This window comes from Rhipicephalus microplus, chromosome 3 (genome assembly GCF_043290135.1).
Source record: "Rhipicephalus microplus isolate Deutch F79 chromosome 3, USDA_Rmic, whole genome shotgun sequence".
Taxonomy (NCBI): Eukaryota; Metazoa; Arthropoda; class Arachnida; order Ixodida; family Ixodidae; genus Rhipicephalus; species Rhipicephalus microplus.
Window position 1 is genome coordinate 96,465,284 of NC_134702.1, and position 144,179 is coordinate 96,609,462.

At 45.6% G+C, this 144,179-nt stretch overlaps 2 protein-coding genes across 3 annotated transcripts in view; both read left to right on the plus strand.

The window, feature by feature from the left end:
• Positions 1-12,167: 12,167 nt before the first annotated feature.
• Positions 12,168-63,074, plus strand: LOC119172217 (translocation protein 1). Its single transcript, XM_037423251.2, has 8 exons — positions 12,168-12,285; positions 17,830-17,950; positions 19,380-19,485; positions 23,688-23,853; positions 28,153-28,224; positions 41,877-41,937; positions 48,923-49,042; positions 62,466-63,074. Exons 1-8 carry the CDS (start codon positions 12,238-12,240, stop codon positions 62,822-62,824), a joined length of 1,053 nt encoding a protein of 350 aa, XP_037279148.2. The 5' UTR covers positions 12,168-12,237; the 3' UTR covers positions 62,825-63,074.
• Positions 63,075-98,851: 35,777 nt separating this feature from the next.
• Positions 98,852-144,179, plus strand: part of LOC119172225 (uncharacterized) — a 374,740-nt gene continuing 329,412 nt past the window's right edge. The window contains exons 1-2 of one of the 2 annotated variants that reach the window (XM_075890026.1): positions 98,852-99,205; positions 109,504-109,601. In XM_075890026.1, the coding sequence (XP_075746141.1) occupies positions 99,128-99,205; positions 109,504-109,601 (176 nt within the window). In that variant the 5' untranslated portion in view covers positions 98,852-99,127. The remainder of the gene's footprint in view (positions 99,206-109,503; positions 109,602-144,179) is intronic. The other variant, XM_037423263.2, reaches the window with a different exon arrangement.

The following is a 144,179-nucleotide window of genomic DNA, read 5'->3' on the forward strand; positions in this document are numbered from 1 at the left end:
AGAAGTAATGACAGAAAATGATACGCAAGAAGCCAATAAATGAGTTAGCACCGAGAGGGAAAGTACAGGAACTCTGAGTCTCGCTTCAGAACAGCTATAGGTACTCGGCTCTTATCGAGGAAACCAGCCTTAGCGTTGACGAAATGAATGATAATCTGACGAGTATCATTACGGAGTGTGCAGTGAAACTTGGAGGTACGCTATTTAGACAGGACACTGGCAAGCTGTCCCAGGAGACGAAGAACCTCATTAAAAAGCTTCAAAACATGGAAGCCGCAAATACAACAAACAAAATCGACAGAGCTTTCGAAGTTGATTAATAAGTGTAAGGTATCCGATGTAGGAAGGTATAACATGGAGAAAATTGATGACGCTCTGAAGAACGGAGGAAGCGTCAAAGCAGTGAAAAGGAAACTTGGCATCGGCAAAAATTTGATGTATGCACTTAGGGACAAGGAAGGGGAAATAACTACCAATATGAATGAATAGGATAGTTAAAAAGCGGAGAGGTTTTACTGAGATTCGTACAGTAGCCAGGATAACCACGGCCTTCAAGGGACCCGGCACCACTTTTTGAGCATGGTCAGAAAACGCTGCCGATCGGTAGTAGAAGCTCCCGACAACACGCGAGCCAAATATTATAGCGCAGCACGTGGCCTGGAATTCACAATAAATTATCAAAGTCAGATAAAATAGCTGTCTTTTCTCTTGACAAATCACGGAAAATAAGCCCAGTAAGCTCATCTATCAGCCATTGGCTGATTTGAACATGGCACGCTCGGTTGTTACAGAGGTAACCACGAGAGGCCGTCACTTGTCCACGCGTGCGCGCGCGATCGCGCTGAAAAGGCCACGTATTGGAAGAAAAAAAGAAAGCGCTCAAGGTGACAAGGCGCGCGTGAGGTTTCTTGTTTTGCCCCTCCCACCACTCCCTGCTTAGCTTCCAATGCTTTCGTCGCGGCGAGAGAAGAGAGTATGCGATTGCAGCGTATGACAAATCTTTGTAACTCCGCTCGTACTGGACGGATTCCTAAAAACTTTTGCGAAGTTCAGTTTGCGAGGTATAATACGCTTTTCCAGTGAATTATTTCCATGGTTACTCAAAAATGTGTTTCAGGGCCCCTTTAATATAGGAACTAGCAGTGACCCAGTTAACACTCCACCAGTAATGATAGAAGAAGTCAGAAAAGCCTTGGAGAGCATGCAGAGAGGAAAAGCTGCTGGTGAAGATCAGGTGGCATCCCATCTGCTGAAAGATGGAGGACAGATTGTGTTATAAAAACTAGCCACACTGTTTGCGAGCTGTCTCCTGAAGGGATGAGTACCAGAATCATGGAAGAATGCTAACATCATCTTAATACATAAGAAAGAATATGACAACGACTCGAAGAATTACAGGCCCATCAGCTGGCTCTAGGTCGTCATACTAGGTATTTGCTAAGTTAATTGCTAACACAATTAAGACACCATTAGAATTCAGTCAACCAAAGAAACAAGCCAGTTTTCGGCCAGGCTATACTCAACAATCGACCACATCAATACAATCCATCACGTAATAGAGAAATGCTCAGGATACAGCCAACCACTATATATCGCTTTCATAGATTACGGGAAGGCGTTTGATTAAATAGAAATATCAACAGTCATGTGGACACTGCGGAATCAGGGCGTCGATGAAGTATATATAAATATCCTGGAAGAAATCTACAGGGGATCAACTGCCACCATAGTGCTCCATAGAGAAAGCGACGAAATACCAATCAAGAAGGGTGTAAGGCAGGGAGATACCATCTCCCTCCTCCTATTTACCGCGTCGTTGCAGGAGGTTCTCAAGGCCTAGAATGGGAAGAGTTAGATATAACAGTTAATGAAGAGTACCTTGGTAACCTACGCTTCGCCGATGACATCGCATTGCTGCGTAACTCAGGGGACGAATCGCAACTCATGATCATGGAGTTAGACAAGGAGTGCAGAAAAATGCGTCTTAAAATTAATCTGCAGAAAACGAAAGTAATGTACAACAACCTCGGAAGAGAACAGGGCTTCGAGATAGGTAATAGTGCACTTGAAGTTGTAAAAAACTACGTCTACTTAGGAGAGGTAATAAACACGAGGCCAAACCGCGGCATTGAAGTAACTGGAAGAATAAGAATGGAGAGGAGCACATTTGGCGTGCATTCTCAGATCATGAGTGGTAGATTGCCACTATCTTTCAAGAGAAAGGTATGTAACAGCTGCATCTTGCCGGTACTTAGCTACGGAACAGAAACCTGGAGACTTAAAAAGAGGGTTCAGCTTAAATTGAGGCCGTCGTAGCAAGCAATGGAAAAGAAAATGATAGGTGTAACCCTAAGAGACAAGACAAGAGCAGAGTGGATCAGGAAACAAATCGGGGTTATGGATATCATAGTTGAAATCGAAAAGAGAAAATGTACATGGGCCGGGCATGTAGTACGTTAGTAGGATAACCGCTGATCATTAAATGTGACCGACTCGATATCCAGAGAAGGCAAGCGGGTAAGGGGAACACACAATGTTAGGTTGGCAGATGAGACCAACACGTTTGCCAGTTTAAAGTGGCAGCAGCTAGCACAGGACCGAGCTGACTGGCGGAACATGGGAGAGGCCTTTGTCTTTCAGTGTATGTAGTCAGGCTGATGATGGTGACGCTGTTGATGATGATGATCATCCAAAAACCACGATATGACTACGAGAGACGCCGTAGCGGGGTGCTCCGGAAATTTTACCACTTTGCTTCTTGAACATGCGCCTAAATTAAAGTGCACGGGCCTCAAGCACTTTCGCCTACATTGAAAATGCGACAAGGATTCGATCCCGCTACCTGCGGGGTCAGCAATGGAGCACCATAACCACTGGACCACCCTGGCGGGTAGTAATAAAACCTGTTTTGGTAAATTCAGTATGCGGTATTTTTCATCCAGCTGTAAGAAAGTAAGTTCAAGTGTAGGAGACACATTGCCGAAAATCACTTTGACAGTATGGCAGAATGATTCGGTTCTCTCCCGTTGTCTACTTCTTGCTTTTCAGTGCCACTTTTCACTTGCAGACGTGGTTAGGAGACACAAAAGGTGTGAACGACAATGCAACAACCCAAACTTGTATGTGGAAATTCTAGCAAATTTTGGGTAACATATGGGGCATATAATATGACATGCAATTGCTGAGGATAATATTTGTGTCAATTGAAAAAAAGATAATCAACTGTATACCGCTATGTAACGGGCCTGTTTGCAGCGTGAGATAGTGCTTGCACAATTTACTTTCATTTCTTGTTGAAAAGTATAAAGTATAGCTTACTATGTATATTGCTCGTTATTTTACGTTATAACACGCCCAACCATGTTTCTCCATTCTGTGGATTTTTTATCGTGCGTCATGTTGCTAGTTGCAGAAATTGCTCGGTGTGCCTCAATGTTTATTTAGTTTATTCAGAATTGAAATACAAGTGATGCAAGTGCATGTGTTATGTACAAATACAGAAGGAGATCTCAAAGTCGCGAGACTGTGAGTGAGACCTCCTATAAAATCATACATATGAGAGATACAACGCAATAGTAAAGAGTGGTAAGGAAAGAAAATTTAAGGTATACAAAATGTACAGATAAGACGAAATAGTGAACGTAGGTTATAAAAAATCTACAGCTAAGCATGCAAAAACTAACACGAAAATGCAATAACACGAAAGAGTGAATGTTATTGTTATTGCAATGTAAAGAAATGAACGAATGAAGCGATTGTATATATATATATATATATATATATATATATATATATATATATATATATATATATATATATATATATATATATATATATATATATATATATATATATATATATATATATATATATATATATATATATTACAGTTTTATGTTCCTGATTCTCGCGCTGTTTGCCACAGTGATAAACATTAAAGCTTGTGCTCACAACATCTGCCCACACTGCATTTCTCATTACGCTGCTTTAGGCTTGCGACCACCATTTCTTTATTTATGAGCCTAAGTTACATGGGGAGTATTTTAGTAGGCCTTTCTAAGGCTGTGATTAGCCTGCACGTTTGCTTGTGTTGCACCTTCGTCACTACACAACACTTCGCAGCGCCCTAGACGTTAGGGCGTAATAAATATATGTGTAAATATATTGTACACTCGCATACAAGCCGAGTTAGGTGTATAAACCAAATATTCTGTGGCGTGCGTGCGTGTGTGTGTGTGTGTTTAAATGTTAGCAGAACGTGCGAAGGTTAAATAGAAGTGTTATTCTTTGGCTTGAGTATATCTTAGCACACGTACAAAGAGTCGCACTGTAATATGCTTGAAGGTGGCCAATCAGACCTTAGAAATTGGTCCGACTATTCATTAATCAGGTTTATAGAGGTCATTAAAAAGAACCTGTCCCTATAATATTATCGCAGTAATCGACTCTGGTGAGATCTGTTCCGGTGTGTATATGTATGACCACCGCTTGAGCATTAATCCCGTCGCCGAGACAACTTAAAACACTCGCGGTTCGGATTCCTGCCCAAAGTCTAACAGAATACTAAGCCTTGAAAAACACCGCGACACGTTTTCTCGTATGCAGGCATTATTCATTCTAAAAGCACCCAGCAATGATATTGTAATAATAGCAGCGCTTTCTTTCTAAATCATGTCAGCGTGAAGCGACGAAAAAAATAAGTTGAGTAAGTGATAGGGGGAGGGGGTGCTGGACGAAACATTTCTGGGGGGGGGGGGGAGGTTTGAGCCCCCCCCTTCGGCTACGCCACTATCAGGCATTAACCTTGGGGTGAATGTTTCTCGTGATAGGGGCGACGTATATGTGTCCCCTGTCTTCTCTGGGTATTTGATGCATCTCCTCACCCCGAAATTGTAGCGACAAGTGGTATAGTGAAGCCTCTTTAGCAGTAGTCTGCCTTGCATCGTGGAGTTGAGTCTCTTTCTCTGCGCGATCAATACGGCTGTGGCGTGTTCGTCATATGTATTATATACACCCGAGCGTACCAAACGCTCTGTGTCAGTGCAGTCTGGGAGGCCCAATGCAGCTTTGTTGGCAATGCGTATGAGTGTGTTGGCCTGCTCTGCTTCCCATCTGCGTGCGAATAGGGGAAAACATATGTAATGCGGCTAATGATAAAGGCATGTACCAACCTCCTGCTGCCTTCTCCCGTCATGCTCTCATTATAGCAAGTGACTCGCTTTATGAGTCTCGCTACGCTCCTCGTTGTGCGTTTCAGTGTTTTTAGCGTAAACGATGCGCTGCCTGTCTCCTCTATCAGCATTCCCAACACCTGAGCTCCGATACTTGTGAAAAAGGGTTTCTTCTTCACACTTGCTTTATCTGGTTCCCATTTAGCTCCAGATTCTAGGTTGGGGAGCATGTCCAGCTGGTGTTCTTAGGCCGTATTTGCATTTTAAATGAAAAGAAGAGAAAAGTGAGCTCCGTAACCGTCTCTCAGGGGGAGGACACCTCAACAGTAGCTCACGAGGGGTGGGGATAAAGGAGGGATTAAAAGGATAGGATTAAAAGGTAAAGAGGTAGAGAGAGCGGAAGGAGAAAGCGAAGCACAGGGAAAGGGAACAACGGAAGTCAGGAGAAGGTAGGAAAAATGGAGAGGGTCGCAGGAGTCCGAGGACGAGGCACCACGGGCGAGAGCTCTTGTCGGCGTCAGGAGATGGCGTAGGGCGAGCCCAGTCGGCCAGAGCTACGCTGTCGTCGGTGACGATCGTCAGGAGTTGGCGTAGGGCCAGCCCAGTCGGCCAGAGCTGCGCAGTCGTCGGAGATCGCGAGGGTACAACCGGTCGGCACGAAATCCAGCGAGCGAAATGTCTCTGAATGAAGCCAAACATGCAAAAGGTGGGAGATTGCTGTCCTCCAAGTACCTCCCAAGTCGTGTATGGATGACCTTCGCGAAAAGTTTACTCAAGGAAGAGGTTAATGATATTGATCGAAGGTTTTGGAGCGATTTTGGTTTTCCGGGCTTCGGTATCAAAATTTTTTCTTCCTCCCTTCATTCAGGTGGTATGGATCCTCTTGTCTTCCAAATAGTGTCATTGAAGGAATTTGTCAGGGGCTCTAGTGTTACGTTAGCCAAGTTTCTAATCATGGCATTCGTGATGCGATCCGGTCCAGGCGCGGTGTTCTTCTTGAAAGATTGCGCTGCAGTGCACACGTCTGCAAGTGATATTGGTTCATCAAAACGGGGTTTGGCCGACCCATATAGGGTGTTGTAGTTGTCCGTGTTGTCCTTTCGCCAATGTACGTGTCTTGGAGTTCGCGAAGAAGGCCCATGTCTGAGCCTGCGTAGTCATTGAGTATACGGCTCAAAGCTAACGCGCTTTCTCTTCGTGTGGTACCAGGAGTAAGCCTATTATGAAGGATTGCCCAAGTTCTTTTCGTGCTTAGATTTCCCTTAAAAGAGTCACACAAGCTCCTCCAACTTGAAGGACACAACTCTTGTGAGTACGCATTGGCTGCCTCCGTGATTTGTGCTATGCGCTCTCGAAGTTTTCGGTTGTGCCGCGGCCTCATCTTTCTATGGGAGGCTGCGTCTTACCTCTCATAGGGGGAGGAGAAGGCTGTCGATGGCTGGGTTTTGCGGTGTTGTTTTGAATCATTTAATTGATTGATCTGCTGATCCCCATATATAAGTCATCCAGTCTTTTATCGTGTTGAGATCCTGAGTATCCGTCTGGCACTCCCTAAATTTTCTCCTATCTGTGAGACATGCAGTACCTGTCGGTTGTTTTATTTTTGCCGTTTGTATAGAGATGCTGAGGATGTAATGGTCGCTTCCCAGTGTTTCGTCTAGGTTCGTCCAGGTTACTCCTTGTCCATCACTTACAAAACTTAAGTCAGAAGCGGTGTCTCTAGCTAAGATGTTTCCAGTCTTGTGGGAGAGTCTGTTTGCGTGACGACGACTAGATCCTGAGCCTGCGTAGCCTTCAGCAAGTTTATTCCTTTGCCGTATCCCTTTTGTAGCCCCACCACAGAACACCTACCAGGCCCCACTCTGTATGCCAAGCAGTATGACTCTGTCACCTCGTTTCGCGCTGTTTATAGCATGACAGATAATTGGTGTGAAGTCCGCCATCCGATCTCGAGGCGAGCTGTAGACATTTGCGACAATGTTTTCTTCGGGCGTCACATAAACCCCAATGCATATGTAAACCGATGTCTGCGGTGCGAGTTACGACCGACGTTGCAACACGTCACATGGGACTGCCGGATCAAGCCTATGGAGGTTCAGTCGCCTCTGATACTCACACTACTGGGGGAGCCTTGGGAAGCCGTCGTCACCCGACCTGACCTGAAGACCCAAAGGGGTCTCCTACATCAATTCTGGCGAACTGCAGTGGCCACTGGTGTCCTAGAATGGGGACACCACCCTTGACATTCTCCCCTCCTTTTCCCCCTTTTTTTATAAATAAAAAATGTTGTATCATCATCGTCTTCTTCTTCGGGCGACCTCTCTTAACGACTGTACTGTTGCTTTTGGTGGGGTATGTCGGCCCCTGGTACAGTTTATACGCTAACGACGAGATCCTGAACAAAATAGCCATCCCCGTGTTGTTTGTGTGGAGTGTGTATCCAAATATTGAGCGCTTTGGTGTTCCTGCTTCTTGCAAACATGTGAAATCAGGTGCGATTGTGGTGGCTTGCACAAACTGTGTTAGCGCAGATTCTGTGTTGCGCAGGGGGTGGCAGTTCCACTGCCATAGCTCGAGATTCTCTTGGTGGCGTGTGATGGGTCTAGCCATCACAGGGGCTCTCAAATGTATCCGTGTCAGTCGTTGCGGACACCTTAGAACAGCGGCCTCCAGAACAGGAGCTTCCCCGTTTCCTTGGTTTTTTTACTCCTTTGATGGAGTCGTCGACGCATTTCTTAAGATTGCCCAGCTCTGCAAACAGAAATTTGAGTTGGGTTCCTATGTCTTGCAGCTGTCCCTCTACATTTTGTGGCTGGGAAGTAGCTGGTTGTGTTGCGCTGGCGTCCATTTGTGTCTGTTGGTTTTGTGTGCTCTGGTTGATTGTTCTATTAACCAAAAGTTGTTTGAGTGCTGCTACCTCTGTCTGTAGTGCCGCAAGGCTAGATTTAAGTTGCTTATTTTCTGTGATTATTATTTTATATTCCTCGTGTTGTGTGATTGGTGCGATCGTGTGAGATGCGACATCATCCCAGCTTACCGGCATAGTGGTAGGCGGAGCTTACTGCTGCTGCTGCACCAGAGGTTCAGTGCTGGCTCGAACGGGAGTCTGTGATTCCGCTGCTTTTAGCCTCGATCAGCTGGTTTGTTGCTCGTTTCTGGGACCTTGACCTCGATCTTGGTTTGCGTGGAGGTGGAGACTTGGGGGTGGTGCACGCTACGTTTTCCTCGTAGCGTGTCGGGGTGCTGTGTTGGCTCGTCGACCACGGCTTCCCGTCATCGCGAAGCTCCGATTCCTCTTCTTCTGATGAAAACCAGTGAAACCCCATACGCTTAGCACAGGGCACACGCTTTGGTTTTCTGAGGGTCGCCCCCGTCTGCTTGATTCTCTGAGTACAGCTGCGGTCACCTGTGACGTGTTCCCCTCCGCACGAGGCACACTTTGGCACGCACACATGTCTGTCAGGTGGGTATCTCGTTCCGCATATGCGGCTGACGTGAGAGTCTGGTTGGGGGCACACATCCGTATGATGACCCTTGCAGCAGCAGGTCTTGCACACTTGCACCGTGGCTCAATATGGGGGCACGCCAATTCTCCTCCGCAGTAATACACGAAACGCGGAAGAGTCGGGCCACAGAAGGTGATCGTCGCGCTCTTCGTTTCTCCCATTATACGGGCTCGTATGATTTCCACTCCTTGCATTCGCACTCGCAAGTTTGCCACCAGCTTTTCAGAAGGGGTGCGGGATGGTATGCCGTGTATCACTCCCCTGAGGGCTTCTTCACCAGTCGCCGCGTACACGTTTACGGCATGTGCGCGACCATTTATTGTGAGTGTGGTTATGCGACGAAGCCGCTCCGCAACTTCTTGCTCCGATGTTGAAATAATGACTATGTTTGATCCCGGTTTTATCCGCAAGAGAAAGTGCTCACCTGTTACGGCGTGTTGGCAAGCTGCGGTGACTGCCGCTGCCATCTCCGGTGTAGTGATTGAGCGTTGTGGTAAGCCCTGGTGAGGCCTAATTACAATCCTAAAATCATCCTTTGGAAGGGGCGGGAGCTTGACCCCCCTTCCTCGTCAGATTTTTGGTCGAGTTTCCTTCGTCTGTTTTTCGGGTCTCTTCTGTCACTGTTTCCTTTATCTCACTTGCTGTTTTTTCTGCCTTAAGGTGAGAACGATGTGCCAGTCGTCCTTTGTCGTCGTTCTCTCAAAGGTCCTGGGGTACCTTGTCGTTAGGCTGTGGCAATGGCTTTGGCTTGTCGAAGCTGTGGCGAGGTCCATGTCCTCAACCGTCGTGATACTTAAAGTACTTGCTGCTGTTGGTGGTGTCGAAGAAATGGCCTGCTGCTCTATTTTTCGTGCAGGAAGCTGCGTAGTTGTTGATGTGGCCACCTAGACGCCGGCGGCGTTGGAGCTGCCACGCCGAGAGGACGTTTGGCGCAGCTCGCCCACCACTTGAGCTCACTCCTTTCGGAAGTCTGCGGTCCGTGCGTTCGTCGGAGGTCCACATGTTTGGTGTCCAAATGTTCCCCTGAACTTCACGAATCGTTTGGTGTCACTTGTTCGATGATGAGGCTCACTTTTCCAGTGGAAACACATGAATAATATGGAGCCGCGACGTGAGCCACGTAATAGCGCTCGTTAGACGATCGACGCGTTCCGCCGCAAACCAAGTGCAAACGGAGACTGCAATAATTGCAGTGACCTTTGGGGTGCCGCGAGAAATAGGGAACGTACTTCCACATCATAATGAAGAGGAAATGGTCGCACAAGCAGCGCTGTGGGTAACGAGAAAAACTGGGTAAAGATTCAGAGTACTTGGTACTCTACTATGGGAGCGCTTAAAGCCGTCCCGTGGGCCTCAATGCCACACTTGCAACCACCACGAGGCGTGTGTTTAGAAAAAAATGTTTAACGATTTCGAGTACTTCGTACTCAACTATGGGAGAGCACTGAGCCGTCCCACAATGAAACTGTTGCAGGGAGTTTCAGTTACATGTATTTAGGAAAGCGGGTTAACGATTTAGAGTACTTTGTACTCTACTTTGGGAGAGCATAGAGCCATCCCGGGGGCCTTACACTCAGCCGTTAAGAGGCCGAGAAGCGATCTCTTAAACGAAGGAGGTAACGCCCAGCGAGTATTACTGTGGTATTACTTTGAAACCTATTTTGCTCAGATATATAGTGCCCAAAGTGCGCCCTTCTGACACCAGTTTTTTTTTTAGTAAGCGTCAAATTCAGGGCGTATTTAGAGATTAATTAGAGATCAAGTCACCAATACTCCACTTTGTAAGTTATTTCATCAGAAACAACTATCTTTTTATTTATCATTAACGTGCATGGCTTTCCTCCACAATTGAAAGGGGTGCGTGCGTGCCGCTTCTCTAGCCCGGCTGTAGTGATGGCTACCTACTACTACTACTACTACTACTACGACTAATACTACTGCTACTACTACTACTTTGCCACAATCAATCAGCAAAGTGCCAATAATTGACACTTTGCTGCCATACGCACCAGATGTATCTGAGTGCACGACCGTGTCTGAAGCCGCCCGTCACGCCGAAGAATGCCGCCAACTAGCGAAGCAGTTTACTACGGCTGACCAGCCACGCCATAAAAAGGCCCGCGATGACGACCACCCTACTGCCGCAAAGTTCGCCCCTGGAACCCTTGTATGGCTGTATGTACCACCCTGTGCACCTGGTTTGTCTACCAAGCTACTTTCAAATTACCATGGTTCATACCGCGTGGTAGAGCGCACATCGCCCGTCAATTACGCCATTGAACCGCTTACGCCACCCGGTGACCATCGTCGGCGTGGACACGATATTGTTCACGTGGACCGCTTGACGCCGTACTTCGACCCGCTCGTTCCCACCTGTTAGATCGCCAGGATGGCTCGATCTTTCTGAACGGGGGTAATTATAATGAAGGAATGATGACAACAAAAGGGAACAGCAAGCATCATCGCAGAGTAAGGCATCACGAGATCGGCGCTCGAGCTCCTCCATCTTCCTCGTCCTGTCGCTATCTTGAATCTCCCACCTGCCCGTTTGGTTCGCCCAATAAACCTCTTTACACTACTATTACATACATCGCGGACGCGCGACCCATGACTTAGAGAGCTTCGCCTCCAAAATGAATCAAGCACTGCGTTTGCGATTTGAATAGCAGGTGTATTTTAGAGCGCAGCAAGTGCCCGTTCCTGCCTTCGCCGTATATGCCCCGTCTCGCGCTTCTCGCCACCACGTGCAGCTTATTGTGAGCGAGTGAAATAACTTTACTGAAGGCTCGGCAAGGGCGCAAACTGGTCATTCGTGGAGCTGGACGAGTTTCCTATGGGTTATGAGCAGGCTAGTTTTCTTGGGCGACAATAACCGCAACAACATTACCATGGAGGTACGATGAAAGCTTTCTTTGAATCCCTATGTGCTACTACGAGAGGGTGCCTAACCGATGCGCGTGCTTTTTTCCGCTTTCGAGGCACAAATTTAATACGATTATAGGCCCTCCATCTCACACACAATTAAATGGGGAGGGGTTTTTACAGAACTTCCAAAGATTAAACAAAATTTTTCCAGCACTGTATGGGCCGGTGCAAACGCGAATGCCTGTCCGTACGTGGTGTGCCCTCGGGTCACCATCGCTCTATCACATTTCGTGGGTATGCTTAAACCCAAGGCCAGGAGCTGCTAAAACAGACCACCAAACATATATCAGTCGCTCAGTTCGCTGGTTCTTACCCAGCCGTATTTTTTCGAGAAACTTTATGCCCGTCGGTACAGCTGGCGCCTCTGTGATATGCCTGGAAGCCAGATAGTGTTCTTTGGTACCCACCGAGCTCATGATCAAAGCTCTGCGTCATGAGTCCTTACCCCAAAACCAAATAATCATATTCTTCGACGAGTTAGGGCAATCCAGCAAGATTTTTCGGTTTAGATTACGCATGCGCTCGCTGCGCCCACTCGTGGATGCATTATATGCACTTTTTGACCATTGCCAGGATTTTGACGATAAGATCGTACAACTTTACGCCACAAGGGGGATGGCGTTGTCCACGTCAAAATGGCGCAGGTAGAACGTAGGAAGAACCGCAAGAAGCGAGAAAAAGATGTAAGTAATGCTTATTTTCTGGTGGATGACGCCGAAAACAACACAGCTGTACGACAACCTCACTGCGTTCTTGTTTGGGGTACCAAGTTTCTGCATCCACAGCGGCTGCGTCATTCTTACAATTCGTGGCAATGTGTCAACTCTCTGCGTGACAGCTTGACTGCCGAATATCAGACACAGCTCTACAAAAAAAAAAAAAAAAAAAAAAAAAACAGTCACGGTACTGTGATTTCGAATGGTGACAAACGGTCACATCGCTCTGACATGTTCTCTTCAAAACACAGCCTGTGTTGTTACTTTTTGTCGCTGAGGCTTGCGCCGGTTTCAAGCGCCCACGTCGTCAGACTGGTAGAGTCAGCTCTTACGCTTTGTTTTGTTTTCGCCGGTAAACACGTCTCTTCGTATTTCCTTTAACAATTCTATCTTTGTAGCTTTTTTTTCTTTAGACTTCCAGGTCATTCAGACCGCGGTTGTGAAGGTTGTGAACTGTACCGTCCGCCCGACTTCTCCGTGCCTTGAAAACACTGGCATTTCTTTATTTTTATTCGTGAAACGTAAACGTGGAACACTCGTACAAGCACCGCATATTGTAATAAAACGTATGCTGATTACTGCTGCATATGTCTGGAGCTTCCAGCTTAGCGCAAGTTACGAAATGCGCTCATGAGTTCTCAAGTCGGCGACATGGCATGTTACACGTCAGCTGTAGGCGTTTGATGGACATGTCGTCCGTGAATTAGCATTAGCTGTGGGCTCTTGCCGGTCACGCTTGTTTTGAATGATAAATGATCCCGTTTGCACCGCATCAAATAGCAGATGTTTCCGACAATGTTATATGCTGCCTGATAATTTCACAAAAACTCAGAACGTGCCACACAGGCCGCACATTTTGTGCCCGTCGAAATAACTTTTTCGTAACTGCAGTTTTGGATCTGCGCAGTGTAGTGACAAACGGTTGGAGGGAAAGAGGCTTGCATGAGGTCACTGAAGAAACTGCATAATCACCTCAGTTGCTCACAATAATAAAGAAATTACATTATAACGCGGGGCAGGGAAGACAATTTGCAAGCGGAGCCTTGTGTCAGCTTTTCTTGTGCTGTGCAATATGTTACGCACTCACTTCACAATTTCACTTAAATGTAAAACACAAGATTTTTTATTTGAAAGATATCTTGCGCAGTACACTTGCTTGTGGCAAACTTCTGGCCCTCAACAAACTTGTGAACCCAGATAAAGAAACAAACAAAAAACATAGAGGACGCTTGAGCTTTGCCTTCAAGAGTACAACGTAACATTGTAATTGGTACCCGTGTGCATTGCCTTTTTAATTGCTAGCCTTGCTTCGGTTCTCAGTGCATGCCCTAACTATGCTGGAAGGAAACAAGTGACCGTAGTGTAACATTTGGCCATTTCAAACTGTGCTTGCATGCCTACTGCAAGGGCAGTTATGTGCCCACAACGCCACAATTCTTCCTTTTGCGAATCAGCACTACGTATCCGTGAGGCAATGAGCGAACCTATGCAGCTGTTCACTTTGTTGATGCTTTTGCGGCTCATGATGAATATGTCTGAGCACGTTGCAATAGGTGGGCCTTTAAAGCACCCACTTGTGCGATTTGCATGTTTTGATGCCTGGATCAATTCTATGCTTCTACCGTGCAATGTTAGATGCATTAAGGAAGCCTTTTTCACTACATGACATTCGTATAGATTTTGTTCAAAGCAGTTGGGAGCTATAAGGAGTCGCTCTTTGGTAGAACACCTGCTTGCCACACAGGCTGCCTGGGTTCGATTCCGGCGGGGACCAAGGTCTTTATTATTTAGGTATTTGCATGTTTCTTGATTTCTCGACCATGGACAAGATGATATTCTGCTCACAAACGATCATGGTGGCACCAGAATTTCTACAAAACAAGCACCTGAACGCTATCTCCCTTAAATTAAGGCAGCTTCATTCTAGTACAAAGCCTGAAGGAAGTGCAAAACTGGGCAGCCTTCTCTGTTGTTCTTCGTTTTTTGCTTTTTCTTTTGTGTGATTTTGTGGTTTTTCTCTTCATTTAAAGGGGCCCTGTGACACTTTTTGAGCATAGTCAGAAAATGCTGCCAATCGGTTAGTAGAGGCGCTCGACAACACACGAGCCAACTATTATAGCACAGCAGGTGGCCTGGAATTCACAATTAATTATCAGTCAGGTAAAAGTTGCTTTCTCTTCTCTCCACAAATCGCACAATAAGCCCCAAAATCACTCGTAGTAAGCCCATCTATCAACCATTAGCTGATTTGAACATGGCACGCTCGGTCGTTACAGAGATCACCGCAAAAAACCATCACTTGTCCACGCGTGCGCATGAGATCGCATTGAAAAAGCCACGTATTAAAAGAAAAAAAAGAAAAAAGTGCTCAAGGTCACAAGGCGCGCGTTACATTCTTTGTTTGTTCCTTCCATACATCTCTTCTTGGCTTCCAGCGCTTTCGTCGGGGTGAGAGAAGAGAGAAGGGAATCGCACCGTGTGAAAAATCTTTGCAACTCTGCTCGTACTTGACGGATACTTAAAATTTTTGTGGCGTTGAATTTGTGGGGCAATACGCTTTTCCAGTGAAATAATTTTATGGGTACTCAAATAAGTGTTTAATAGCCCCTTTAAATTTTTGGTCGTATTCTTTTATTTTCACTCTCCTAGTTTTCGCTTGCTTCCTATTTTTATACATGCGCACTGTTGTCATGTTTTCCTAGCCTTGGTAGTAGTAATGTCTCTAATTAGTATTATCATCAAGGCGCTCGAAGAACAAGAGGACGAAGACTTCTGTTTTGCTGAATATGCTACAGTGGGCTATGCTGTATTTAGTTTTGCCTGTGCGTATACAGCATCATGAAGGCGCTTGAAAAGTAAGATGAACAAGACTTGCATTAAAATCCTCATCAAGCCCCGCCGCGGTGGTCTAGTGGCTAAGGTACTCGACTGTTGACCCACAGGTCTCGGGATCAAGTCCCGGTTGCGGCAGCTGCATTTCCGATGGAGGCGGAAATGTTGTAGGCCCATGTACTCAGATTTGGGTGCCCGTTAAAGAACCCCCGGTACTCGAAATTTCCAGAGCCCTCCACTACGGCGTCTCCCATAATCATATGGTGGTTTTGGGACGTTAAACCCGACATAATAATTAATCAAAATAAAAATCCTCATCAATGTGGTCGAAAAACAAAAGGAAGAATTGTCTGTGGCGCAAGCACGCGCACAGTGTGCTACAGCTGGTTATGCGGTGTGTGGTGCTGCCTGCGTCGCGTCAAGCGACAACAGCATACAATCACTGCATGCAATAGCCCAGCCCCTTTATGGGCTTCGCATGTAATACCGCTGGAGCGTCAGCTATGACACCACGTTGCATGACTTCATGTCTAGACAAAGTTCATAGAGCTTTCTCGTTTGCTTGGCCTTTTATTGCACGTCCAGTGTAGAAAATAGTTTGCTAGGAGCGTATGGAGTGTATATAAACAAATTTATTTCCACCGATACTATTGGCTGTTGAATGGCACTTCCCAAATGCATCTACTATGCCTTAAAAAAGGTTGGTACCTGTTACTTGAATAGCTATATTGTGTCTGTCGGAGAACAATACCCATTTTAGTTGAAATGCCGAGTCACATTTCAGTATTTTGTATAGCTGTTAGAGACATTATGAATATATCTAGCCTGCTTCTAAATGTAGTAGATTACTTCATTTTAGCCTCAATAATGCATAATCATTAGTTCTAACAATGACTTGTTGAGAGATCTTGAGGCACTATCTCGCATCATAAGGCTTACTTCTTTTTTCGGTGATTTTAAATGCAAGTACACTTCAGATTTTTATGTCTTCGTGCATGCGCTGACCACGTGGCAAACCAGCGGCCTGTAACTGCAAAAAGTGGCCCTGTTATGCCTGGGTGCAAGGCACAGTCTATTTCAAGCATCATTATCTGCACAGTGGTGTTACAAAGTATAAAACTGTGCCAAGCACTACAGTGTGCTTCCTAGAATGAACCATCTGCAATGCATTCATAATATTCCTTTCACTTTACTAGACCCACATATGTTCTATAATATCAGCGTGACAAAAAACAATAATAAACCTAATATATCGGCATGTATGACACCTCATTGTCTATGAACAATGAGGCGTCGTAGATAACAATGGCCAGCTGTCTGTGCTCATGAAGCTAGCAGCGTTGCAGACAGCGATTGCACTGGAAAGCACTTTGGGCACATTAGCACTTCAGCAAGTCTCTGCACTTTACACTTTTGGAATGATGATATTTGTGCGATATTAAAAATTGGCAGGCTGTACACACCTGGAAAACTTTTGGTCGACATTAGAAAATGCCGTGTCATAGAGCTTGTTCATGATTCTCTGGGGGCATCAACAATTTCTCGGTCTTCTATATAAATTTCGATGCACCTTAGGTAATGCCTGATCTTGCTATACCAAAACAGCTGCCAAACTGTCTTCAAAAGCCTGACTCTTTTTTAAAGCCATTACAATATTGAGACTTTGCCCACAACCTACTCTGTAATATCAACTTCTGAAATATGTCACGGGCACAATTTTAACTTCTGAATGTTTGATGAAATCACCTGGCTTGTACTTTTCTTTGTCCATCGTGCATATAATTCTAGCTGCAACCGTAGCATTGTGTTGGGTAGCAACTGATGTATTAACAAAAAAGTAAATGCCTGCTCACTGTATCCCCACATAATAAAATTGGCAAAATACTTGATTGTATGATGAACATTGAGTATTGAAACAGTTCTTTGTACTTTGGTAAATTCAAAGTTCAGCAATCCTTGGCTCCAGTTGTTGTGCTTTTCAAACCTTTAGTTAATTTAGCAGGCCTGTAATTGTGTGAGTTAAATATTAGAATTACACTGTGCTAGGGGGAGGGGGGCGAGTTAAAGATCAACAAGAAAGGTGTAAAGCCTCAGGTTCAGAGCAGTTATACCGTAGGGTAAGCCTGAATTTTTATAGTCATAAAAACTCACTTTGGGTTTACTAAAAACACACATACTTCCTTTTGTTTCGTGTGGTGAAATGGAAACCTTATTGTGCAAAAGAATTTCTTAGCTCACACTTGCTGATTTGGGAGTATATGAGCTCTTACTTTTGACAAAATGCTGTGGTCCCCAACAATGAGGTATTATAAATAGCATTCCTAAAGTAACGCCTCCTAAATAAAGTTACAGAGCCAGCTTCATAATGTAAGACGCGAAGAAGCGTTACTGTCTCGCTGTAGTTATTTTTAAGGGTATCACATTGTGCTCTTGCTTAAGCAAATTGTAGCGTGCAGTAGTGGGAAATAAATACTTCGCTTGAGCATGCAACAATATACGAGGCTCTCTGATGCAAGCTTGTACCAAGGCACAGTAATGTCCGCTTTCATTTTCCCCCCTTTTATTTTATGCAAGAAAATCTAGTGTGCTGAATGCTAAGGTCGCAGGTTTGTTTGCACAAGTATCGGTTAAGTCTGCCTTTCTGCAAACAAAGACGCTGTTGTGGACCATTGTTTACAGGCTGAGCTGGCAGTGGGCGAGAAGCCGACCAAGTTGGAGTACGATGTGGCTCGCTACCTGAGAGACAAACTGCCCATCAAGAAGACCACCCTGCTGAGCCACAAAGTCGAGTACTTCAATGGTGAGCTTTTGAATGTCCTCTGCACCACTTTAGTAGTTACGGCAGCACAATGCAGATTACAGTGCGGTAGCACGTGGTATATTATGGCCGGACATGTCAGCCATCATCATCACCTTGGCTGCACTGCAAAGGCCTGTCTCATCCCGTGTCAGCGGCCATTCACGTGTCATAGAAATTGACAATTTTTTATGTGACAACGTCCACCATTATAGTGTGTCTCTGCTCGCCATGCCCGTGCCGTGCCGCTGACGAGGAGGAGGTCAGGGAATTGATTCCCAGCCACACTTTGCCATAGGTTAAATGCAAGAACACGCTCACAAACTTAGATCGTATATGCTAAATGATCTAAATAAAAAACGGCTGGTAGTATAAATTGAAGCGAGTTCCTCTCGCTGATGCCTCCCATTAACTAATGTGTCGAGTTCGTGTCGCAGATATTCCGGCATCGACACCATTAGTTGTGAGCGAAAAATCCAAAAAGAAGCACATAAAATACAGAATAAAATTTTCGGTCACATTGATGATCGAACCCAGGCCGTTCCCGTGGCAAGCAGGTGGCCCACCACAAAGCCATGATGTTACTTGCATCTGCTTCGGAAAAAAACACTACACAAATGCCATGTAGTAGAAGGATTCTCCTTAACGCATTTTGTTCGACAGGTGTCACGATGAAAACGAGTCCATTCGGCGATTTGTAGGCGCATTTGGAAGGTCATCAAACTATGACGAAAAAAGCCGGAATAGTGCAGCCGTCACCACTAAAAACACAGGAACTTTCGAACAGCTCTAAAAATAGACAACTATGTCCATCTAGCGGAAAACATGTCATGCTTTTCCAAAGGCGTTGATCAAGCAAACGCTAAATAATGTGCTGCCATCTGTGAGGCATTGTGAGACTCTTTATGGCCTCCGAAATGGTGAGCGTGTGGTCTGTATCTGGGAGGCCATGCGACTCTTGCTTTAGATCAAGAACCTGTATATACCATTTGCGCGCGCGTGCTGGTACAATCTACTGTGTGCGTGCATATGTGTGTGTGTGTGTGTGTGCGCGTGTGTGTGTGTGTGTGTGCGCGTGCATGCGTGCGTGCGTGTGTGTGTATGTGTGCGCGCGCGCACACGTGTAACAAAACATATTAATAAGTATGCACTTAGCGGTTGAAGGGCGCACTAGGGGCTGGATTTCACTGCTGCGTTCAGCTCTTAAAAGCAAAGCTTAAGGGTCCCCCAATTTTTAAGTTCATTATCATTACACTGCGACTTAGTTTTATACTGCTACCGTGATTCAAATCGGGGCTCACTATGTCACTTTTTGTGTGGTCAACAAGTGTGTGTCACATTAGAAGGCGCGTCAGATATCAAATCATAAGAATGTTGCGAGTATTACTAGAAGCTGTGTGTGATCCATGTTATCTTGACATTCTCGATGCAGCTGCCAAAGCAGTGGACTGCCTCCTCGAGTCTCCCTGGGCCACAGGGAAGGCCAAGTATGAACAGCTGTTCACAACGAGGGAGTCCGTGGTGGAGTTCATGAACACGTGAGCCATTGCTTCCATGTTCTTGAAGCAACCAGTTTCTTTTGCCTTTATCGAAGATATGACTGACTAACTTCTACCAGATCTGTACCGCAGATGCTGCTTCTGCTGACGATGCCTGGCTGCATTTCTCCCCATCAGTTATACAGAAAAAAATAAGTGCAGAAAAAACCTCCAGAAAGCAAAAATGAAAAGTTGCTAAGCAACCCAAAAGAGCTTATTTACTATGGTATATTGGGTCTTGCTTACATCTGCCAAAGAAATCGTGTTCATTTATTACTCAGCCTAAAGACAAAAAGAAGACATAGAACAGGTGGTAAAATCATTAAACTGTTTCTTGGATCGAACGCATCTGTGCAAGAAGTACCGCTAGGCTCCAGAAAACACCTTATGTGTATGACACTGAGTATAAGCGTGGGTGCACATCGTTTCAGTAAAACTGGTCCTAAAGAAAGTTCAGTAAAGAGATGCATTTGTCATATTTCTTGGCATTCAACCTGCTCTTGCATGCAGCCTGCACCTCCCATCAACGAAACACAGAAAAGCAAAAAGTGTAACAAATATCCCCATGTGTGGCCTTGAAGCCTCCTACCTTGCTTTACCCCCTTTCTAGCGTTGTGATGCCTACTTGTGCAACGAAATTGGCCTCACATTGAAACTAACAGTGCCGAAATCGGCTTGAGAGCTGAAAAGTTTTGCTGTCGTAACAATTTCTGTATCATGAAATAACACAGTAGAAATAGAAAAAAATGCCAGAAAATTAAAAATAAATGAAAAAATTCGGTTAGCTTGCCTCGTCAACTATTTTTATGTTTTCACACACCAATCTTCCTTCTCAGTGCGACGTATTTTGTGCATCGTCATGTGCATACAGAGGTATGGCCACATTGTTTCAAAAGCATCCAATTCACAGACAGCGATGAAACCGTGGCAATCGCGCCTCCTTCACTCATTGTCCACATCGCTTTGCAGCTGTCTCAGAACACTGCTAAAATGGGTCACGCACCCATTCTTCAAACAAAAAGCTTTGCATGCACAAGCAAGACCTCTCAGGCATAGAGCAGCAAACCGCGAACTTTCGTGTCTCAAGCATCAGCTATGATTTGAGTATGCTCTCGCGGCTTTTCACTAAAAAAAAATCAGTCTCTGCAAGCGACATGTTAGAAATGACGTCTGGTGCATTCAACTGCTCTGAGCGCTGTGCCAGCTTTATAAACAAAGATGGTGGCACCCACGCAAGTACAAGAGGGCGGGGCGGCGATTTAACACATTAAAGCTGGAAGGAGAGACATGTGAGCACCTTTCGGAATATGCTGACCATGTGTGAGCAGAAAAATCTGAGAAAATTTCCCGCTCTTATGGATTGTTGTGATATTGTAGTTAAGCAACATTTCATTGTCAAGAAATACGAAATGCATTGAAATATAGGGGTTCGCCGAGTAGAGGAATTTATTTTGTGGTTACAGGGTTTTGTTACTGCAAGTTTCAGCTGTATGGCTCGTAGCTCAAGTTTAGCTCTGAATTTTCTGTGTGTTTTGTGCGGGTTATACCTGAGAAAATATGGTATATGATATATTTATTGTTTTGTGGTGACAGTTGTCTGCGCTTGCAGTTGTCCACCTTTTAGAAGTGGGATAGGTGTGGCGTAAGAACCAGGTGTCACGGCAAGCTGATGTATGAATGCTCTGCACGTTTCTTAGCAACTGCAGAATATCGCTTTGTTACTGCCATTTCGTAGATGACGTGTCTTTTCGGATAGTCAGTAGCAAGAGTTTTAAAAGGCTGTTTAACATCTAACTATCATTACCGAGATGACAAAAAAATAGTCTTCATCCATAACATAGCGGGATCGTAGTCAGTCCTATTGGCAGAATCTGGGTACAGGCGTGAACAGCGTAACGTGTGTTTTTGCCTGCTTGTTTGGAGCATTATCAGGTGACTATGAGCTCATGGTAGTTTCTGGCTGCATGTTTAAACAGTCTCAAAGTAGCATTTCATTCTCTTTCCTAATTGGTGCAAAATTAATGCTAAAGCTTCACTGCTAAACAAAAAACCATGTTAGTACAAAGGAGACTTTGGTTTGCTTAAAATTTAGGGGCTTTTATAAGAATCCTGAATGAAATTGATTGTTTTGTGTATTCACTAGTTTATTTGAACTATTACGATGACTTGTGAGTTGTGACCTTAGACAGATTTAGAGATTCATCATGAATTCTTTCTTCCCCCTCCCTTCCCTATAACATTCTGGTGCATGGGATCCAGGGGGATGACCAAGGGCGCAGAATACAAGAACAGTGCCAATCTTGTTGGAAGCACTTGTTCATTTCGAGCAGCAGTTTCGTTTAATATATTCCTGTTAACTGAGACATACCTGCCAAGTCTCCCGGATTGGCCGGGAGACTCCCGGATTTGGTCTGTTTTTTTCCGGTTGTACGGTTGTTATAAAAAACTCCCAGAAATCGAAATTTCTGTGCGTGATCTGGCCGCATTGACAAAAAAACAGCTCAATCCGCTCCAGTCTTTTCGAACCTACCCCATTTTATTATAAGTGAGTATAAGAGGCATTCTTGTAAACGTACAGTATAAGCTCAGTGATGGGAAAACATGGCAGATACGAATTCTTGAAATTCGCCAGCCAAATTTTACTTCATTGGGCTTCAATTCGAATGTTCCGAACACATTTCCTAATCGCGGCAGGTGATACAAAATTTAGTACGGAAACTGTCGAACGAAGGCAGAAGCCGCGTACTCTGAGCTTCGTGCAAAGCTCAGAGTACTTGTGCGACCGGCGCCCGCACTCTCTCCTACAGTGCGTGTGATTATCGTTGCCACAACCGCTGTGGACGAAACCGCGGTCGCTCTTGACACGATCATGTATGGCGACGATGTAACTGACGAAACCCCCAAAGTGTGCGCCCAGCCAGTCAAAGCAATGCTGCTTTCCGCAAACTCTGCGGACAAAACTGCGGCAGATGCTATCGTAGGTGGCATAAAATGACTTAGTTTTGAAGGCGCGTGCGCAGCCAAGCGCATGGGGATTTTAAAATGAACTACGGTTTGCCGCAACCCCCGCGCACAAAACCGCGGTCGTGGCGACGCGGTAGCGATCTACGAGCTCCGAGGGCACGCAGCGGTATGTTAAAGGCAGTAAATACGTAAAAAATAAAAAAAGGTAGTTTGGCCGCAAAGTTGAAGCAATAAATGCGACAGCAACAACTTGGAATGTATCGCTGAGAACGGCAAGCAGATCAAAACGTGCAGCGCGCTGCTCACACAAAAATGACGCACAAAAGCAATACTCACAGAACGAGAGCAAACTAAGAACGTTTACGGCTCGACACGTAACGCGCTGTTTAAACAAAAACGATGCACGGTACGTAATCACAGGTACAGATAAGTACAATTTAACAAGATGTTATACCTCGCTGTGTATGAAAAGCGCGCTGCTTTCGCAAAAGGGGCCTGTGCAGGGACCAAATTGACCTTTGTGGGGCCGGCAACTAACGCTTTCGTTTCAATGAAAGCCAAAGGCACACGATTTCCCCACCGAAGGATAAGCACGCGCGCACAGGCCTTCATCCATCCATGGGCGGCAAAGTACATGTGAGAGATAAGCACGCGTTGGCGCATCGCGACGAGCTCAACGCCGAGCGCGGGCGGCTTTTTTTTTTTTGAGTGCTCAATATATAGATACGTATACATATACTGTGAAGGACGGTGGTGGTGGCGACGGCAAAAAAACAGCCTGGACTGTCCATATAACTGCTATTGCGATAAAAAGGGGCCAGACGCGTTTCGGCGTTCCTGTCAAAAGAATCTAGCTTTGACCCCTACTTTTGCCGCAGCCAGCTGCGCCGTCCAGTCCGTTCACGTGTATCCCAGGAAGACGCAAGCGAGTTGTTTGGACTGATATATATTCTGCTAGTTGTGTTGATCCTTTGAGACTCTCACCTTAGTGAAAACTCTACCCTCGTGTGTTCGGCCCTTTCTAGCCACTATAAGACCGCAACGCTGATGTTGATGCTTGCGATTGAGACCCCCCTTCCACCGCCTTTTGTTTTTCGCGATGTTTTTTGTTTGTTTGTATGTCCTTGTGTTTTTGTGCCCCCCCCTCGTTGCGGAAATCTCCCTGATTGAGAATCTTTGAACTTGGCAGGTATGCTGAGAGGTCACGTTACATTGATGCACCCTTCTTCACCGCGCAGGCTGCTACAGCACAAGTTCTTCCACCGGGCCAAGAAGATCATCGTGACAAAACCCAAGAGGAAAAAGGACGACGACGAGACGGGAGGGAGCACACCCAAGCCCACCAAGGAGAAGAAGAAGAAAGACGAAGTGGACGGCTCCAAGGAAGGCACCGAGGAGAAAAAGGTACTTAGCCGAAAAGAGAAAAGCATAGGCATTCTTCAGATCCACTATACTTAACCAGATTCTAATGTGCTTTAGGGCCTTCACTTGCAACTTGTTTCATTATATTATCATATTGAATTGTCCAAAATTGTTAAGTCGTAAGAATCAAGCCTATTTTAATTAGAGAAGCCTGAGAAACATCTAATGGTCATTTTTAGGCAATGCTTGCAGACGAGCAGATTTGATGTACAGTTCAACCCACTTATAACGATCCCAGATATAACAATCTATCGGTTATAACAACCGTATTTCAGTGCACTTATGATTTCCCTAAGTGAAACCTTGTTAAACTGTACCCGCGTAAACAGTAGTTTCGTTTTAAAAGTAGTGAAGTCAAATCCACGACTCAGCGGCTATTGAACATAATGCATTTTGTATCCGCATAAGCCGTACCAGCTTATCGCATATGTATCGGTTATTAAGTAGTTTTTCCAATTTTCGTTGCGCACTCGCCTCGGCATGTCATTGCGCACTCGGCACCTCGGCACTCGCCTCGGCAGCGGGACTGGGCGTCCCGACAGAACAGCAAGGCCCAGAGATCGAAACACGCCTCGCTTGTTTGTGTTGATGATGATGGCGGCTGTGTTGGTGAGCGCCATCTCTTGGATTTTTCTGCAACAAGAAGCACTCGGCCGGCCGGCAACTGGTGTTGTCCATGCGATGGCGCTTTGCACAAACACGCAAACATGGTGTGCGCTTGCTTTGCTTTCTTTGTTCCTTTGGGGCCGTGCATAGGTGTTCTCTGGTTGATCCGTGCCGTACAGCTCTCGGGTTGTTCTTCACACATCGTGTATGTGTGCTTGTGCTGCTTCGTACTTGCGTCATGCCGAAGCTGGGACAAAAGCATCGAGTGCTGAAAATAGAGGAGAAATTGGACATAATTCATGCTATTGAAAGTGGCACGAAAAAATCGGCACTGGCATGGGAAAAAGACCTGCCGTTAACCATGGTGTGTGGAATTTGGAATTCCAGAGAGAAGTTGCTCAGCAGTGCTGCTGCAACTCCGAAAAGGTGCCGGCTACGCGGTTCGGCGTTTTCGAAGGTAGAGGAGGCACTGGTGAAGTGGCTAAAAGCTGCACGGTCAAAAAATCTGCCTATCAGCAGACCCCTGCTCGTGGAGAAGGCCTTGGTTTTTGTCTCGCAGCTCAACCATGACAACATCGTGTGCAGCAATGTCTGGCTGGCCAGATTTAAGGCGAGGCACGGCATTACCACGAGGACTGTTTCGGGAGAAGGTGCTGCTGCTGACGTGGATGGTGCGGAGCAGTGGCAAAATGGTCAGTTGAAGAACATCTTGGAAGACTACACACCTGATGGCATCTTTAATATGGATGAATTGGCGCTATTCTTTAAGCTGCTACCAGACAAAACGCTCGCGTTCAAAGGCGAGACGTGCACCGGCGGCAAGCATGCAAAAGACAGAATATCAGTGGCGTTTTGCGTAAAGATGACTGGAACCGACAAAACTCCGCTCCTTGTGATTGGAAAGTCGACAAAGCCTAGATGTTTTAAAGGCGCCCGGTTGCCATCAGGGGTCATCTATCGCAGCAGCACCAAAGCATGACGACGGCAAAACTCTTTGAGGAGTACGTGCACCTCATCGTCGTTTTGCGGCTAAGAACAGAAGAGTTATTATTTCAGACAACGCTTGGGCGCACGTCGCCCTGGACAACCTGACGGCTGTGAAGTTGGCGTTTCTGCCACCAAACACAACAGCGATTGCCCAGTCCTTGGACCAAGGCATCATTCGAGCTGTAAAACAGCTCTACAAGAAGAATATTCTGCGCAGATTTCTTCTCGCCATTGAATGTGGCAAATTATTCTCCATCGACCTGATTGGCGCGATTCACCTGCTCGAATACTCGGGGCGGCAGGTTGAAGCAATGACAGTTCAAAATTGCTTCAAGCGTGCTAGCTTCAGTGTGTGTGCGGGCGACGCAGATGACGCCAGTGACACCATCGACCAGACTTCGGACATCGTAGACAAAGCTTGCAAAACTCTGCTAGCTGAAGTGCTGGAGTGGCAGGGCGTTACGGAAGGCATTTCCTTCCCCGACTTCAGAGACGCAGACAGCGGTGTACAGACATCTCCGGACATGTCCGACGAAGCCATTGTTGCCTCGGTTGTCGAAATGTCACCAAATGATAGTGATGAGGACGATATGGAAAGCAACAACACGGGTGATCCAGGTCCGACAGTGGCCGAAGGTGCGCATTGCGTTAGCGTCGTGCGGGTATTTGCCGAGAAGAGGGGGCTGGCGGAAAAGCTGGCTCACAGCATAAGGGAGTTTGAGGCTGCTGTCGTTGCTGCTAGGCTGCCGCGTCGTCAAATGAAAATTACAGACTTTGTCACGCGAAGTTAATAAATTACTGCACGCTTTTTGTTTTTTCATCGCACACCCTGAAGGTTTCTTTTTTTGACAGGTAAGTGAGCAACCTGACGCTATTTCGGTTAAGCAGTACTACCGTTTAGTACGTACTTTTTTCGAGCTCCGGCCAACTACAGTTTAACGAAGTTTCACTGTGCCTTTTGAAACTGAGTCCACGTACAGCGAACATGCCTCCTTCTTTTATAATGAACACTTCCGACATGATAAAAATATGGCGCATACAAAGTGAAAAAAAATGTTAAAGCAGGCATTCTAAAGCATGTGATAGGCATGCCGTCGATTGTGCCCCGCTGCAGTTTACTTGCAACAAAGATATCGTATACGGCAAACTTTTCTGACGCCATTCTCAACATCTACAACTGCCTACCATTAACCAACAATGCCTTCAAACACAAGAAGCCATAAATGCGAAAAGCGATTACTTTTGTCGTATAACAGTTTACTGCGACACTCAACTTTCCGACACCACGATGTGCCGCAAAGAGCTTTCCACTTTTCGGTAACGGATGAGACCGGTCTATTATAGATAACTGCTTTCGTGCCATTACACTGTTGCCTTAAAAGGGCCCTGAAACACTTCTTTGAGTAACTATAGAATTAATTCACAGGAAAAGCACATTACCTCACAAACTCAACAGCGCAAAAATTTAGGAATTCGTTCAGTACGAGCGTAGTTACAAAGATTCGTCACACGCTGCAATTGCCTTGTCTCTTCTCATGTCCCTGTGAAAGTGCTGCAAGCTGAGCAGGAAGGAGGGGGGCAAGCAAAAAACGTCATTCGCGCCTCGTTACCTTGAGCACTTTTTTCGTGACCTTGAGCCCCTGGTTTTTTCAGCAAAATCGCACACACGTAGACAAGTGACGGCCGCTCTCTACGACCTCTGTAACAACCGAGCACACCATGTTCAAATCAGATAATGGCTTATAGATGGCCTTACTAGGAGTCATTTTTGGGTTTATTCCGTGATTGGTCGAGAGAAGAAAAAGCTATTTTTACCTGACTTTGATAGTTTATTGTGAATTATAGGCTGCAAGCTGTGCTGTAATATTTTGTTCGCCTGTTGTTGGGAGCCTCTACTGCCGATCTGCAGCGTTTTCTGACCATACTCAAGAAGTGTTGCAGGGCCCCTCTAACGTATAAACATCAGAAAACATCAGATGGCGAGGTAGCCAGTAGTGATGGACATGCCATTTTGACTCATTGCTGACATCTTTGCCACATTTATCTGCAGAGCGACGGTGCTCACCGCGGCCACGTCTTGCAATGCCGCTTGCGCGTGTCACTTGCGAAATTCTTGGTTCAGTGTTAAACGAACAGGCTATTCGCTGGGCCTGAGCATGATCCTGGGTGAAACATGCACGAAGAATGCACAAATGGGTGCATACACTTTTGAGTTTGTTGTAAACGTGGTCGACTGCGATTGGGCTACAGTGATGTCAGTGTGTAGGCAATTGCTGTCTCCAGCCTGCGTGGGCAGCACAAGAAATGACCCCACGCCACCAAGCACACAAATTCTGAAGCTGAGCACGAAAAAATTCACACAATGTCTGCGTTGGTTGGTTTGTGGAATTGAACGATAGCAGAGGTCTAGAGTTCTTTATTGTGCACAGTATGCCTTCGTCAAAATATGGCCGCTGCGGCTGCAATTGAGCCTGTGCGTTTCAGGTCAGCAGCCAAACACCATAACCTTCAAGAACCTGCTACAGCAGAGAGCGTGCAACATGTTCGTCTCAAGAACACGCTTGGCACGCCACTATAAGTGTCTTGTAGTTCTATAACACCCTGTTTGAGAACTTGTGGCTTATGGTTGATGCGCCCGGGATACGCAGGTTATAGGCTTGACCTTTTTGTTGCACTCTGTGTTTCCAGGAGGTTGAAGAGATCAAGAAGAAGCTCAAGCTGGACATGCATTTGGACCAGTATTTTGTGGACGCCAACGAGGTACGTGTCTTGCTTGGGTTTGTTGGTGACTTTCAGCATTAGAAGGCAGCGAGAATTGCACGCACATTCGGAGTCGCAGGCAAAGTGGCGTTGTTGTGGCACTAATTCCTCGAGATTCCACAAAATTTTTGCATCATGCCATAATCATATTATCCAAAACTGGGAAACTTGTACAATAATATGAACACGTACTGATTTAACAAAACTTTTTCTGAGTGAATAAATTCTCGGTGCTCATTTGCGGATTTCTCTGATTAGCTGCGCACAGTCTATTAAACCGTGCAGAAATTTCGATGTTCACTGTGCCAGTGCATGTGGTAGATTTCTGAACCAGTGTTGCTGTGTACTTACCATTTTGGAACTGGTATGACTCCTGAATCATTCCTCATTATCGCGACCCCGGGTTGGAATGGGGACAATGCTTGGAGGACTGAAATGAAAATGGAATTAAGTGCCTTTCGCATGGAATGGAATTGTGCCTTTTCGGAAAATAGTGGGCTTGTACAATTATTCGAACGCTTTGAATATGCTTTAATTTGAATTAGGATTGTTGAAAATTTTGAAGTCGTAATGAACGAATAGACGTATATTAGTCTGCATTTAATCCTATGTAAAGGTGGTTTCACTCCAGTGAGGGTGTGCTAAGCCGTAAAAGAAGGTGTGCTAAGTTGTGAAAACACCTTTCCAAGACAAATCTGCACTTTCGCAGAAGTGAAATGAACACCTTACTCTTGCATCGATCCACATTTTTAATGTTTAAAGCTCGTTATACCTTTTTATATGCATGAAGTATATTAAATTTGAAAATGTAACATACTTTACAGATTATAACTTGCATTCTACCAAAAGTGAAATCCTTCTACTATTTGTAGTTGTTTTTTCTTCCTTTAAATAAAAGGATGGCATTTTTACAGCCCTTGTTTCAAATTTTAAAAAATATTGTGCAGGTTAGTTACGTCATAGAAAATATGCTCGCTTTCTGTATTATATGTGCTACATACTATTCGAATTCACTTCAAACTTAAGCTTTTCTATTAGCACAAGCCAAGAAAATGGAGCGTGGTGCGATATACGCATCGTTTTTCAAGCTTTAAACGTTACTAGGCCTAAGCCTCGAATTTAACAACAAAGCAGTACTATTTTTAAAATGGCTTAGCTGATTACAAGCAAGGTACATTTATAAGCAGTGCACCAAGTTCAATTTGGTCCTTATCTAGTCTTTGTGACCCCAAAGCTTGTCTTTATCTTTGCGTAACTCAGGCTCTATTGCCTTTGGTATCCATAGTGCAGAACTACAGCAGCAGTGCGGGATCTACAGTTCGCCAATTTCACAAGAAATAGTCTATCACAACCAGAAAAAGATGGTCTTTGCAGCGCAGATAGCAAAAATTAGCCCAAAATCATACAAAAATGAGGTCTCGTAGCCATAATGGTCTCGTCATATCCTAAACCTCAGTCCTCGCTTATCTTGCCCGTTAGATTCGCTTACATTGCCCACATGAACAAAGCATACACATAATGAAATTCCTTGGCAGTTCTGACAAAATTTGCTGTTCATGCATTATGTTGCAACTAAGACAAACATTGCTTGCACATTGGCATCAAGCACAATGCTAAAAGCATGTTTGTGGTGCTAATCACATCTAACAGTCAGAGTGCTCAGATGCGTTGTGATCACTGTCATAAAATGGCGACTGAACACGCTTTGTTGTCAGTTTGTGTAGGCAGGACCTGTGCGTCTTATCTGTTCCCAGTTAAGTGCCAGGTGGGATGTTCTGATTTCATTATAAAAGTGTATGATGAAAGGGAGTTGTTCTTGACCCTGAATATAACCACATTTTATCTTTTCGAGTCTTGTTTGGTGACATGGGATTATAACCCCAGTAGCGCGCAGAGAGATTTTCAGCGAATCTGGAAAATAGCCTGTCCTCGAACTTAAGCTTACAGTCTTGTTTAATGAATATACACGCCATTCTAACTGCTTTAAATACTCTTACTTAAGACGCTCCTCGAAAAAGTTTTTTTTTTATTTCTAGTAATAGAGACTTGAAAAGTTTGTTATTAGTATAGTTTTTCATGCAGATTTCAAATATGCAATCATTTTTTGTGTAGCTGCTATAATTATTGAGTTATGCCATAAACAATAGCAAAAAGTTACATTTTTTGCGGGCACTCTTTTATGTACTAAACTTTCAGTAAAAGCACTGTGTCTGATCTTATTTGACTCTTGGTAGATTGAAAAGTGCAAATATCTATATAGATATGTCACAGGAATATTGGAACAAAGAAAAAAAAATTGTATTGAATGACTTATTATTTTCAATCTCCCTTGAAACAATAAGCTAATATTTTCACAACTAATGCTGGTAGGCATTGCAATTTAGAGTAGATATTTGCATTCTGCATGTGTTGAAGAATATGTGTGCCAAGTTTCGTTACTATACAATGAATATAAGTTTCTAAAAGGCTGCCCGGAAAACGTGAAACTGTCAGAAAAAATGAAAATGAGAAAAACAAGTTTGAAAGTTCGCAAAGTTGGCATTTATCAGGAAATCATTCTTTTTGCATCAAATTGGGGCACAATGAAAAGTACCTTGCCTTGAATGCACTGCAAGTGTCTAGAAGTCCCCTGCACCATAGCTTGGTCCTTCACGGCTCTTGCGGTCAGTGTCCTCAACACGAGCTCTCTTCGCTGTGTTGCGACGGTGTGCCCTCGCTTCTGCAGTTTGCTTCAGGTTCATCTTCCTGATGCGCATGACGTCACAGTGGTCACCATGTGTGGCCAGATCTTGTGAGGGGAGAATTCCAATGCCTTCGAGCACTTCTTCAAAGCCCCTGTGGCCTTTGTTGTACCAGAGTACAGCAAGAGCGGTGGCTGTCTCCACAGTTGTTCTGGAGGCGAACTTTGTTTTTGGACATAGCAGCCATATCTTGCTGTTCAGCGATTCGGCTGCATTCTGTGTCTTGCCATGAAGGCACCGAATAAGGAGTTTCTCCTCTGTAAGGCGCTTGTAGATAGGCATAATTGCCAATCCTTGAGCCTTCGTCAACACTGGGGTGTGGCGTGGTGCAGGCTCCCCCAGTGCTTCCGCACGCTTGTGCTTGCACCACGAATTTGGTCCCGCGGGGCAAAAGTTGTGGCTACTGGCACCATCACTGGAGCAGCAATGAAAATACGATGCCCATATGGCAGTGTACATATTTCGGACACTGTCCTTGTTACTCGTGATGGCGATCTTGTAATATGTTTGTAGTTTTATTATTGTCGCATCTTTCAGTTTTTCGCCTCGTGGCAGTGGCGTTGCCAATTTCCGTAGGGCAGTTCCCAAGCGCTTTGCAACGTGGTTCGTGCACTCTTCTTTGTCAATGAGGGTGTCACAGTATACATTTGCCTCGCAGACTGCAGTGTAGGCCTTGCTGTCACCATCACTTAGGAAGCTGGTGAATCGCAGTGGAGTTTCATAAGACAAGGTCCTCTGCCATATATTGACAGCTGCCGCAGGTTCCATTGCATGGGATGAGCAGTCAGTGTTTTTTTGGCAAACTGGAAGATGAAAAGCTCGCCATATCTCTTCATCCTCCCCAAGGTCCGTGTGTATACTGCAAGCATGGCAGTATTTCGAAAGAACTTCAAAATCGAGGCAGAGCCCCGTGTCTAGGGACACGACTGTGCCCACTCCATTGTGGCTTTTATGACCTCTTTTCTGCCAGGTGCCATCAAACATGACTGGCACATCTCTGCCGCCGACTGCGTCCTTCGTGATGTTTCGTGCCTGGTGCAAGTTTTTGCTCACTGCCGTCATCGCCGCACCATGGAGCTTCTTGCAAATGCCGTTGAATGTCTTGTGATGCATCGGGCTCGGAAGACCGAGAATCGCACAAAATCGTGAAAGTTGGTCGTGGCCTGCGCCTATAGCGCGTGCTGCCAGAACTGCCTTCACGTTTACAGCAAAGCTGTCACGCGAGCTGCCGCTGTCAAAACGAGCGCTCGTTCCTTGGTCCCCGGCCGAAGCAGTACGTCTCGACGTGTGCGTGAACGAAAGTGCAGATTCAGGGCAATCAGAATTTTGACAGCACAGTTCGAGGAATGCCGAAAGTCCTTTGCGCTTTCCAGCTGCCTCTCGCACGCCGAGCTTCCGTTCGCGGCAGGTTGGGCATTGCGCACCCGCCACAAGTGCCGTCAGCGCATCGATTTCGCAAAGCAGCATGTTCGCAGTAGCAGCATCTACCGGTCTACGTTCACTCTCGAAGAATCCAATCTTCCTTTGGGATGCACTGACGAATTCCACGGCAGCGGCTATTTCACAACCACTGTCGCAGGGTTCGGTGACGGTGTTAGGCCTATCCGAAGTCGGAGCGTCGGGGCGTTGGTCGGGGGCGACATCGTCGTTCGCTGTCGCTTTGCGAAGCGTCCGACGCCGTTTCCCTCGATACTTGTGGCGAGTTCTGAACTTTTGATTATCTGAACTGCACTTCTTCGGGCTTGCCATGACGCAAAAATGCAGAGAAACGCAGAAAAACTCGATCGCGACGTCTGAGGCTTCGCTCTTTTGCCGGAGAGATAGGAGGGGGAGGAGCGTGGAGCGCACCGCTGTCCAATGGCGGCCTCGCGCTGTGTGCCGCGATATTCAAAACGCGTGACGTACGCGTTGTTTTTCTCGTTTTTTGTTTATTCCGCGTGAAAGCACGAGACTGGCTACTAGTGAATTATGAAGGATACGGCCTTCGCAGCATGCGTGCACGATTGCAAATGGCGGCCAACGCGTCGTTTTCGCGACAGGACGATGCGAACTTCGCCGTTTTTAGCGACTTTCGCGCATTTCTCGCGTCACCGCTGCCCACTTGGAAGCATTTTTTTATAATTTCTCGTGCGAATTTCAGCTTGATGTTTTCAGAAGTAATAGATTATAGTCCAAGGATGCCAATACAGCCGGAAAAAAAAAGCGAAAATTTTCCGGAAAACCGCGACTTTTCGACCCGCGTCTCCCCTTAAGGGGAGATGCTACTCGAAAAACGATTTTCTTTAATAAGAGTCTGAATTTAACACAAATTGGCATGCTAATAGAGTTTTTCTCCTCTTTTCAAATATGTCATTTATTTTCATGTAGATTGCTTGGTTTTCTTTGTGCAGGTCAGATACTGCAAAATTATGGCTATTGTTATGCAACAATTCTGACCTATAAAAATTTGAGATAAAGCATGCAGATATAGCTGACTATGATCCTTTGGAACTGTAGAGTGTAAAAAACTATATAAATTTTGTGTGTAAAAAGGTGAAATACAATAATAAAATAGAAAAATTTACTATGGCTCTAGTTGCCAAGGGCTTTCAATGTTATGTAATTTTTGAAAAACATAATCAACCAGCACTGACAATCTGAATAGATACTTTCACTCTATGGGCCTTCATCATGCTATGTGCAAAATTTCATAGAGGTATGACAATTCTAAGTATACGAACTAGCGTGCATAAGAAGCACAGATCACACAAAACTGCAAAAGGAGAAAAATGCATTTGAAAGTTTGAAACCTTTTTTTTTTATCACAGAGTTGTTAGAAATGCATAATCTTTGGCCATAATGTTCAACAGAACTTTGAAAAGCTCTGCAAGTTACTAGAACTGTCCTGGAGCATAGGTTGTGCCCTCACGGTCCTTGCGAGCACTCTCTTCTAGCCGTGCCCTTTTCACTCCACGACGACGGTGGGCCCTTGCTTCTGCTGTCAGACGCTCGGACATTCTTTTGATGCGCCTCGCATCGCGGGAATCACTGAAAGTAACTAGATCTCTAGATGGCAGTATGTTGAGCTCTTCCAGGATGTGCTCGAAAGTAGCATGACCCTTGTTGAACCACAGGATTGCCATAGCTGCGGCAGTCTCGACAACCGTTCGGGAGACAAACTTAGTCTTGGGGCAAAGTAGCCAAATTTTGCTGTTCAGGGATTCCGATGCGTTCTGGGTTTTCCCTTTGATGCATCGAGCAAGGAGCTTCTCATCCGTTAGCCGCTTATAAATGGGCAAAAGAGCCAATCCCTGTGCTTTTGTCAGGAGAGGTGTGTGGCGTGGTGCAGGTTCACCAAGTGCTTCAGCGCGTTGATGTCTGCACCACGACTCTGTTCCTGCAGGGCAAAACTTGTGGCTGCCAGCATTGTCAGTAGAGCATGAGTGGAAGTACGAAGCCCATACTGAAGTGTACATATCCCGTACACTCCCCCTGTTGCTTGTTCTGGCAATCTGATAGTATGTTTGGAGCTTCTGAATGGCTGGCTCTTTCATTTTCTGCCCTCGTGGTAATGGCACATGCAGCTTCCGTAGCGCGGTGCCAAGTCTCTTGGCCACATGATTAGTGCAGTCTTCTTTTTTTATATTGACAGCACCATAGACTTTTGACTCTGCAACTGCACTATATGCTTTGCTGTCACCGTCACTCAAGAATGTCATGAAATGCAGTGGGGTGTCATAAGTCAATGTTCTCTGCCAAATGCGCATTGCAGCCTCCGTTTCCATGGCATGGGAGGAACAGTCTGCATTTTTTTCACAGACTGGGCCATGGAATGCCTGCCACACTTCCTCGTCTGGGCCCATATCCTTGTGCCTACTGCATGTCAGGCAGTAATTTGATATGACCTCGAAGTCTAAGCAGAGGCCAGTATCTAAGGAGATAACTGCGCCAATCCCGTTGTGGCTTTTGTGGCCCCTCTTCTGCCAAGTGCCGTCGAACATAACAGCCACATCAGTTTCGCCTGCTACTTCTTTCGTCAACTCTCTGGATCGGCGCAAGTTTTCACTCACAGCTGCCATGGCAGCGGTGGGCACCTTCTTTGCTATCGAAAAAAATTCTTGGTGGTGCATTGGCTTTGGGAGTCCAATAATGGAGCAAAATCTCGACAATTGCTCATGCCCAATGCCGACAGTGCGTGCAGCCACCACCGCCTTCACATTTACAGCGAAACTATCTCGGGAGCTCCCACTGTCGTACCGTTGGCTCACCCAGCTGCTGCCGTCCGCCGTAACACGCAGTGACGTATAGGAGCACGAAAGAACAGTCGCTGAGCATTCGCTGTTTTCGCAATGAAGTTTGAAGAGCGACGAAAGTCCCTTGCGCTTTTCTGCCGGCTCCCGAACGGCAAGTTTTTGAATACCGCAAGCAGGGCATGCGGCACCTGCCACAAGTGCCGTCAGCAAGAGGGTGTCGCACAAAACTGTCGTTGCACAAACCTCATCGCGCTGTCTTTCGTCTTTTTCGAAGAAGCCGAGCTTCTTTTCCAAAGCACTGACGAAAGAAAGCGCAGCGTCAATCCCTTCATCGCAGCCACTGTCGCTCGCGCACTCGTCGATGCCGCCGTCAGGCCTAGCACACGTAGGCGCGTTCTCGTTCGTCGCCGTCGTTCGGGGCGCTTTACGCCGCCTTCCCTTGAACTTGTGCTTCGTTCGAAACTTCTGCGGTCTCACCTTGCACTTTTTCGGGCTTGTCATCGCGGAAATATGCGTAGACGCGCAGAAAAGCAGACGGACCAAATGCCTATGGCCGTCACCAACACAGCTGACAATGACTCGGTAGCCAATGGCGATGCGGCTTAGGGTGCCGCGCGTTTCAAACCGCTCAAACCACATGATAAAAAGGCGTTGTTTTTTATTTTATTTTTTTGCCCACGTACGAAACTGGCGGTCGTCGGAGCTGTAAGAAGAAGGCCGGACGCAACTTTCCCAACCGATCGCGATGGCGGGCGGCACTGCGACGGGGAGCAGTGTGCAGTCAAAGATGGCCAATATCGGCACAAATTCACGAAATTTTGAGCCACCGCGATGCCTTCATACACATTTTTTTGCATTTTGCGGTTCAAATTTAGTTTTGAAATTTTCACAAATGAAAGAAGAAGGTTTGAAGATTACAATGCAATAAAAATCAGAAATACGAGAAATTTTGCTAAAAACGCGATTTTTCGACTCGCATCTCCCCTTAACGAGAGCCGTAACAGAACAGAATGAACTAAATTTATCAGCCGCTTACACTCACTCACTAGGCATATTTACCATGACAATCAAAGAAGCTTCACTAATACCCGTGCCACACGGGCATAGAAAATGACATTTGGTGGCGAAGGCCTTCAGTTCCCGAATGACATTCGTTTCGCCGGCGCTGCTACACGTCCAAAGCGAATGACATTTGACTTGATGATGTCGATCACAGCACCTTCCAAGTGAGCATTGAGTGAATAGCAATAAAAAAAATTTAGAAGCATTTACAAGCTTCATACACATCAGATAATCATCAAATGCAGAAATAAGCGTATTACGCTGTCCTAAGTTTTAGTTTCTTGCTTTGTTTTACAACGTTGCAGCCGACCGTAGCAACCTAAGCCAACACTAGTCAGATCCACAGCATAAATAGACACTAAAATTGACAAGCATTTCATTATCAATACTTTATTTTCTTCGTATAACGTTCAAAGCATCTTTTTAAGACTTTAGTGCAAATAAAAGAAGGGAAATTTAATTTTTAGCTCAATATGATTTGTTTTATATACTTTCAGGTAAATCGCACTTCGCGAGCTGTGTCGTCGAGAGTAGGCATTTCTCAGTCAACTGAGTTCTGGCGAAGGCAGTTGGTGGCGAATCGCATTCGAATGGCATTCGGATGAATGCCATTTTGTTCGCCCGTGTGGCACCGCGCGAATGGCAATAAATCTGAAGGCATTCGGGGGTAAATGCCATTTTTTTTGCCCGTGTGGCACGGGTATAACACAACACAGTTGAGTTATGTTATTAACCTGATTTATTAGTTACCTGATTTTTTTCCCTGCTACTGTTCTTAGTAGAATGGTGTTTATATTGTATAATAAGTAGTTGACTTACATATGTATACGTATATGTATTGTAGTGCATCGTTGTATAATTTAGTGTAATTTGTTTACAGTTTTTATGTATTCTGCTGTAACCCCCCCCCCCCCCACTTTTCCTGCATTGATCTTGTTTCACATTGGCAGTATTTCTAAATAAATAAATAAATAAAATATGTAATATACTGCCTTTTTCAGGGTAGCTGTATGCTATTGAGCTGTATCTAAGAGTGATGCTAACACAGGATCACAGAAAAAAAGTCAATTGCCAAAAGATAAAATTTTCCGTTCTTTGAAGGCCAATTGCACTTGACAATTCTTTTGCTCTCTAATCAACAGCATGGTGGCATGCCACAGTTTTACCAGTCAATTCTTGTAACCGTACAGTCATGTGCATTATTAGCTTGAGCCGGCGAAGTCGGCTTTGTGCAAGATTCATGTATATATGGCACCTGAAGACATAGCTATCATTAAATTGAGTTAAAGAAGTTCTTTTTCGTCTAATTCTACCCCTCCCCCCCCCCTCATTGTAATTCTGCTTGATTCAGGGTTTTCAAGTAATATATTTGCAGGAACATGACATGTTGCATGCCTTTTTTGGGGCACTTTTAATAAGCAAAAACAAATGATTTTTCATTGTCGCTTCAAGTTTTTCTAAACAGTGGTCTACTGCAAATATGACAACTCAGTCAAGACACTTACACCAAAACACTTTTCTAAATCTTACTTAAATTTGAGAATCTGTGTAACATGTATGTTACAAAACACCATTGTGACTTTTTTCCGAGGAGAAGTTTAGTTCGAGAGGCCATAGAACTTGCTCGACAGGGCTTTTACTGTGCAAAAAATCTGTTCAAAGAATTACAAGCCTCAGAAAAATGCTGTCCATAAATGTCAGCAGTCAACTTACAAAATCAGTCGCAACTTTTGCTTTTAAGTTTCACGTTTCATTTTATTGATGTCAACAATGATCATTATCATAATTCCACACGCACCTTGCAAACAGAGTAGCAAAGGGAATGGTAGTGGGTGAGTTTTTTTTTTTGCTTCAAATACAATCTGACTGGACAGTGTTTTTTATGCAGCGAGCAACTTTCACTTTCTGTATGAATAGTATAGTTGTACTATAGTTAAGACTCTTGTTTGTGACTAACAACTACATACTTTGATTCATACACTGCTTATGTTTCGCAGGTATGTAGTACACCTAATTATTCTGCATATTTATTTCAAAATATTTGTATGGGCCCCTAGAGGCAGTGTGAAAGGAGGAAATACAAGAATAAGTTCAAGCATCTAAAATACATTCGGACCTTGATTGTAAAGGGCCCAATATACTCCAACGTAATGTTGACGCGCGCACGCTGGGTGCATTGACGCTATGCTAGCAAAACGGGAGCACTCTATATAGTCTGACGGCAGGTGTGAACAGCGTATGTTGGCACGGCACGGGGGCAACCAATGCGAAATGTGACATGCTTCATTTCACACTGTGACATGTGACATGCTGCCTGTGACATGCTGCCTCTCTTCGTGACGGAGGGGCACCGGGCGCGCTCAAACGGGCATGTGTCAAAGCAATGCAGTGCGGTGCGCGCGTTTGCGAGTATATTGCAAGCAGATCGGTACCTGGCGTGGCATTGCCAGCGTGACGCGACAAAATGAACGCCAGCGCGCACGTGCGCCTGTTCGCGTTGAAGTTTATTGGTGCCTTAAGTCCCTTGGTCTTGCGACAACCCACATTTTGCGACTCATTAGTTTGGTAGTAGCGACACTCTCATGGAAATAATGTATTGAGAACCTCAGCTATACGACACACTTCAACACCAAGCTGCATCTTACAACTACGTTCAAATACTGTCCGAGAAAAAAAAAAGTTTTTTTTTTACTTATGCTGACCAAATATTTGTGAGTGCAATATAAAAGCTTTCATGCTGCTGAATTGAGGATTAGAAAAGTAGAGAGAGTGAGACAGTGTGTCTTCTTAGAATGGAAAACATATTCTCGTGGCAGTTCATGTGCATCTGTGATTCAGTTTTCTTGGCTAGCTTTTGGATAAGCATCGAGCATGTGCCTATCTAGGGCTGTTGCCTAGACAAGCTCTTTACGCGGAGTAGCTTCAGCTAGTCATCAAAAAGCTCGCTTTTCAGATCTGGATATTTTCATGTTTTTGACATGCGGAAACTTGTCCTGGTTGATGTACAGCTGAAGGGCCCCTTTTGTTTGCAGCACTCACTGTCACAAGTCTCAAGCATGCAGAAAGACTCAACGAAGCTATCTTCACTGTGCAAAATAACTTTCTCTGTACTTGAGCATTCATTATAGCAGCAACAACTTGCCAATTTCACTGCACGAGGGAACAAATTGTGGTGTTTGCGCACTGTAAGTGCTTAAAGAAAACACACACAAACAAGTTCCACCCTGAGCGCAACTTAACCTTGGCTGTAGGAAGGAGGTTTATATATATCTTGACATCGCCATTTGGGGCCATACAACAGAACGAAGTTTGTTAAAATATACATTTCTTTTGCCCTAACACAAAAGAATTCAGCTATATGTAGTCTTCCAGGTACCAATGATGCCAGTGCTCTCGTTGAGGCCGTGCCGATTGGTGTGATAGTTGAAGTTGCTACGTGAAGGACGACAATCATTAGCGTGACTCTGATGACTCTACGTCTTGCCGAAGCTGTGCATCTCGGCCGTACCTAGGTGTCGGCAGACTTACAGCTGGTGGCACAGTGGTTTACACAGCGTCTATTTGTGCTACAATTAGCCACGGATAAACGTACCATGTGTTGGGGGCTCTTCCAGTGGGCTATTGGAGAGCCTTGACGCATGCCAGATAGTGCTGTCATTCAGGCGGATATGTTAAGGGCTACCTCAGAATAAATTACCCTAGGGTGTGAATACTGGGAGGAAGCTTTTTCTTGTCCTTTCTGATGCACCCGTACTTGTTCACAGGGTTGAAAGGAATAGTAGTAGACAGGACGGCTGTGATTGTCATATTCTTGCAATTAAAGCTAATAGCATTCAACACCTCTCAGTTCCTGGTACTCGTATTATGGGTTCTTGTGAAAACTGTGCGTGAAAAAGCCTACAATATGCAAACGCGTTCGAGATTCACGACCACGCAGTAAAACGGAGACATTTAAGTTGCAGTGTGAGGAAGGGTTCAATATATTCTTTTTTAGATGTGGTCATTTCGAAGGGCAATGAATGACTTGAGAATGCGGTTGAACTGCTCAACCTATCCATTAGATCAGGGGAAATGAAGTGAAGATATGATATGCTTGATTTACTCTGTAGTGTGGTATGTTTGAATTCCACAGAGGTAAACTAGAAACCATTATCAGTAATGATTTCCTCGAGCAATCTCCCCCTCCCCCCTCCCACAAAGAAAAGCATCACAATGTGTAGTGGGTACCCCGCATGTCCTGGGGCTGAAGGAGAATGTGCGGTCTGGATCGTCTTGCTCTTCATCGCCTTCAGCATCATTGTCAGTAAAAGCTACAGTGCACAGCGCCAACGAACAATTCTTCACCGTAAGGAGCTTTCCCTGAAACTGAGCTAGAAAACCTGTTACAGATTGGCTAGTTACACATGGTGTGAACATAACCTGGTGCCACTTGGAATAGTAAGTAGTCTACCATTACTGTGGCATAACAACAGTCTTGAAGAGCTGAATTAAATGGACCCATCATGTCTAGAGCCACCTTCACCCATGGTCGGAGAGAATGTCTGAAGCGCTTGAATTCGCTCATGCCTAGCTTTCACCACATTAGGGCGTGTAATCCATTGAAGAAAACTAATACTAGTCCGTGATGCATACTATAGTATCTTGTTCTTGGGAAATATGGCCGCCGCTTTTGCAGAACACAAAGCGATCACTATCAATCATCTCTCTCTTGTGACAATTATTTCGAATCAAATCCAAATACTATATGTCACATATTATAAATAAAAATGGGCACATTTGTCATGCCTTAACTAACCTGCACAGTGCCTTTTAAATAATGAAATAAGGCCTGTTCAAAAGCCATTCTTTTTGGTTCAAAGCAAGTGGAAACAACTTTGAATGGTAGCAGGATTTGGCTTTCCATAAAATGCTAGTGATATCTTGCAAAATATGTTATGTTTTAATGTTTCCTGTATTTACATTGTATAAGCCGGTGCAACCAGCTTTTAAGCTTGAAAAATGGTGAATCGATGTTAGGGTAATACGTTCACTTAACCTTAAAGTGGGGCTTCATGGCAGTGCGAGTTTTTTTTATATGTTTTGATTGCTTGGCAATCCTTCACTGCAGTGAAACCGTCTTTACAGAAAATTAAATGTGAGTTGATATACATTTAAGTAGATGCCTTCATGACTTAGAACCCCCTGCTACAGTAAAACCACCTTTAGGAGCGTAACATGTGGACTAATATACTCGTAGGTCTATTTGTTCATTTTGAATACTTCGAAATTTTCAACAGTTTAAATTCGAATAACTACTTTGCAATCCCTTGACGTACCCTGATTCAACTAGCTTTTGGGTGTGATATGGATTCAGTGCCTCTATATGGCCATGCTATGTCTACATTTCGTGTGCCACTGTCAACTGAATTGTCTTGGTTTAAATTGTCTCTCACCCATAACTATTGTTAAAATGCTTGGTCGGTATCATAAGGGACAAATGTGCACAAAAGGGTAAAGGTGTAGATTTTTTTCGTTATGGGGGATTGTAATTAGTTACTACCATAGTAACTTGTTATGCTGTTTTGCTGCAATTTTTCTTTTTCTTTCTTCTTCACCAACCTTATTTTTTTTATGCCAGCCATTCGTGTGGATATACGATCCAGTGCCACTGAGAACATGGATCTTCGGGACGTTACTGGGTGAGTTATGCGACCTTGCTGTTTTCGCTAGCATTGTTCGTGAAGAATATAGAAATAGGTCATGAGTGCACTGCAGGCATATTCACTTACTGCAATGCACTCATGCATGTGTTTTTCAACAACTGCAAGCTGTCATCTGGCATTTCTCGCATACGTGTTGATGTAACTACATCATAGCGCTTGTTTCGTTCTGGCAAACATCTCCACGCTAAAAATAGCCTCACAGCTTACTGTTTTGAATCCGAGTCGCGGCTGCCTCATTTCAATGGAGCTGAAACTTAGATTTAGATGCTCGTTAAAGAAGACCAAATGGGCAACATTTCTGGAGCCTTCTGCAGTGGCATTCCTCATAATCGTGTTGTGGTTTTGAGACGTCAAACCCCAACAGTTATGATTATTAGTCTTGTATGACATCTTGTTACTAATGCCTAAGTGTGGTAGCCATAGAGCAGGAAAGAAGGCCAACACTGCTGAATGTCAACACGAGAACTCAGATAAGCCTAGAAGGGTGAAAGGTGTTCCAGCTCTCTGACGTGATCATGAGATAATGTGGTGGTGAAAGAAATAACTGGAAGAACAGCAGCAGAGTGGATTGTGCATTATGCATTCACCAGGGTGTGTGTGTGTGTGTGTGTGCGTGCGCGCACACACACGCACACACACACACACACACATGCATTGTGCTCTTCTGCTTAGTGTAATTGGCAATCCTTCAGTGAAACAGTAACTGCTGGCTCCGCCGCGGTGGTCTAGTGGCTAAGGTACTCGGCTGCTGACCTGCAGGTCGCGGGATCCAATCCCGGCTGCGGCGGCTGCTTTCCGATGGAGGCGGAACTGTTGTAGGCCCGTGTGCTCAGATTTGGGTGCACGTTAAAGAACCCGAGGTGGTCAAAATTTCCGGAGCCCTCCACTATGGCGTCTTTTATAATCATATGGTGGTTTTGGGACGTTAAACCTCACATATCCCCCGCAGGGGCGCCTGCGCAAGTAGGCGTTTGGTGTGTAGCAACACCACGGACCCGAGCTAACGGGGGAGTTTCGGCTCCCTCCCACGCCTAGCTGTGCGTGGCTTTGCCATGTCCGGGGAAAAGGGGATCCTGGGGGTTGAGCTGACGCTGGGTGATTGGACCTTTAAGGCCCCCCGGCAGACGCAACACACCCCTTTGGCCCCGGCTTCACGTAGACGGCACCCCTGGGCTGACCCACCCAGGGGAAATCGGCAGTCGCCTTTTCCTATCTCTCTCTGCCTATATCTTCGTCTTTAACTCTCACTATCTATCTGTCCTGTCTTCTACTCTCTTCTGTTTACTTCCAATTTTCCTGGCGGCAAGGGTTAACCCTGTGCAAATAGCCTACCTTGGTCTAGGCGCATTGGGTTATGGCAGTGTTGTACGGCTGACGTCTGCAAGCTTTCAGCACCTGTAAACTTGCAGCGTCCCCTTGTTGGGCTCTGTGGTGGGTGGCCGCCAACGCTGCTGAACAAAACTAAGACCGGCATGCATGGCGCATTCCCTCTACTATCTGATCGTACGGGCCTAAAGCGGGTACGCACCGACTACATAAATCTCTTCAACCAGCCAATAGAAACTTTTCCCCACTTCCACGTCATTCACTGTGAAAAAACCGGAAAGCAAGCCAGGACCGTATCTCCTTTCGTAGTTGCCAGGTGTCTTACGGAAACTCTCGGGGCTGGATACAAAGTAACCAAAATGGCGAGCGGAGACCTTCTTCTAGAAATTCGGGACAAAGCACAATTTGTAAAGCTAAACAGCCTCTCAACGTTTGGTGACGTACCGATCACCGTAACACCACACCGATCCATGAACATCACTCGCGGAGTGGTATCTGATGCAGACTTACTAGAGCTCACCGAGACTGAACTTTTGGAAGGGTGGAAGAGCCAAAATGTCAATAATGTACAGAGAATTATCATCAGAAGAGATAATAAGGAAATACCAACGAAACACTTGATACTCACGTTTGCATCCAGTAAACTACCAGATTCCATTCAAACAGGGTACACAAAGACATCTATCAGGCCGTATATACCAAACCCTCGCCGTTGCTTCCAATGCCAGAGGTATGGCCATGGCTCTAAAACCTGTCGTGGTCGCCAGACTTGTGCACAATGTGGAGTCCTAGGCCACGTGTCTGAGAACTGCAAAAAACCGCCACACTGTGTAAACTGCGAAGGAAACCATGCCGCATATTCACGCTCCTGCACATACTGGAAAAAAGAAAAAGAAATAATTACATTGAAGGTGAAGGAGAACATTACGTTTAAGGAAGCACGGCGAAGAGTCGCTCCATTCTATGGACCTACATACGCTGATGCGGCGCGTCAGGGAGCACCGCCGCACCAGCCCTCGCCACCCCTTCAGCCCGCGCAGAGCGAGCCGTCGGCTGTGGCACCTGCCCCCAAGGCGGCTGTAGCCCAGGCTACACCGCCTACTCCCAAACAGAGACCAAAGACTCCAGAGTCTTCGGGTCTCAAGGCCTCCCCTCACCAGGCGAGGCCCAAAATTCGAACTAACAGCCCGCACGTGCCGGCATCCAGTGCCTCCGAGGAGGCAATGGATACGTCGGCACCCTTGGTGCCGAAAGAGCGGCGTGGCTCCTTGGAGCGCGCCAAGAAAACAAAAAAGCAAATAACAGGGCCTGGTGACGGCCCTGTTAAGTGAACTCAAACTACCCGTCTAAACAGCCACCCGCTTTTCGTACACACAGCATTATTTTACATTCACCATGAACACTCAAATTATACAATGGAACGTCAGGGGCCTTCTCAGAAACCTTGACGACATCCAAGAACTCTTACACGAACACTCACCAAAAGTGCTGTGTGTACAAGAAACACACCTTAATTCAAAACACACAAATTTTCTTCGTAAATACGCTATTTTTCGTAAGGACCGTGATGATGCCATGACATCATCCGGAGGTGTTGCCATCATAGTGAATCAAGGAATTGCATGCACACCCTTACAACTCCAAACATCCCTTGAAGCAGTGGCTGTTCGAGCGGTTCTTTTTGATAAACTGATCACAATCTGCACTATTTACATTCCTCCTAGCTATCAGCTGCAAAAACGTGATTTACACTCTTTAATTGATGAACTTCCGGAACCTTATGTTCTCCTTGGAGACTTTAATGCGCATAGCAGGCTATGGGGTGACTCTCGGTATGACGCGCGAGGTCGACTGATCGAACAGTTCCTTCTCTCGTCGAGCGCGTGTCTCCTAAACCGAAAAGAACCAACCTATTATAATCTCGCCAATAACACCTACTCCTCCATAGACCTAAGCATAGTATCTCCATCCCTTGTGTCTCTACTCCAGTGGAAAGTCGTCAGTAATCTGTACGGAAGCGACCACTTCCCCGTAGTTTTGAGCACAAATACAGTAACTGAGTGTCCACCACGTGTTCCCAAGTGGCTCATAAACAGAGCCGACTGGGAACAGTTTTATACCTTCGCTCGTCTAGGTTGGAATGACATATATACTTTGAACATTGATGTTGCTGTCAACTTCTTCACAGCGTTTTTGATTGATGCTGCAACAAAATGCATCCCACAAACAAATGGACACCCTGGAAAACGGCGTGTGCCATGGTGGAACTCTGAATGCCGAAACGCACGCAAACAGCAAAACAGAGCTTGGAGGCTGCTTCGGAACTCACCGACAGCCGAATATCTTGACACCTTCAAGAAAAAAAAAGTCTCAAGCTAGGAGAACGCGTCGGCAGGCCAGAAGAGAAAGCTGGCAGAAGTTTTTTTCAGGGATCAATTCATACACACAAGAGGCCAAAGTCTGGAACATGGTCTGTAGGATAGCAGGGAAACAAGTACACACACTTCCACTCGTAAACACTCAAGGTGATACCTTGGAAGATCAGGCAAACTTCCTCGGGGCACATTTTGAACGGGTATCCAGCTCGTCCCACTATACTGACACTTTCGAAAAATACAGAACAAGAATAGAAAAGCAGACACTCGAACACAAATCCACTAGATACGAGGCATATAACCAAGCTTTCAGTCTAGCGGAGCTCCGAACATCCCTAAACTCCTGCAGTACTTCCGCCCCAGGTTCTGACTGTGTCGTGTATGAAATGTTAAAAAACCTACCAGCCGAAACACGAAAAACCCTACTTTGTTTGTACAATGCTATCTGGTTTTCTGGCACTATACCTACCTCCTGGAAAGAGGCTATTATTATTCCCATTTTGAAAGAGGGCAAGGACCCTTCTTTAGCTTCAAGTTATAGGCCTATTGCACTTACAAGTTGCTTGTGCAAAGTATTCGAAAAAATGATAAACTGCCGACTTGTACATATCCTTGAAACAAACAATTTGCTCGACCCATTTCAGTGCGGGTTTCGAGAAAGTAGATCCACCACAGACCACCTTGTTCGTATCGAGGCACAGATCAGAGACGCCTTCGTCCATAAACAATATTTTCTGTCTGTGTTCCTCGATATCGAAAAGGCGTATGATACAATATTGGCGTTTCGGAATTCTAAGAGACCTGTCCCACCTTGGTGTGCGCGGAAGAATGTTTCATATAATCGAAAGTTACCTGTCAAACCGGACATTCCGTGTCCGTCTGGGCAGTGTGCTCTCCCAAACATTTGTCCAGGAAACAGGCGTGCCACAAGGTGGCGTGCTTAGTTGCACATTTTTTATTATCAAAATGAATTCTTTGCACTTGTTCATTCCCCGCAATATGTTCTATTGTACATATGTCGACGACGTTCAGCTTGGCTTCAAGTCATGCAACTTGGCCATGTGTGAGCGGCAGGTTCAACTGGGTTTAAATAAGGTCTCCAAATGGGCAGATGAAAACGGATTTCGACTTAACCCACAAAAAAGCACGTGTGTTTTGTTCTCTCGAAAGAGAGGCATGCACTCGGAACCTGACATTCGACTGAACGGGCAACGTCTGTCCGTCAAAGCCGAGCATAAATTCTTAGGCCTAATCTTGGACAACAAGTTGACCTTCGTGCCGTACATCAAGTATTTAAAAACTAAATGTTTAAAAGCCATGAATGTTATAAAAGTGTTGTCACGTACTACGTGGGGTAGTGATAGGCAATGCCTCATGAACCTCTATAGAAGCCTCATTCGCACCCGCTTAGATTATGGGGCCGTTGTCTATCAGTCTGCTACTCAAAGTGCCTTGAAGATGCATGACCCCGTGCACCATTTGGGCATCTGCCTTTCTACGGGTGCTTTTCACACCAGCCCCGTAGAAAGCCTTTACGTTGAGTCAAATGAGTGGTCGCTTCATCTGCAAAGAAGTTATATGTCCTTTGTTTATTTCCTTTAGGTGAAAGCAGACAAGGAGCACCCCTCATACTCTACAATTAATGATTTGTCGAGCTCAACTTTGTTTCAAAACAGGCCTTCGATGAGGCAGCCCTTCTCAGTTCGCCTAAAGTGTCTAGCTGAAGACACTGCAGTGTCACTTGAACATAGTTTAATGGCTCCTGTAGCATGCCCGCCACCGTGGCAGTGGCAGACTATAGACTGCGATGTGTCTTTCCTAGAAGTTACAAAACATGCACCTATTGCCCATATCCGAACATATTTTTTGGAACTTCAACACAAATACACACGTCCTGAGTTCTTCACAGATGCCTCCAAGACTAACTCCTCTGTGTCCTACGCTGCTGTCGGCCCATCCTTTTCGGATGCTGGCCCTCTACACCCACGCACAAGTATCTTCACAGCGGAAGCTTACGCGATACTTGTGGCAGCTAAACACATCAAACAATTACAAATACAAAAAGCAGTAATTTATACAGACTCCCTCAGTGTGGTAACGGCTCTGCACAGTCTTAAAAAACAAAAAAACCCGGTCCTTGTCTCACTTTACTCCATTTTGTGCACACTCTACACACTCAAACAACATGTTGTAGTGTGCTGGGTACCAGGGCACCGTGAGATCCAAGGCAACGTGAGGGCGGATCAGCTCGCTGCATCTGTCCATGAGAGCACCGCCATTACATCCATATCAATCCCGGCCCTTGATCTTAAGCCGTCTCTCAAACGAAACCTCAGGGACTACTGGCAGAGCAAGTGGGATACACACACAAAACAAACTACACGTTATTAAGCCACACCTTGGTCATTGGCTGCCCGTATCGAAATCGCGTCATACAGAGGTAATACTAACGAGACTCAGGATAGGACACACATACACGACACACACACACCTTTTGTCCGGTGGCGATCCACCATTGTGTGACAGATGTGGTGAAGCATTAACAGTCCTTCACATTTTAATTCTGTGCAAACAATTGGACACTGTAAGAAAACAACACTTTCCATTACCCTACCGACAACATATACCTTTACACCCTGCAATGTTCGTCGGTAGGGAACCGCTTTTTAGTCACAAATCATTGTTAGCGTTTTTTAAAGAAATTCATAGTTTTCATATCATATACCCGGGCATCCCGTAGCATGACCTCTCCAGAGAGGTTTTTGCTGCGGTGGTTACACAAGAACGCACGTGCCTCACGGCCCTTGGACGCAAGGGTATGAACGAGTGAGGCACCTGTGCTAATGCCATACATATCCACCATCGTCTTTTATTATCACCAACTTTTGTCATCTATTCACACCACACACACCTTTCACGGCATGGTCATGATTTTATTACTTGTATGTTTTTACCCGCCTTACTGCGAGGAATTTTATGGCCCTTATACAGCCGCTTATCACAATCATTGTCCATATTTTTAGTAAGCTGAACTGGCGCTCTTTGGCCGTGAAATGGCCCTTGCGCCATAAAACATCAAACATCAATCAATCAACCTCACATATCTATCAAACAGTAACTGCTGCATTTCACGTGAACCTTAATGTGGTAGGGAGGTTTGGCTGCAGGGATAACTTAGTATGAGCGTTCTCGGTGAATTTTACGAGTGTTTCTCAATTTACCTTTTTGTATGCTGCATTTCTTTTCAAATTCCTCTGCAGTGGTCGGTGCTGTGGCGGTGTGTCTGTTTCCCCTGTGGCCGCGGACGGTGCGGGACTACGTCTACTACCTGAGCATAGCCACTGCTTTCCTTTTGGGCATCGTCATCTCCCTCGCTTTCTGTAAGTGTGTTCGTTCCTTTTTTCCGGTTGGTTGCTGTGTTTCTCCCCCAGGGTGTCTGCCACCTTTAAGGAGATGTTTTTATATGTTGAGAATTTAGTTGTGCCAGCCTTTATGTGACGTAGTACCACTGAAAGCATGTGTCATTGTAGCATTCACAGTAATAGTTCATTAACTTGAAGCAAAAAACAAAACAACATGGTAGATCCCTCTATCAGGGCAGTTAGTATAATATGGAAGGAAAAAATTATCTTCCTAGATGTACTCTATTTACTTGCGTAATGAACGCACCTCTCTTTCTTTCCTTTTATTTCTTTTTCAGAAAAGTGGACACCATTTTGGGTGGGGGTAAATTACACAGGAAGGAAAAATTGCGACTGCTATAAGAGCACAAACTTTGCGCGATATTATTACTGGCCTTAAAATCAGTGGCGAGAATGCCTTTGGTGCAAAGCCTCTTAGCATATTTGAGAACGTCGCTCTCGACAAGGGAAAACTTTAGTGTGATCCTGCGAAATGTGCAATGATCCTTCGTTCTTTTTCTTTTTTTTTTTTTGAATTTTTATTATTTTTTTAGCTCTAAGCTCATTCTCCTGTTTTACGCTAAAGTGTCGTCCTGTCGCTCGAATCTCACGCTCCAGTGCATGTTCGACTAACTTTATTACATTTTTGAAGCCAGCCATGTAGCTAGCACACCGGGTCAACGTGCCCTACACAGCAGGTGTTCGCCGAAGTTCACCACAGGAACCCAACAAAACAAAAGCAGCATTGGATGGCAGTGCATGCACCTTGTGGGGGCACATCACAATGTCGACGTGGTCGGGTTTTGTATTTATGCCGCTGTGCTTTTGTGGAGCTATAAGGTAGGAGGTTTCTTCCGCATTTGACAGACGATGCTCAGCTGACATTTAGGCCAGACTTAAATTTTATTTTATTTTTATTTTTTTTTATTCATTTGATACCCACAGCGCCATAAGGCATTACAGTGGGGGGAATACAACATGATTACAAGACAGAAGACAAGCTCAATTTGCGGCAAGTACAGTACAGCCTAACCAGATAGTAGGAAGTACACTGAATACACAACGTAACGGAGATTGACAAAAAGGTACGAGAAATTCCAGTGGGTAACATACAGTAAGACGAAAACAAATACAATATGTATACCGCACAACCAAACACCCGTCATCAACTGAACAATTCACTTGACTCTAACAAAGGAAAAAATGAATCAATACCAACAGCGACAATGATTGCTAAAGGTAATCGATTCCACTGGGAAACCGTTTTAGGAAAAAAGAATTACTGAACGCTGCTGTCTTACATCAGTACTCCCGCACTTTGTAAATGTGATCGACTTGTCCAGACACGTAATGAGATGGAAAGATGCAACTGTCACGAGGAAAACAAGTTCGAGATAAGTATACATCATGGAAAAGCTTCAGACGCTGCTTAGCCCGGCGCGTGACCAACCGTTCCCATCCTAAAGCTTGCTTGCAGCGCGTCATGCTGAAGTTGTGGCTCTTGACAATGTTTCCCAGGACATAACGGGCGCCCATGTTTTGCACTTTTTCCAATTTATCTTTATTGAGGGCAGTGGGCGGGTCCCATACGCTACTTGCGTAATCAAGTATCGACTGCACGCATGATTTGTACAATAATTCCCGCGTGGACTGGGGAAACTCACGCGTGTTTCGTCGCAGGAACCACTGCGATCTACAAGCCTTAGCTGTTGCATAATCAACATGACGGTGCCAACACAGAGTTGCATGAAAAATATGCCCAAATACCTGTACTCAGAGACTATTTTTAAAACCTTCTTGTTTATAGTATACTAAGGCGAGCTACGTCGTTTATAGTATACGAAGGCAACCTACGTCGTTATCGCACGCGCTGCTCGCAACTGTTTAGCATGGTTAATAAACAATGTCTTGCTTTTTATTACATAATTGTTTTGTGGTATGATTGCGTGACCTAATGTTGCTTAGATAGTCATCCCCATTGGCTATCATGAATTAAAATGAACAGATGCACACATTAAAAATGGATTTTTTTTTTTCGTGGATGTGGGGAGGTAGGGGCTCATTATGCAAGTAAGTACGATAGTTGATTGTTTTTGTATGAATATGTGAAAGCTCTCACAGTGTCTATTGGTGTATGCATCACCATTGACATAAATGCACCCATCTAGGTACGTGTCGGTTCGTCTCCGTCATGGCTGTCGACCTTCATGATCATGACTGAACCTTTGGGGTAACTGTAGCAGAGAACATACACTTAAATTAGTGCCCCGCTGCGGTAGTCTGGTGGCTAAGGTACTCGGCTGCTTGGTCGGTACTCATTCATGCGATCGAATCCCGGCTGCGGCGGCTGCATTTTTGCGATAGAGGTGAAAATGTTGTAGACCCTTGTGCTCAGATTTGGGTGCACAATAAAGAACCCCAGGTGGTCGAAATTTCTGGAGCCCACCACTACGGCGTATCTCATAATCATATAGTGGTTTGGTACATCAAACCCCACATATCAATCAATCAATCAACACTTAAATTAGCATATAGTGGATTCCCTGCAAAGATGGCATCGACAAGCATTTGATGAACAAGGATAGTCGATAGGCTCACATTGAAATCGTCATGGAGGGAGAGAAACTGCAAGGTATGTGCTCGCAAGTAATGGGGTAATCTATGCCTATCACATAGCGCTTCAAAAATTGCTGGCGTCTCTCTTGCTGCATCAAAGAATTCACTTGCACGGAATTTTCCTGTCAGTGTTGTTGCTTTCCTGTGGTGCTTATTGCAAGCAGTTTGGTTAGACGGTGCCACCGCATTGAAGCAGTAGGGAGCGTAAAGACGCCCTTGCTCCATGTGGAAGCTGCGCTACTCTGGCGACAAGGCACCTCCTGCTAGCACCGACATGAAAGGCAAAGCACGCTACTGTGCTGTAATGGAATCAAATCACCACCTGGGCCACATTGCACCAACCGTAGTTTCTTGCAATAGTGCGCCGAAATCTCCCGCTTCACTGAGACTACCAGGACGTTCTCTGTGCTTCACTTCACCGCTCCCTGATGGTGATAGTGCCCCCACCGGTTAGGAGCATTGTGAGAAGAATGTGAGAGATGAGGCAGGTTTTTGAAGCCTCGTAGTACGTATGTGGTTAGAGTGGCCGGCACCATATCGCTGCTAGCCAAGAAGTCCCAGGTTTGACTCCTAGGTCATCCACGTCAACCAAACTTTTTCGTCTATTTTTCCGTTGTCATTTGTGCTTGCTTCATTTTGTAAATTTCATTGCAGAAGTATTGGAATAGCTCGACGTTAAACAACCGTTAACAATTTCAATGTTGCGGAAATTGCAGCCAAGCTCTATCTAGAAACCTGAACACTCCCGACCAGCTTTCGAGTAGAGCGCCAGACTGGCTTTTGGCAAAGGTTTTAAAGAATAGTAGAACGGCGTACCAGAGTTATAGGCGAGGGGAATTTTGCGGCACTATCATTTCATTAAGAGCAAGAACGAGTAAAGCTGGCGTGCTTCGCTTCAGCCCTTGGCCCTAGAAAGGTGACCTCAGTTGACCTCTAAAGCAGGTGACCTCTAAAGCAGGTGACCTCTAAAGCAGCTGAGTGGACATTGCCACATTCACTGTGTGCTGGCTTTGGCACCATGGTATTCCACCTTATAGAAGTGAAATGAGCCTATGTTGCTGGCGCAATCAGCGTATCCCATCCCATAATCCAGAGCACTGGCCCTCTTTGTCGGTGTTATTCTGACTGGAAGGTTACGTGGTCTCGTATAATATAGCCACATAGTGAGCATTGCTTTGATGTCTGGAAACTTCAAGCCTCGAAGCCATTTCTGTTGGCTCTAGAGTGCCTGCCCATATCTGCCAAGCACTATGTGCTTGCTTTGCTTTTTTACGTGTGTCTTATTTATTTATTTTGTTGTTGAGAAAGTAAAGAGATGTCAAATTATTGGGCAATGCTTGATATCATCCCCTCCTCACCGTTTTTGTGATCAGGGCTGCTTTTTTTTTTTTTTTACGCATCATACTTTCATTGCTTTCGTGGTGCCACCCTGACTGCACCACCTTGCTAAGCAAATGATCTTCATCGCATGCCTCCCACAAATAAGATGGAACACTGAAATCGCTCCTCTGGCAACAAACAAAACGAACTGCACAACGCAGGCTGTTTTGCCGGGCCTGCCTTTCTGGACATGTATTCATGGGGTTTGTCTATATAATGTCGCATGACTTTTCGCAGGTTTATCCTGACTGAGTGAATGTGCCGCTAAAATAAAATGTTGAGCAAGCGTGCCCTCCCTTTTTCAGGAAATTTGAAATATCTGCCAATAACTGAACAAAGACCCCCCCCTCTGTGCTTCCTCCATTTCTGGTGATTCACACACTGCTTGTATTCGCCCAACGAGGGTGAATAATGACTGTCATTGCATTCGTATTAACTATTTCATTTGAAGCGTGGGCAACTTTTTCACCGCCATCTTGAATTCTGTTCCGAGACTGAGCATCGACCTCCACTCAAAATCTCGTTGCGTTATCTTTACCTGTAGGGGAGGGGGGCGCTTGCTCAGGATTTTGGGGTAGGTTTCAATATTACCTTTGGATTCAACATCCGCCTCGTTATAGGCGTCACAGCCCTGCATTGCACTGAAACGATGTGGCGACGAAGTTGTTCTGTTGTTGATCAAAATTTTTAGATATCTATAATTCGGGCCGGAAATATTTTGAAATAAAAAAATTAACTACATGGCACTCATGGAACATTTTTGATGCCGCGGAAAATCTCACCTTTGCCCACTTTTTCAAGGTCTGCGAGTTTGAGTTAAGGAGGTAGTATTACTGCATTTTCTGGCAAGTTCATTTACATGTATGAATGATGCTCCATGCCTTAACTTTATATATACTTCAGGTGTTATAGCACACTCAAGTATTCGTTCTGTAGAAACCGTGTAACAATACCGGACCATTTAAAAAATTTACTTGTTCTACATAAATAAGTGCTACTAAAAAAAACGGGGAGTGTTTTGGCAGTCTACTGTCGATAGCAGGCTCCACAGTTTGTAGTCACTGGCCTTTGTAAGGGTGTAAGCGCTGCGCCATTTTCTGCCATTTTGCAACAATTTGACCTACTGTGACAAGCTGCGCCTAAACGGCAATCTGCGTGTGCAATGCTAAATTTAGTCGAGTTTTATCATCAACCGAGCAACCCGCGTGTGCCACACTAAGGACGCAACCGTGTCCTTATTAAATTAATTCAGTTAGGTCTATTGGTTCTGTTTCACTAGTCACGTCGTGTTTCGGTTCATGCATGAATCTTGCTAAGGTGACTCTATATATGTTTGAACAGCAAAGCTGTTGGCCGAATCATATAAACTAAATAAACAAAGAAAATCAGTTGTGTAATGTTGTAAAGCTAATGCCGCACGCGCTCCTTTCTATTTTTGCTACCTCACCATTACGCGTGTAACACTGCCTTGCGCAAACCGTGCCCGTATGACTGGAAACAATCTAGGTAATCTTAGAACCTTCAATGAGATTACGCGTATGACGCGCACATTAGAGTTCTGGAACTTAAGCGGCCGCTAGCGATGGGCCTCCCAACGACGGCCAGGGGGCGCTGCGCCGCACGCGTGTCGCCGCCTTTCTAGCAAAAGCTGGTCGCTCGGTAGCCTGCTCCCGCCTTCTGCTGGGCTATCTCATCACGTTCACGCGCTCTGCACAGGCTGTTATCTAGTCGCCCTTCATGTGCAGCGTCACCTGTGACTTGCTCCGAATGTTTAAAAAGATTGTAAAAACGTTTTCACGGTGTGAATCTTATCAGAACCGAGATCGATTCATTGACAACCTTTGCCGGACCAAGCAAGTCAAACATGATTTCTTGAAATGAGTGCTGTGTGAATGTCGATGGTGAACAGCTGCCTTTCTATGATAATAAAAGTGAGGTGATGGCGTGAATTCTTTATGTATGTTACCGGTAAAACGTGCATTTGCTGCAGCATTCGTGTCTTCTCGGAGCTATCGGGAAAATACCCCCACGCTTTCGCGTACATTTGTATATAGCCTAAGGATTTCTATTGCTTGAATGCCAAGTGTGTCACGTGTCTTTCAATCTATTAGGAGATCAGTGTGAAGAGCCTAAACTTACATCTGTCCTGTTAAGTCCCTGGCACCATTTCAATGTGCAGTGTTCAGTTTCATAAGAGTTTCACTTTTGCCAAGGTTTTCATCGGATGTTAACAACGTCGTATTGGGAGTCAAATGCCACCTTGGATTTTTCTTTTTTACAGCTTCTTTGAAAGCATAGTGATGCATGCAAAAAATAGTATTTTATGTCCTCTTCTACCATGCATGTTTCTAGCTGCGCATGTTTTATTTCAAAATAATATCCACGCCTGATCACGCAGCATGTTCCCTGATTCGAATCTCGAACATTGACTGCTTGCTTGGTCTTCGTCATAATATAAATACCCTCATAGGATCGAGCATGTTTTAGTTACGTCGAGATTTGCTCCTGATCCACGTCAAATTTTGTGAAACTATAACAAGTTTTATATCTTCCTTGGTTCTTTATGCAACTCGTTTTCATAGCGGCAGCTGTGTATCACCCGCGGCTCGAGCGCATGGAAGAACATAATATGTTACATGTCTAAACCATCATATCATTAGGAGTCATGCCGGGGTTTGAAAGATTGATCCTGGCCACCTGAGTTTTGTTTTTTACTTGCACCGAAATTTATTTGAAGTGTATACGACACGACGACAACGGACAGAGGGTGCACACACAGCAAGCGTCACTTGTGTATGCGCTGAGCATCATACTCTCGTACACTTGAAATATGCAACTCCAACACACCCTGTTTATCATTCTTGCACCAAAATCTGAGTGCACTGTTTCTGTGTATTGCTCCTGTGAAAATGCAGCTGGCGTATGCGGGAATCGAACTCATGACTTCGATCCTAGCATCACAACACCTCATCATGCTAACATAACGGTAGGTGTTGTTTGCAAGACCTGTACGTATAAACGCTCAGCGCTAACCCGCAACACAAATCTGTTTACACTGAGCGGTGACGAGAAGTCTATGGCCATCAGCTGAATAAAACACTTGTAGGGCTCACAGCATGGTAAATTAAGTCCATTAAAGCTGGCAAGCTCCGCCGCTTTCGTACTACCAATGGTTGTCTCGGAAAGCCGGAGCCCAATCGCGAAATGTACAGCTGTTGTCTATTTCCTGTAGTTTCAATTTACAAACACACCTTCTTTTATTATGAGTCCGGCCACCGCGTTTCTTTAAAGTAAATAATAGTTTGTAGTGCTATGCACGACAAACAATTTTCAAAGTAACGAGACCGCAGAGTATCGGCAAACTGGCATAATCCATTTTTGTTGCCTTTGCTTCTCGCACTGCTTGCATTGGAAACGGTAAAACTTGACGGACAGTTCTCAGGTTTTCGTCATGCTTAAACTTTTATAGCAGCTCACAACGCAGCAGTAGTGCATGCCTGCTTTCCAAAATGACGAAGGAGTGCTGCCCGTAGGTTGCGAACTGTGAGACAAGTGCTCCAAGGAACACGTTTTTCGTGCGCGCATTGGGAAAACCCAGCAAGTGCGGCCTGTCCGAGCAACCAGAGCTTTGCCCTCTTTCCGCTAGGGCGGTGAACGGCGCTGCGCAAGCTTGAGCCTGTTCTCTTTATAACGCTGGAATCTTTGATGGCACACGTATAAATGACACGAGGTGTCTCCTGACGGGAAGAGTACCAGAGTCTTGGAAGAACGCTAACATCGTCTTAATACGTAAGAAAGGAGATGACAAGGACTTGAAGAATTACAGGCCGATTAGCTTGCTGTCTGTAGTATACAAGCTATTTACCAAGGTAATTGCTAACAGAGTAAAGAAAACATTAGAATTCAATCAACGAAAGGAACAAGCAGGATTTTGAACAGGCTGCTCAGCAATCGACCACATTCACACTATCAATCGGTAATAGAGAAATGCTCAGAATATAACCAACTACTATACATAGCCTTCATAGATTACGAGAAGGCGTTTGATTCAGTAGAAATATCAGCCGTCATGCAGACACTGCGGATTCAGGGCGTCAATGAAGTACCGTATTTACTCGATTGTACCGCGCCCTCGATTGTAACGCGCACCCGATTTCCACCGCGAAAAAAAAAAAAAACGTAAGACATCGATTGCAACGCGCACCCATTTTTCTCGCTGGCCCGCACGATCACACCACTCGAAAAAACGACTCCTTTCGGGAGCGTCTTCCATTTAAATATGAGGTACGGGCGAAGCTTGTGCCCATCTGACGTGTAACAGAGCATTGCCGTGACTGTAGCTTTACCGTGGACCGATGTCAGCACGCGAACTTGCTTCGCCCCCTTCTTCTCGACGGTTGTGGTGCCAGGCATGTCGAAGTAAAGAGGCGTCTGATCGGCATTCCCGATTTGCCCAAGCAGGTAGCCGTTGTTGCGCCGCAAGTTTAGGACGAACCTCTGAAAACTGTGAAGCTTTTCGTCGTACTCCTCCGCAAAACTTTTCGCATATGCATGTTCCCCTTCGGAGAGAAAAGCCTTTACTCTTCATAAAGTTAGTTAGCCAGCACCTGCTTGCTTTAAACTGGCTCCGCATTAGACCTTTTTCTAAGACTAATTGCATAGCCCGCACTTGGAGCAGTTCTGTCGTCACGGGCCGCTGTGCCGCTTGCTGCTCAAGAACATGCTCGCCAAGCAGCTCTTTAATTTGCGGAAACCGACCCTGCTGTGGTCCACTGAAGCCTTTGCGTGAAGCTTTGCTGTTGACAATCTTCTGCTTTTGTTTCCGCCGGTCCCGCACGCACGTTTCGGGAACTCCGAACGACCGCGATGCGGCCCGATTTCCGTCCGTTTCTGCACACGCCTTGACTTTTCTTTTAAAAGCGGCATCGTGGTGCACTCGAGTTTTTGGAGTCGGCCCTTCCACGCCGTCGATGCTAATGCACTACTGGATGACGAACTCCTCAGCACACGTACGAAGTGCCGCACATGGGAAACACATAGGCAGAAATGGCCGACGCGCCATGCCGACGCACGTAGGGGGCGGCCATTTTGGACTTGCCGATGGCAATAGATTTACCGTAATTTTTTTGTTCGTACTCTATTCTAATGCGCATGCTATTTATGAACTCGATTAACCGGAAAAAAGGTGTGCGTTAAATTCGAGTAATTACGGTATATATAAACATCCTGGAAGAAATCTACAGGGGATCAACTGCTATCATAGTGCTTCATAAAGAAAGCAACAGAATACTAATCAAGAAGGGTGTACGGCAGGGGGACACAATCTCCCCAATGCTATTTACCGCGTGCTCACAGGAGGTTTTCAGAAGCCTAGAATGGGAACAGTTAGGGATGAGAGTTAATGGAGAGTACCTTAGTAACTTGCGCTTCGCCGATGACATTGCATTGCTGAGCAACTCAGGGGACGAATCGCAACTCATTATTACGGAGTTAGACAAGGAGAGCAGAAAGGTGGGTCTTGAAATGAATCTGCAGAAAACGAAAGTAATGTACAACAACCTCGGAAAAGAGCAGCACTTCGAGATAGGTAATAGTGCACTTCAAGTTGTAAAAGACTATGTCTACTTGGGGCAGCTAATAACCGCGGAGCTGAACCACGAGATTGAAGTAACTAGAAGAATAAGAATGGGGTGGAGCATAATTGGCAAGCACTCTCAAATTATGACAGATAGATTGTTACTATCCCTGAAGAGGAAGGTATATAACAGCTGTATCTTGCCGGTACTTAGCTACGGAGCAGAAACCTGGAGACTTACAAAGAGGGTTCAGCTTAAATTGAGGACGACGCAGCGAGCAATGGAAAGAAAAATGGTAGTTGTAACCTTAAGTGACAAGAAGAGAGCAGAGTGGATTAGGGAACAAATGGGGGTTAAGGATATCATAGCTGAAATCAAGAAGAAGGAATGGACATGGGCCATGCATGTAGCGCGTAAACAGGATAACCGCTGGTCTTTAAGGGTAACTACCTAACTGGATTCCCAGAGAAGGCAAGCGGGTTAGGGGGAGACAGAAGGTTGTGTGGGCAGATGAGATTAAGAAGTTTGCGGGTATAAATTGGCAGCAGCAAGCACAGGACCGGGTTAACTGGCGGAACATGGTAGAGGCCTTTGTCCTGCAGTGGACGTAGTCAGGCTGATGATGATGATAAATGCCAACACACTTTGCTGCTTGGCAGATTATCGACAGCTGATGCTCTGGTTTGCTGTCATCAGTCTACAGCGCGTATTGCTCAAGAGTGACGCTACGTTTTCCAGGCACAGGTTCACCCAAATGAAAAGTTCACTCGGGAAAACAGCGGCTGCTGCCTTCGTCAATATCACAACTGTGTAATACGAAGGCTGAATGCTGATTTTTTTGGATCCGACATTGCGACACTCTAAAAAATGCTGGTGTGAGAGAATAAGGACGGCCGCTTCAGAGAGAAAGGCTCTTATCGCACAATCTCTTCCTATTGAGAGCTCACCACGTATAAGGGTACGAGCCGCGTGCTGATGCTTGCCTATAGCGCGCGCGCCAGCTTATCGCAACCACGCCTTAGAATCAAAATTCGCCTCTGCTGCTCGAGCACCCCCCCTTCCCCCGGGTCTTTTTTCATGCTTGTTCAGGACGGGCGGCGTGTTGTATCTCTGCTTGAGCATTCGACGGCAAGTGTAACACGTGCTGGGATACTATCGCGTGCACCACCCTCCGAGCGAGCCACAGAGATCGGCTACCTCGTTTAATCTCTGCGTCAGCAGCGCTCAGCATCCCAGCTTGTGCAATCTTATGCACGGGTAGAACATACGATGCGCGGGGAATGTTACCAACTTGTAGTTTACCTGGAACATGGCAGCAATGGCAAAAACCCGTCGAGTGTCCATATAATTGTAATATATATGTAATAAAAAAAATCACCTAATTGCACGGCGAGTCCATCTAAATTTGTTCGCTGTTTTCATGTCGTCTGTAGCACTTCAATGACTGGAACATAAATTCTTTACACTCATTTTTATAGCGGCCTATTGGTTTAGTATGAAAATAGCTTTTATTAGGTCATGTCTAGTCTAATTGACTTGCAGTTCATGTTGGATGCGGTGTTTTATTTGCATCTTGAGCATTGCCACATTTTAACATCAATTTTTTTTTCATTCAACTGAGTTCTGTTAGCTGGCCAGAGTGCCAGTTATGTTTTTTCTTTGAGTTACTGTGCTTTCATCTTTGATGTAAGATTTAACATATTTATCAATTTGCAGTAAGTCTGGTCACTTGATCAGTATTGAACGCTTAGTAAAAACCACTGAAATTTTTTGGTTTTATGAGAAAGCAGCAATTCTAATTAACAGTGATGTGTTACTCGAAAAATCTGCTCCAAAACTAAATTTTAATGCTTCCAAATACATCTTTTGGTGCTCCAGGGCTGCTCCGAAAGACTGAAGCCCGCTTCCACCCCTGCCTTTAATATGAATGACTCGTATATTGGAAAACATTTCTAGTGGCCGAAATAAGTGGTCATTGTGCTGCGCGACGACATTTTCCTCACCCTAAAACAAAATCTGCATTTATTACTGCTAGTATGGTATGGCCAAAAGCTAGTCATTGTGCTGGGCCACAACATCTCACTTACGTAAAACAAATTCTTGTATTTTCTGCAAGTTTCCTATACCTTCTGCATCATCACAATGCTGTTGCAAGGTCTTTCATAAAGTTACCATTCAATAACCCTGCAGCACACACACCATGCTCACGTCAGAGTCGATATGCCTGTCTCGTCATCAAGTTTAGTGGAGGTCACTATGGCACTGTGACCATCAGAAAAGTTTTTAAGGTTCTTCCTGGCAGTTACATACCTTGATTATAAGCCACTCTATGAAGGCAGAAGAGGGGTTGATGTGGTATGCAACACAGCAGTAGGCGGCAGGGGCAGTGATAATGATGGCTGATGTCTGAATGGACTCAGAGAATCGAACCCCTTTTCAACTTGCCTTCTGCAAGGCCCCAACTTTCGCACAGGTTTAGTGAGACAACGCCTAATCTATTTTGTCAATGTTAGCCAGATGCGCCCGATCCAACCATTCACTACTCTCTCCTCATGCCCTTTCCTGCTCTCTCCCATCGTCTAGCCTTCGCATGTGCTTTGCAGTCATGGGGGAGAGAGTTCCTCATGGAGTGGCCTCATGACAGAAATCATACGAAGTAACTGTTTAGTGCAGTTGTGTACAGATCTGAGGGGTGGTATCTTGCATTCCTCATGTTCACAATATTGGCAATCACGCTGGCTCTGTGAAAGACAAGATGTTTTGAGATAATGTGTCACCGTTCGTGGCACTGTGCGGGAAACCAATAGGGAAGCGCCACTGCAACGCGTCTGGATGCGCTGCTGTGTGACGTGGTGGCGGCATTGCTTCGAGCCACAAAGAAGCAGCACGAAAGAACAAATCTGACAGACATATGATATTGAAGTGGGAAACGCGTCTATCGCATGTACAAGGCAAAGTGCTCGGAAGCGCGTGTGACGCAAGCAGCACTACCCATCATGTAGTGTCTCATCACAACCACTCTCTGAACTAAAGCGGACCAACGGCTCCCGTTCAGAAGCGTGCGTTTGCACTGGCATTGAAAGAAATAAAGGAGGCTCTGGGTGGGAGCACTGTTCTGACTTTGCAACCACCTCAGGTACTATCTATACCTGTTTAGTGAACTTGTAGTGCAGAATATCAAATGCTTTGACCTGGATGAGTACAAAATTCTATTTTTTATGCTTTGCGTCTTTGAAAAGGTTTGGTAGGAGCACTGTTGTGACTTCGCAATCATTTTAGCTACCGTCTATAACTGCTTAGTGCATTTGCAGTGCAGAATATGAAATGCCTTGCCCTGGATGGATCTAAAACTTTATTTTCTGTGCTTTGCATCTACGGTGAGAATGGTAAAGCTGTGATAAATTCCAATTATTTAATATGTCGAATTTGGGTGTTTTAATTCAGTGTTCGAATTATGGCGATTGATTGCAGTCATGTGTATTTTGCTTGCACACTTTGCAAATTCACTCGCCTGACACTGATTTAATCATTTGAAATGAGGGGGGCAAGAGATGAAATTTGCTTACAAGTGCCATGAATTTGTAGGGCGCTATAGCATGTATGTTGAAGCATGAATGTCTATTCAACAAATGGCCTCTCTTGCTAATATTTTTTTGTAGCCTTTACCTTTTTCATGCTAATACATACCTTGATTGTAAGCCATCACTGTATCCTGATGTGGTTTTCTTTTACCCTATGCTACAATGTTTTGCTGTTGGACAAGATGTACCCGCCAACCCAAATAAAGCCTCTGCTTACAGCTAATATACCCCCCAATTTCTGTATCGCAGTCCGTCAAGTACTTTTCGTCATCATCTGGGCATGCACTCTTGGCCGGCACCACTTCTGGCTGCTGCCAAACCTGACTGAAGACGTGGGCTTCCTCGAGTCCTTCTGGCCCATCTACCAGTACGAGTACCGAGGCCCAGCCAGCAGCCAAGACAGCAAAGCAAAAGACGGCAAAGCCAAGAAAAAGAAAGAACATAACGATGGCAATGGTGGTGGTGGTAGCAAGGGGGACCATTCAACGAGCGAGGACTCTGAGGGGAAGCGGTCCTCTGACCAAAATGGAGGGCAGGGCGACAGCAATGGCTTCGAGCTCGTCGACGGTCCCGTAGAGGATGATGGCGGCAAGGAGAAGCAGTCCTGATGCGGTGGAAAGCCACCCTGCTGGCTGGGTGGGTTGGAATAAAAAGGGAGGACGACGTCGGCACAAAAGGCTTGGATCGCCGCAACAGCAGGCTCACACCATTTGGTTGGGCAATGAAATGCTCCACTCGGCTGCACCAATGCACACCGTACCGTACATTCTTGCGTCCCTCTGGACCCTGTGTCATTTTGAATTCTGATAATGTAAATTCACTGAAGCAAAGAAAGGAAGGAGTTGTTCTTCCATGGCATTACAGGTCTCTGTGATTGTAACACTGTAAGGTTAAAAATATTGCTTTGTTTTGGTTTCTTATTTCACAACTGCAGGCAGTTTCTAGAAGAGGGCAGTCAAGTCATTAAGACACCAGAAAAATAGCACGTAAATTGTATCACTCTGGTTTGCATCATGTCTAACCGTCGTAACAAAAGATGGGTTCGTGAGTGTGTTGCAAAGTTCTTGTTGGTTTAGCTTTTGTGGCACAACGACTGTTGCAAACACGAGCTGCATCCCTGATAGACAGTTGCACTACTCATACTATGCAGTTTACCAGCAAGCTATTCTTGGAGTTTTGTCAGTGGCAACTTCGTTGGATTATCAAGAGGTCCTAATCTTTTGCTGAAACAACTTTTTGTTGCACGCAACTGCAGCTTGTAACAAGTTGATGCCTACATGACTCGTGTCTCCCGACACAAAGATGTCAGAGGCGCATTTCTGTGGTATACAACATCTTTACAAAAGCGATAAACAGTGTACCAAATGAAGATTTTTATTATCGTTATGTCAGCTGTTGATAGATAGATAAGTATAAGCATTTTGCTGGCTTTTTAAAGAAGCACATCGCTCTTTATTTTCAACAACAGCAGCTGAATCTTCCTCCCAGTATTCTATTTGCCACATAAAGATTCGTGCCACGACATGTTAGGTGTTTCGAGGTCACATAAATCTGGCATTTGGTTTCTTCTAGTTCAATTCTTCTGGCATATATTCTTTTGGCATGGATTTATAGTTGAGTGGATGACAATTACAGATTTCTTGCTGATTGTACTGGCCTACTGGCCTCCATTTTTTTCCTTATTTACACCTTTTTCCTGTTTTCAAACCTGATTTACTCTTTCTTCATAGTGTGCACCCTGTATGTCTGCATTGAGCACCTTTGTGAAGCACAAAGCAGCATTTTGTGAGGGTGCGTGCTTGTTTTTGAAGTTGGTGACATTTGCCCTCTATGACAATTACAATCTCGTCACAAAACATTTGTTTAGTGTCTGGGTAACGAAAAATGTTTGCTTGAAGTGCTGCGGTCTTTCTTTTACTTGGGTGTTCTGTTTTCCAGCAACTCATTTAAGCTACTTCTAGGCTATAGCTATTATTTATTCTTTTTCTCAGGTGTTCAGTTTGCATATTTTGGTTTTTCATCTTAAATGCAGGTGTACTTTGTAACATGTCATTGCTTGTGATCAGAAACCAAAAGAGATAGTAAATTTGGATGCCTTTATCCTTTTCTGCCTGTTATCACAACGTGATGCCATGAGATTCTCTTCTCGCGTCATTGCAGATTCACCACAGCTGCCGCTATGTTTCCATCATGAGTGAGGACGAGCTTGCGCATTGTACTTACGCTGGCTTCTCTTTGGGTGGGGTTGCACAAAAGCATTAACGTGTTACCAAATAAAACACACTGTTTAAGACATTCCATGTTTCGCAGTGCCCAAATCTTCAAGGCCAGGGCTTTTCACCTGCCAAAACGTTTGAAATTCCAGCATCTCCGTGGTATTCACTATTGAAATTAGATAAGCAGTGCTCTCATCGTTGGAATCAGTAATTTATGACGTCAGCATTATTGCTCGCTAGACATTTATTGCAGCACTCTGGAAATTTAGACAGCATTAGTTTTGCACCTCATATTGCAAAAATGTAGCTTTATTATTACAATATTACTTCTGCGCTGTCCGACCCATTGGCTAAGTTCTTACTGTTTTCTCCCTGACTTCTTAAAAGGTGGTTGCGGTTGCTTCGCCATGCAGGACAGTTTTTTATTCTTCTGTTGTCCTATAGTTGCTTTGCTGAAGCGCAGTGGTTCCGACGCGTGAATTTACGGCAGCTTTCAGGTGTAACAGACTGCATGTTATTACAGTTGTTGCTAATACAGGCATCGTCAAAGTCAACATTGTGCGCAGCTGTTGACAGCCCGGTTTATTGTGGGGCTAGGTTTAACTTCGTTACTGAAAAACAACTGTTGATTTTTCTTTGCTCGTAATGCGATTAGTCGCACTAAGTGAAAGAGCTCGGAAAGCAAATTTAAACTCAATAGGATGTCTCTTTGAGCTCGTTGGTGAATGTTTTAAAACATTGTTTGTGTACCCACTAAGGTGGATACAAAAAGAAGGGACGACTTTCGAAGAGGAGCTTGCTACAGGCAGATTTGTTCCAGCTCTGTTGTGTTGAAATGTCGCAGCTTGCATGACCTCGTCCTGTGCGATGCATGTGCGAAAGTTGTACCTACGCTCCAACTCTTTGGAGTGTTAAATTAGTTGGTCCGGCACCTCGTGCGTGCTGTCATTTTATATTTCTTGACATGCTGCACACACAATCAATCTTCTCACAAACAATCTTTCACAGGAAAGGACATTTGTAAGAATAAAAAAGATTTTCACTTTCGTGGAGGACGCACGTTTTTGAGGCTCGAGCAGAATCATGCACACTGTGTAACATTGGAGCCGGTCTCTTCACCGCCTCATTTGCTGCTATGCACATGGTTTATAATGACTTTAATATAAAGCTTTTTGGATTGTCATCAGCGAGTATGTTTTTCAGTGTCATGTAAAGATTACTATTGAATCACATAGTAGTTTTCAGCAGGTCAGTGCACAGTACACAAAGGATCTGAATATCTACTGTGCTCTACAGGGGCTGTATCATAAATCTGGCTTCTTTTGTAGATGTGGGCTCATTTCGTCCGTAAATGCCATGCTTGATATCACTTACGAGCTTTGTTCAGCTCCATGCAGCTATTGTGCTTTTGAAAATGTGTGTTGTGTAGACGGCACTTGGTGAGTTCTTGTTTGGTACCATCTTACCCCTTTTTTTGTTACCTCGAAGACTAACGAGAAAACTAATCCCAGTCAGCATATTGAGCCTGATGTTGATAGCCATGACTCAATTGATATTCCAGCCGAGTTGTCTACATCTGGGGGAAAATAAGTTCTTGGTGGTTGTTTGCAGCGGACCAGGATTGTCTTGTCATTTTGAGATCTCTGTATTTTGCACTCATACCATCTATCCTTGTTTGAAACTAGGTGTTTTCAATACTCTCGTCATTGATGCAACCAGTATTTAACACATTTTTTTCTCAGCCTCTAAAGTTTTGCCGAAAGGCCAGCCCACTGTGTAGTGTGTGCTAGCTGGTGGTGTGCTTTGAAAGAAAAAGAAAAAAAGACTGTGTCGGAAAAGGTCCTTTCGTTTTATTTAACTTGCTGGGCATTCTTTTTACACGTTCACCATGGAAAGTCACTTTTTAAGCCTCGGAGCACTGGCATTAAGGAGCCATGACGTGTCGAACGAAATGTGTACGTGAATAAAATGTGTATATATATATTCATGTACGGTGTGTCAGTGTTTTCTGCATGCAACAAAAGCAGATTCGCCGTTTCTTGTGCCTCGCAAAATGGTTTCAACAATTGCTCGCCCTTGTTACACTTTGGATATGTTCGAAGAGTTCCAAGGTGCCTTTACAAGATTGAGCTCCGCATAGCGAGCGTTTTTTCCAAAGTAGGTCTTGAAATCGTTCCTTATTGGAGGGTTTCGAAAAGATATACTGACCTGTTATCATGCCTGCTCATGTTATCATGGGGAATTGGCCAAGAACCGGGTAGTTCTAGCGAAATACTGTTAATTTGTTTGCCGACGTCTTTTAAACTAATCAGAAAGAACAAGAAAAAAACTTAATTATCAGATATTGACAACTAGAAATAACAGATATATATGAAATGAAGCAGAAAGTTTCAGTAACCACAATAAATGAATAAATGAAGCGATTTGAAAAACAGTAATTCAGTAATAATATGTTCTATGGTCTGAATCTCTTTGAAGCTTTAATAAGCTCCTGCAAGGTATCGTCAACTTTTACGTCAGTGAATCCTAGGGAAAAAGCCCCGAAAGAAAGTACGCTTTGAGTGTTTCACTCCAATTTTATGAGACAGAAAACAGCATCTAATGTAATTTTCCGCATTATGACATACCTTTTACATTATAGTGTCATGTGATGGTCTCTTGTATCAGGGACTCCACAAAACCAACAATTAGGGGAAGCAGCCAGACCAGCTCTGAGTAAATAAAAATCGATATAAAGAGTTTGACACCTCAGCCTAGTGATTGCGACATTAACTGCATGTGTGTGACACGTTATCGATATTTTATTATTCTAAGGATGATTTAGGTGTTGAAATCTTAACGTGTTCATTATGGATGGCAAAGAAAATTTTAACATCATTTTTCAATCTAGTCCCTATAATGGATTTAACTGCTGGTAATATGTGAATAACCGGGCCATTTACCGATGATTAGCTGACACATCTGCCATTTCATTTAAAAACAGCCCCTTATGTCCTGGTAGCCAAACCAACTTAACTAAATGCATATGCGGTGGAAATAACACCCTAAAGGTAAATCTGTAAAAATTACGACCGAACTAGTTGATGCAGTTAATTTGTGGGGAGCTAAATTATCGCAAAACATTCTGCTACAAAAATGGGTACAAATTCTGGAAGGCATAGAGAAAATGACCAATCGAGATCTGAATTCCACATTATTCTTCATTTTGCAAAGCATCCATCGCAATGACTGTCTTTATTGGTGAATGAACCAGATAATCGCCCAGAAAAAATTTTAAAAGGCGATGCGACATTAGTTTTCCTTGTTTTGGAAAAATTTCGACAAACTATGTTTTAATATATAGAGCTGTTGGTATCAATGATTGGAGATACGGCACTAATATGGACACTTAAGTTGTCGAGAAAGCTCTATATATGGAAAACTTGAGGCGTGTGAAATCTCGGCCAGGGTTCTCCAAAGAAAAACTCCGGCTGGGAGATAAAAACTTTTCGGAACACCTTACCGGGGATTCATAAAGTTTGAAAAATGATTGTGCCACCAACAATTTGAAACGAGAATCATATGAGGAGTCTAGCTTCCAGTTACAAGACTTTAATTGCTACAAATTTAGGAATACCTAAACACAGGTACACAGGCTTGCCTCTCAAGGATAACAAGAGGGTAAAGCTTATAAACAGGAGCAACCAAATTCAAGGACCGGCCGAACCTACATGCAGTATATTGACAAAATCGTTTGCCTTCGCATGCTAAATCGACTATGACTAATCTTGTGTTACACACCGACTGCCCGAACACCCTTTAATGCGATATATTCGATGTGCACCTTCCGAGACATGGAGCGGTTGTATCACACACCAAGGTATTTTATTTGCTCTACTTGAGTAATATGCTCTAGTTGATAACTAAGTGAAATATGAAGATGGTCTGTCAAAGGAAGTGGCAGTACGGAGAATTCTCTGACATTCAGATGCAGGTGTATTCGATGCGAACGACATCGTTGTTTACCGGGCCAGGAAAAAGGTGAAATTTCACCAGAAACATAAAAAAAGCAGAGAACGAAAAACAGGCATGAGTGAAGCTTTCTAATCAAAATGCGAACAATCTTGAGCATAATAATATCATTTCAGTTTATACTTTATGCTACGCAGTACATAAAAGTTAGCATTCGTGGACTACATGCAAAAGCGTAGTAAAGAAAGGCGTGCTTGAGCTTTGTAGCCTTGGCTGTGCTGCCACAGAAATTGTCCCTAAGTATAATTCACAATGCCGCTTTTTCTGTGGCTTCGTCTGGGGGCGGAAACTTCCTATACTATGGTCCCTAGAAAATATTCAAGAGACCATACCACCACTACCTCCCCCCCCCCCTCCCCGTATTCGCTCTCGGCAGCGGCAGCGCCGATTTTACCACTGGCGGTTGCCGGGCATCTTACTAGAAATAAATCAGGAACAGAAAATGTCTTTCATGACGTCCAGAAATAGAGGGAAAGGACGAAAAATCGAGAGCCGGCAACATCCCACTTCGCATGCAAGCGGAATGCGCCCGTGCCTTCTTTCAGGTCCGCTGGCTGCTCGGGCGATGCGGCCAATCGTAAAATTTTCTTAATGTTTTTCTTCTTTAATTTTGATTATGTTCGTGTTTTCTGAAAAGGCGAAAGTAAAGCTGACTGATTTCTCAGTAAGACGAAACTCGATCGGCACAAATAAAATTAACTTTTTATTGCACGTTTTGTATAAGAAACAGACATGCGCGTAGTGTGAAAGCTTCAATATATAAAAGCAGCTTTAACTTACAACTGACATACCGCCATATTGAGCAAACGTAGAACCGAGAATATCACAATCACTGCGAAAATGACCAATATTCACGTGTAGGACACGTATTTGACTCAACCACGTTTGTTATGACGACGCGCATAGTTTTCTTACCGAACTTCAATACCAAACGTGACTGAATGTCAGAAGCATGGAGGGGCTTGAAGCGATCAGAAGTTTTTCGAGAAGGAACGTCTCTGAAAATAGTGTTTCGGCAAGTTGACTTGTCTTAGATCGTTAGGGCAACAGCGTTGCCTTGACGAAGAAAAGCTCGCTTGTCAAAACGTTGGCTCCACGACATTCATCTGTAATCATCTTTAGAATCATTTATTCCATCACGTGTACTTGAGTGACACTATTAGAAGTAAAGGCTCACAAATTTTCAAAGCGCTGTTACAAGAGTTTCATGAGCTAGAAGCAACATGTAATTACTTTATACCATTTGACTACACGTACGCCGAAAGTAAAAGAAACTAAAACTAGGCTGCCGAGCCAACTCGAATTCAGGCACTTCAATAAACGCATTCTCCCGACAGTCACTTGGCTGCCGTCCTCACCAATTAATCAAGCGACACTGCACTTCTGTCAGTCCAGTCAGGCTGGCAGAGGAGTGGATTTAATCATATATATGTGCTCATGCAAAATCAATACCTACTCAAATAATGGGTCCAAATTCTGGTGCTCACCCGTTGCCTTTAGGAAACGCTGAGGAGCCTTCGCAGAACGAGAAATTCCCGAGTTAGCACACCGTAGAGCTGCGCAAAACATTTGTTATTCGTTCCATCTTCAACGAATGCATGGTTGATTTGTCCGGCGTAGCTCACTGCGGCTTCCATTCTCTGCCCACCACAGCTTGCTGTCTCTATCTTTCCTATAGTTGACACGCCAACCGAGTGAGATAACTGAGCGCGATCCAACTTTTAAGATCGCTGGGTGGTGGTGGTAGTAGTATATAAGAGGAAGAAGACACGTAATTTATGCTGCCCGGTGGGGAGCACAGCGTAGTGCCTGCGGGGAAGGGGAATGAAAGAAAAGGGGACAAAGGAGAAAAAGGTTAAGTAAGCAGTGGCGCAGACACCTTCAGCACGAACAGCAGTCCGGCAGCAAGGATAGTACCGCTTTCAGCGGTAGGCCGTGATTCCCGTCTCGCCCATGAACTCCACCAGGTTCCGGGACGCCGGTAGGTGGGGACGACAAGAGAAGAGCAGGTGTTCCAGGGTGGTTGCAGAAAGGCCATGTTTCCGGCAGGCCGCGGTGACCGTCGAGCGTTTCTGTTCCAAGGAAGGGCAGGTACAGAGGAGGTTATCGAGGGTCCCGGGGTCGCCACTATGACTGCAGGCTGGGAAGGCGCATCGTTCCTTGAGGTAGCAGCGGGCCGTGGTCCACACGCATACGGTCCGCAGCAGGTCGGCTCGTTCCAACATGGTAAGGCCTGCCTCTGGAAGACGCCTATGTCCCCACCCGTTAGCCACCCTCTGGTCCGGGTGGACCGAGGTGAGGGGCTTCTTGATGCGAGCCTGCGTGTAGTCCCATGGCCGCCGCAGCCGGCGTGATAGGGGTGGCCGACTGGTGTGCTGCCTTGGGGCCAGCTATGCCCGCCTTCTCGTTGCCAGCTATGCCCACGTGAGAGGGCAGCCAGTGGAAGGAGACGGACGTCCCGGTCGCCGCAAGGGCCGGGTACTTGGATGCCAGGAGACTCCCCGTGAGCCCGGCACGGCGATGATTGGCCAGCGTCTGCAGAGCTGCCTTGCTGTCACACAGGACGGCAACCAGCTCAGCCGGTACGTCCTCGGCCAGCAGGTCCACCGCCAGGTGTAGTCCTGCCAGCTCCGCATCCGCCGAGCTCACCGGGAAGGGATGTCGGCACTGCCTGCTGACGGCCCGGGATAGGATGCCGCAGGCAGCCGCCGCTGTACCGTCTGCCATGGCGGATCCGTCGGTGAAGACCTAGAACCGCCCTGCCAGTTGCTGCTGGAGCTTAAGGTTGCTTGGCTAGGGGCGAGAAGGAGCGCAGGAAAGCGCTGCGAACGCAAGTCAATCCCTCCCCGCGCTTCGCCAGATTTAAAATTCACAAAATAAGCAACAAAAAAGACGTACGTATAAAGTAAAAAAAAGTTCTTTACAGCAGTGTCGAATTTTTTCTTTGTAAAGACTTGTGAAAGCCAATAAATGCGAACATTCACATCAACTTCACTTTGTTCAACCGGATCGTATGCGTGCCCGGCAACCGCTACGAGCGTGCATGTTCCTTAAAATTGAAACTAGCGCTGAGTGAGTGAGTGAAATGAACTTTATTTGGACCTGGAGAACTGGTCAGACGCCCCCTAAGAGGTGTCCGCCGCAGTTGCTGGCCGCGTCCACGCCGGGACTGGAAGACCACGGCATGTCCGAGGCCTGGCTTTGTGATGTCGAGCGCTTCCGGCCGCTTGAGGCTTGCGGATCGCGCAGCAAAACTGCGCAAGGCTATCTATACATAGATGCGAGAGCGAAAGCGAGGGCAAGACGTGCGATAAAGAACATTAATTTTGCGGTCATTCCCGAACGAGGAAGAAAAATTGAAGTGCTATGGAGGGAGCAATAATAGAAAAAACAAGAGTGAAAGTGAATGACTGCCACGGGCCGAAATCGCGCTCGCTCATCATGTCACGCCGCTCGAGAGCGCTCGGCGAGGTTGTATTTCAAATGCCTGTGATTGCATTCACGTGAAAACATAATACTGCCTTCGTAATTCGGTATTTTCATCATCAGCGTCGTTGAACGGGACGGCTTTAAGCTCTCCCATAGTAGAGTACCTTTAGTACTCTAAGTCGTTACCCACTTTTTCTAAACACACAGCGGGAACGGCTGTATGCTATGCCATAGTAGAGTGCCCAGTACTCCAAATCGTTACACCACAGAAAAGTATGTTTCTCTATGGTTAAACACTTTTTCTACACACACAATTATCGCAACCATTATTGTCCGAGGGTAGGATGGCTCACTGCTCTCCCATAGTTGAGTACAAAGTACTCGAAATCCTTGAACACTTTGGCTAAAGACACAACAATACAGTGGGAAAATATAATCAAAGAAGTGATGCGCCGCTCAGTAGCGTATTGAGCGAAAAAGTAAAGGAACAAACAGAAAACATCAGTATGACTTTTTCAAAGGATATGAGCTTCTTTCTCTGAGAATATACCGTAAACAAGTTTATTTTATTGTTTACTGTTATACTTTCGCGATGTATCGCTCTAATTATGTATTTCCCATTGTTTTCTTTTCGAAAATGTCTACATTTTTCGTTAGATTGTACATATTTAAAGGGGTCGTGCAAATGTCGCTTTACACCGACCATGCGGCGTCATCGGCAGCCACACGCGCTAACTATATTATTTTTGAGAGAACCACCATTATCTTCAAGCATCCTAACCAGCTAACTAGAGAAATCGCTGAGGCATATCATATAAAGATTAGGGGTAGCAAGTGCGTTAGTGAACCATCCGTCACACTGCATGAAAAAGAATTAAGTTATTTAGGCCAAGCTTGTTTATCGCCATGAGTGTGATTACGCTACCTCGGTGCACCTCGTATTCTGCGCATGATGTGGTGTAGGCTGCCGGGACCTATATATATTGCCAATATGTTTTTCACCCCGTTTTTTCCAATAAACAACAGTTGTGAGTCAGCGCCGTCTTTTCTTTCTGTTCTACTCCTTCCCTGTCCTGTATTTTTTCTGGTGTTGCGCTGTAAGAAAGTTCACGATGAACTATATTATCAGCCCGAGTGAACCTTCTTAGACGCTTTGCCTATATGGGGGAACGTGGAACTCTACGACATTTGCGAGCGCGCGCAAGAGGCTCTCAACGGCGTCTGCCATACGCAATTTGCGTCCCAAAAGAACGCTGCTTAATGTGACGTCAGCTTCAGAGTTCAAGTTAGCGCGGATTGCGTATGGCAAAGACGCTGATGGGTGTCCCAATGGCACGCACTCGCAAGTACCGAAGAGTACCGCGTTCCTCGATAGGCAAAGCATTACTTATGATGACGTCACCTAGTTAGTGCGTGTAGACGCCGGTGGTTTCGCATTGTCGTTTTAGAGCGAGCGTTTCACGACCCCTTTAACTGCACCTACTGGTTAGCATAGATTTGCCCAATAATATTTGCTACTTTACACTCGTATTCTTTCACATGCCATTTCTATGTTTCCGTAGCGTTTCAGTCACATATTTTGTTGACCTATTTGTAGCATTCATCTCTACCGCTTGTATATTATCGTAAGACTTCAATTATTACACGTGCTCTTTTGTGCGTTTTGTAATCTGTGTTAATAAATTCTTGCATTCTGATCTCTGCCGTTGTCATAATGGCAAAATGTATTAATTACTCTATTGCGAAATTACTTATGAAAGTTTTTCCTGACAGTTTTGTAATTCGGGGACCTCCTTCTGTACCCATGATGAATAATGAGAACGGAGGTGAAAGACGATTTTCTTTATTTACGATGATTAAAGAGGCGCTAAAGAAAAAAAAATGCATGAACGATTCAACTCATAATAACAAACCATACCCTACCACAGTACCAATTAAGAGCAGACAACTCTTGCCGCGTAAATAGGCCCTGTCAGCGAGAACGCAAGCAAATAAATTGCCCGCAGCTTCCCTCGGGGGAACACTGAGGAGGATGCGGACCATATAATTGGTTAACGGGGTGTTAAAGTGCGACTTACTTGGGTCGATGGCTAAATTGGTTAACGTGGTTGTGAAATGGGGTGTTAAATTGCGACTTACTTGGGTCGATGGCTAATTGGTTAACGTGGTTGTAGGAGGGGGTGTTAAATGAGTGAACACGTACACACGTATGCGAAAGGGCGGCGCTGGTCGAAGGGACGTCGATCATTGTGTTTGTGGATTCGTTGGAATTCATTTCACCGCGACCTTGGACGTCGACGCGCCGTACAAACCAACCGACGAGCGGCAACTGAGCGAGCGAGCGCCGACCTTGAGTATATATACAGCACGACGGCGCATGCACTGTCAGCTGTTGAATGTTCTCGAAGAGCGACGCCACATGCGCGTCCACTGGAGAATCAGGAGAATTGTAGATGTCGAACGCGGTGTGTAGAGGAGGAAGGGTGCACAGATGGTGGAGGAGTGAAGCGCGCGCGGTGTGTAGAGGAGGAAGGGATGCACAGATGGTGGAAGAGTGGGCGACGGCGCGACGGCGCATGCGCGCGCGTCAGCTGTCGAATGTTCGAGAAGCGGTGCGGACGGCGCACTACAAGGCGCGAGTATAAGATGCTCCGCATCTAAAATATAAAAAAATGGCGAAGCTTGCAATTTCTGGAGTAGGGCTTGAAATGCCATTTGTGGTTGTGTCTATAGGTTGTTTCCAGGACTTTGCCAAGGGACGCAAGTTCTTTCTGCACAGCTTCTAAGTCGTTTGAGGCTAGGTTGATTGTACGTTGATTCTCAGCGCAGAAAGCTTCGAGTTAAATCACAGACACGACACAAAGACGCCGGAAACGGGAAGTCGCGCTAAAACCAAGCGTTCGCACATCTCGCATATCTATGTATAGGTCGTCGTTGGCGTATGCCTTCCATCTTCTCGGGATCTTCGGAACGCCACCGTCACTTCGCAGCCATTTGTTGGTCCAAATGTTGCCATCTTAATCTTTAATAGACCAGTGTCGAGTAACGAGATTTACCAAACTTCCGTGGCACATACCTGTTTATGATGGCGATGATGATTGTTGCCTGATAGACCACATGGATTCCGATTAGTTTGAACAGCTTAGTTCTTTAAAAAAAATGACAGATTCCACGTAATTTCGGAATCAATGTTGTGCGAAGCATGCGCATGCAACGTTAACGTGTTCTTTTTTTTTATTGAGCGAGACGTTATGATCTGGCGCTCAATATATGTAGAAATCTATGCACACACGTATACGTTAAACAGCCACGTAGGTTTTATACTAGTAGTTGTTTACAGTTGCGCAGCGATGCTGACAGCAACATGGATATTAGCAAGCGGTAAGCTGATATGAGGCGCTTCGCGCTGGGGCTCAGCCCCAGCATGACTACACAAATCAACCCCAGCGGATGGCGCCTATCTACAATTGACGGTACCCCGACATGAGGGCTGTATCATAGGAGTGCATACGTAATATTTTAAAATTTGATAGCTAGCACTGCAACCAGAATTGATGTTTTAAGAACACTTGTGTCCGTTTGCAAAGTATTTCGCAGACCTTGCATGGCTTTGTGGTAGAATACTTTATTGCCACGCAGAATGCTATCGTTCGATTCCTGCTAGGACACTGACATTTATTCTTTGCATTCGTCCGGTCACCGCCGCCTATGTGAGCTCTTTCTTAATGCTCAAGCGTTAAAATTACCCATGTGTGTTCTCGCTGTTCTGCGTAAATATAAAGGTCTATCACATGTGGCATATAACCTGCATACCAGTGGCATATACCCACCCTTTGGTATGTGCCTCTCTTTTTTTTTTTTTGGAAAGTGTTCGACCTTGTACGCGGCGAGTTTGTGATATTTATGTCATCATCAGCGCGGTATATTCGTAAAATCATCTTGCCCTCCCGTACTAATTTTGATTGATTGATTGATTGATTGTTATGTGAGGTTTAACGTCCCAAAACCATTATATGAATATGAGAGACGCCGTAGTGGAGGGCTCCGGAAATTTCGACAAGCTGGGGTTCTTTGCCGTGCACCCGAATCTGAGCACACGGGCCTACAGCACTTTCGCCTCCATCGAAAATGCAGCCGCCACGGCCGAGATTTGATCCCGCGACCTACGGGTCAGCAGCCGAGTACCTTATCCACTAGACCACCGTAGCGGGGCCTTTTGACAAATTCAACTTTCAACTTCGAACAACCCGCCATCACATGGATCAATAATGACAATGCTGATAATTATACTGCGGCACATATCCAGAATAGTAGAATAACCAAGAAATGGGCGGGATATGGTGCGTTACCAATAACTTTACTTCATAATCTTGTGAAGTACGTGCTATACTTCTCAGGGCGACACTGTGGGGCGCTTGCACGTGGCGATGGTTATAGGGCTTCTTTAACCGTCGCACCTCAAACTCTCTGTGTATATGAAAGTGGATATAGAAAGGAGAAATTATTAATTGTCGCCCAGTGGTGTGAAGTGCTTAGAGATGTTTGTTCTTTCTTAGTACTCATGTGTGTTCTTAAAGGTTTCAGGATTAAATGTTACTACGGGGTGAATCACATAAATACATCATTGTTCTGGCACCTAAAAACGCCACAATTTAACTTCAGAAACGTTCGTTATTTTTTGTGAGAACGTACGGGGCGGCGCTATTTCGCTCGTGCTGCGCTGTGCAGCAGGCTTCATCCTAGTCCGGTGCATATACTGAGTGTCCAACTTCCTATTAGCTTCGTTGTGACATTGCGAAGTACACCCGAATTAAACCTGCGACGGCGCACAGCGCTTTGTGCCGTTGTACGTTTTATGTCCATATCTATGGTCATACTAGACCTAACCTTGAACTTAGCCTACCCATCTACATTCACTGAATGAGTTTCCAAGCCAAGTATAGCTCACCTTGAAGAAAACACGAGCAGTAGCTCACATAGGGCGTACAGTTATTCGATCAATGCGGTGTTTGGTCATCTGACCATTTGCACCCAACGACAACGTGTTTGTAACATCGATTACTTACGATATCAATGAAAGTAACAACGAAAAACGACTCGGTTATAACGTTAGCTGGGACATCAAATACACGTATTGCACATGTCGCCACCCCTCGCGGCAGGTCCTTTTCTTCCGGGGATCGCGCAGCATCCCCCGAGGCGCACCGCCAGGTAACGAGTGCTGGTTCGGAAGGATCGATAGCACCACAGCCCGAGGAAGGAGCCCGCGATCGTAACACAAAGATCACTACTCCTAAGAGAGGGCGACGGCATAGGCCGCAATTTTCTTATTTTTACCTCTTTGTTTTACGTGGAAAGAATTGGGTGGAGGCCGAGTTTTCGGTCCATACCACATACACCTATTCCCTCCTCTCGGACCGTTCCCCGCTTGGGTCACGACCACCACCACCACCACCGCAAGCACCACTGGGTGCGCGCACAGGCCGGCAATATAACCTAACGGAAGGAGGCAGCGGCGCAGGAAGAACGCCCCGATAACGACCACCTGGGCGCCGATTCCCGACTCGGAGCGCACCCACCGCCAGCCCCTTATCTTGGACCATTCCTTGGGTGTGTGTATATATATGGACTGGCCGAAGCCGGCGGTGGTCGGGCCGTAAAAGAATCCCCTCCCCCCTTGGGGCGCGGGTCGTCGTCTCAGGCGCCGCATCTATTCCCGGCCGAGTTTACTGCAACGAGATTGGAGAGGCCAAATACGGTGGCGACCGAAGTAGGAGGAAACGTAACCATGCGCACCCATTTTGAATTTCTCGGGGCTTCATTCAAAATTTTCGGTTTATTCATCCATTCTCAACCCTATGTCTACCATGCGTTTGACCTCAGGAAAAGTGGCATAGGTGTGTGGTTTAGTACGGCTTTTGTTCGCATACGCTGGTGTTAGTTGGTGTACTGTGATGGGTATTTGCGTGTAATGGAAATAGTAGTAACTTATTTAACCATGTATGGGATTAGGCAATTCCAATGTAGTGCCCCCCTCCCATTTGTGTTCAGTTAAGCAGTATATGTTCATTATTTAACTCGTTCTTTATTTAGTTATATGCTCCTCCTATTAAACTATATAGGGGAAAAGTCACTTAAGAATTAAACACGTTTGCGCTGCAGTTACGCAATTCCATACACGCAAGGAACCACTGCTTTAATATAATGCAATAAATAATAAGTGTGGTAGCTTAAGCGCATTAGTGCGATAAGTTCTTAAATTACTTCAGTTAGCGACTGCGAACTCAAACAAGTCGGTGACACGAAAAGGTGTATAGTTTCTACAAGGTGTTGTGCATGACGGAAAGTAGGGAGAATATTGTTACCGTTCCGCAACTGTGAACGTGTTTTATGTTTATCGTATACACCTCATTCCGAAGCCTTCCCTCCCCTTTCCCCTCCTCCGGTGTACAGTAGCAGGCCAGAGCATGCTACCGCTCAGGCCGACTCCTCTGCCTTTCTGTAAGTAAACCAGTTTCTCTTTCTCTCTCTCTCTCCTCTGTGCTGTGGTACATACCCCATCACCCAAAACGATGCACTGACGAGACAGCGACGTCAGACCTGTTATACACTCATGCCACAGCTGAATAAGGCTCTCAATAATTCATAAAGAAGGTGTTTCTTCTTTCCCACTAAAAGGCAAATAAAGATACCGAAAATTTTATGGTGGGTAGGATGCTGCCGCGCAGGTCATCAAGTTAAAATACGTTATAACTTCTTTCCTGTTTTAATAATTGTAGAGGACCAGTACAGCGACGACTGTCTGAAATTTCGTTGCGTAACCGATACTTTCATTTTTCAACCGTATGATGCATATATAGAGTTTCCTAAATATACACTAAAGAGGAAACTCTGGCGCTACTGTCTACAGGAGCTGCAACGCACAGCGCTTCAGCGATCATAATGATGATGGCTATGTTACACGGATTTGCCTAGTCTTCGTACTTTACTTTCCTTTTGGCTTCGCATGGCTTGAAGCTGTTTTGTCACGAAACAACAATCGGCAAATGTTCGGCAATCGCGCTTCACAACATTAATCTTTTAGGGTTACCATTTAAAATCAGGTCACGAAGTTTAAAAGGGTTCGTTCTTTCCTTCGAAACAAAACCGAAACACAGCAATAAACGAAGCCACAAGTACGATTAGAGCCCCGCAAGTACGTAGACCAGGCCAATCAGTGTACTACCCATCATTCCCGTGGTGCTGAACAATCGCAGCGCGAGAGTCCCCTCTAGTTAATTTGAGGAAGCTGTTTGGTATCATCTAATATTGTCATTGAACGTGTCGTTCATTATCCTTTCGCCGATTAGCCGTAAACTATAGCGGGGTACACACGCTGCGAAAAAATCTATATACCATATACGCTAGGAAAAACATTGTTCGACAACTCAATGACAGCAATAACAGCAACTTTTACTTTCCTCGCCATAGCTTATATTTTTTGCTTCTGAATGTCCCCATAATGACCAAATGATGTAGGCTGCAGTAACAAAATTTGTGGGAACTCAACAAAGAAGTGACAGAGTGGCACTATTATAACACGTGTCCAGTTGAAATGCAGCGATTGAGTCGGTTTACTATTCCAAGATCTTGTGTAAAAGTTTGCATGTAATCTTCCCGAACTGAACTCTCGAATCACATATCTGCAAAACACTCCTCGAGATCATTAGCAGTCTACGAGAGGGCACGCTGCACGCTCTAATACATATTTAGGTGCTGCGCCTCCGCGAGTTCATTAAAATCGAGGCGAAGTACGCAGTTGTTTTAAGGATGTCGCCTCTTGAAAGGCTCAGATAATCCGCCTTCTCCAAGATTCATAAACCAAGTCGAGAGTTCCGTTTTCTTCGATAATTCTATACATTCAATTAATTTACTCGGCAGAAGCCAGGCACTCTATTTTTAAAATTTGCAGTATAGACTAACCTTAATTATAATGAGTCCACGTGCTTATGGGACCGTTGTTTTTGACAAAAGAATATGGAGCTTTGCTTGCTTACGGCTTAAGGGCGTGAATACTGGGGTGTGATGTATGTATATGCTGCTCCCCGTGACTGCGCTTGGCGTTTGCCTACTTTTCTCGACCTGTCGAGGGTCGAAGATATCGCGTATATTGAAATCTCAAGTGTCGCATTCAGCACTTCATTCCCACGCAAGTTTTGCTGAGGATTCATTTAGGCGATGATCAGGTATTGCGCAAGAGAGCTTAGACGCAGCGTTCATGAACCCCCTCCCGCCTAACTCCATGTGAAATAAATTATAACTGAAGTGCGTTGCCCCGAAGCATGCTAGGTAAATTTAATTGATTGCAGTGCTATGTCCCAAAGTTCAAGCCATCGTACGAAGCTTTGGCCAGAGCTTTGTGGAGTGTTGCGCCGCTTTGACTTTCATTTCCTCAGTTAATAAGTGACCTATGATGGTGAAGTTGATGAAAATAGAGTTCTGGAAGAATAGTTTATCTGTTCAAACTGATCTCATATTTCCCTTTGTGTCCCTTTTAAGATATCGTGTCGCTAATGCTCCGCCGTTTTGGTAGGAAGCGGGGGTTGGGGTCTTCGCAGGCGATCGAACACACCAAAGCAAAAGCCTCGAACATCAAAATGCACGAAGAAACCGCGAAATAGCGTTTAGAGGCCTTCCTGTCAGAGCGCCACGGATGTGCCCCAAGTTTTACCGGTGAAAAAATTCATTACGTGGACGATAGAGTTGAGCCTCTTCTTCAAATGCGGGATGGGAGCACTCCACGAAAGATCTCTGCCAATAATAATGCCCAGCAATGACATCTCGTATACGAAATTCGAGATACCAGGGTTGAAGGAACTAAGGCGCAGAGAACCACATGCATCCGCTTATCAGCTGACAGGAGGAAGTGCTCTCTGCTTAACTTGTGTTTTCTTATTTAATTTTCCGACTTGCATATACTATGCCGCTTTCGACTATACGTGAGTGAACACGAACACAAAAAGGTGAGTTTGTGTAATCCTTCTCGCTTTCGTGTTCTTTGCGTGCGCGCACGCGCCCACGCACGCACACACACACACAACCACACACACACACACACACACACACACACACACACACACACACACACACACACACACACACACACACACACGCACGCACGCACACACGCACACACGCACACACGCGCACACACACACACACACACACACACACACACACACACACACACACACACACACACACACACACACACACACACGATTAGGTATGGATTTGGGGGTTCAATCGTGAACCCCCAAATTTAAACGTGAATGGCATTTGCACATTGACTTGCCTGATTGCCGCTTAGCGAATATTTATCTGGACTTGTCATCGAATGATAAAGAGCAAACAAAACAAAAGAACGTTCTGCTCACCCAGCACGCGAACGCAGCAATTTAATATTTTTTTTTATTTCGCAAAATTTCCTACGCCTGAGAGGCCGCGTTTGCATGTGAAGCCCTTCGCTGCAAGCGTTTTGTGCCGCTTATGATTAATACGACCTCGTTGGATCAAACACGTGTTACGTTATGGAATATTAATATTAACATTTTCGTTCTATTATACTACAGCTCCAGCAACTAATAAAAAAAAGTGAACGTGGATATGGCTGTTCAATAAGGGAAATTTCACAGTGGAATACAGAGTTTATGGGGCGCCGTTCACCGAGAGAACAGCGCTATACTCCTCGCAAATGAAGGCAATGCAATAGCGGGGAGTCCAATTATGAAACACCCTGAATTTTATGAGTTCGAGATTTCGGAAAAGCAATTAATCACTGCCAAAGGTGGCCCAGCGTTACTTTAGCCGCGTTGCCCGAAAAGAACTGCCGCTTCTTGTGGCATATGTGCACACTTCTGGAGCAGAGGTTTTGTAATAATGAATAAGCAGTTCCACTTCAGTTGGATTAACGTTGTCCAGTTTCTATATAAGTAAAGCGCCTCATCATCGCCATCGTTATTTCATTTAGCTCGTAAGATAAGGATGTCTGAAATTCTCGCGTGAGAACTTATCGAACGGAATACGAATCATACGTAACAAAGATCACAACTACTGCGCTTCCCCGATTGTCAGTACTTCGCGCAAATAGCAGTTCTAAGATAACCAGTAATCGCTATATATGTTCGCACAAGCTCGCGGTTTCGGTGAAACGCGGCTCCTATAAGGCGAGTTCGATTTCTACGAACGCCACCCCGTGTTTCATGGAAGCGACACTATATCGTTCCAAATAAGTAGCGTTACCTTTCGGCCATTACATTTACTCTCAAAGATCGATACTAAAGCGCTTTATAGTAACTGCGGCACACGTATACGAAAGAAGATTCGTTCTTCACGATTCACCCACGAGATGAGTTCTCTCATATGTAATCATCTTTTGCCTTTTTTTTGCGTTCTTTGCGGCGGTTGTCACCGCGCTCGTCGCACAAATAAAGTCGTTTTCGTTCCCAATTCCTCCCTCCTCTAATACGTTCGAGGGCGGAATGGGAACGAACGAGAGAGAATATTACAAAATCTACCCTTCGCTCCAACTCGCTCATTTGTAAGAGTTCAGTGGCTCTTACCCTCCCCAAAGTCTGGATATGAACTACTACTTCTCAGCTCTAACAATTTCGCTCGAAACGCTGCGCAGCCTTACATACGCGCTGCAGTAGTCACGAAAATGTCGCCCCGCTCGGAAATGACTCATGCGTCTTTTTTCGCAGCGCAGCCTGAGTCAGCGCAGCCGTTGGTGCTGCATAAGCGTTTCCGCTAGGCGAACACGGAATCGCTTCTTCAAGCGTGCACCCCCCTAGTGCGCCGCCTTTTATTATCGCTCAAGCGGGCGCGTGCTTCCAAAAGGGCATGCAAGCACGCCGTCGAATCGAACGAGCTGCTGTAGAACTTTAGACGGAGCGCTGAATAGTTATACCCTCATGTAGTTGTTCACGTTGGCACGTAGGCGTATAGCGTGTATACCAGTGATAACTTCTGTTCTCTCGCATTCATTGTTCCCTGCGATGCCTTTGCGATGGCCTGGTTTATTTCAGCGAAAATTCCGCCATTCGGTCACGTTCGAAATGCCAAAACTTGCGCCTTGCGTGCGCCCCTGCATGATCGGCATTGACTGTGAAGGCAATGAGCGTGATTTCTGTCAAATAATTTAGAGAGTAAACTTCGTTTCCAAACTCGCTCGTTGAATGAGTGCATAGCGACAGGGCCTCGCTGTCGACAAGTCTCGCGCCTGCCTTGAGCTGTCTATCCGCATATATTCTGCCTGTTATGGCGCCCTGTCTCGTTACAGAAAGCGATGTTCCGCGAGGCGGGAATATGTAGGCGCGTTATTTGCAGCGTAATATGCGGGACGCTGTGGAAGGCATTGCGACAAAACTCGTGCAACACATTGTTACTTCGCAGGCGCACCCGCTGCATCGACTCGGTTCCTTCGACACCAGTCGGCCTTAATTGTGCAAGAGCCGGTGCGCGCTCCGTAGGCTTAATGTGTATCGTATTCCGACTCATTTACCTCTCGTGCTGATGTAACGACTTAGCTGCGCGCGATAACTATCGCGTGCTCGCTTGCAGCAAAGCGCGTTGCGAGCAATCATGTTGGACGAGGCAGTGAGAGAGAGAAAAGGAGGAGGCAGAAGGCGTTTAGCTATAAGTGCCTTTATTTGGGTGCATTGACAAATCCTTAAAAACGAATATCCAAATCCGCATTGGCATACGTCCGAGGTCAACGCATTTGAAATTCGATCAAGTAAATTGGAAGTTCAATATTTGACGACGTGCCAACGGGCTTACACATTTTAGGAAAGTACGAAACCGTGCGACACAGCCTGAGGAAGAGAAAACAAGTCTGAGCGACTCAAACACATACTCTGGCTTCGCCAATGATTCTTGGCAGTAATGCCGCGTAAATCGGTTGGCGGCATCTGCCTTCAAAAGAACAAGTTTTACCAGCCTACTTAATAGGCTGTTTTCTTTCCGGTTGAACAGCCTTGCATGCAAAGCAAATGAACCACCTGTCTTGCAGTCCCCGTCTCTTATCCTAACATGAAGCGCAAGCAAAAATCATGAACAACCACCTTAGCAGCCTTCTTGATCGCTGATCGCTGTGCTAAAAAGAGTGAATCTGAAGCGAGTCTTAACTTTGCTTAATCTGGCTAGTTGAAATGTGACTTAGGCCCGTATTCTAGAACGTCACTTCACTTAACGCTCCACCTTCACTTGAGAAAGCCGATGAAAGCACCATCTATAGGCAAAAAAAAAGTCACTGCATATCAGTATAATTTGCTGCTATTCTTGAGTAGCACAGGGTCATTTTTGTCTGACCAGCGGCGCAGTGCGCAGCTCTTTCAAGCGAAGGGTGAAAGTCGAGTCAAGGGGCGTTTGTGAATAGGGGGGTTAGAAACCGAGTTAATGTCGTAGGATTGTATACGCGTACGGGTGTAACAACAGAAGAGGCAGGGTGTTGCACAATAAACCACACCAGTTGAGAGAGGTGATGAATATATCTACATCAAATCACTCTTTCAAGGTGAACGCTACCTCTGATCTTCGTTTCCGTCTCTAAGTGCGCTCGAGCTCGCGCTCTTGCAGCTGGGCGAAAAGAACGCGCGCCTGGTCAAAAGTCTAGAGGGTGTTGGCCTGGTCGCAAACAAAGTATAACTCTCTCTCTCAACGCAGGGTTTGCACCATAGAGTTTCCTACAATACTTACTAGAGGGAACTCTGTCGCTAGTGTCTATGGGAGCTGCAATGCACGGCACTTCAGCTAGCATGGGAATGTTGGGTAGTACACACATTCGTCTAATATTCTTATTTCTGGCCTGCTTTTGGCTCCGTGTGTGTTCGTGCGGCTTGAAGCTGTTTTCTTACGAAGCAAGTATTAGCAAATATTCAGTGGTGGCGCTTCACCGTTTTGTTTTTTTAAACTTACTTTCCAAATCGGCTCACGAAGCTCCAAAGGGTTTAATCTTTTTTTTTTTTTTCAAAACGAAACCGAAACACAGCAATAAACGAAGCCGCAAGTACGATTCGCCGCCCGCAAGTACGAAGACTAGGCAAATGTGTGTACTACCCATCATTCCCGTGGTCGCTGAACGATCGCAGCGCCAGAGTGCCCTCTAGTTAATATTGAGAAACTCTATGGCTTGCACGGCCCGTGCTGCTCTTCCTGGCCCCTGATTTTCTGTGAATGCCGTATCATTTTAGGAGCTTGCTTCTTTTAGGGGCAAAGCTCCTTAATTCGTGGTCGTGGTGTCTGCCATGTATGTAGTAGTAGTAGTAGTAGTAGTAGTAGTAGTAGTAGTAGTAGTAGTAGTAGTAGTAGTAGTAGTAGGTATAGCCACCTTCATGCCCAGACTAGAGGAGCGGCACGCGCGCACTCTTTTGAATCGAGAAGAAAACCCGCGCACGTTAATCGTAAATGAAAATTGGCAGATCACACGTACAGTGGGAATCGATGATGTGCGAAGCACGATTGAGAGAGTTTGATATGTCACTTTAAAATCAGCACAACGTTACGAGGGGAAGGTAAATGATACCGTACATGACTTCCGTGTGATGATTATCATGTTTACATGTGTCGTTTACCTTCGTCATCCATTCGCACCACGTGATACCAAATTTAGCATATGTGAAGATAGCGTAATGGCCGCAAGCACGCAATGAGCGTGGTATGTTGTCATGTTCTTACATGATACGCATGTCAGGATTATCATGTTTGCACCAGTCGTATATTTCATCATCCACTAATGTCATGTTACCCCAGATTTGGTATATGAGGAGCTAGCAAAACGGCCGCGAGCGCATCATGAACGGTGCAATATTCTCCAATGTAGCGTTTATGCGCGCGCACGCCGGGCACAGCGACGCTTCGTTAGCAAACGCGAGCACTCTATAGTCTGACGCAAGGCGCAACCAGCGTCCGTCAGCGCGGCCCGACGCCAACAGGCGCGAAATGCGACAAACCGCATTTTGCGCCGATGTATTACCCAGACAACACTGCGTCTCCCTCTTTTCGTGACGGAGGGACGCCGGACGCGCTGAAACGCGCATGCGTCAAAGCAACGCAGCGCGGCGCGCGCCTGCGAGTATATGGCAGGACCGGCGCCTGTCGTGGACACGCCGGCGTGACGCGACAAAACGAACGCCGGCGAGCACGTGCGCCACGTCACGCCGAAATGTATTGGTGCCTTGACTGTGGCATGTATACATGTTCTCACATGACACGCATCTCATGATTATCGTGTTTGTACCAATCACATACCTTTGTCGTCATCCATTGGCGTCACGCAATACGAAATTTAGCATATGTGAAGCTTGCAAAACGCCGCTAGCGCATCATTCGCGTGGCATGTAATCATGTTGCTACATGACCCGCATGTCGTGATTATCATGTTTGGATGTGTCATTTACCTATGGTCGTCCGTTCGCGTCGCGTAATACCAAGTTTGGTAAATGTGAAGTGTTATGACCGGCGTCAGCAGGCGCCATGCTGTCACTGAGAAGCGTAGCCGGGCCGCGTTCCCACGCCTGGAACTCCAGTTTTCTCGGAACCAGCGTCCAGAGATGACGGGGGAGCGGCGCTCTTTTAATCCCCAAACAAGTAGCCGACTCGCCAGAGAGTCTCTTGCTCGTCGTGTATGTCGCTGGTCGAGGGGTTCCAAGCTTCGGACAGCAGACATCAAACGGTCCGCCAATCTGTCCGCTCAATTAGCAGGGCACTTTGTGGCGGCGGTCGCCGTTTCTTCAGAGGAATACGCTCTTTGTTGTCCCCTCCGGAACGGCTTACAGCTTCGTGGCGACAGGACGTCTCATCCGCCGGCTAGCAGGGACAATAGCTGGCGAGCATAGACATTCGGCGAGTCGTCTACTTGTTTGGGGATTAAAAGAGCGCCGCTCCCCCGTCATCTCTGGACGCTGGTTCCGAGAAAACTGGAGTTCCAGGCGTGGGAACGCGGCCCGGCTACGCTTCTCAGTGACAGCATGGCGCCTGCTGACGCCGGTCATAACAGAAGCTAGCGAAACGGCCGGGAGTGCATCATGAGGGTGGCAAGTAGTCATGTTCTTACATGAAACGCATGTGATGATTTTGATGTTAGGGTCTGTCGCTTGTCTTCGTTATGCAATCATCTCATACCAAATCAGTTTCGCAACATGCCACGTGAACGAAACCACCGCAAGAGCTGCAGGACCATGAAATGTAAATCATGACAATCATGACATAAATGTTATGATTTTCATGATATGACTAGTCAGATATGCTCCTCATACAGTCATGTTATGCCATACCAAGTTTGGTATCGATACTATTATTGAAACGGCCAGGAGAGCTAGAAGTCGTAGGCTGCTAGATAGATAGATAGATAGATAGATAGATAGATAGATAGATAGATAGATAGATAGATAGATAGATAGATAGATAGATAGATAGATAGATAGATAGATAGATACGCTGTAAGTTGGCGAAGTTCGCTAAGAAATGCTTCGCATTTAGAAGATAGTTGTTTCTGATGAACTAACCTACAGAGACGAGTATCGATGACTTAATCTCTAACAAAATTTGCCATGAGTTATGCTACCTAAAAAAAAAAACTAGTAACAGAAGGACGCACTTTGAGCACTATCTGACCAGAAAAGGTTGCTCGTTAAACTCGCTGGGCGTAAGCTCCTTGATTAGAGCGAGGTAGGGCCGCCGTGCCATAAACTAGCTGCAGTGAAAGGTGGCAGCTAGACACGAAGCGCAGGCCGTAAGATTGTGCGCGCTGGCCGCTCCACGAGTGCGGCTGTGCCACCTCTCGTTTAGTCCTTGGAATGTCCGCTGGATGGCGGTACTTCTATATAATGAATATATGATGAAAAGATGCAAGAAGACGGTACTTTCAGTATTCACTAAATGGACGGACAGATGCATGGACAGACAGGCAGATGCGCAAACGAATGGATGGACGCATGGATGGACGGATGGACACACGCATGAATGGACGGATGCATGGGCGAACGCATGAACGGATAGATGAACGGACGCACAGACGGATGGACGCATGGACGGACGCCCCAACTGACGGAAGCAAGAAATAACGGAAAGACGCAGACGTGGACAGACTGACGTATGCTTCGCCCCACTCATCATCATGCACTGCGTTGATATGCTGTGATTTTTTGTTTTTTTGTTTTTTTGCGAGGGGGGGGGGGGGTCTCTCGTCCTTGCGCCGGTGTGTACGCTAGTCTTCATTGCTCCCGCTAGAGGCGCAGCTGTGCTCTACGTTTCAAGAGCGCTCACTAGATGGCGCGCCACCGCTTAGGCGACACTCGCTGACCACGACGACTGTGCGTCGCTACCAGTAGCGAGCAAGGAAGAGACGCACATTCGATATGCTAGTGGCAGAAGTGGTATGAACGCCATGTTCGACGCCGCTCCAGGCATCGCGCGTTGCAGCTTCTTGAGTTCCGAAAATGACGTGTCTGTCGAAAGCCCAATGAGTGTTCTACACAGACGACGAGTCGCGCACTTGGCATATAACTGGTAGAGCCCACCATCACATTGCGACAAGATGATGGGTGCGCAGGGGGGTGGCTGTCCAAGACGGCGGATGATATCATGCTTATGGGCTGACACCACAAGCACAAAGCGTGTGATATGACTCTTCAAAAAAAAAGGAACATTGTGTATGCAACGTGTATATACAATCACACCACAAGAACTCTCGCGTCACGTCTTTATTTGATGATGATTGAGTACATGTACAGAGGATTCACGGTATACCAGATTTAACTTCTGGAGCGAGCTCCTTCATCATCATTAACTTCGTAAATACGCGGGGATTTTTTCCCCTAAAAGTGGCCCACAACAAGTGGATTCGAAGCGACTGCATAACAGAGCATCCAGGTGCACGTGAATATTGTGTGTCGACAGGACGCGACTGTGGTAAGACTGAGGGCAGGAGCTTCTACGGCGCCCATTCTAAACGATTGGTTCGGATGCGAGTGGTGCTCAGTTATAGAGCTCGTCATCTTACACGATGGTTACCAGGCCGAGCGGGAATGCCTTATCTCGGCACGTGGCTCGAATAGGCTGTGAAGATGGACAACGAGCAAATCCCAGTCATGCGAATAAACGCACTTCGCTACCCTGGTGGATCGCGCCCATTGAAGTGCGCTCAAATGAGTGAAAAATGGCTCCACGCTCAGTTGGTTATTTTGCCAAAAATGCGCAACTTCGTAAGCGATCAGCTTTTTTTTTTTTTTTTACGTACGACCATCTTCGTGTTCGGCTTTGCGCAAAAAATTTGCGCTTAATGTAGCCTAAACTTGCCATTAACAGCTGTAACCTTCTAGCGACGAATAATAGAATAATAACATGCAGGGCTTTACGTCCCAAAACCACAACTTGATTTTGAGAGACGCCGTCGGGGAGGGCTCCGGAAAGTTGGACCATCTGGCGTTCTTTAATGTGCACTGACATCACAAATACATGGTCATCTATCACTTCACTTTCATCAAAATGCGACCGCCGGACCTGGGAACTAACCTACGACCTTCGGGTCGGCGGCCGAGCACCGTATATAGACTCTGTTCCATCGGCGCGGACATCTTACCATGGCCACAGACAATGCGTAAAAGCGTTGTGGTCAATAGCATGTCTTTTTGAGCTTGCTCGTCAAGCTTATCCTCGAGCCTTGTTTCTTGTCGGCAGCGTGTAGACTACGTCTCATTGCGCCCGCTAGAGGCGCGTTGTTCTCTCGCAGCTATAGTCACTGGAAAAAAAATTGCAAAATTTTCCAGTGACGTGACTCCACTCGCAGCTAGGGTTATTCGATGCGCGCTACGAGGAACCCTATGTCCGTCTGAACATCAGGGTGCTCTGGTGGCCCCTCCGCTTTGAAAATCCGATTGGCCCCTTGCGTGTTCCGCGTTCGGTGTGAACTCGGCCGAACGTTGTATAGTAAAAAAAAAAATTTGCAGCATATCTACGGAGAGGATGATGATGAGTGGGGTGAAGCATCCGGCCCTCCGTCTGTGCTTTCGTCCGTCGGTCCGTCCATGCTTACACACTGATGACACTCTGTGAAAAAGGTGCGCACATGTCTACGAGCAATATTTGTGTGACTACTCAACCACTGCGTATATCGTAAGGCACCCGACAATTTCCCTATATATCATATACCAGGCGTGTCCTCATATTATGAAGTGGCCTTTACGCCGTCGCATGCAGATAGCAAAATCTGTTCACTGAGGAGGGCAGCTACTGCGCGCGCGGTTGACGATACGCCCGTGATAACGTATCGCGATCATCACGTCACGAAGAGGTGCTATATACTCGCTTCAACAACGAGCCTCCGCAGTTCCGCGTGGCAGCGCTCTTCGTGTACAGAAGGGTCGTCGTACGCTCCGAGCCAAGCTTAATTTATACAGCGAGCGCTCTCTTAATGACTATAGAAGCGCCATTTCGCAGGTTTCCGTGCGCAAACCTCCTTTGACAGGACGCGACGTTCTCCGACTGAGTCGCTTGGTTTTAAGACTTCCTCCTCGAGGTTTTTAAAGATTGCGCAGGTGCGGCACACAAGGCTTTCAGTATACGAGGAGTGTGCTTACCCCGCGGTGACGTCTAGCGAGCTCGATGTGATCTCTCAAATCGAGTAAAAAAAAAAAAAAATCCGACCGAGATCGCGCCGCTTCGTAAACATCGCCTCGTTCGCGAGACTGTCTCATTACGTTACGTGCCGGTGTAAAACGGGTAAACACAGCGGTTCCCCGCTCGTGATGAACCTTGATCTTTGCAGGCGGCGATGCACTTTAATCTTGCGTGCGGAGGCGTGCACCCTGGTTCTGCATACATATTGGGAAAGCAGGCGCCACGTGTGGCAGGTAAGGTGAGATGAAGTGGTTTCTGAAAGCAGCTTTGCGTGTTGTTGTTGTTGTCGTCACGTACCGGTGTTTTAAACTGCCTATTAAACTCGCGTCTCAGCGTATCTCGTAGCACGTTTGTATGTGTGTGTTTACCTCCTTGGTGTTTGTGTGCGCGTTTGTGCGTGCACACGTTCGTACCTACTTATATCTCTTATCTCTCCTTTTCTCTTGCTTTAAGTCTTTCTTCTTTTCTTCGTTTGCATGTTTTTGTATTTGCACGTATGCGCGGGAGGTTACGTTCCTTCCTTGCGATTGCGCGTGTGTCCTTTGTTCGCGGAATTTCGGTTCTTGTGAGTGTGTGTCCATATTTACATAAACGTTCATGTTCTGATCTCTCTATCACCGCTCGTGCGTGCGTGCGTTTTGTTTACCCTGCGCACCATGCTTACGTGTCTTGCGCGTCCGCTGTGTTCGGGTCTTTCTGTACGTAAGCGTAACACGTTAACTCCTGCAAGCATCGTGTTTCCTTTGTACCTGCTTCCCCTTGACTGCCACATTCCTTGTATATACGTATTTTTTTGTTACCTCGTGATTCACTGCCTCAACGTTAAAGAAGAATGAAGAAAACAGAAAGTACACGCCGAAAAGTGGTTCCTGCTGGCGGCACTCCATCCCGAGAGGGTTCTCTCTCCGTAATTCGTCGCTGAATCGAAGGAGAGACGCACAGCAGCCAGCCTTTTCGAGAGGTGTCCTGCCGAGAGCCAATTTTCGCGGCACGCATCACAGGGCCAGGGCCGCAGGGAACGATATGAACGACCCTTGGGCCGCGCGAGCTGCCGGGCGTAGACTGCACTTTGAGTTTTTCTTTTCTGTTTTTTTTGAACACTGTGCCACTCACTCTCTCTCATTTGCACTAAGCTTCAACAATAGCATGCAGCGCTGCCAGAATTGGGGGCATCTACACCGATGACTTTTCTGTCGACACATGGGCGACGCCATGTTGGGCTGTTAAAAAGACTGTTCTCATTTGTCGCTATCTCTTAACGCGAAATCAACAAGGTCGTGAAACGTCGAATTCACTGACCTGACCACTTTCACGGAGCTAGAATGCGAGCTACAGAAAAAAATAACATGACATATAAATAAAAATGCAGATTCAAACAATGCCAAACATATTTTGAAAAAAAAAAACAAAAACAAATAACGTTAAAGCCTGTGGTGTCGTTGGCAGCGTTAGCTGATTGTGGCAGTGAATTCCATTCGTAAATGATTCTCTGTATGAATACCTGCGAGTAGCTACGGTTCTGCAGCGAGGAACATGAACTTTTTGTTGGTTTTTAAATGTAGGTTATAATAATCAGGGGTGTTTAGCAAACTGCTCGCGAAGGTTATTGCTGGGGTAACACAGCTTACGAAAGAGACTGAGCCGGACTAGTTTACGCTAAATGGTGATTTCAGGAAGTTTACGCTGGGACTTCGTTATGGTAACACTTTTGCAGTTTAGGCGGATAAAATAAAGTGAATTGAACAATTCTTGGCTGCTTCGAGTTCATGTGTTATTGTGGTCTCACCAGAATTTTGTAGTTCTTAAAGATACAAAATGGCAAACTTAACACCTCGTTATGGTAGCACCGAAATCATTCCGTAAATAAAAAAAAAGTCTGCAGACACGGAGCGACGGGAACGAGTGTTAAATCAACTGGTCAGCTGCAATTTTTCAGCGGTATACGCGGCAACCATTCCTATTGCGTCGCCTGTCGTCGAAAATCTGAGGAATTACGCACGCACGGTTCGTTTCCTCTACAACGCCCATTACTTTAACATTGTTCTGTCCACGTGTTTGTTACTTATAAACGACAGCCGCTTTCAATAACGTGGGAAGTTAGGGGGCGCTCGACGAATGGCCCGGAATTCAATGCTCATATGATAAGAAAACAAACTAAAATAAAAACAATATCATTCTTGTCTTCTTTCTCGTCCTTGTGCGGCTGCTGGTCTGATTGACCACGATTACATTCGGATGCAACAGAACTTCTCTACTTGTACAGCCCTTTAATCTACACATTCGAACTAAAGGTAATCGCTTTACGAAGCGTTCAGCTGAATAACTCTCGTGATTCCGTCAGCGCACACTTTACGAATGCCTCAACGTACCTTTGACAGCCTTGCCAATGCTGCAGAGTTCTGCGGGACGCGCAACACGCACCGATGGAGTCTGTAAGAGAAACTGGAGAAGAGGACTTATACGCTGACGAAGGTGAATGAAATAAAAGAGAGGGAGGGCCCGGCCACTTCAGCACAGTACGGCCGACATCGCATAGTGTAGTGGGCTGAGTAGAGTTGATGAAGAGAGTGCCGAAAGAGCTTTTGTAATTTTTGTTCTTTGTACTTTTCTTTTTTGCAGGTCTATCACTTTGCTTCCCGGTTAATAAAGTTGATCCGAAACACTGTTGTCGTTTTTTTTTTTTTGCTTTTTTTCAACGTTTTACAACAGATCGATTTTCATCTCGGAGCCTTTGTCGATGCCGATGAAAATCCATACGTGAAACAACGGGACAAGAGGAAGATTGAAAAACCAGGAGTTTAATGGAGGAAAGAAGCTGCGTGGAAGGTGCATTGCGTGCAGTCTTACGTATACGGCCCCCCAGCTGATGACACTTCAACCACTCCGCACATGCGAAAGGAAGAAGTATAAAGTAACTTAAAGTTATGGAAGTAGGCAGCGGACGAAGCCAGAGCAGGGAACGAGGACCAGCGATGTGATAAGACGTTAGCCTGGGGGTGATAGCGCCGTCACGTGTCGAAAGATATGGAAACTGTTGAGTATACCCCGACCATATTACACCCGAGTCATCGTCCCTTCGAGCCCGTCCTTTTCATCTAGACCTCTCCCTCGAAGAGAAACGTTTCCTAGGGTTACAAAGAGAAAAAAGTTATGCCCAAACGCGATAGAGGGAAACGGAGGAAGAATCCTGAATTTCCAAAACGCCCTCCAGTGGATAACAGAAAAGGCTCATCAGGTGACTTGTGCACCCGTATACGATGTTGGTTGACTGGTGGACCCTTATTAAATTGGCGCACCCCACCATGGGCAGTCGGCCATGAAACGGGTCGTCTCTAAGCTTGCTCGACTCTTTACATGTGGCTCATACTTCGGATGATTGGTCATTAAACCGGTGGTTAATATAAGGAAAAAAATTTTAAAGTTTAGATGAAGGAAAATGAACTAATCTGTCATCTAAGGACTATGCGTGTGCAGAACTATGCTATGCAATGCAATCGGATTAGCGAAAAGAAGTCCGTAAAAATGAATTTAGACTGGGAATCACCTAACAATCAATTCTTCTTGTGTCACTTAAAAAAAATGCGGACGTTCCTGTTGCTGTGGCCCAGAGAAGCTCCATGGTAAATAATATTTTCTGAATTAAGAATCATTCCTAGCTTTCCGAATATAATGTCGAAATCTTTTCTTTTGTTACGGCTAGTAGAATGACGGCAAGTAAATATAAGGTGATCGATGTGTTGAGGCGTTTGACAGGAAAAGCATAAAGGAGTCGGCACTGGACCAGACCCGTGTAAGTGAAAATTAGGAGGAGGAGCCCGGCATCGAAATCTTGTGAGGAACCTTTTCAATTTGCGAGTAGGGCGTCATTTATCAACCCATGATAAAAAAAAATATGAACATGTTCTTCAACTGGTAACCTCGTTTTCATAAAATCTTAAATTAGGTTGAAGACAGAAACCATTGTCTCCTTCTCAGTCGATGAATTTATCTGCTCCTTCATCCATCAGAAAGTTATCGGCACCCAACGTGAGTTAATTCACCCGGCCCCCAGGAACGGAGGCTTTGCGGGCTTCCTGCATCTCACCGGGTTTTAACGATGGCCTCTGTAATCGACCCACTGTTCACCAAGCAACGACGTCATGTGATGGCCTCATCGAGTGATGTCAAGTGATTTCATGCCGGAGTCATGCCATGACGGCTTTTCAAGTGTGGCGTGTCGTGACGTAGCGGTGACGTATATGGTCATGCCATAGCGTGACGATTTTTTTTTATCAGTCGTGTTGATGACGATGCACATCCAATGTGGGTATGAGCCGCATGTTTTCATTTTATTTAATCATTATGGCAGACCTGTTACGCTCCAGCTTTACCGCGTGTTGTGGTTAGAATATCGTCGTGATCGTCAACCAGCACTTGCTCTCTTTGCCGCCTTCTTGATCGCCTTTCCCTTCTTCCTCGTCTGCTTTGCTCACAAAACACGTGCGCCGATTTGTGCGACAGGGTATCCAATAACTTCGATGGGGAGAGAGTGAGAACAGAGAGAGAGAAAGAGAGGGGAAAAAATTAGACACTGACAAATATGAATTCTCGGGGGAAACGATTTTAGCGAGGTGAGATTAAAGCCAGCAATACCAGTGATCAGAAGGTGAGCATCGCAACCACTCGGCTCTCTGGGCACGCTAGCAGATCGTAACATAGACTTGTATATGAACAGGCAAGCAAGGAAGATGAGTGTTAGGGGGGACAGATGGGAGAATAAAGAGAGAGTGATAAAAAACGAAAGAACGGGTACACTGAGAGAGAGAGAGAGAGAGAGAGAGAGAGAGAGAGAACGACAGAAAGACAGAGAAAGAAGTACAATATATAAATATAGAAAGACATAAACACAAAAAAATAAAGCAACGCATACCCAAGTATAGTGAAAGTGCGGCAAGTAGTCGGAAAGAAAGAGGTGAGAGAGTGGAATTCTCGTGGACTCGGCACCAGCTAGTTACTCACCAGGCCTGCTGTGTACCAGTCTTGCGCAACTTAGGTTCTTGTCTTTTGTGTGCGCTGTCAAAAATTTTTGAGCTGAGCATCTCAATAATGGAATGCCCACTTGCCCAATCCCACACTTTACTTTAGTACAAGTGATGTTAATTCTTTTTTTTTCTTTTTTTACGCGTCACTCATATCCACATACTTAGTGGGTATGAGCTACAACGCGGGTATGTAGGTTTGAGTGTCCTTTATAGGGACGTGGCGTACGAGCATGCCATGTTATTAATGTCACGGCTTCTCAGTCATGTTAGTGAAACGTTCGCATAAAACCTTCCAAGCCATTTTTTTCTTGTTCTTTCTGTTCTTTTTTGCGGGTCTGTTCTAATTTTAGCGACACCTATTTGGGGGGGGGGGGGGCGGTGTCGATTTGTGGTGCTGCGCAAGGAACGTATTGTCACAAGGTGATAGTGCGAAAAAAAATAAAGGCAACAAAAAAAGACATCCGGTACTTCGGGAGTTCACTGAAGCGCCTGGCTGGGTGAGAAAGCGAACGATTGAGAGACGAATCATATCGCAGGATACCCACGGAGCGGATGATAATGGGGCGAAGCGTCCATCTTTCCGTGTGTCTGTCTGTCCCTGCGTGCACCCATGCATCTGATCGCGTTCGAGAATTATACTGTTCGGGAGATACTGCCTTCTTTTCTTTCTCGTGTCTTCTTCTCTCGGTTACGCGTGACGCATGACAAGGTTAGACTAAGAGGAGCTTCGCCCCTAAATAAAAAAAGGGGGGGGGGGGTGCAGGTGGATAATCCGACTTTGTCCATTTGAGTGAAGAGAATACAGGCGTGGCTGCAGATGACGTTAGAGAGTTTTAGTACTGCGAAATGGTGCTACGTACGCATCACGCAAGCGCCTTGCGTTACGTGGCGTGGTTTGCCACTAATCGGCTTTTAGTACGCCGTAGTACCCGCGTACGTAACGAGCGAGAAGCGTGTTGCGCCATCTGGTAGATCAAATTAGAAGCACGTGTTGTTGACAGCCAATGGGAGCCAATACAAGTGTTATAGCCAGATTATGGCCATATTTTAAGCCACAGAGCCGGTCGGTGCTTGCCTTTGATGCCGCCATTTTGTAAAACGAAGTCTCGCGCTGTCGCGAACTTGTTCGAGAGTGGCGCGATCACCTCATACGTACGCACGCATCTGATGCGTGCGTACGTAGCGGCTGCGTACGTAACGCGATACGTGGGCGTTGCGGTCTGCGCATGCGCACTACGCATGACGTGGCGTCCTTACGTACGCAACGCCGCCACGTACGCAGCGTACGCAGTACAAAAACTCTCTATTGTAAAGGGTGGCGGTGGGAGAGCATAAAGGGAAAGTGATTGACGAAATGAAAGGGCACAGGATGCTGCAAATGAACCCATTCCGTGACTGCCCATTGTTAGCCATTCTCCCCCAGGCCCGTTGGCGCCGCCGTTCGCTCGATCGTGCAAGCTGGTCGAACCACGGAGTGCGATCGAAGTGTTGTCGCTCGAAGTTACAATGTTATACGTGATGTACAAAGAAAAAAAAAGAAAACACGCGTATAGGCTTGCGGGAACGCTGTCTCTTTCGTAGTGATGCTGCTTGCTGTGGATTTTACGCCGTTGTTCATCATCTGCGCATCTCGACGCCGAAATGACCTTTTGCCCGGAACTTCCAGTGGTTATTGCATTGACTGTGTCGCTCTTTGTTCCCTCGGGCATACATGTTTGCAATGAGGTGAATACGGAATGACGTCCACACAATATGGCGAGGCTTCCGAAAAAAAAAAAGAATGGGGAACTCGTGTGCAGGCCATAATCGAATTTGAATGCGTCAGTGAGGGAGAAGTTTCATTTGTTACTCAACTCTCCCGGCCTCGGGCACAACAACATAGACCGTTTTGGGTTACCATCATAATGTGCGGGCATTCGGCCGCATAGCAATGTTTCGAGCTAGCGTTGAGCATGTGGGAAGCTAAGTTACAAAAAGCGACCACATTCCCAGTTTTATATTTGTGAAAGCGCAGACCTTTGCAAGGCTTGTGCATTGCTAGGCTTTTATAGGAAATGCCTAGTCCGTTGCGAAATAAAAAAAAACACGGCATATCCACGGAGTGAATGATGATGAGTGAGGCGAAGCGTTCGTCTACTCGTCTATCTGTTTATGCGTGCGTCCGTCCGTGCACGCGTCCGTCAGTCTATCCGCCCATTCGTCCGTCTGTCCATCTATTTATCCATCCATCTGTCCATCCGTCTGTCCATTCGTCCATCCATGCTTCCATTCATCCATCTCTCTGTTTGTTTGTCTATTTGTTTGTCTGTCTGTCTGTTTGTCTGATACTGTCGGTTAAGCCTGATGCAGGAGAAGGCTAGTCTAAGAGAACATTCGCCCCTAAAACGCTGTCATCCGTCATGTAGCGCAGTTGTAGAAGTTTACAGGCCTTATTGTAAGCGTAAGCGGCCGTCCTTGCACCCTTTCTTGCATATGCACAAAGAATTCACTAAAGGTCTCTTTCTAACCTCTTTTCCCCCATTATACGGCAGCAACCACACGCCAGTAACGAATTTTAGCGTTTTCGCAGGAAATGTGACTCTTTAGTTGAGAATAATACGGATGGCTTACTAACGCATATATCACCAAGATCATCAATACGCTCAGCTTCTACGACGATGTGGCTTAACTCGTCTTTTCCAAAATGATATTATAATTAATGTTTGGCTGACAATTCCATGACCGAGTGTGATCAGCGAAGAAATCGCCCGGCGCCAGCTTCATAGTTGTAGTGCGCTCTTATCGTCGCCCATTAACAGACCTGCACGCCTGTCCAGCGTAGTATATTCCACAGGAGACTAGCGATGGGACGCAGGCATTGCTAATGTTTTTTTTCCCAAAACGTAACAGGCTTAGTGATCGATCTCTGGCAGGTAATGGGCAGTAAGACGTGTTCCATAGCGCTTTTTTTCATCTTGCACTGTTTTATTCACCAAAATACGGTATCAAACCACATGCGCATCTCGCTGTATTCACTGCATTTCCTCTCTTCACTCCTGCTCTTCCTTGGCTCACTAAAACACCAGCACTTCAACACTACATACGGCGTACGCACAAAGCTTGCTGCATGACCAGTTGTGACATGCCTCTGCCCGGCGTTTGCGCCAGGCGGAGTCACCGAGTTGACCAAATGTCGTTCAGCCGCGATTGCAGATAAGAAACGGCGATTCGCCCTACGAAGCAAAGGCATGGAAACGGCGACAACAACCTGGCGTTTGCGATAGCGGCGCGGATTAACCACCCGTCGGAGCTCTTTTTCCACATGATCTACTTCTTTTCTAGGCTGTGCGCGACTCACGAAACCGTCGTCAGAAACATTTGTCGCACTTTTGTTCATTGCGCGAAACGGTGCTTCTGAACTGAGAATAACAAAAGAAGACATCGATTCGTGCGCACCACTGTGGATCGACGAGCGGCTTCGCATCGCAACGCTCGTCCAGCGCCTAGCCGAATCCAGCCGAGTGTTAAGTGATGCCCCCGCCTTCGTGCGAACTTGAGCGCGGCGTTGGTTGAGTGTGCCGTCTTCTGCCGGGATCCCATGGATGCGACCGAACGTCGCGACACCGGCGAACCAGGCGACGTCGCTCGAGATGACTGGCCGCTCCTGCTTAATCCCGTAAGCGCTCGTTATCTACATCGTTCGATAAACTCGTACACGTATAGGCTCCTGCCGAGATCTTCATGAATTCCGTTGGACTGTGGCTGCGCTGTTATTTGCAGCTTTATTTTGGGTTTGTTTGGCCAGTATGCTCGTAACAAGCTCTATCCCTCTCCTGCATGGGCTATCGTGGGAACTACTGAGTGTGTGTGGTGGTTCCAGTGGTCTACATTCCTTGACGGGACCCGCCATTGGGGTCTAGTGAGTTTGGGGCTAGACCGATGACGCGAAGGTCGCAGGATTGGACCCCAGCCGCGGCGGCTGAGTTTCGATGGAGGCTATGGAGGACCTAGAATTACGTGAACCATAAAAAGAAAAAAAAAAACCTGGTTGTCAATGTTTTTAGAGCCCTAAATACGGCGTCGCTCATATTCATATAGTATTTTTTGGTACGTAAAAGCCTCAATCCTATTATTCGTAAAACTCCAGGCTTAAAAACGAATACGTGTTATTGCGTTGAATACTTCATGCCGCACAAAGCTTCCGTCGGTGTTGCCACTTTTTGGAATAACGTCGACCTATAGTTCCTTCTTGTTGACATTTTGCTAGCGTGGTGGCATGAAAGTGTACAGTGACTTCTTGGAACAACCCCTTGAAATTATGAGTACAGTGGTTTGATATTCTCTCGAGAATTTTCTTGCGCCTCACTTTCATAAACAAAACGGGATAAAAAAAAGTTCAGTATCGGCGCGTAGATTTATAGGGTTCTTGATGCAGATGAGCCCTTGCAGATAGTCTTTTCCGGTATAGTAAAGGATTTTCATGCGCGGGAAAACTACTGCTGCTTGTTTTCGCGTGATTGCCATCTGCGCAGTTAGGAAGAACTTGAAAAGAAAGAGCATATGCGCAGAAATGTGCAGTGATGAGATAAAAAAAAAGAAAGGACTGCGCTCGTCGTATTATCAATTTTGAAATATCAGCAAATTTAAGCAAAAAAGGCGAATTAAATTTATTTTAGCGTGAAAGTTCATATGTGATATGTTATCCGATATTTTGAAGGCCCTTGAACTGCCAAAAAAACATGGTCAAAATTTTTGGAGCCCAAGAGTACGGCATCTCATAATCATAACGTAGTTTCGGGAAATAAAACGCGGATGTTGTTATCTAATACTCTATCTACAAGAGGGCATCGCTGGTAGGAATACTGTCGTGGCGAAGGACCTTAGTGGTACCGCATCGCTGGCAGGTTAGGCAGAACAGATTAAAGATTCGTGATTGAATGAGCATGCTGAGCAGTCGAGATGCTTGGCTTGCACGTTAGCACGGTCTTCGCGAGCAATTAAGGAAGAGGGAGGACTGGTAACAAATGCTGTTTATAGCAAGTGTTTTCTTACTTAACTGCTCGATCGCGTTGGGCGTCAATTTAGTTTGTTTAAATTAGGTTTATCTATAAGCAATATTTTCTCATATCTTGCATTATGAAGATTGCTTTGGTTGAAAAAAGAAACATTCGTAGTTAGCGACAGCCTAATGGTCCTATAGATGTCTGGGAAGGATATTAAATTCGTTAGATGCTGTAATCACTTTTACGAGTATCGAACACTGCTAGTCAGAACAATGATCAGTCTGAGCAGGGCTTTACCAAACCATTTACTGCTGAACCTCTCTCCATCTTTTCTCCTTGCCATTGTACTCATCGACAAGTCCGCATTGTCTCGGGTGTATGCAAGACCGCGTATAACTGGGGTCGGTAACCGTTTGAGGTGCAGGGCCAGGTTGCATGGGCTACACGGCAAATTTGGGAGGGGGTGGGAGAAGGTTTTCGCAGACGAACGAAAAACAGTCGTCGAATGGACAATAATGTAAAAACCTGTATTCTAATTTTTGCTTGTTTTCAGCACTCGTGTCACCAAGTTGTAGTCAAACCTGGGTTACACGAAACAATTCCAATTTAGGTGAAAACGTCGGCCTTTATATACGGTGGGATACGGGAAGACGAGGGGTGTTTGACTTCATGCAAGGGGTCGCACGTTGCCGACTTCTTGCCCAAAAGAAGAAGCAGTTTCTGCGGCCTTTTCTAGGGCGTATTGGCTTAGGCACGTTTCCATGCGCGTGAACAGAACTTGACGACGGCAGCTGTGTGGAATGAAAGGCTATAGCGTACAACAGACAAGGATGATGGAAGTAGATACAATACAAGCGTCTATTACGTACGCTGTAGCCTCTCGTGATGCATTGCCAGCTAACTAGCGCACAAAACCATCCTCGTGAACATCTGCGCTGCTCACCTCTATCAAACGTCTGTGCCGTCTGCACGTTTATCTTAATCCAGCGGGTGTTTGTTTCTACGAGCATTTGTGCTGCTGATCCTTAGGCGTTCTGCACTTATACCACGCAATCCTAAGTTGCGATGCATTACCAACTAGCACATCAAGCCGCCCTCGTGAACAGCTATGCGGGCTTCTTGCTTTGTCATACTTTCAGGGGATGAGCGCGAAAGTATGCAGGGAGGAAAGAAGGAATGTGCACAGCCGCCAATACTAGTGCGTGTGTAAATTTCCTTATTCGTTCCCCTGTGCTTTCGCGCTCAGCTCCTGAAGGTACGACGGAACTTCCGGTTGCCATCACGTTCGGGAAGGTCACGCAATCGAGCAGAAACAAGATCTATGAATGCATACCACTTCCAAAATATCAATGGAAACAACAGGTTGTGTCGTACTCTGTAGTTGCCTAACCCCCCGTATTCTAGAACCTGCCTGCACTCAACGCTTCGCCTTCACTTTAGAAAGCCGATGGGAGCGCCATCTCTAGGCATGGCAAGTCACTGCATATCAGCGATAGTCTGTTGCGATTCTTGAGTAGCGCAGCGTCATTTTCAGCCAAGTGGTGGCGCAGTGCTGAACTCTGTCAAGGGAAGGGGGAAAGTAGAGTCGAGGAGCATTTCTGAATACGGGGGTGTCATTATTTTGCCTGGGTCAGTCGTTTGCCTGTGTCAATGGGAGGCCAGTAACGCACGCCATCGGTAACGGTGCTCGGTTTCTGATCCGAAGGTTGTGGGTTCGATTCCAGCCACGGCGGTCGAATTTAGCTGGAAGTGAAATAGTAGAGGCCCGTGTGCTGTGCGTTGTCAGTGCACGTTAAAGAACAACAGAAGGTCCAAATCTCCGAAGCTCTCCACTGCGGCGTCCCTTGTAATCATATCGTGGTATTGGGACGTTATACCCTAGATATTATTTGCACACGCCGTGTTTCTTCTAGGTTCTCAATATTTTTCCAGCATAACCACACTGCCAGAATCGACAGCGACGTATACCGTTCTACGAATGACGTTACTACAGCGACGTGACTCGCGTGAGATGGTCACAGCTAGTTGCGTTGCCGCGCTCTTTGTGATATGAAAACAGGCTTTCTGTGAGGGTATACGTATACTGTCGCCATCAATGCTGCGTGTCATTTTGTTGTAAAGCCGGCACACGGAAAGGCTGTCCTTCTCAGCGTTCTTCATACTACCGGAATCACAGTGCAAGTCATGAATCGTACAAGGAGATGGCATACGAAGTGGTCACATGAATACTTGATATTAGCCAAGTTTGTTCGCGTACACAATGCTCATAAGATAAATTAGTTTTGCTAAATCCCGCAAGGTAGATGAAGGGTTATAAAACGAAGCAAAACGGACGCCAACCTGTTTGTGTATTACAGTGCTGCGATGGAACCATGGAGATTTAAAGTTTTCGCTGAAAGCAAAGTATAATAAAGGGGCCCTGTAACATTTTTCCGAGTAGCCATGAATTGATCTCCAAAGGATCTTATTAGCTCACGAATTTACCACCGCAAAAAATTATTAGTATTCGTCCAGTAAAAGCGGAGATTTTCGCATGCTGCGATTGCATTCTCACTTCTCTCGTCCCTACGAAAGGGCTGGAAGCTAGGCAGGGAAAGACGGGACGGGGTTAAAAAGAAACCGTAATGCATGGCTTCTGCCCTTGAGCGCTTTTTTTTTCTTTGAACACAGAGCTTTTCAGTGCGATAGCACGCGCACGCGTGGGCAAGTCACGGCTTTCCAGGACGGCCTATGTGACAACCAAGCGTGCCATGCTCTAATCAGCCTACGGCTAACACAATGCCCGTGAAAAGTGGTTTTTGAGCGTCTTTCAAAATTTGTTAAGAGATTGATTTATATTTGGGGTTTAACGTCCCAAAACCACCATATGATTATGAAAGACGCCGTAGTGGAGGGCTCCGGATACTTCGATCACCTGAGGTTCTTTACGTGCACCCAAATCTGAGCACACGGGTCTACAACATTTTCGCGTCTGTTGAGAGAAGAGGAAGCGTTTTTTACCTGGCTCTGAGAATGTGTTGTGAATTCTATGCTGCGTACTGCGCTATAATATTTAGCTCGTGTGTTCTCTGGAGCCTCGACTACCGATCGGCAGCGTTTCCTGACCATGCTCAAAAGGTGTTGCAGGGCCCCTTTAAAGTAATGACAAATTACTCCTGCTTCGGAGTTCGAACCCTAGTATTTTTTCGCTACAGACAGTTCAATTCCAATTTTCGCTTTCCTACACAATGTTGCACGTAGCGGTTACACATGCCCAGTGGCATCAGTTGTATTTTAAGCAACATAATAGCAGAAGTAGCAATGAGATTTCGCGGGGTGGTTATAAGAAGCAAACAAAGTTTTGTTTAAAAAAATGTTTCGTCCAGCGGGTCGAAGCAGCTGCCAAAGCTCAATGGCGACACACAGGCGAGAATCTTTGTCCACATCCCCAAATAACTCGCTAGACTTTTTTAAAATAAAGTTATTGCCTTTTCTTCTTGATTTACGTATAGAGACCTGCTCGCCTGTTTTTGTTGATTGATAAAAAAAATCCTAAATAGTCACCCTTCCTCCTGCTGAAAAAGAGTGTTGGAGTGAGACACTATCTTTAATAATATGCTGGAGATAAGAAAAGCTTCGCATGCCACCTGTATCGTTCTCCTTTGTCGTTTGCACGTTTATGTTAATCCATCGAATGCTTCTTCGAGTATTTGTGCTTCTCAATCTTGGGCGTCCTGCAGAAAATTGATTATTTATTTTTTGCGACTGATTTCTTGCAGCCCCAGAAAGGAAAAAATAATCGCGTCTATTCAGTAAAATTGACATTATTTACGTACTTGGATGTAAGATGTTACGACTGTAAGTGTAGGACACGCAGTGCATTTGCTCATGAAAAACCGCTGAATGCTTCAGTTCAAGCATACACTTCAACCTAAAACCAAACCCCAGCTTGCGCGCACCGTCGGAAAGCGTGCATGCCCGTAACGCATTGCGAAACACTTTAAAGAGGGCGATCTATGAACGCTTTTGGAGGGGTAACATTGAGATCGTAAATCCTGCGAAACGGTACTGCAGCTTGGAGTAGTAGAGTAGTAAAAACTTCATTGTACTAGATGGAATCAGGGAAAAGGTGGGTGGGTCCATTAGTTCGGGCCCCACTGGCATTTGTGGCTCGCTGGGCCTGATCGATCAGAGCAACTTAGCACTGTCGATCCTTCCTCACAAGCCAGACCTTCCACTGCTTCTCAAATAGGTTTCTCCCTAAAAAGGGTGATTTGATTTTGGGTGGCCTGAGTGTATACGTCCACATTATGTGGGCACCATGGACATTGGTCCGGGTGCTGTTTTGGGTGGACGTTGTTGAGGAATACTAGAATAGGGTACGTGTTAGTTTGTAACCGGACTACGGAGGCATGTGCTGGAAACACGTCCGAACGGTTTTAATTCGGCAAATGGAACGTGTGCCATAAGGTGATTAGATTGAGCTTCTTAAGCAGCTGTGCAGTTGCACAATGCCCATTTCGAGCATTGCAACGTGATAACTGTAATCCCACTGTCGGATCAAGGCTTATTGAAAGATCAAGTCACGTGCTCCTAGCTCAAGGTTCGGGCAGCGTTCAGAAGTAAAGAATAAAGAGAAATGTATGGGAGAAAAATTGGCAAAGCTTGCAGCAGTCATTAAGCTGTGCAAGCCTTGAAACAGTGAACATGAATGATTATCAAGACGAATCTGGATGCGTCTAGGTTGCTTCGAGGCCTTAGCTAGGTGATGAGAGTTGTTTCTATAGGTTGATCTTAGGTCGTTGCTATAGCCTTTAGGTATGCAGCGCTAGATTGTTTCTATTCGTCCCGACCCGACACGGATGTCCAAACTCCAGAGACAAAAGCTTCCACTAAAACAAAGCTGAAACCAAGTGTTTGCACCTCTCATACATAGATTCTATGGGCTCGTCGTCATTGGTGTAGACCATTAATGACTTAGGGGGTCATCTTGAAGGCACCATTGCCTTTCCCGTAGATTGGGATGTAGTTTCTAAACTTTTGGCTCACGCCCACCCTGGGGTACTGGTTGAGAATCGAGTAGCCTAGAAAAACTATTCAAATCCTTAAAGAGAGAATAATTTTTTGTTCTGTACAACAGATTTTTTTTTTCCTTCCTTATTGTATAAGACTAACTGTTTTCTTCGTCTTAGTTAGTTGACCAGAGGTGAGAAGAGTGGATTACCCAATTTATGTGGCGCACACTCGTTTATTATTCTCGATACGGCACTCATATTATTGCAGCTCAAACAGGTTCGCTGATAAAAAGGCGATATGAGCTGAGGAAATGATCGCTTGTTTATGCTGTCACACTTACGTGGCGGTCTTGGCCCGTAAGCACGGAGACGAGGCGACTTGAAAAGAGAGGAACTTTATTTGAGCAAACTTGTGCCCATAAAAGAATTGCGTGGAAACTGTCGGTGGCCTCGAAACGGCCTGTGCGGTTCAGCGGCGGCGGAAGGAATACCCGTGCTCTCTTCGCCGATGCACATCAGGTTATCACCTGGTCCCACTGCTTATCAAAGACATGCCCAGCCCGCGAGCGACGGAACGACGTGCTACCGACGCCACATTGTAGATAAGCTGAGGGCGGTGCTGTGCAACGAAGCGAGCACCAACATAAATGCACGTGGCAATACGATCGGAATATCACACGTTGAGTGAACGGTGGCGTTCTAAAAAAAGTGCGGCCAGCTCCAGGCCGCAAAGGTCGTCGAAATAACGAAGTTGTGTGAACGAGTGGAGACACCGACTGCGCGTGCGCAACATGCTGGCACAACCAGCGTTTTTAAGAAAATCTCCTTAGGCCTACACCCCGCCGTCTCCTTCGAAGCTCTCTGCAACATAAAGGTGGCGCCAGCGCAAAAAGACGTAGTATGGAAGATTCAATATTTTCTGGTCCTGCCAATATACTGGTTCTTTTTTGTGTGTGGGGAGGGAGGGGTGTTTTCCGTGTCACATCCTTTCGCCCCAAGTCGCTATACTTAAAATAGAAGATATCGTAAATAAAGTTCCGAAACTTACATAGTACTGTGCGTCCCACTTCTAAGGAGCTTCGCTCATCAGTTGTATTCGTACACAGAACAACTGTTTTGAAGCCAAACCGAGAAAAAAAAATACAATTCATATTTCCCTTGCGTCTAGAGGGCCCCCTGACGGCTACCTAACACCCTTTTCGTGGGCACGAGACGGTACAGCGTCTATCGATTGTGATACGAGTAAAGAGAGCCTATTCGGGCACGCTGAAATGTGTAAAACTGCTCTCAGCTAAGAAGCATGTTTTGTTTTCAGATGTTCGCTTGTAATGTGGCAGGAAGCATGCAAAACGTTGCAAGCCCCCTCCCCCATTCCCGTAAAACTTTGTGGCAATGCTGCTGGATGTAATATTATCGAGCTTTTCGGGCGTAAAACCCGATTTCTAGTATGATCTCTCATAGAAATGAGACCACCGGGGCTGGGAAGTTAACTCGCACCCTCGTGTTAAAGGCAGCGCAAAGCCATGGCTGCTAAGCCACCGTGTGTAGCTATGTTTTGCTTGTTCCTACATAAGGCAGCAAGCCTGACAAATCACATAAAGCCCAATCGTTTCTTTATCCACCTCTTTTATATTCTATGTAAAGTGATAGGTTCGAACAAATTTTAGTCCTCGTGAAATGAAACAGTATCTTTGCCACAGTTTCTGAAAGCAACCAGTTCAAACAACTTAGGTAACCAATCGTTTTTTGTTATCCCGTTTTACGCAATTTACCAACTTCGAGACGTCCCAAGTAACGTCGGGCTATCGGGCGAGGCTTTAAATTCGCGTGGGATACGTGATACGGCGAAGACAAGATATTTTTTTCTTCCCAAGAAGCTGTTCCAGCTCGCGTTAATGTTATCGCTTTTGCAACAAGCAACTTTTTACGATCAACGTGCATTTCACGTAACACGTAACGAAGAAGCGCGCTCGCGTGGGCCTTTGCTAAGCTTGTTAATGCGCCCACGACATTTTAATTCGCCCACGGCAGTTAATGCGCCCACGACACGAACGCTTGAGTCACCATTTCCTTCAAACACTTGAGACCATGTTTGCCTGAATCCCACCAGCTCGTTACAGGTATTCCTTTCATATTAACGAACGATGTCTGAAGAAAGTTTGCCTTTTCTTTCTTCGTAGGGTCTCGTGTTTATTTATTGCACAAGCTGAAAGTGTCCTAAGGTCAATGAAAACAAAATAACAAAAAAAAAGAGGTTGAAAAAAGAAAAGGCGCGTGGGGGGTGTTTAGATTGTGTTTCATTACTCAGACTGTCTTTATGTAATCCCATTTTTCAGCATGACTCGCATTCACGATGCCGTTTGTCTTGGGTTTCAACGCAATAATATGCGCAGCAGATGTTGCTACTTCCTCAGGCTTGCGCTAAGCTATAGCTTTACATAGGCGCTGTTAAATTAAAAAGGCTTGCACGTTACCCAACAGTAGTTGTTCAGTGGTTATTAGTTTGTGACGTTTCGTTGTGGGGTGGCGTGGATTTCAAGTAACACAAATTGCGAACCTCCTCATTGTTCCGTGACTGCGAGAATTGAACCCACATAAACTGTCTTGGAGGAGTGTGCTTGCAGTAGTAGTATGCATGGACTGCCTTGTAGTAGTATGAGTAGTATATGGGTTATTGCACCAGCGCAGGGGACACGATTGGCTCTTTTTCTTCATGTGTCTCGACTCTAGCTGCATCGAATAAGTGCGAGCGAAAATAGCCAGCCCACTTTGCGGGCTCTTATGAAATATCTATATACAGCGATTGTGACTCACAGATATAGAGAACGGCGAATAGCTCACGGACTTACCAACTGTCACGTCACCTGTGCACCGTAAAATTGACAACAATGTACCACCTTTTGTGCTTTGTAATCAAGATGTTTCGTGTCAAAACGATACACATTATGTATATAACAGACTGCGTGATAGATCGTGCAATCTCAGTTTAAGTGAACATGAGTATTCTAACAGTCGTTTCCCAAACGGAAGGAAGTTGCATATTCGCGATAGGTTCTGACTGGAGCTGTAAGAAAAGCTGAATAAGCAGTTGTATGAAAATACTTACTTTAGGTTTCTCAACCTGGTTCTTGTTCTAGAAAACATGATTCTAGTTGGGTGGCGGCGAGTTTAATCGGATGGTGCAGGAGTGCTGGTGCATCAGCCAAAGTAGTTCTACGCCCGGAATCATACGGAAAGACCCAGAGTTTCCTGGGAGCAAGGTTTTGCATCGTCCGCTCCTTTCATGGAAAAGGCCACACCCCTAAGGCAGCAGAATTCGAAAATTCTCCGCGCGCAGTGCTTGTTGCGAACATTCCAGAAAACGTAAAACGCGTTGAACTGGTTCAATAAGAAGATAACTTTTAGAACAGAATTGTCCTTAAACTTGCAACGATAACTACGCCATTCAGCAAGTGAAAAGGCGTCGTGATAACGTGAGTTTTATTCCTTACCACAGCCGCTGCGCTGCCAAGGGGGCTGAAATGCATGAAAGATAGTGCACTTCTATTGAGGGGCGTCTTAATACACATTTTATGGCCAAACAACCCCACAGTGCGCTGTTTCTGAAATTTTCGCTGTATGACGATCGGTGACGAGCTGCCACCTGAAATGTCACAACATAGAGGAAAGAGTGGGGGAGGAATGGGGAAAAAAGGAATGAGAGAAAGAAAACAAATAACACGGTGACATGAATAAGCAATCACATGAAAAAATGTTTGCATAAACGAGACATAATAGGTTCTATTTCATGAAAGCTTGCAGGGATCTGTGGGCCCGGCTATACGCGCATACTGCTGTGACTGCATTTACGTTAGAAAATATTGTAATCATTAGTAATATTTTTATTAGCAGTTCTCTTTCCATAACCTTGTACTAGTTAAAATCATTCAAGGTTCATGTGCTTCTTTTCTTTGTGTTATCTCTCTTATTACATATAGGTGATCAACGTTGACTCCGGAGTCGAGCGACCAACGCAGTTACCAATCGCAAGGCCAGGTTTCGCCCATCGATGCGCCGCGTGGCTGGTGCCAGCACGGTGAGTCTATAGTAGAAGAATCAATCAAACAATCAATCAATCAATCAATCAATCAGTCAGTCAATCGGCCAGTCGGCCAGTTGTTCAATCAATCAAGTATTCAGCCATTGACTGAACGCCTAATAATATTAAAATATTAGTCATTCAGCCAATGAGTCAAATAGTTATCACTTTTTTGACTGAATGAATATTTACTTATATATTAGAGCAAGATGGATAACAAGATAAGTAATGGCGCCCATCACTGTACCCGCGAGGCTACGGTCTTCACAAGCCCTCTTTCAGGAAAATCTGTCAGTGTCAAGATAGAACCGCTGGAACAGCCCCCGTTTTCGCCTCCACCACTGACTCACCTATTTGATAGATCAGTTACGTGGCCTAGTGGCGAAATGATCGATAAGTATTCCTAAGAAGGGACGCCGTCGTTCCAGCTTCCTCTTCCGTCATTGTAGTTCTCCCCCGATTACGCGACTCCACGCCTTCAAACTCATACTATATAGAATGAGCTCAAAATACGCGATGATGCCGGCTGATTACACACCTTAGGTAAAACAATTGGTGCCCTTGCAAGATGCAGAGCTACAGCCGTCAGTCGTTGTGTCATCATTGTTTGTGGCACCCCAGTACGCCGACGGCTCTTCGCGACAGCAAGAAACGTGTGCCACCAATGACTCTTTCGACGTTTAAGAAACCACGTAGAATGCAGGCACATTCGAGAGCGAGCGACTCAGAACGAGTTCCTACAACTTGGAGCATGACCAAGGAGGATTAAAGCAATTTTTTAATCCTCCCTGAACACGACGCCCGAGATATGCGCATCAATATTGACGATATGCCTAAGCCATGACGGCACGGCTCTTCGCCGCCAGTGCTGTCTACGGACTCACTCCGTAGTATCGCTTACCGTTAGGAATATGGACTAGGGGACGCTGGCTAAAAAAGTGGTTATTTTGCGAGCCTTGGCACGATGCTGGGCATGATCAAGGGGGTGCCGGTGCTGATACAGTCTAAGCGTTCCCACGGTGCGCTACTCGAGCTGGACTCCATCGTTATATTAGTCGCCGGGTCGATCTCCGGCGTCACTCCTACTCAGTACAGGATTGCGCCTACCGGATGCTTTCTCGTGGACATGCCCTCGGTGGAGGGCGTCAACAGACTCCTCCAGAGTGACCAATTGTGTGGGGTCGAAGTTAAGGTCTCCGTACCAGACGCTTACCAGAAAAGCTCGAGCGTCATTAGGGGTGTTGTCACGTCGTACTCGGAAGAAGAGCTGCTCGATGTTCTTCGCCCACAGGGAGTCATCAACGTGAAGCGGATCGTGAGGTACACTGTCCCCGGCATTGTCGGTGAAGGAGGAGTCAAGAAGACGCGCACGGGCAAGGTCGTGCTAACCTTTCCGTGCTGTCTGGAGTGGCCCGCTAAGGTATAAAGGAATCAGTGACACTAAGTACAAGTTGAGAAATTTTGTGGACTGGCCGGCCCGCTGCTACAAGTACCAGTGCTTGGGACATGTGTCCAGGCATTGCGCTTCTAGAATGAGGTGCAAGCGCTGCTGCGGACCACGCGACGTCAAATAGTGCCCGCGCAACCGACCGCGCCGTTGCGCTAACTGCGGCGGGCCGCACAACCCGAGTTACGTGGGCTGTCGCGCGTATATACGCGCAAATTCCCAGAAGTATCTGAAGCATTTGCAGTGTTACGTGGACGCCGCAGTGCTTGCTTTGTCCTCCACTAGAGGTGATACAGATGTCATCTGCGTTGAGACGAACTGGATGCGTGGTATCGTTAACGCTCCGCGTGGCTGTTCCCCAGAAGTAAAGAAGTTGAGAATGCGTTGTCTTTTCACCAAGAATGAAAAGTTAACCCGCGCATGCGCGTGTTTTACATTGGGCCTCCCTTCTCACGTTTCGCCCAAATGCGTCTGACTGGAGCCCGACAATGGCCTTCTCAGGAGTTGGCATTATCTTGCTTTTTGCGTCCGCTAGAATAGAGCGTGTTTTAATATTACATAATAAGGTTACGTGTCTGGAAGAGCACGTTTTATGTGTAATTTATTTTAATAACTACGAAAAACAAAAAAATGCGCAACGTTTGTGACAGATTCATTTTTCATTACATACTACTTTTTAATATTTTAACTCGCCCAGCTACACCTTTGTATGTCTTAGCTATGCGCCTTCCACTGTCTGTTAAATTTGTCCCACAATATATCTAACTTCTGCCTGAAAGAAAAAAAGAATGTCTATTTTACCGAGCAATCTAACCTTTTCTTTTTTTTAACTGACAAATATTACGTTATTCTTTCTCCTCGTAATTTCCGGCATCAGACGGAGTCGCGCGCGCTTTCCCTCAAATAACTGTGCAGCCAAGTCCGATTCTTCTCATTGCACCACTCGACTCTGCTCTCCGCGCAATGCAGGCCAGAAGCAGGTGAACAGAAATAAAGGGAATCGAACACATCAGCCATCAAGGGCAGCAGCCGCGGAAATAATTTAGTGCACCGGGTGTTCGTGGCGGCCTCTATTTTTCATATATCTTCCATCTTCTTAACTTTCGACGTCTGGCGCAGAGCTCGACGAAAGCCAAGAGTCTACGCGGTCCACGTGTGCCGTCGCTGCATTTTCCAGGGGTTAATACGAAGGAGCACTACAGGAGACAGGACAAGAACACACAAACGTAGGCATAGACTAACAACAGTCATTTTTTTAAAGGAGATATGCACATCAGCCTTCAGCTTTTAGACTTCCCCTCCCCTCCTGCAAGTTCTTCCTTTTCGTTATATTCTTTTTTTTTACTGACAGAACTAGTCTTTCATTTTTTTTTCGTTCCATGTCACCGTTTTCTAACAGCTCTGGCACGCAGAGCTGCTCGGGAACTGCGTACACTGACAAGTCGAGCTGGCGTGCCAGACCTCCACTAGGTGATGGTGGAAATGAAGTTAAACCTCTCCTGTTGGCAAGAAAAAGAGGGTTGCTGGTGAAGTACTAGACAGGAGGACCCGAATCAGAGGTGCCAAAGTCTGTGCCATATGCTTCTTACTCGTTCTCTGGTTTCATTTCGAGTGTCACGCTGCCAGCACTCGATTATTCATTCATTTTGTCATTCCTTTAAGTTCAACGCCGAAATTGAATACAAGGAAACCACGAAGCGACAAGTAGACGAGATAGAAATACACCTAAAAGAGTTTTTGTTTTCAAACTTCAAGATATCCGCTCATATTTCTGCTCTTTCAACTGTTGATCTCCTCGCTCACGCCGTTCACGCAGCAATTCTCGCTGACATACGCAAAGTTTTGATTTTTTTTTTTTTGAGGCTCTGTACGTTTAATGTAGGTAGACCTTCCGGGTAAGACAACGTGCCTTCCAAAGAAAGGCTCGGATTGGCTCGTTGAAAGATAGCGAAGATTGAGCAATGGCCCCGGAAGTTTGGAGACTGTCAGCCCACTGCAGATGCCTGTTGTTGACGTTCCGTTTAATACGGAGACGCACGTCGAGAAGTCAGTCTTACGGAGGCCCAGATGGAAGCGGATATTGCGAACTGTAACTGAGAAAGGTGCGGGTACATACAAGTTGGTGATTCATGACAAGAAAAAGCAACCGCAAAAAAAGAAACAAAAAAGATCAGTGAGGGAGACAGTCGGAACTGGTGCTGACAACTGTCCATTGAAAGGGTCCCATATTGACACAGAGTTCACAGTCAAGAGAGTGGCTTCCTTCTCGCCTTCGTTACCCTTCTCGCTGGTGCCACTTCCTCCTCGTTACTTATTTCTTCATGATAAAACACGCGAAGAATGTGAGCGGTAAGCGTTGAGCATATAAGGAGTTCGTGCTTTTCGGCTCCAAGCTGTTGTATGCACTCGCACGATCGAGAACTCGCAAGACGAACAAAAATCAATTGATCGTGGACGATTGTCATGCAAGTCAAGGCAGAACGAGGTGTGGTTGTAAACAATTCACAAGCGATATCTCTCGGTCGTATATGGACCAATCGAGAGCGCACCTCCTCATGACGTCACGTGAACAGACTGATGACGATACGAATTGCGTCGAAAAGGCCGGAAACGATATAGGAAAAAATACCGCACTCGTTCGTTGTGTTTTCGGAGGTTGTCTTGAGACCCCTTAAGGGTACGAGACCGAGCTCATATAGACCAGAAACGCCTCTGCACCAGACAACAACATAATAGGACTATAAAAAACAGAGCAGACAACATCCCCGAGGGTTTAGCAATAGGATGAAATCCTGAAAACAACAATCACCGAGTGGTTAATCGTCACGTGGACGGCAATGGTTCATTTTGAGTAATATTGCTCATGCAGTCTCCGTCCTTGAAGCATCGCTAGGATACTGCGTAAGCTAGTTCTGTTTTCAACTCGCCATATTTCCTGCCAATAACCAATATAAATTGCAAAATACTTTGCATGATACAGCGAGTTCTACAGTGATTCATTCTCTTCTGAAATCATTTGGTCCTCTGCCCCATCGCTTCAGAGATACATAGCTTGCTAGCCATATATAGACGCATTTCCGATGGAAGCGGAGATGTTGTAGGCCCGTGTGCTCAGATTTTGGTGCGCGTTAAAGAACCCCCGGTGGTCGAAATTTCCGGAGCCCTCCACTACGGTGTCTCTCATAATTATATGGTGGTTTTGGGACGTTAAACCCCACATATCTATGTATCCATATATAGACGCCGGCAAAAAACATTTGTTTCTCTAAAATAGAGTCTTTCTTTCTCTAAAAATATAAAAAAAACACCAACTTCGATAACAATCATCTGCGAAAATGGGAGTGTAGGGTTGTCCAGCTTCCAGACATATCCTTTTTGTTTCTGTAAGGGTTAGTGTTTTACCCAAAACATCGTTCAGGAGCAAATGGCGTTCATGGGTTATTGAAACACCTGTGGCCCATGGGACAAAGTGCCAGCTAATAACTTGCTCTCAATAGGTAAAAGGAGCGTTCAATATTAGGTAGGTTTAGAATAACGAGCAGGTCCTTTTTTAGAACTATCTAGAAGCCGTGCATAAATTTATGTGCGTTCTCTGAATGATTGGGGCTTAACTGTGCATGACAAGAATATTGTCACAGGCACTGAACGGCCAAGATACCATAGATATATGCCGAATGTTTGCAGCATAGTTGTGTGGATGTGTGGCACGATAACTCTTATGCGGTGTTTTACAATGCTGTGTTGTGTGCTGTTGGGCGCGTCCGTGTATGCTGATGTCGGTCAACGTACCGTGGTGCCTTATGCGATAAGGGTGCTTAGGTGAAATGCAACCCCATATAACAATTGGTGTCCTAAATTAAAAATTTTCTGGCGTGTAAAGATGTTAATTATAGTCGCACTAAAAAGAAAATGAATTTACTTTGTAGGAGAACAGCTGCTGCGGCAGTGAATTGCTGACTTTGAGCCTATAGCAGCTCCGCAGGCTCACGCAATCGAGGGTCTATGCAGTTTCTGCTTCGTCCGAACATGTGAATAGTTTGAAAGTTATCTGCCCCGCCACGGTGGTCTAGTGGCTAAGGTACTCGGCTGCTGACCCGCAGGTCGCGCGATTGAGTCCTGCCTGCGGCGGCTGAATTTTCGATGGAGGCGAAAATGGTGTAGGCCCGTGTGCTCAGATTTGGGTGCACGTTAAAGATCTCCAGGTGGTCGAAATTTCCGCAGTCTTCCACTATGGCGCCTCTCATAATAATATGGTGGTTTTGGGACGTTAAACCCCACATATCTATCGACTTTGGCTTTGATAAAGTAGTATTGCTTCCTCGACGTTCACGCGCGAAAGACAACATCGGGAGTGTTGTAGAATTTTCATAAAATACCTATATGGTCTAAAACAAGGCACCTTGTATGCTTAACGTTAATAACTCGAGGAAGTGTTCCTGTTTTTTAAATATTCAAGAACTTTCGTTAAAGAGAAATTAAAGGCTAGTGGGAGCTTTCATAACTAAAAAATACAAAAAAGAATAGCACATGCATCTCGCAGAACAGTTTTTCTGCTCACGCTTCGAAAATCTGCTAATTAGTGTCGTGTGAGGTTATGTTAAAGGTTAACACATTTGTTAATGAATCTACCAGAAAACCTTTGCTGGTTAGGTACAGACCGTGTAACTAATTAAAAAAGTTAGTGGGATCGACGCTGGAAGGATTATATCAAGAAAACAAACACAAAGACGAAATGGAAAAGGCGTAATTGCAGGTGACAAAAAAAAAACATAGGAGAAAATTGACTCTGATATAGGCCCAAAGCACTAATTCAAAGTTTATTATGTTACAATGTCGCAGGCTCAACTACATTCTGTCGCGAAAGCAGTTTGGGGTGATACGCAGAAAGTGTCATGCTAAAAAAATAAATAAAGCGACCCTACCAACTAAATCAAGCCGTCGCTGATAACAACGTTAAGAATTCCCAGGTAACCGTATGATTCACGGAGTGAATAAAATGTGAATAAAAAGAAAAAAAAACTCACGAATACGGCAGCTGCCTCCCTCATTTGTCACACGAAAATTAACAGCACGTGGCTAATTAGTTCGCTGTGCACCTGTCTTTTTTTCTGTTCCTTTTTTATAAGCTTGGCGGCTTCTTGATGTGACTGAGTGCTTGCATTGCGCTCATTTATTTCAGATAAATGTTTTTCGCTCTATCCGCTGAGCCTCTGGCACCGCGTGATTAATCAAATGTGATTACTTAGGGATGTGTACGTTCACTGTAATAATTGCGCTTCACTTCTAATATGGTATATCAGATTAATTAGGTTGATACACTTTAACACGCCATAATTCGCTTGTGTGCTGCGTCTATACTAGGCGCGCTGGCCTGCATGCTCCACACTAGTCAGCGGAAAGCGTTGCCTGCAATCTAAGCCTCTTACCGCACCGAGTGGCGGGAGCTCCGCTGCTGTGAAACGGAAGGAAAAAGATTTCTCAGATCCCACGTACCTTGGGAAGTGGTGTCATGCGAAGCATGCGCAAGCAGGGTCAATGTGTATAAAAAAATCTTTTTATTGAGCAAGACGTTATCAGGGGGTGCTCAATATTTGTACAAATCCACGTACACACATACTTAAACAGCCGCAAATGTTTCATATTAGCCGTTGTTCACATTCGCGTAACAGTGCCTACAACATCATTGATGTTAGCGAAACTAGAAGCGCTAATCTGATATGAAGTGCTGGTGTTTGCGCTAGAGCTCATGAAGATGGTAGCCCTCCACAGTGTTACACGAATCAACCTCATTAGATGGCGCCTAGCTACAATTGACGTTAACCCGGGCTGTATCATAGGAGTACGTATGTATAGAACTGATGGACAGATGGATGGACGGATGTATGGACGGATGAACAGACGGGCGTGCGCTCTGCTTGCGTAGACGCAGACATTTTATAATTATGCTTACATTATTTATGTCCCTTCTCGACCTAAATAGATGCTTCGAGCGAGTTTTTCAATTTATTTTACTTGAACCGTGCCGTAAGAAAGTGAACGAATTCGGTCGGTATATTGGCTGCTGCAAGCTATTCTGGAATATCTACTGTAAGCACAATAAAGTGGCCACGACGCCACAGTTTTACTATAGTCAGCGAAGCGCCAACTACTTATATACTAAAGGCAACACGAGACTGTACGTAGCAGCTTTCTTTGTTGATGCATCTGCTGTTACTTATTAAATATGTGGCAGCGTTTTGTTACGTGGGCCTTAGAAAAACAACAGTGCACTCGTTGCGCGTTTCACATGCTTTGATGCCTGTTGCGATTGTACGTGCCTACCACGCAGTATTGCACGGGTTTATGTTACATGACATTGATATCGCGTTCTTTTTTTTCTTTTTGAAGCAGTTTCAAGCTACTGCGTGGTTCTGTAATAGAACATCTGCTTCCCACGTAGACGGTCTGGGTTCGATGCTCGCTTGAGCCGAAGATTTGTGCTATTTATTTTCTTTGCATTTTTCTCAATTTTTCGGTCGCGGTGAAGATGATAATTTTTTGCTCCCAACGACGCCAATACCGGAATTTCTGCGAAACAACGAATTTGAAGCTGAAGCATTTACACAACATTATGAATCAAAATAGCTTAACTGTGGCGTACCCCAAGGCTCGTTTCATTGTGGACAAGCCCAGCTGTTGTTCGATAGAAGCGGTACAAGCTATGTGAATGACATCGGTTTGTCGTGGGTAGGGCAAGGGTTAGGTTAAACTGCCGATGGCCTACTCTACTAGAGTGGTTTTCACAATGGCCAACAATGCAGCTGCAGAAAAAACGCCATGGCGGTTAAAGCCATAGTTGAATATGGTAGGCTGTAGGGCACATCGTGTCTATGCGGGGAGCAATAATGTTTTTAAAGACAATAGTATTTCTTGAAATACTTCAACGTGAAAATTTTGGTCTGTCTGTCTGTCTGTCTGTCTGTCTGTCTGTCTCTCTGTCTGTCTGTCTGTCTGTCTGTCTGTCTGTCTGTCTGTCTGTCTGTCTGTCTGTCTGTCTGTCTGTCTGTCTGTCTGTCTGTCTGTCTGTCTGTCTGTCTGTTTCTGTCTCTGTCTCTGTCTGCCTGTCTGTCTGTCTGTTTCTGTCTCTGTCTGTCTGTCTGTTTCTGTCTCTGTCTGTCTGTCTGTCTGTCTGTCTGTCTGTCTGTCTGTCTGTCTGTCTGTCTGTCCGTCTGTCTGTCTGTCTGTCTGTCTGTCTGTCCGTTTTCTATATATCTGCCTATCACTCTCTGTCTGTCTTTCTGTCACAGGATTCAGCCACCCGGTTAAAGTTTAGGCACCTTTTCAACGCGCACTTGATCGGCTTGCTGCGTTCATACTTGCGAACATTGTCAATCAAAAAACAAGTATTACGCATGTTTTAGGTGAACATCAATATGCAATACCGAAATGCATCTTTTTTTTTTCTTCCGGGACACAACTAAACATCACTCCTCGAGTCACAGTCGGGGTTCTTTGAGAAACCGAGTAAGTACGGTACCTTTCCATCATATCTCATGGCGCATTTTCACCAAGCACGTGCCGCTAAACCCCAGATATCATGAAACTTATCTTCAGGTTACGTTTAAAAACACCAGGGGACCAATCTTTTCAAACTCTTTCACTACGGAATGCCTCATGACCATCGTGGTTTCTCGACACAACACTCCAACAGTTATTTATATTTGTCTCAACCTTCATTTCTCTTTTGCACACTCTCCGTTTTTCCGTTGCGTATATAGGGTTATTTTGATATTATTCGTAAAAGTTTGTTACGGAAGGAAATATAGAGGTTACTGACTAAAATAGAATATCGCTTATTGGGATGCCCATAAGATGGATAAGTACAGAAACATAATAGTAATCTAGGGCTACAACGCCAATGACTGCAACCAAGTAAGGAGCCAGAGGAATTATCTACAGAGCACAGCATGTGTCAGCTTATTATGGACATAATATAACCAACTAAATGAGCGGTCGGCAACGGAAAGGATACGTGGCTAGGGTTATGAGACCGGGAACATTGCCGCAGGGTGGTCTGCAATATCTGCGCGCGAGGTTCCTGCTACTATCGTCGTCCCCAATAATTGCGCGAGGCACGTCTGAGCGCAGTACATCCCCGCCGCCAGAGATCCACACACGAAGAAAAATAAAGAAGACACAACAATGCAAGTTTGGGCGCGCAGACAAGGAACGCGAGCGAGATGCATCATTTATATGCGTGAGGCCGAGCATTTCGCGCGTACCTAATGATGAGCTCTGGCTGTAGTCTCATCGTCCGCCGGTAATCTCGCGTCGCGAAGAAAAGCCTTCGAAGTACGTCGTCGGTTGCTCGGTTCTCCGATGAAGCCGTGGCATCTCCGAGGCTTGCGCAGCTTCACAGTGGTGCGGGATTGTAGCTTGGCTGGCGTCTTCCTTCTCTTTTTGTCTCCGATCTATGTAATCTTTCTTCTTCCGCGGAGTGCGCAGAGGATCTCTTATAGCCGGTACGAGGCTTAACTCGGCATCCGATAGCTGGTTTACCGAGGCATACCCCCCTGTAACCGTTCCTTGTAGCATGGCATGTCCCTAGAAGCGAGGGGACGTCCTCGTTCACGTGCATAAGCACGAAAGTGGGCTTCCCCGCTCTAATACCCGCAATGCAGAAAAGCACGCAGTATGCACTCGCACACGAAAATTATTCGGACACGATTGTCGTGTGCCGATTCTGCGCAGGCCTCCTAAAATCATGCACTGGGATTCAGTTGACTGCTATCTCACAAAGAGAGGGCAACCAAGTAAACGCTGCATTCGCCAGTCGTCCGGTATTTCGCATTCCAGCCAGCGGTTCGTACGTAGACACTGCCACGCTGCACGCAACTACCAGATTACGCCAGCAAAGCTGTAGTCGCGCGACTCCATCTGGCGGGGTTTGCAGCGAGAGCGCTATTACTCTTCTCGCGTTTCGCTGCTTTCGTGGCACAAGCGCCATGATTGAGCATGCAATGTAAAGAAGGGGGGAAGGGGCATAGCAACTGCATCTGCGGTGCGAGCTCATTGCACTCGTCTTTTAAGCCACGTGCTTTCACTTTGGCTTCGTTATTCTTGCATGCTCGTTTACTGGAAAGGGCTCTGACGTCACCACCTGAGTTGTCTTCCCTTACACTCTCCCTCTACGAGGAAGGTCATCCGGCCCTGCTTCCTGCGGGTATGCGATAGGCAGGCGGGCGTGCCGCTAAACTTAATTAGGCCCTGCGTATGAAGTGAGCATGCATTGCCACGCGAGGCGCTTGCTTTATTTTGCACCGTCATCGCTTTTGCGCGCTAACGAATTCCGGAGCTGCAACTTCGCGCGTGTCGCTCCTGAAGAAAGTAAGCAAGACGTCGTGTCTCTGTGACTCTATGGTTCTTTTTTGTTTGTTTTTTTACCCCTGGTCTTGTTTCTTATGTGTGTCACGTTGCTCTATGTGGCACGCAAATGTGTTGCTGCGAATGTCAACTAGGTCGCAAAGGTGATTAAAAGTTTTGTTTTGTTTAGCGTTGCTAAGTGGCGGTGCAGCCACTCTTAATGAGACTTACGAAGTTGAACTCGTTGCGTCGTAGCCTCATGAAAACGTGAGACGTGTAATGTAGCCACTTTCAGTGCAAAAAGCCACGTGTACGAATTCAGAATTAGAAAGCCGTGGTAAGCTGGCTTGCGCACAATTTTCTATTACGCGCAAGAAACGTCACTGATCATAAAACTGTTTGTTGACCCATATAGTTGGTAATATTTGACTGGTGGTTTAGGTTTCCTGTTCTTTTTTTCACCTATGCGTAATGACGCAGCAAATTATGTATACATACCGTGTGTTTCGCGACTCTAAAAACACCAGTGCGTCCACCACGGTGCTCCAGTAGTTGTAGTGCTCGGCTGTTGTTGCGAAGGTCACGAGTTCGATGCTGGCCACGACGGTCGCATTTCGAGTGAGGCGTAATGGTAAGCCCCCGTGTAATTTGCGATGTCAGTGTATCTACTGTATAGCCATAAAGCTTACGATGGGGTGCGACGGGCAGTAATAAAATCACTGCATATAGATTACGTTTTCTGTAAAGACTAATGCCACCAACCGCTCGCTAAACGCAGATTGCTTCGAATGAGAAATTTGAAGAAAATTACTGATTACGTTTCCGTTTACATTTGACTCAAATTATAACATGCCTGCTCCACTTGTGATATAAAGGAGGGGTGTTACGCACTAGTGGTAGCTGGTGGCCTTGCCATCTTCCTTACCCTGGCTTCCCCTATTTCTTTGTTCTCTCTCTCTCTCTCACGCTCTTGCATTATCTTTCTTGGTCTGTCTATCTCACACACACACACACACACACACACACACACACACACACACACACACACACACACACACACACACACACACACACACACACACACACACACACACTCACACACTCACACACTCACACACACACACACTCTCTCTCTCTCTCTCTACCATTTACTTCGCTCTATAAATATATTTCTCATTTCCTTGTTCTATCTATTTCTCTCGGTCTCTCTAGTTTTCTCTGTTTCTTTGATTGTTTTTCTCTTTCTTTCCATCTTTTCTTTCATTCTGCATTTCATCCTCTCTTTCTCTCTTTCTTTCTGTGGCACGTTTCCCTCTCGTCCTTTTTTTTCTACTCACCGTCACATCTGTTCTGACCTGCCTTACTTCTCTTCCCAAAGCCTTTGTAATAGTACTCTGCTGACCACTCGTTTTCCGATGGTGTGTACGCGGGTTCAAACCTCGCTTCGCGATGAAATATTGTTCACCTAGAATTTCTCCATTTTTATTTTTCTCTGTGTGTGTGTGTGTGTGTGTGTACTCGTCGTTGAGCCCATCCGAGTTGTTGCATCCCTCGCCGGAGTAGTCGACGCTCGTGTTTTGGGAGCGAATAAAAAAATGAAGAAGACGACGAAGAACAGGATGAAGAGAGAGTGGGCCGGTTCAAGATGTTTTAGATATGAAGCATCTCTTGCTCGGGCCTACGTCCCATGCCGTCGGCGGCGTCCGCAGTCATACTACGCTACGCATGCGCAAGCATCCTCCTTCCCTTTCTCCGAAAACTCCACGTTACTTTCTCCACTTCTTCCCGTACCACCTGTTTTCGCTCAATCGCCCTCTCTTTCCTCTAGGCATCCCTTCAAGTGGATTTCACACCATCATTGCGCATGCGCACTCCCCCTCTTTCTCTTCTTCTGTGCTCCCCCTCACTTGCTTCGCAATGACAACGCAGGAAGCGTCTGCTGGCGAGTTCCTTGGTTTAGAAAAACTGGCCCCGCGTCTGCATGTTACACTGCCCATGTCGTCGAAAGACGATCGTCTTGTGTCTCGAGGGTGTGAATAAGACGTTTATTTGATGATCTCTGCGAGAAAAATTGGTGAATAAAATTCTGGAGGCGCCGCGTGAGACATGAGCGCCATCTGGCAGTAATCTTGGAAAATGGAAGGATGGCCTTCGATATACCGAGTGCGCGGCGTGTGCGTGCTTTCTCGGAGGCCATAATGTGTAGAATGCAAGGCGATGGGCAGGTGCGCCACCATTGTATCGTCTTAGCAAAGCGCAGAAAACACCCGCCTTTTCGTGCATAGCGTTGCATTGTGAGCGCAGCATAAGAAACGCCACATTCCATGGAAATATTTATGTATGTCTCTTATAGTATAAAGAAAGACGTCACAGACATTGAATTCCTGAGGTTGTGCCTCAGATACCCTTGTAGCGGCGAGAGAAGAGAGACGTGAGACGGCGTCGAAGGCGGCAGAGGGGGCCGTGCTGATCTCGCCGCTTTATTCCACGCCTGAAGCGGAGCCGCGGTGGCTGTCCACGTCCGACGCGCCAGGTGCGTGAGCTCGTTCTAATCCTCGCGCAGCTCGAGCTAGCATCAGCTGCGCGAGAGGCGCGGCGCGGTGATTGAGAAATGATGATGGTGATGATGGCACTACAGGGCTCCCCCCCTAGCGCTTTGCGCGATTTGAAGGCATAGGAAAAAAAAAGAAAGATAGTGACAAAAGCTATATACATGAACGACAATCCATAAAGTGTTCATTTGGAAAGTCCAGGTTGTCAACGTTGATGGGCCATCGGTAAGCAGCGGGTCTCTGGCGGGCGACACTGGGAGAAGCGCGAGGGACGAAGGAGGAAGTGCCGGGTCGCTGTGTTCATAGACACGTCCATCCCACAATTACGCGGCGGGACCATTCGAATGCGCACCCGCCGTTTCGAGTAGACGCGGCTGACAAACGTGCCCACAGCTGGAACTGTGGACAGGCGCTGAAGAGCTCGCGCCGGCAATGTGGGCGAAATAGTGTGAAGGATCGGAACGCACCCATGATGACCGAGCACTGAAGTTTCACAGCCACAGTGGGGTCTCGGACAGCGCACAGGGTGCCGAGCATGCTGTCGACAAGGAGCAGCGTCGCGGTCGTGCTGGTGCGGACGTCTCTGTCGATGAAACACCGGCCTCCGCGTAGCCCTGCGACCGGCATGCTGGGGCGTGTGACCGAGTCGACGGATGCGGAAACGCCGTGCATTGCGGCTAGTCATGTGCACGGCAAGTGGTTGGCCCTTGCGTCGGGAAAACCTCGTAGGTGTTTGCGCCGTCTTGAAGGCCAAGGCTGCAACAGATGACTGTTTAGCAAGAGGCTTGAAAAAGGGCCTCTCTGTACTATGCCCAACGTGACGATTTCGTTGGCATACTATCAAGGGCGGCAGATATGCAGTTGGACCGCACGTCGTCGCTGTTGTTACCAACGAGCCTGTGTGGCGGACTGCATCCGGCACCAAATGCTCTGGGGAATAGTTGTGAAGCTCAGATGACGTGAGCTTTGATGGAGGATCGGGTGGCACACCTGAAAGACCATCGGTTCTCCGTGCATGAGGGTTGGTGTGCAGGTCTGCATGATCGATGACAACCTCTACAGCATGTGTGGCATATGTAGTCTGCAGTGCCATAGGCGCACCAGGTACGTCGTCCTCAGCTGCGTCAGTCATAGTCGCAGCCTCTCGGAAATTTGGCTGTGGTTGACGGCTTATGACTTTAACTTCGGCTGCGGGAGACTGCGGGGCTGAAGATGGTCGCTGCTGGCAGGACGCAGAGAGCGTCGAGGTGGGTGGGGAGGCGCCTTCGGACATCGTCGACGCTGAAGTCTCCGCGACCAAGGGGCGAATAGTGAGCGTGAGGATATCCGTAGTCTTGGCAGACTTCGGGGCATGCGGCGATGAAGCCGTCGTGGAGTCTGACATGTCTGAAAAATCGTGGTCTGTGTAGGCCGGAGAAGACATGCGGGTGGCGAGAGTGCCCGAGGGACAATCGGCCGAGGACTTCGAAAAAATGCACCTCGTGGCGACCCGGTCGTTGGCTACAGGAACGTATTGAAGAAGCTCTTCAGATTTCCTGGCTGACTGGTCGCGTGCAGCACGAATGTTCTGAACCTCGTCGTATGGGCATTCGTACGCGGGACTCGCGTTGATAGCGGCCGGAGGAGATGTTGTAGGAGACGTAGTCGGGGAAGTTAGGTCCCGGTCAGTGAAGACTTTCGGGCCGGAGGGTACCGCACGCTGCGACGCAGACGAAACCTGTGAGTCGCGGGTGAACGGCAGCGGGTGGTAGGTGAGGCCATAGCTGGCAAGCACCGCAGAGCAGAGGTCATCGTAAGGCTGCTGGCTGGAGGTTGAAGTGCCAGAGAAATGACGCAACTCTACCGGAAGGACGTCTTGAAGAATGGCGTGCATCAGTGGCTGGTCCGTGACGCCATTCAACGCCAGAACGGCATCGAGCTGCATGAACCATACCTTGGGGTAGGTCGATTGGAACGGCGGCACTGGCGGGCAGAGTTGCGGGAACATGGCAGCGGGCCGCTCGGCGAAGGGCGTGTTCTCCGGGTCACCAATGTAGCGGCGAGAGAAGAGAGACGTGAGACGGCGTCGAAGGCGGCAGACGGGGCCGTGCTGATCTCGCTGCTTTATTCCACGCCTGAAGCGGACCCACGGTGGCTGTCCACGTCCGACGCGCCAGGTGCGTGAGCTCGTTCTAATCCTCACGCTCGCAGCTCGAGCTAGCATCAGCTGCGCGAGAGGCGCGGCGCGGTGATTGAGAAATGATGATGGTGATGATGGCACTACACCCTTTATATATCCCTTTATTCGGCGACACGTGCATGTATGAACGCCGAAATCAGATCAATAGTGGCGGGCGCTGCAGATGGGATTAAATTTCGGTCATTTTGGCCGTCTTGGGTGACTCACAGTCTGCTTTTAAATCGACAGGCAGACAGACCAAAATGTTTGCGTAGAAGTATCTCAAGAAAGACTATCGTCTTTAAAGGAACCCTAAAACGTTTTTGAAAATTTTTTACAAACACATTGAGCTGGTAGACCAAGTCCCAAGGGTAATTTAGAGACCTATTTATGCTCTTTGCGCAAACTGTGTAATTTATTACAACGCGTTAAGCTGCAAATCGCTCCAGATCGCTTCATATCGCTGCGATTCGGCCAAATGCGTTTTCAACAGCCCATACACCAGGCGACACTCTCTGCCCGGCTTACGTCATCGTTTCCAGCTGATCTGATTGGATATAGAACGCGCAGAACTGACTGCCGGTGTCGGATCGGCGGCGGGATTTACACGTATGTGGTCTCACGCCACATCGTGACGCAGACGCCGTGAAGGCGGAGCTTAGCCCCGAGCGCTCGAAGGAAGAGTCGAGGGCAGTTGAGGGTGAAAGGCGGAGAGGAGGAGGAGGGTACGTTTTTAGTACTCGTAGCTACGTTATTATTGGATGTTAAGATTGAACTCTGGTGCCAATGATTAACTGCAGTAGTGGTCTAATAAAAAACGGATTGTAAAAAAAGTAATGTTTCAGGGACCCTTTAAAATGCTCGCGCTGCACAAACGCTCACAGGCCACCTATGCCATAGACATATATGAACACTGGATCTTGATCTCCAAGGTAGTGATGCTGGAAGACTTCTCGTGTGCATCGTTGTGAAATAAAAATTAGCAGGAGGGGGAGGAGGAGGAATGAAAGAGGAAGGACAGGGAGGCTTGCGCGTTAACTAAATGGGACTGCGGGTCTCTGTGTCTAAACGGAGTCTTCTGTCTCAGTGCCCATAAGCAGCGATTGTCATGTTTCTGCTCACACCGCACAGACTACGGCGGGCTACAAAAGATTCGCTGTTGAAAACACCACTAAGAAAGGAAAGAAAAGTAACAAAAGACATGAATATATCGGTTTTACTATCTTAACAAAGAAATGGTGAAGCTCGTATTATACGATGCGCAAGGCATGAAACAGCTTATCTACGCCATTCTGAAGACTAATATGGCTGCATTTAGGTTGTCTGCAGGCCTCAGCATAGTGATGCAGTGTTGTTTTTAAGTTCTTTCCATGCAGCATTTTAGGCTTTGACAAGGTGATGGTAGGTTGTCTCTACTTTGAATCTCAGCGCACAGAGGTTCGAGTTAAACCACGAACGGCCACTCGAGTGAACCACGAACGGCCACGGACACGACACGGAGACCCGAACTCTTGAGACTGAAACTCGCGCCGAAGCCGATCGTTCCTACCTCTCAGAGATATGCGGCCACTTCGTCGGTGGCATAGGAATTCTCCCGTTGCGAGGTCCTCTGCCAGCTGATGTTGCCCTTCTCCGTTACCTAGTATTGTTTCCTTAAATGTGCTCGGAGTCCTCGTCTCACCACCGTCGCTTCGCAGGCAATTGTCGCGCCACCCGTCGTCTTTTACATGTTAAATGCGAAGCATTTCTTAGCGAACTTCGGCGACTTGAGCGTATCTATCTATCTATCTATCTATCTATCTATCTATCTATCTATCTATCTATCTATCTATCTATCTATCTATCTATCTATCTATCTATCTATCTATCTATCTATCTATCTATCTATCTATCTATCTATCTATCTATCTATCTATCTATCTATCTATCTATCTATCTATCTATCTATCTATCTATCTATCTATCTATCTATCTATCTATCTATCTATCTATCTATCTATCTATCTATCTATCTATCTATCTATCTATCTATCTATCTATCTATCTATCTATCTATCTATCTATCTATCTATCTATCTATCTATCTATCTATCTATCTATCTATCTATCTATCTATCTATCTATCTATCTATCTATCTATCTATCTATCTATCTATCTATCTATCTATCTATCTATCTATCTATCTATCTATCTATCTATCTATCTATCTATCTATCTGTCTGTCTATCTATCTATCTATCTATCTATCTATCTATCTATCTATCTATCTATCTATCTATCTATCTATCTATCTATCTATCTATCTATCTATCTATCTATCTATCTATCTATCTATCTATCTATCTATCTATCTATCTATCTATCTATCTATCTATCTATCTATCTATCTATCTATCTATCTATCTATCTATCTATCTATCTATCTATCTATCTATCTATCTATCTATCTATCTATCTATCTATCTATCTATCTATCTATCTATCTATCTATCTATCTATCTATCTATCTATCTATCTATCTATCTATCTATCTATCTATCTATCTATCTATCTATCTATCTATCTATCTATCTATCTATCTATCTATCTATCTATCTATCTATCTATCTATCTATCTATCTATCTATCTATCTATCTATCTATCTATCTATCTATCTATCTATCTATCTATCTATCTATCTATCTATCTATCTATCCACCTACCTACAACATTTAGTTCTCCTGGCCGTTTCGATAATGGTATCAATACCAAACTTGGTATGGCATAACATGAGTGTATTGAGAACATATTTGGTTAGTCATTACATGAAAATCAAGACATGTATGTCATGAATGTCATGATTTACACTTAACCATCCTGCAGCTCCTGTGGTGGTTTCGTTCACATGGCATGTTGCAAAACTGGTGTGGTATGACATGATTGCATGGCGAACACAAGCGACAGACCCTAACATAAAAATGCTGACATGCGTGTCATGTAACAACATGACTACATGCCACGCTCATGATGCGCTGGCGGCCGTTCCGCTAGCTTCACTTATACCAAATTTCGTATTACGGGACGTGAATGGATCACGAAGGTATGATACTGGTGCAAACATGATAAACATGAGATGCGTGTCATGTAACATCATGACTACATGCTACGCTTGTGATGCGCTCGCGGCCGTTTCGCTAGCTTAACATATGCCAAATTTGGTATTACGGGACGCCTAATGGTTGACGAAGGTATGTGACTGGTGCAAACATGTTAATCATGAGATGCGTGTCATTTGAAAACTTGACTACATGCCACAGTCAAGGCGTCAATACAGTAAGACGTGACGCGGTGCGCGTACTCGCCGGTGTTCATTTCGTAGCGTCGCGATAGCGTTGCCGGCGTGACGTGACGCGACGCCGTGTGTACGTTTCAGTGCGTCCGGCGTCCCTTCGTCTCGAAAAGAGGGAGACGCAGCGCCTGTCACATTGGCGCGAAATGCAGCATGTCGCATTTCACGCCGGTTGCCGACGGGCCGCGCCGATGAACGCTGGTAGCACCTGACGTCAGACTGTATTGTGCTCGCGTTTTGCTAACGTTGCATCGGTGTGTCCAGCGTGTGCGCGCGTGAACGCTACATTGGAGTATATGGACCCTTCATGATGCGCTCGCGGCCGTTTTGCTAGGTCCACATATACCGAATTTGGTGTTACGTGACGTCGTTGGTTGATAAATTATATGACTGGTGCAAACGTGATAATCCTTATATGCGTGTCATGTAAGAACATGACAACATACCGCGCTCATAGCATATATCACGACCGTTCTGCTAGCTCCACATATACTAAACTTGGTATCATGGGACGTGAATAGATGTTGAAGGTAAACGACACATCCAAACATGATAATTGTGGCATGGAAGTCATGTGCGGCATCATTTGCCTCCACCTCGTATTGTTGTGCCGATTTTAAAGTGACATATCAACCTTTCTTATTCGTCCTTAGCATATCATCGATTCCCACTGTACGTGGGATTTGCCAATTTCTTTAGTGTACTAGTTGTGAGTAGTAGGATATGTTAGATTTTAAAAAAATGTAAATGCATTTCTTAGTCGGGGTATGTCAGGCGTCTGTCGGTATCCGCGCGCCGGCAGGTGCTATCTCTCCCTCTCACTCCCTCTTCCGTAGCAACAGCTGTGGGCGTGCGCGCGATTATCCTCGCCCCTATCATCCTGAGCAGGTCATGCGGGCGGAGTAGCAAAGAGTGTTTAGAGGAGGAGCGCGCTCTGTCGTTTGAGGGCGCTCGTATCACGGGAGCTCCGCCAAGCTCCCGCGATACGAGGGAGTGTGTGTCAAGGTAGTGTAGGAGCATAGAGTTTCCCAAAAATAACTAGAGGGCACTCTGGTGCTGCCATCGTTCAGCGACCATGGGAATGATGGGAAGTACACACATTTAGCTAGTCTTCGTACTTGCGGGCGGTGAATCACACTCGCGGCTTCGTTTATTGCTGCTTATGGTTTCATTTTTAAAAAAGAACGAACCCTTTTGAACTTAGTTCCTTGATTCGAAATGATAAGCCTAAAAGAATAAGGTTGCAAAGCGCAAATGGCGAACATTTGCTAATTTATGTTTTCGTCAAAAAAAAAAAAAAGCTCCAAGCCACACGAACACACACGGAGCCAGAAGCAGGCCAGAAGTACGAAAATTAGACAAATGTGTGTACTACCCATCATTTCCATGCTCGCTGAAGCGCCGTGTGTTGCAGCTCCCATAGACACTAGCGCCAGACTTCCCTCTGGTGTATATTAAGAAACTCTGTGTGTAGGAGAGGGTAGGTGCAGTTCTTCGCTGCTCCTTCTCTCTCCTCCCTGCGCCGTACACTCCCTTACGCTGGCTCGTACGTATATATAAATGGATTGAAGCATGCGCCTCACTCTTGACCATTCGATGGCTGATGAATGTGAGTACAATGGTTACGGCAGAGACCCTCGTCTCGTCATTAATTTACGCCATTAAAATTATTACGCAGTGTACTCTTGGTGCCAAAAATTAATTCGCATTTCTTCACGGTTCCCTTCGAGGAGGGAAGAGCAATTTTTTTGGTACATAGCCGTTTATGATGATGATAGTTTCTTTATAGGCCGCACACACAAATTCCAGCTAGCTGAAACAGCTTCGTTTTTGAACACTCGAAACATTATCTCCGAGATTTGAATGCATACGGGCTGTAAATTAAAGTGTGCGTTAGTTAACGCATGAATGATACACTTTTGTTGAAGCAACTTCAATATGGGTTCATTACCTTTCGAAGTTATAATGTAAAGTGATTACCATTGGCAAGCTACACTTTGTCATGCAATTTAATTGAGCTTGAAATGTCACTGGTATTGCGATTGTATTACACCTTAGGAGTAATTTTGGCATTTTTGAAACAAAGCTTTCTCACGAAAGGAAAACTGCCAACGACTCCTTTGTAGCTCGAAGCCATGAGGATATATGTGTAAAAGTTTTGTTGTGGATTCGGAATGTAGATTTTCTTGCCTCTGTGTTGCCATGTGCGCCATGTTGTCGATGAGTACGCCTTCGCCCGGTCAATATCTAGCTGCCAAGTTAGCTCTATTGGTAAAGCGATCGCCACGGAAAGGTGTTGGTACCGGTTCGATGCCCAGACCAGGACGAGTTTTTCGGTAACGAAGAAAACTGCTTTTTTAGGGAGTGTGGGAAATAGGCACTGATTTTTGGTGGCCGCGTACTACAAATGGGTTGTTCCCAGTTTTCATGTCGTAATCCTTCTGCCACCTTGCGGGGTTCCGCAGACGTGTCTTGCTAAGCTCTTGGATACACTTATAATACTCGGTGGCAAAAGTTACGCTTTGTGTTTTGTCTTAAACTTTAGAATGGGGAAGAACATGAAAACCACAGAGAATTTATGTATTAGGAGGAACACAACAATAAACTGTAATTATTTGCTTTAAGCCACTCAATCAACTAAGATTGAGAACTTTTCAGGGACTGCAATGAGCGGGATTGTTTGTGTCGAAAAGTTGGAGGCAGTCGCATTTCTACACATGGTCGAGAGAATTCTTCCAACATATCTGTGCTCCTAAATATGCCGCTTCCAAGTTTAGTTGCGGCTTGAATGATTATGCATGCAGGGTGGGAAGGATAGGCGCAGTGACGATAACTAATTGCTTGCTATCACCAGCTGGTAGTAAAACAAAAGGTAACCATTATCAACTTTGCATTCGCCTTGACCTGTTCTCAGATTAACACTGCACGCAACTGCCGTGGCACATATCACAGAAGCTTTGCGTGAGTGCTCAGTGACTTGAATAATAATAATAATAATAATAATAATAATAATAATAATAATAATAATAATAATAATAATAATAATAATAATAATAATAATAATAATAATAATAATAATAATAATAATAATAATAATAAATTATTATTATTATTATTATTATTATTATTATTATTATTGTTGTTATTATTATTATTATTATTATTATTATTATTATTATTATTATTATAAATGTGGTGTTTAACACCTTTAAACCAGGACATGATTACGAGAAACGCCGTAGTGGAGAGATCCGGAATTATGGTCGATCTGGTGTTCCTTATTGTGCACTGACATCGCACAATACAAGGGCCTCAACAATTTTGCCCCCACCGAAACGCGACCGCCGCGGCTGGGATCAAACTCTCGACCTTCGGGTCAGCAGCAAAGCACCCCAAACCCTGATCCACCGAGGCGGACCTCGCTGTCTTGCATGCGTAATCATGCAAACCGCAATTAAACTTCGCAGCGCGTTATCTCAAAGCATAGACATGCTCGAAGAGTTTTTCCAAGTGGAACTGTGGAAAGTCATGACTGTTTCTGATTTTTCAATACGAACATGGCCGCTTGCTGCAGTCAATAAAAAGTTTATTATTCAGTTCTAGTTAATTGGGTTGCTGACAGCAATAATTATTACGTCAGTTTGTGTCCCGCTGAATACGTAACTTACCAGCGGGCGATTTTCGTCGTGTCTCTCAGTGCGAAATGTTTAGAAAACAATAAATGTCAATTTTTATAATCTTGTACATTACGTAATTGAAAAGTTCGCTCGTAATCCTTTCAAATTTTTTCGCAGGCCTACACGCGAGCGCCACTTTATGGAGATAATATAAATGATTGCTCCACTTTCTCTGCACCTGTATTTCCTGTGTTTTCATGCTTAATAGACACAATGAGATTCACGAGAAACCTTAATCTCATTAACCCGTCGCGTCGCACGTACAACGCAGTTGCACGACGGTTTCGTCCTTGTCGCCTTGGAGCCAGTACGTGAGCCCGCGAATTATATTACGATTTGAAGAGAATGTGTTTCACGTTTTTTGCTCTGCGATACGTAACGAGCAGGTTGGGAGTCGCTGTGCTTACGGAGCGTTTCACAATGGTCGGGCCCCATGCATAAAACATCAGAGCTTTCCATCAGTCCTCGGTCGCGTCGCAATGCGGTGGTCTTCAGCTTCGTGATGTCTTGACATAAAGTCGGATAAACGGTGCCGCTGTTTGAACGCTAATCACACAGCCGCGTGAACTTTGCGTCCTTTACTTCTTCATTCCGCTGGTGCTGTTGCCCTTTTAGTGTCCCTAATGGTTCGAACAGTTCCAGCTGCAGTGAACTGTGCCAATGTGTAATCCGAGCAACTAGGACACTCTTAGTCATCTGGAACGTAGACTGCCTCATGTCACATGCAACAACTCTACCAATTTCTTCATTGACCTTTCACCGTGGCAAGACGTTGCCGCTGTCGTTGCAAATAGCAGAAAAAAGTGCCTGATTGGATTGATGGTGTGCACGTTGCGAGTGCGCCTGGTGTCCTTCAAGAGCTTGATGGTTCTTCTCACCCTCTCGTTAAACTTTACAAGTAGCCACTGCCTTTAGTATGACAGGGTGCGTATAGTAACGCGAAGAAGTTCTTTCGTTACGCTGCCTCTGTCGGCTTTGCCACGACCGTTCAAGCCCATGGTCTTCAAGTCCTGATTTTCACTTTCTCGACACTCGCGGTGCTTTCTATAGGTTTCTAAACAGTTACTATACAACCAAGTTATAGAAAAGTTTTGATGTAACGTTTCAGCCAGGGGCCAGCGTCTTTTACTATGTAGTATGTATGTATTGTGGGTGTTTATTTACAAAATAATAATTTCTTGTTTTCAATAAAAACTATTATTCACTTAGATTTCTGTCGTTATCGCACGTGAACTTAATGTCGAGGCGGCAATTGTTTTTCCGCAGTTAAAGTGACGCGGCCGCGACTTCGGCGTGCTCAGGTTTTCTCGAACACGTAAAATTCTAAGTCTACAACAAAAACAAAGAATACTGACAAGAGTATAGAAATTTATATTCACTATTGCGCATTAAGACCAAGTGCACACTGAAACAGGCATCACTTTTTTGCTTGATAAAATACGCTTCAAGCAATTACGTGTCAGTACATATAAACAGCGGCATGCAGTCACACAATATGCAGTGGAAGGGCGAGCCCGTTCCATTTTTCATTGATAGTGCTCCATATGTGCATTGTGTGCGTAAACGACAAAATCTTCCCGAGACATGCAGTGTTTGTGCCGCTCTGCGCGCTCCAGTGTCTACTTATTCTTAGGGGCGAAGCTCCTTAAAGCGGCACCCGTTCGTACCTTGTATAGTAGTGCGTAACATGTCTTACGCTTTGATCTGCAAGGTGGTGCCGGTGGGAGATTTCTCCTGTGTGTTCATTCATTCACAAAACTTTATTTGTGTCCTGAAGCCCGGTCTTTTCAGACAGAGGCGGGCCGCGTCCACGTCGGTACCGTCAGGCCGAGCCTTGTGGCGTCATCGTGGACCTTCTGTACCGCCCGTAGCTGATCTTGATAGGACGCGCTTTGCACCATCTTCTTCCAGTAAAGTCGTTGTTCTTCGGGGTCGGTGAGAGTCACGGGACAGCCCGCCAGCATGTGTCTGATCCCAATGATGCCATCGCACGCGCCACACTTGTCTTGAATTTCACTGTCAGGGTGAATTTTATTTAGAAAATGCGGAGTGTGGTAAGTTCTGGTTTGCAGTAAACGCAGCGTGACTGCCTGAGCCTTATTCGATTTCACGTGTGGCAGTGGTAATTGCCTACGCCCCAAAGAATAATATTTTGTGATGTCGTTGTAAGTGACTAAATTATCTTTATAGACTTCGGAATGGTAGTGGGCGTCGGATCGGGTCTGACCGGCACGGCAAGCGAGTCCTCGTGCCAGGTCAGTCATTACCTCATTGAGGTTGACCCGAGTTTTGTCCACTTGTCACATATGAGCAGGAAACCATCGAATTTCAGTATCGATAGAATTGACTTTGTTCATATGTTTAACCAAAGTCCCAGCGACATAGCCCATGTCGAAGCTCGTAATTGCTGCTTTGGAGTCGCTATAGACGTATGACCATTTTCTGTTCCTGATAGCTAAAGCAATCGCGGCTTGTTCCGCAACTGTGGAATCCTTATTGAGTATAATAGGGCGTCCCGTACCTCTCCCTGGCTGTCCACCACCACAGCCGTGTAGGCCTCTTGGCCTTTCACCCAGGCTGCGTCCACGACGGCCGCCTATTGTCCTACCGGTTCGATTTCTTTCAATAAAGCTTTCGCTGTCGCTTTTCGCCTGCTGAAATTCTGTTCCGGATACATGTTTCTCGGCAAGGGAATGGTTCTGATCACGTCTCTAACATTCGGGTTCAATTCGACCTTGACTTACTTCGGCTTCTTCGATCTATTGTGGTTGTTAACAAATAAAAAATTCGCAGCGTGCGCGTTAACTAAAAGCCGAATTTTCCTGTCTCTCATTCCCCATTAGCAGTCATTGGCATGTACATTGAGCACACTCTGACATGAAAAGGATGCTACGTTATATTCGCTGGACGTAACCTCCTTGGTTTCAGAAAGATTTGGCGAGCGTTGGGCCGCATAGCCATGAATACAGTGAACTAGTATATACCATGAACTCGAGGTGGTTAAAGGTGGGAATTTGACCCGAAGCTCAAGCCGTAAAAAAATGTGCGTGAGCCACCTCTCGTTTAGTCCTTGGAATGTTCACTGGATGGCCGTGCTTCTATATGCGGAATATATGATGAAAATATGCGAGATGGTGGTACTTGGAGTGTTGGCTAGATGGACGAACGGACACACAGACATATGCATGGATGGACGCACGGATGGCTGCACGGACGGATGAGCGCATAAACGGACGCAGGGGTAGATGCGTGGACGAACGCAGGGATGGACACACGGATGGACGGGTGGACGCACGAACAGACGCACGCACGGGCGGGCGGATGGATGCATGAGCGGTTACACAGATGGTCGCGTGGACGGACGGAAGCAAGAACGAATGGGCGGACGGATTCTTCGCCCCACTCTGCAATTCACCCGGTGGATATGCTGCCATTTTTTTTTCGAATCGATAAAATATAACCTTGTCACGAACAGCTCTCAGTCAGGCTCTATAACGACGCTGATCTGTCATGGCAATAAATTTATACCTTTCGTGAGAACAGCGAAGCATTTTGTTTCTTTATTGCTACGAGGCACATCGTTCCGAAGGTATAAATTTTCGTATCGTCATTTTTCGGTTTTGAGAAGACTGAAATTACTTGAGAACTTTCGGAGAGGCGTTACGTTACCCGTTTTTTATAAACACACAGCAAGGGGAAACCAACAGCGGTGAAAATAGGCAGTACGAAACTAAGAGAAGGTAATCTCTTCAAACAAGTTATTATTGAATTTCACGTGACCAGCGTGGGCGGGAACGGGAAAATACGTTTATCTATTTGCCTTTGTCCTGCTTGCCTCTTATCTCGCTACGTTGTTTGACGATGAGGTGTACCAGCCTATTCAAGCAGACCTTACTTCGTTAATAAATTCGAAGCATTTCTTGGCGAACTTCGGCGACTTTGAGCGTATATCTATCTATCTATCTATCTATCTATCTATCTATCTATCTATCTATCTATCTATCTATCTATCTATCTATCTATCTATCTATCTATCTATCTATCTATCTATCTATCTATCTATCTATCTATCTATCTATCTATCTATCTATCTATCTATCTATCTATCTATCTATCTATCTATCTATCTATCTATCTATCTATCTATCTATCTATCTATCTATCTATCTATCTATCTATCTATCTATCTATCTATCTATCTATCTATCTATCTATCTATCTATCTATCTATCTATCTATCTATCTATCTATCTATCTATCTATCTATCTATCTATCTATCTATCTATCTATCTATCTATCTATCTATCTATCTATGTATGTAGCCGCCAACGACTTTTAGCTCTCCTGGCCGTTTCGATAATGGTATCAATACAAAACTTGGTATCGCATAACATTACTCCATGAAGAACATATTTTGCTAGTTATAACATGAAAATCATGACATGTATGTCATGAATGTCATGATTTACATTTCATGATCCTGCAGCTCTTGCGGTAGTTTTATTCACACATGTTGGAAAACTGGTATGGTACGGCATGATTGCATGGCGAACACAAGCGACATGCCCTAACATGAAAATCATGACATGCGTGTCATGTGACGACATGAATACATGCCACGCTCATGATGCGCTCGTGGCCGTTTCGCTGGTGTCACATATACCAAATTTGGTGTTACGGGACGTGAATAGCTGACGAAGGTATGATACTGGTGCAAGCATTATAAACATGAGATGCGTGTCATGTAACAACATGACTACGTGCTACGCTCGTGATGCACTCGCGGCTGTTTTGATAGCTTCACATGTACCGAAGTCGGTAGTACGCGATGCGAACGGACGACATAGTATTACGCGACGAACATCCAAGCATGATATTCACGACATCCGTGTCATGTAACAACATGGCTGCATGCCACACTGATGATGCGCTTGCGCCCGTTTCGCTAGCTTCACATATGCCAAATTTAGTATTACGTGGCGCCTTTGGATGACGAAGGTAGATGACTGGTGCAAACATGATAATCATGATATGCTTGTCTTGTGAAAACATGACTACATGACACAGTCAAGACACGAATGCATTTCGACGTGACGCGGTGTGCGTGCTCGCCAGCGTTCAATTCGTCGCGTCACGCCGGCGTTGCCACGCCATGGCGCCAGTACTCCCATATACTCGCAGGCGTGCGACGTGCTGCATTGCTTTGACGCATGCGCGTTTCAGCGCGTCTGGCGTCCTTCCGTCACCGTTTGTGCGGGGAAAAGGGGATCCTGGGGGTTGAGCCGACGCTGGGTGATTGGACCGTTAAGGCCCCCCGGCAGAGGCAACACACCCTTTTGGCCCAAGCTTCACGTAGACGGCACCCCTGGGCTGACCACCCAGGGGAAATCGGCAGTCGCCTTTTCCTATCTCTCTCTCCCTACATCTTCGTCTTTATCTCTTACTATTTATCTGTCCTGTCTTCTACTCTCTTCCGTTTACTTCCGATATTCATGGCGGCAAGGGTTAACCTTCTGTAGGTATCCCATCTTGGATAATTACATTGGGTTATAGTGACAGCGTACGGCTGGCGTCGGGAGGGCTTGTTTCAACAAGTCCAACCGCGTCCCCTTGTTGGGCTCCGTGGTGGGTGGTCGCCGCTGTTACCGAACACATTCATACTTGTATGGCTTTCCAAGCATCCGCCGACCTTGATCGGTCTCGCAAGAGAGGCCGCACCGAAGCAAGTTATCACGTCTCGAAAGAAACTAAAGTTACTTTCGCGAAGTACCACATTATCCACAGTGACAGCACACCTCTAAGAAAATTATCCCCATTTTTGGTGGCCAAGTGTCCAAAAGAAAAAAATAGGACCCACATACAAAGCATCTAAAATGTCAAACGGTGACCTCCTTTTGGAGCTAACCGAAAAAGACCAAGTGCCTAAGCTATCCCAACTAACCAGCATTGGATAAACAGCTGTTACCATTTCGGTCCATCGCTCTCTAAACACCAGCAGGGGAGTAATCTCTGAGGAAGACTTCTTAGGCCTTAGTGACGAAGAGCTCCTCGAAGGTTTCCAAGACCAAAACGTCATCAAAGTCCAAAGAATTGTAATCCGTCGCAATAATCAGGAAGTGCCCACCAAACACGTAGTACTAACCTTTGGATCATGTGAAATGCCCACCTCTCTTAAGTCTGGGTACCTAAAAATAAATGTCAGACCCTACATTCCCAACCCCAGACGCTGTTTCAAATGTCAGAGATTCGGACACGCCTCGAACTCTTGCAGAGGCAAAAAAACATGCGCGAAATGCAGCGCAAACGACCACAAATCAGAAAACTGCTCATCCTCACCCCACTGTGTTAACTGTGACGGGGAACACCCAGCGTATTTCCGGTCATGCCCATGTTGGAAAAAAGAAAAAGAAGTGATCGCTCTGACCATCAAAGAAAAAATATCATTCAGCGAAGCGCGAACACGGCTATCATACCTTTTCCACAGAAGTTACGCCGATGTGACGCAGTCGGGGGCAGCGTCACAAAGGCCTCAGGAGTAGACCGCTACCACACCCAGTGGTTCTATGGTGACTCAAACCGCCCCCGTAAAAGAAGCAGCGCCAGCTGCTCCATGCACATCAAAAGGCCCGCAGACTCCGGTCTCCCTGGGCCCTAAACTCAATAGAGTGCCAAGGCCTGAGATCCGTTTCTCAGCGCCTCACTCTCGATCTTCCAGTGCCTCAGACAAGGCAATGGAGATCGACCACAAAACTCCGGTGTCATCGACACCGAAGGACAAGCGCTCTCTCGAGCGTACCAAACAGGACAAGGACAAAGTCCCAGTAACCACAATAAGTAAGCGATAACCGTAATGGTTATCGTATTTCTCTCTATTTCTACTTCTTAATATTGTCACCTACCATCTTTTATACCGATCAATCCCCAGAAGTATATTCACTTAACTTTATTCTGCCATGGCCTTTATCGTACATTGGAACTGTAGAGGCTTAATTCATAACTTAGGTGACATAAAGGACATCATTACCAAATTCTCACCAGTAGCCTTTTGCCTCCAAGAGACAAATCTAGGTGCAAAACACAGCCATTTGCTAAAAGGCTTCAAAGTTGCCCGAAAGGACCGCGAACATTGCAACCGTCTTTCAGGAGGAGTAGCCATAGTGGTGCAGGGCAGCACTCCTACGCGAGATCTCCAAATAAACACATCTTTCGAGGCCGTAGCCGTCACCATCCTATCATACAAAACCATCACCATCTGCTCACTGTATATCCCACCTCACACCCTTTTCACCACCAAAAACCTAAAAAATCCAGTGGAACAGCTGCCAAAACCATTTATCTTAGTTGGGGATTTCAATGCTCATTCAACCCTTTGGGGTAGCGACAAAACTGACGCAAGAGGGCAAGCCGTGGAAGATTTCATTTTATCAAATGACATCTGCCTTCTTAATTCCGGTGCTTTGACCTACTTTTCACCAACCTCGCGCACTTTTAGTTGCTTAGATCTCGCCATGTGTTCATCGTGTATTTTTAATGATTTTAAATGGGACGTCTTCAACACGTTTTATGGTAGTGATCATCAACCCGGCATCATAAAACTCATACCATCTTACCCAACTCTAACAAGCAGGCCACGCCGGTGGAAACTACAGCTCGCGAACTGGCCAGTTTTCACAGAAAACGCTAAGCTCGATGAAGTTTTCTCATCGGAGCTTTCTGTTGAAGAACTAAATGAAGGGTTCGTCAAAGTTTTAATCTTAGCAGCAGAAAAAGCAATACCGCAATCATGCGGCATCGTACGCAATAAATTCAACCCTTGGTGGACAAACGAATGTACTGATGCCAAAAAACTACAAAATAAGGCCTGGGGAATTTTACGAAGATACCCTACTTACGCCAAGCTCATCAACTTCAAACAGGCAAAAGCCAGAGCCCGATTTATTCGAAGACAGGCAGAAAAGGATTCATGGCAAAAATACATATCATCAATTAACAGTTCAGTCACATCTAAACACATCTGGGACCAGGTGAGGAAGTTCAAGGGAGAGTACTCCTCCTACACAATACCACTGCTTACAAGTCCAGACACACAATCAACACTAGAATACCAGGCCAACCTATTAGGAAAACACTTTTATAAAGTATCATGCTCAGCAAATTACACCAGTTCATTCATGAAATATAAAGAAAATGCAGAAAGACAAAGATTGCCTACTAGCAGTACCTCAAATAAAAGTTATAACCTTCCGCTTACGCTGCACGAATTGAACAGGGTACTTTCTGCCGGTAAAAAAACGGCAACAGGGTCTGACCAGATACACTACGCAATGTTGGCACACCTATCCCAAGCATCCGCGAAGGCACTTCTCCAATTCTTTAACAAAATATGGTACTCTGGCATAATGCCTGAAGATTGGAAAAAAGCCATAGTCATACCATTCCTAAAACCTGGTAAACCCCCAACAACCCCAAGTAGCTATAGACTCATTGCATTAACAAGTTGCCTTGCAAAAACTTACGAAAGCATCATAAATATTAGACTTACCTTCACTCTGGAATCGGAGCACCTAATAGACGCACACCAGTGCGGATACAAAAAGGGCTTATCCACCACTGATCATATTGTTAGGCTGGAACAAGAAATACGACAAGCATTTCTACACAAACAGCTCTGTCTCTCGGTCTTCTTTGACTTAGAGAAAGCATATGACACAACTTGGAGATACGGAATTCTCAGAGATCTAGCTAACTTAGGAATTCGCGGAAGAATGCTGAACTGCTTACACGATTTTTTATCGAATAGAACTTTTCAAGTACGGTTGGGTACGGTACTGTCACGAATATTTGTCCAAGAAAATGGTGCACCACAGGGCTGCGTTTTGAGCACCACCCTGTTTATAGTGAATATGAACTCCATCAACAGGGCTATACCCCGTACAGTCATGCACTCCATCTATGTTGATGATCTGCAAATTGCATGCCGAGCCTCCAGCCTATCGTCCTGCGAAAGTTAACTCCAAATTACAATAAATCGGCTTACGAAATGGGCCGACCAAAATGGTTTCCGCTTTTCAGCCCAAAAAACCACAGCTGTTCTCTTTACGCAAAAGAGAGGATTGTTCCCCGAACCCGCGCTCAAACTATACAACATCAACATGCCGGTAAAACAAGAACACAAATTTCTAGGAATCACATTCGACCAAAAACTAAACTTTCTACCACACATAAATGCACTGAAAACTAAAGCAAACAGAGCACTCAATGTGCTGAAAGTACTCTCCCATAAACACTGGGGTTCCGATCGACTCTGCCTTATACGTATTTACGGATCTCTTGTACGCAGCATTTTAGACTACGGATGCATAGTCTACGACTCGGCGCGAAACTCATACGTCCGCCGTCTTGACCCTATACTCAACCTCGGTCTCCGTCTGTCAAGTGGTGCTTACAGAACATCACCTGTGCAAAGTCTATACGTAGAATGCAATGAGCCCCCTCTATGTGATCGAAGAGCATTACTAACCTTGTCATATGTTTTAAGAATAAGGTCGTCACCTGAACACATCTGCTATGAAATTGCCACAAAATGTGACTCGCGCTCACACTACCTCAACAAACCGAACCTAATCAAACCACTTGTCCTACGTTTCGAGGAATACTGCCGCTTTTATACCATCCCTGATGGATCACTAGATGTCGCTATTAAACCACCAAGACTGCCGCCATGGTTTGACCTGTCACAGCTATGCGATTTTTCACTAAGCCGTTTCAACAAAAAAAAGTACCCCACCAGAACACATAATCCAAGAATTTTATACACTTCAGCACGAATATAGGGATTACGAAGAATTTTACACAGATGGCTCAAAAACGGAGGACCACGTGGGTATTGGGATTGTGACGACGAAAAGCGCAATTTCTGTGAAAGTACCTCGTAGTTTTTCTATTTTTTCAGCTGAAGCTTATGCCTTGAGTGAAGCAGTTCGGAAAATCATCGCTGAAAAATACAAGAAAGCAATCATATACACCGACTCACTAAGCACACTAAAAACACTACATATAAAATCCGAATGTGAGCCTATAGTAGGCGACATTCTAAACATGGTATACTTAAACAGCCAGGCAACCTGCATCCGTTTTTGCTGGGTCCCAAGTCATGTTGGGATACCCGGAAACGAAAAAGCAGATAAGTATGCTTCCCAGGCAGCCCATAAAACAGTAACAAAAGTAAAAATTCCCCTTAAAGACATCCAGAGAACAATTCGCCTGGCCCTACTAGCAAAATGGCAAAAGCAATGGGACACCTGCACGAACAATGAGCTCCACCTGGTGAAACCCACACTCGGGGAATGGAAGATCTGCCGTCACCAGCAACGGTTTATTGAAGTTGTATTATGCCGACTTCGCATTGGACACACACACTTGACACACAACTTCTTACTCGCAAAGGAAGAACAACCAACGTGTGAGAAATGCCAAGAAGCGTTAACACTTATGCACATCCTAATCACAAGTCCTACCATTGAAACACAGAGACAAAAACATTTCAGCAAGCTATACAAACAACACGTACCTTTACACCCTGCTTTGTTCCTAGGAGATGATCCTCGAGTACCTCTGCCTGACTTGCTAAACTTTCTGAAAGAATGTAACCTGTTAAATAAGCTTTAAAATCTCATCTTTTCAGTGTCCATTCCTGAAAGTCTTGTGTCTGGCGCAGCATAGCCTTAGCTGCTTTTGCGCCATAAAAAACCAAATCAACCTAACCTTCCGTCACCCTTAGAGGGAGACGCAGTGTTGTCGTGCTAACGCATCGGCGCGGAATGCAGCATGTCGCATTTCGCGCCGGTTGACGTCGGGCCACGCCGACGGACGCTGGTCGCGCCTGGCGTCAGACTATATAGTGCTCGCGTTTTGCTAACGTATACACTGTGCCCAGCGTGCGCGCGCGTGAACGCTACATTTAAGTATGTTGTGCACTTTATGATGCGCCCACGGCCGTTTTGCTACCGCCACATATAGCAAAGTTGGTGTTACGTGACGTCATTGAATGACGAATTGTATGACTGGTGCAAACTTGATAATCCTGACACGCATGTTATTAAGAACATGACAACATAACATGCTCATAGCCTGCTCGCGGCCGTTTCGATAGCTCCACATATACTAAATTTTGTGTCACGTGACGTGAATAGATGACGAAGGTAAACGGCACAACCAAACATGGTAATCATGACACGGAAGTCACGTACGGCGTCATTTACCTCCACCTCGTAATGTTGTGCTGATTTTAAAGTGACATATGAATATTTCTCATTCGTGCTTCGCATATTGCCACGTTCCATTCGCGCGCCTCAAGCCGTTTCATGCGTGTTCACAAACTGAAACAGTGTTTTTTGTATTATTGTTGTATCGTAATTTATTCATTGCACTTTTTTGCATTATTATTGTACCTTCATCTTTACTTAAAGCATCGGGACGATGCCTTTTTTCAGAGGGGGGCAATGCCACGTTTCATTTCCCAAGTTTTCGTTATCGTCCCAAAACACCACACGATTCTCAGCGCAATCCGCGCCTGCAGTTTTTGAGAAGGTTCCGGACTGTAGTAGGTCATTTTGATAAGATCACGCCCACTGTGCGAACGGTACAAATTGTTCTGGAACCTAGGCCACCACCAGCGATAACGCTAGAACATTTGACGGCAAGAGCATTAATACCGACGCGCTTCGCCGCTTGTCAGTTTTTGATCGAAGGCCGACGCTCCGTTCGCCGCTATCAGTCCGAGACTGCTATCTGTGCAAGACTGCTGCTGTAATTAGACTTTCTGTTTACCGGGCACAGGTTCGCCCAAATAAACAGTTAAATCCCAACACGAAGTCTCCTGTCTTCGGCCACGTCACGACCCCGTGACAATATGATCGATTCCCACTGTACGTGGGATGTGCCATTTATTTTTTTTCTTTGCTACCAAATGCTTTGCTGCTTCTAAAATTAGTGTTTTCAATTCTGATATTCTTTTGATTTTTTTACAATAATGCTCACGTCGCCAGAAGCTGAACATTACACAAAAC

Coding starts and splice junctions, on each gene's coding strand:
- LOC119172217 (XM_037423251.2), top strand. CDS start 12,238: ATGGCGCAGGTAGAACGTAGGAAGAACCGCAAGAAGCGAGAAAAAGAT. Junction 41,938..48,922: donor GATCTTCGGGACGTTACTGG/GTGAGTTATGCG, acceptor ATTCCTCTGCAG/TGGTCGGTGCTGTGGCGGTG. Junction 49,043..62,465: donor CGTCATCTCCCTCGCTTTCT/GTAAGTGTGTTC, acceptor TCTGTATCGCAG/TCCGTCAAGTACTTTTCGTC.